Source organism: Rhinolophus sinicus, linkage group LG09 (assembly GCF_036562045.2).
Source record: "Rhinolophus sinicus isolate RSC01 linkage group LG09, ASM3656204v1, whole genome shotgun sequence".
NCBI lineage: Eukaryota > Metazoa > Chordata > Mammalia > Chiroptera > Rhinolophidae > Rhinolophus > Rhinolophus sinicus.
The window spans coordinates 105,822,559-105,966,737 of record NC_133758.1 but is presented as its reverse complement, the minus strand read 5'-3'; the positions used below and the strand labels follow the sequence as shown (position 1 = coordinate 105,966,737).

Sequence of the window (144,179 nt, the reverse complement as noted above, 5' to 3'; positions counted from 1 at the left end):
ATATAGCATGAAACGAGAAAGTAAATTTAATTTTAAAAATTGTTATCCAACTTCTGCAGCAGCATCACCCAATCTTATATTTATGTATGAGTCTACCTTTATTTTACATTAAGTATTTAAGTATAAAATGCCCTTTAATATTTTAGTATCTTGGGTTATTCCTGCATGGTATAGTAAAGTTTTAAGATGTATAGCTTTTACCATATTTAAATAACTAACATTTCTGGTTTCTCCTAATTGTTCTTCCTTACTTTTTTCTTGGCTACTTTTACCCATTTATCCTCTAGCTGAACTTTAGAAACACTTTATCAAGTTCCAAACTCAGATTTTGAATGCATTGTGTTTAATCAATGTCTTGGTATGTCCTACCATATTGAGTAATGTCATACAAAAATATGGTTGGTCTCCTAATTTATGGATCTTCTGTATATTAACATTTAACTTTGGGTTATTTAATTTGTATATATTTTTGTGAGGTTTAGTCCTAAGTTGTTGTGTCTTTGCCTGGGTCCACACAGGGAAGAAATAGCGGGCTAACACTATAGAATGCGTTGATCTGGACAGCAGTGTAGACCGTTGGTGACCATGCTGTCAGTGTTCTCCCCTTAGGCCCTTGGCACCTACCATTTTAGTCACAATGGCGTAACTTTCACTGGCTACACCATATCTCTGTCAGAGGGCTGTTTCTGACTGCCCACAGGCTTAGCAGATCAAACTTACGACTCAGTCCCCCACCACTAGGAACAGACTTCCACTAAGGGCTGTGCTTCACCCCAACTCCTCTGCCTCTGAGGCACGTGTTCTACACCATTTCCCGGTGTGTCTGACTATGACTAGGCTCCAGGTGCCCACAGTGGCAACTTGTTGGCCAGTCTCAGTTCTCTACTCTCCTATCACTGTTTCTTGCGACCGCCTCCCAATATACTCTACTTACACTGGAATCGTTGACTCAGGGCCTGCTTCTGGTGGAATCCAAACTAAGACACCCAACATTACCTACGTCCCTCATAGTTTACCCACTGATGGAGATGTTCATTTATTGTTGTTGTTTTGATTACACAGATAATCCTCTGCCTTTGGGGTACGAAGCCTGGTCCTGTTTGCCTAGAACTGAGGGGATTACCAGGACTTGGGGTGTTCCGTGCTAAAATCGAGAAAGTCCTGGGCACCCTGGGATGAGATGGGCGCCCTGGGATAAGATGGGCGCCCTACCAGCACGTTGCCTGCCTGCGCTGGTGAATGTGTGCAGCCATTTTGTCCTTATAGACAGGAGGCAGACAGCTGGAGGTTGCTCTAAATCAATGAAGGATGGAACAGTATCATTAGCATGTGGGTTAATTAACTAGAAAAGAAGCAGGATTCTTCACCCACGATGCACAATAGGCATGCTGAGGAAGGAGAATAAAGGGCCCGAGAGCCTGAGTGGACCATATGACTAGGCCTCATTGCCTTAGAGATACGGACAAGTAGTTATCATTTAACAGTTATTAATATTTCCTAGCTGTGCCTCGCACAAGGAGCTCACATTTGGCCAAAAGTCCTGCAACACTTCATGGGATGGGAAGAAAATTAAGTTGTTCATTAAACCAAGTGTCACTAAGCATAACGCTCAAGTCTTAGACACATCAAGATACGTTAAGGTCTCCTGTGGCATTAACTAGCTGATTTTCTTACTAAGTTCCGACATGGGCTCTCAAGCACATCCTTTCTAGTGATATATTGAGACTCTGTAACCAGGACCATCAGTCCAAACCTAACTGTTAGGTTATACCTGAAATGTCTCAATACTTCCATAAGGATACTTGGGTTGTAATGATGTATGAAAACATTTTGTAAACCATAAAGCATCATGTAAGATGATTAACCCATAATTCATCCATCACATATCATTGTAACAATTAAAACTATAAAATTTTATATTAGTGCACTGGAATCATTTTAATTTGGACTGCACGCAGGGGTGTTTTTCTTCTTTCTTATCATTCAGTTCCAGCCCTAGAAACCTGAGTGACACAGATCACAAATCAACAAATGTTTGCCTCACGAATACATGACCAAATAGGTGCATTAGTGCTGCACACTAAGCCCAGATCTGTGCATTAGGCCCTAGTGGTTCTCTGATTTTCCACTAACAGAGCTTTGGCAGGAAGGCTTTCTCCATTCTAGGCTTAAAGGAAAGGGTGCACTACAATCCACTACATTACAAACACCTTAAACTATTCCTCCCTTCTTCCAAAGGTCAAGTCTATGTTAAATAACTTTTAGAATGTGTGTCATAGTGAATACTTTTCTTCCTGAGAATATCCTTCCTTTTTTTTTTTTTTTGATAATGAGAAATTATGCAGTTTGTCATGTTTCCCTTTTTTGCTTTGGAGTCAAGGAAGCCCAGAAATAAATTTGATACATATTTCTGTTCAAATTGAACTTCCTATTTTAAATCCCTTTGAATCTTAATTTTTTTTTAAAAAAAATGATTTTCCTTTAAGATATTCCATATGTTTCTGGAAGACAGAATACAAATATACATAGATTTGGTGCCACAAATTTTATAAATTTAAAAGTAGGTGCCTAGGTTATCAAGGCATTGTTCTAGACCTGTGATAGTATCATTTTTACTACACCCAGCAAACTTTTGAAAGTCATTATGTGGTGTCCACAAAACCTAATAAATTCATTTTAAGGAACATGAAAACCAAACTGACATGTTGCAACCAAATTGAAAAACAGTAGTGTGGACTCTCTTGACAATAGGAAAGTTGTTTGGAATATGTCCTTCAGGTATAGACATCTGTATTGTGCAGGTAAGAGACGTAGCTCTTTCTACCATCGAATACTTTGAATTGGGTTTTCTCTACAGGTTGAGGAATTGAAGTTCCAAACCCCACGTGGCCAATCGAGCAGCCAAGTCTACAGTCTGGCATACTATGTGTCTGTGACCAGTATTTGGGCCTCTGAAATAATAATTTGACAGTGGAACAAGTAATTAAGAACATAGTGGTTGGCTTTGGAAAAAACTCAAACTCTGCTACTTACAGAGTCCCCTTAGGCAAGTCACTTAACACATAAGTCCTCAGCATAAGCCCTCAATGAATGGTTGTTGCTGACCTCATTGCAGTCTTTTCTGGGCTAAAACATCTACTATCTGAGATTATTTTCTCCCCAAAGTTTCCTGGTCCCTGTATACCGCGTTAGCTCTTCCTACCATGTGCTACCCTATCTTTTATACTTCTCACAGAGAGTTAGCTGTGTTTGCTTGCCTAGTCACCTCTCTCCACTGCCCGGCTGGAATCCTTGGAAAAGCACTGACTGTCTATTTCATTCACCATTGTATCTCCAACAGATGGCACAAAACCTAGTACAGAATAGGTCTCTGATAAATTTGATGAATAAATGAATGAATAGATGGATTAATGAGTGAATAAAGGAACTTAGAAGTCTTCCTTATTTTCCAGAAGTGCCTAAATTTGGGCTACAGGAGGGTAATTACCGGCATGCTCCTAACTGACGAGAATTTCAACATTTGAAACTCCTACCCAAGGACACTTGAGCTCACTATTAGCTGAGTCAAAACAACTTATGTGCAACAAATGGGATCCATGGAGCCCTGCAATGACCTCGGCCATTTTCTTAAGTGTTGGCCTCTCCAGGGCCAAGCCCCACATAAACCAAACTTGCTCCAGTAAAGGTAGGACTAGCCTCTGGAGATCACTGCAACTATACCATCTCCAGGGTTGGAACCCTCTCTATATCTGCCCTTCCAATAAGACCTTCATGGTCCAGGAAGACAAGAGAAAAGAGCTACCCACACAAGTCTCAGGAATATCCACCTGAGGGGCATGCCTGCCAGGTATCATCAATCAGGGGACAGGCTTACCTGTCCTGATCCTTGGGATTCTTTTTCCTGACTAGAGTTCATGGCCACCAACGTGGTCATGCAGCCAAGGTCTCCAACCTACCTCAATACTGGGGCTGCAAACTTTTCTACTGCTGGAGGTCTCACTCGCCAGCACTTCTCACAGGAAGCCTTACCCACTGGGAACAGACCTTCACTGGACATGACTCTGAGCTCCAGTCACAGCCGCCAGCCCACCAGTGACCAGATGACCCAAAGGTGTGTGGTACCAATACGTATCTGCCCGATCCATCTTCCCCAGCTGCTGGACGTTGGGGGAGTGAGAAGTTCTACTATGTTGTCTCAGATACAATTTTCCAACAGGTTCATGATTGATGAAACAGAATCAACAGGATCAAGGGATACAGTGGGACCTGTCACCTATACACTTGTTCAAACCAAAAGCTCCTTTTCCTTAACTCCTCCAAGAGGAAGTCACCTTCCTCTCCCTCTAGGGTGACTGGCTCCTAGGCTGAACTGAGTCAATGCTCTGTGGCCCCTAGATCAATATACCTACCTCATTACATTACACATATTTTATTATGTGTACTATATATTTTTAACTTTAGTTATAATTTTAATATATTTAATAATTTAATATTAAAATTGTACACATGTTTATTTGTCTCCCATTAGACTATGAGCTTCTTGATTTCAGGGAATAGATCTGATTCACCCCTGTCTCTCCATTAGCTAGCACAGTGCCTGACAGACAGGAAGCAGGCAATAAATGTGGGGTGAACTGATTTTATAAGAAAGAAAAAGACTATAATTTTTCAAGGGCTATTTTTCATTGTTAAAGCCTAAACGAATGTATACCATCAGAAGTAAGAAAGAGGATCTAATTGTTATACAGTTTTAACAGGACAGTAAGATTGTCTGATTGTTATATTTCAAATTAGGTTTCTGCAGGCCCCCCAAAATATACCTTAGTAAAATTATTTTATAATCAAAAGAAAACTTTTATATTTCCTTATATAATGTTGTGCTGTTGAGGAAGGTATGTCAAAAACCCACAACACCTTTGATGGGATTCCAGCAGATAACCTTTTGTCATTCTAATCCATATCCCTTTCATCTTCAATTCAAAAAAAAAAAAAAAAAAAACCCGAGGTGAAAAGTTAAAGTAGAATAATATTGCTGTGTACACAGTTTATTTTTTCCCTTCCCAGTGTTTTTCTCCTCAATGTGTGCAATTGGTAATTAAATATATTTTTGCTGGTCTTGTGGCCATATGCCTACAATATGTAAAAATACATTTGCGCCTTTTCCCCTTCATTCCTTTTGTTCCCAGTGCTGACTGCTGTCAAAGCGAACCGTCCAGATTCCCGTGTGCTGGTATCCATGGGCCGCGACTTGCCAAGCTGCCAGTCTGGAGCGTCACACCTTACTGCTTTTAAAGATTGCCCTGCAGAGATGGAGGGAAATGGCAATTTTTACATGATGCAGTCTGGCGACCCAGGAGATTTGAAGTCAGAACTGGTGCCAAGATTTACCCAGGAGAGCAAACAGAGGCAAAAACAGAGAACCTGGGCCAAAAGAAAAAAAAAAGAAGAAGAAGAAAGAAGAGGAAAACTGGGGGAGGGGAAAACCACAGTCAACTCTCTCTGGGGGTTCGCTCAAAAGGCCGGAACTTAAGGCCACTGAGTGGGTGATGGCTGTGTTATTAGGAGTATGTGGGTCCTAAAGGAAGTCAGAGGGAAGAGGTTGGCTTTTTTTGCATGCCCTAAATTGTAGTAGATTGCAGAATGTAAATGAGACAATTATTACACCAACGCTCATCAAGCTGGGCTGGAAAGACTTCAATAGCCTGATGAATATGCATGCAAATTTGTTAATTAAGTTAATTATTCTGCTGAAAATTCATTTGTCTTCCAAGGACATTTTCCCAATGATTTTAACATGCTAGCGCCATTAGTCATGCTCCATGCTATTTAACATTACTTTTTGTCCACTTTCTTTTCCCCCAACCTTTTTTTTTTAATATCTTAAAGTTTTAAAGACAGTTGATTGGTTCTTTTAATTGACCCCTGCAATGTTGGAAGATGCCTAGAGCCAGCTCAGTAGGCATTCTCAGAAGCACGTTTCAATTAAATATTTCCTCCATATATAAAATGTCTGCAGAATGTCACATTGGTGGGGAGGAGAAAGGCTCTATCTGGGATCATTAAAGCTGGGATCTGAATTGTTCTCTGTCGTGACTGTAAGAGGTATTCTGTCCCTGCTGTGGGCGATTTCTCCAGCTCCCAGTGTCATTTGACACATAGATTTACCTTGCAGTGTGGTAAGTGGGGTGACTCCTGCCTCCTCTGTCCTCCAGCTGCAAGGCGAGAGACCCAACAAACACGTGTGTTCAAACAGGAACCAGGACTGTGATACTTTTCTGTCACCCATGAGGACCCAAATCTGTTACCATGGCAACAAAGGCGCATAGTATGTTTAAAATCACATCTAAATGGCAAATTGAGATATTTGAAAGAAATAGTCTAGTTTAATTTTCATAACCAACACTAGCCAAACAAATAAATTTTTTTTTTTAATTTAGTATAGTATTTTTTAAAACTGCATGTTATTTTGTTAGGTAAAGCAGGTTTATTTAATCGAGGCCTTCATCATAAAACCTCAAAATTAGAATCTTTGTGGGTCTCGGGGAGTTTTATTCCACCAGATTCTGGTGCTTTGGGCACACAGACACACAGGAAACACCCCAAATCTCCCTAAAAATCTGTGTACAGCGATGATAGCTTCCCCTTTCAACTCAAAAATCTGAACATACTTTCTGATAAATACAAGTGTTCTTAGGAGGATAGAAAAATAGAATGTTTGCAATCTAGTCTATTCCAGAAAATCAGAAAATGTGGTTGCCTGCATACATTAGGCAGTCATATTAAAAGATGAAAGATTAATCTATGCATCACCCCAGGGGACTGCCATATGTATGCTAAAGGCCTCTCTTAAGGTCATTTATTTTCTTTAGAAAGAAAGTAAATTCAGATTCTCCTCACCCCTGAGTCATCTGAAAAGAGACTTTCCAAAATGGTTTCTGGTTACAACCTATATCTATCTTGCTTGGAGCTAGGCTAATGGAAAGGAGATTAAATAAACACAAGATTTAATGAAAGAGTTAAAGAAAAATTAATTGGCACGCTATCTCTTTCGAGCCATTTGTATATATTTTTTACAGTATGAATGGCATGGTGTGTCACATAGATCGTAAACCAATTAAAATGATATTTTAAACCCTAAAATTTCTATAATTCCATCTGTTTTAGAAGATTTAATTAGCGAAGTTACAAAAGCCAAATATATTTGAATATTTTGAAAGCAGTCTGAACAGTGAAAACTGAAAAGTTCCCATAAACACGTACCCACACAACCATGTACATTTCATCAGCATATACTTCAGATTAAAATGATACATGTGGATTCTTCTAAATTTCGGAAACAATAAACCACATCCAAAGGAAATTATGATCATATGTTAGGCTGTGTAAATTAATTCAGGTGTTTTTTTTCTGTTTTTCATCAAACTTCCAGAGATTTCTTCTGATGAAAATCCCATACCTGTCATCATTGTCGATTGTGGACCAAAAAAAGCAACAGCTACATAAAACTAACTTTACTTAACACTCTCCCTTAAATATTCTTTCCCTAGGCTAATAATAAGAAAGGTTTGCCATTTTGCAAGTAGAAGGAAATATTTTTCAGACATATCTAAAAACATTTTCAGCCTACCAGCAACCTATCCTTGAGAAATAAGCGTACTGGCAGGTAGTGTCATCTTTACAATTTGAACGCAAAATCCAAAGCTACAAAGTAAAGAATTCGAAGCGTTTCTCCACGATTAAAGGAAAATACGATTTGAATGTTTCAAATAATAGGTCAAAGATAAGCTCTTGCTCTCTTCTTTGGTGTGGATGCTGTGCTGAGCAGCTGTGTCTGGTTCTGGGCCTCATATGGCCGCAGTCAACAATGACTGACAGAACGATGGTGACAAGGTGACGTGCAATATTCTCTCTTATCAAAATGCTTGCTGTTCCATGATTGTGACTCAGTGGGTGTCCAGCTCTGTCTTTCCTTTCTGCTGGAGTTTTGACATATAACAAGGTGTAATTAATTTTTTTATATGCTTGCCTTTTTCATTACCAGAAATTCGGTGAACATAACCTATTATTAATTCTGCTCTTATTCCATGCTACCTGAATAAATAAGATGTGTCTCCATCTGCATTGCATACCGTCAATTGGGAGAAATTGGGTAATAAAGGAAAAGGAGACTCAAACCCACCTCTGTGATATGTGTACGTCACGCTGGAAAATATTTATTGAGCATCTACTATACACACGTTTTATGTGCATTATCACTTTTAACCCTTGCAGCAACCATCCAAGAAAGCTGTAATTATCCTCATTTGACAAGCGAACAAAGCAAAACCCAAAGAGATTAAGTCCCTTACTCAAGCAATGAAAAAGAAAGAAATGAAAATTTCCAATACGCAAGCAGCAGGAGCAATATTTGAAGCCAGAAAACATATTCAGATTGTAATATAGCTGGCTACCTCTACTACTTTTTAAAAATTCACCTTGGGAAGCCATCATATACCCAACACTTAATATTTTTATTACACGGCAGTACCTACTTTAGTCACAAAATGCTGCCTAGGCTTCCCATCTCTATTTCATTTTATTATATTAATTTTTACTCTCTTAGGGGTTTTCTATCTTTTCAAAGGGTTACCTTTGCTACTTTGATGTATTTTGAGTTTAAAAAATAAAAAGATGGTGAATTTTCCCAAGAAGGAGGTTAAATCATTTTGTTTGTAAATAGTTCAGCAGTTGCAGGAAGCATCTGTTACTTTTGTCCTCACCGGCACTTCTGTCTTTGGATCTGCACCATCTCCCCACCCTGCCCCAGGGTCCTGAAGGGGGAGACTGACACGTATGTTAGAGGAAAGAGGATCTTTCTCCTTCTAAACGGATGAATAATAAGACATAGGGGGCCATCTTTGTTGCTGTGATTAGTGAGATCTTTCCTGATAAAAACCAACACAGTGGTTTTGATCAGGGTGAGAGAGAGAGGCTGACTTAGAATGTTGATTTCAGCTCAACTTGTCTAGAACTTCACAGTGACAGTCTCAAAATTCTCTCTCTCTCTCTCTCTCTCTCTCTCTCTCTCTCTCTCATTACTTTGAGTTGGATAATTATCCTAACCAAAACAGGAATCTGCAAAAGTCAGAAGAAATATTATGCATCAGTTTACATGTCTTAATTCTGTAGTGTTTTCATTCAAATTTTCCAAGGTCAAAAGAGGATCAGTATCTCAAAATCTACATATACGCTGATTTTAAAAGGGTACTTCCACTAGCTCATCTTTAATTATCTATGTCTTTTTTAGTCATTGATCTGTATTTCCCAAATATTTCAGTAGTCATGAGCAACTGTCCACCCACAATAGCAATGCTATGTAATTATATGCCACACTTGAGTTCCTATACTAGAGAAATTGGCCATGAGACAAAACTAAGTCTTTTTATACTCTGTGCGTATCGATAACACTTTGAGTATGACATTTGGCAATGATCATTGTTAGATGCTAGCCAGATAATTCAGATCAAAGAATCCATGTTATGGCCTGAACTGCTTAATTTGCTGGTCTATGCTAATGAATTTTACTTTTTTAATGTTGTCTACATATCTCCAAAGTTGTAAAATAGACCTAGAACTTTACCTCACCCTTAGGAGTTAGTGTTTCTCTATTTGTCAGAGATATTTGAACCATATTTTGCAATAATTAGACCACCTTACAATTTATCAAGAGAGGACTAAATTAACAAGTGGTAGAAATAGTATCAGGTCACAGAGCCTGGAGTCGTGTTACAGATTTACATGAGTTCAAAGTTTGGCTCTGTCTTAACGGCATTGGTGTGACCTTGCTCATTACTTCAGCTCTTTGTACCTCAGTTTTGTCATGTCCAAAATTGGGATAATAATAGCTTCTACCTCACAGAGTTGTTGGAATTATTAAATGAGTTTATCATTTTACAGTGTTTGAAACAGTGCCTGGCACATAAGCAGTGCTCCAGAAATATTATTATTGGGTTTTAATTTACTAATGGAATAGCTTCCTTTAGGGAGCTCCTTCTTACCCCATTAGAATGCATAGCAGTTAGTTAGTTAATTGGTTGGTTGGTTAGTGTAATCAATGCTAATAATATGCAAAATCTTCATATTTCTTAGTAGCGTATTTGCAAGAAGTATCCAAATAATTGACATTTATCTAAATCTTTTTATCTGAATATAATCCTTATTGTTCAAGGTGCTAGATGCACCTTGAAGAAAGTTCTGATTTATTTTCTTATCTTAAAAAAAGGTATTACATATCTCCTATGGGCAAGGTACTGCGTTGAGTGTTTACTGAGTTTTCATAGACATTATGTCAGAGAAAATGTAAACCCTACACTCTCATATTAAGAATAAAATGGGAAACTTATGATATGTACACACACACACATACACACACACACACACAAACTAGAATGCTATGTTTAAAGTGAGACATGCTGCAGAGATAGGTGTTAGGGGCTGAATTGTGTCCCCCTAAAATTCGTATGTTGAAGCCCCAACCCCCAGTACCTCAGAATGTGACTATATTTGAAGATTGGTTCTTTAAAGAGGTAATTTAAGTTAAAATGAGATTCTTAGGGTGGGCCCTAATCTAATATAACTGATGTTCTTCTAAGAGGAGGAGACTGAGACATAGACACACAGAGGGAAGACCACCTGAAGACACCGGGAGAAGACCGCCACCTGTAAGCTAAGGAGTGAAGCCACAGAAGAAACCAACCCTGCTAGCAACTTGATCTCAGACTTCTACGCCTCTAAAATGATGAAAACAATAAATTTCTATCATTTAAACCACCCAGCCTTTGGTACTTTGTTGTGGCAGTCCTAGTACTCTAACATAACAGGTAAAAGAAAAAAAGAGTGCTATCTGGATTCAGAGAACTGGAAGTATCTTTCCAGCTGGGAGCCTTGGAGAAAGCTTTATGTAGGTGACTTCTGGAATGTCCTTTGCAGTAGAACATGGCCACTTGTAGCTGGAGAGAGTTTTTCACGGTGGGAAGAACATGTTAAGCCCATGGCTTCAGAAAAGCATACGATTAGCTCTTTATGTTGGGGCAGTGGAAGGAAAGACCGACAGTATAGATGAAGGCCACGGTAGCAAGCTTGGATTTTTAGGCTGAATGCAAAGGAAAGCCATTGAAATATCTTAGTAGCACTGTACTGCAATCATAGCTGTGTTTGAAAAAGATTAATCTGCAGGTTATATGATCATCATTGGAATTGGGAAGCATTTTGAGTTGGGGCAGGATGTGCACTGGCAACCCAAGACGATAGAGCAGAGGAAGGGGGTAAGGAAGAGGTTCAGAAAAGGCAGATACTGAAGAGGTAAAAATCATTGGGACCTGGCAGGTGGTTTTGCTGTGAAAGGCAGGAGAAAGAAGAACTGAAGAATTGAGAGACAACTGGAAGGTACTGACTTTGTGGTCTGGGAGGATGGGATGATAGCATTTATTACAGAAATAAGAAGAGAATAGAAACACTGGTCTAGGACGCGTGATGACCAGTACAGTGTGGGAAGTACTGAGAACTGACAATTTTAAATGTGCTGGGAAATACAGAACTGTAGATATGTATATTGGGATACATAGATAAGATTATGTGCATATATCACATGTATGTATATGTGTGATATACACACAATCTTTGGAAATACGTAATATATTGGCTTTTGGAAAAGTTCGCTTACATGTGCTTGAAACATTCAAAGTCTTAGAAGTCAGGGTGGAGATATATTTTGGATGACCATTGAAGCCATGAGAGGGGATGAAGTTATCAAGAGAAATAAGAGAAAAACAGAAAAGAAGTTTAGACAAAGGACATAGGGGGCATTTAGGGAACAAGAGTCAACAGAGAATGATGTATTCTTTGGAGAGGCAGGACAGCTTCGACTTGTCAGAAAGGTTGAACTCAGCCACTGCAGTCCAGAACCTGGAGAAATATCCTCTCTAAGTGAATCCATTTAAATTACTAAAGTTTTCAATGGAACAGATAAAAGAACTCCTCATTTTAGATAATAAATAGATCCATTTTCATTTATGTTACCAGAAAAGGAACCAGGAATCTCAATTTGTTCTTCACTATAGTAAATCTAAATAAAAGTATTAAAATCAAAAGAACTTAGAGACTATTAGTTCTTGGTCACCTCAAAATGTCCTTTAAGGAAAATAAATGTATTTTTATAACATTAGAAGAAACAAAATACTCAAATAGAGTCTTACAGAGTATTGGTCCTACAAGTAATCCAATCTAACTTCTTTCTCCCAAGAAGCAACAGAATTTAAATCAAAGAACTCAACGGAGGTTGCATTATTAACACTGGGTTTTCATATGTTCATCCATCAATGATAGAACATTGGTCTAAACATCAAAGCTTATAAAGCTACTCTCTCTGGTGCATTGCATGGTCTCTTCTCTCTGCACAAGGCTGCCCCATGGCAATTGTGTTACTTGCCAGTTGTAACCACATGCCAGGACTTCCCAGTGTCCATCTGATATGCTGTGGGCAGAATCTGTCTCTTCCTACAAATGTGGTTCCAGGGGTTCACAGTTATGAACCCACAAAAGGCTAGGATCATAGGAAAAATGAGCTGAGAAGGGCCTCCAAAAAAGTTTCCTCACTGGCTAGAGTCTTTAAACTCTTTCTTTTCATTCCTCAAACACCTGAGCTTGAAAGAGATAATGATATTTTATATACGTGGATTTATGAGCAGTTGTCAGCTTTAAAAGGTACAGAATTCTGGCTATTGTAGAATAAAGGTATTTCTACTTAATATCAATTAATTATAAATTAACTTAAAAATCCAGGAAAGTTCAATTTTTATTTTGTAGACCATAGTGATAACATTTTTTCACTTTCTAAGGAAGGTGAAATTTTAACATAAAAATCATCTAAGTAAACAGTCAAATAAAAGTCTTAGAAACAATCTTTAAAAATCAAATTTTCAGATTGGATTATATCTACATAACCTCAAACAGATGGATTTCTAGCATATTGAATGCCGTTTCACAAACAGGCTCCCTAACATACTTCCTAAGTGTCTGTTTATATGATACCCAGAAATATTTAACTAACCAATAAAATATCAATTTAATAAATTGAGTTCATTTTTCCTATTGCAACATCTTTGTTATTAATATTTATCAATATTTGCCAACAACTACTTAATTGGAATTTTCAACAAACCTTTAAAGCATTTATGAAATATGGATTTACAGGAAACACGAATTATATAATGTCATTAAAGAAAATTTATCATGATTTCTCTTTTGCAAATGGAAAATCAATGGCTAAGAAAAATCAAAGGTTTTGTTGGTTTGATCAAATCAATTCACAATCATTGACCTGAGTGTATCTATATACCTCCTTGCAAATAAGTCATGAACGGATAGTGTACATTCAATAAGTTTATATCAGCAATAGAAAATCAGAGTCATGACTTATAAAACAAGGAAAACATGAAATGGAGATTCACCTCTACAGCAAAAACAGATAGCTAGCCGTTCTGTGTATTTCAATAAATGCAAACTGATGGGACTCAGGACATGCTACTCCTAAAATATGGCACCTTGGTATATGGAATATTTTAAGCTGAGGGAATCTGAGAAAACAGCAGAAGCAGGAAAACCACTCTGACCTTCCCCAGACCCCTCTCCCCTGAAACAGGTCATAAAACCTGCACATTCTGAGAAGTGTCCTCCCTATACCTGGAGGAAAGGAGTTGCCTTATTTTTAAAGGCAAAGGAGCAGCAGCTTTACAAACAGGCCTTGTTAAGGTTCTCTCACATTACTAAAATGATATTGTCATATTAACCTATCATATTTCCACACGACTACACACTTCTCATCAAACCTAGCATAAATATACTCAGATCTAACTGTTTCTTTGGGTCTTCATTTCCTTATGAAGTTTCCTGTCACATAAAACTTATATTTAATAAATGTGTGTGCTTTTCTCCTGTTAATCTGTCTTTGTCAATTTAATTTTCAGACTCAACCAGACACCCTAAGAGGGTCTAGGAAAACTTTTTCCTTCCATACAAAACCTTCAAGCCAAGTGAAGCAAGCCTCCAATACCTTTGCTAACGTTCAGTTATTTAAACGTGTTGACCATCTCAGGGATCTACCTAAAGGAGTTTGAAAGGCTTTTCTGCCCACCTGCCTTACAGCGCATGACACGGGTGCCCCTGGAGCTTCTGTCTGCCTTCTTCCTGACAAAAGTGTAAATTATCAGATTGAATATCATAATCATCATCCCATGTTCCACCTCAATATTTCTTCCCATATAAAGCTGTTCTGAATGTTTCATTGCAACAAAGAGTTGTTATTTCTAAATGTTTTCTATCAACAAAAAATGGCTATTTTGTGCCACAAATGGAATTTGTATGCTATTTTTTTAAGCTGTGCATAGACCACGTAGTGTTCCTGATACTAAATTTCCCATTAAAAAACGGCAACTTTGAACTTGAGGATGTGTCTACAAGCATTGGTGACTCAAAGACAGAGGTGTTTAATTATAGTGGTACAAGAAATTAATATACATCTGTTCTGCAGAGATTACCTTTAGTTAAATTTTTATCATAAGTGCATTGATGTTGCAAGAATAAAATGGTGAAAAAGGTTGTTAGAGACGCAGATTGCCTTGGGGTTGGGGTGGGTAATTGGGTCAGTCAAGTTCATATACGAGGTGTGATCAAAATAAATGGTGAATATTTACATGAAAAAAATTATTACAGTAAAAGATACATTGACATTAATCCTCCTCAAAATACTCCCCCTTGCTTCAAACACACTTATCCCGTCATTCTTGCCACTTTTGAAGCAGTTCTGGAAATCCTTTCTCATGAGTGTTTTTATGTCATCCTCCATCATGACAATGCTTTGTCACACATCGCTTCTGGTACTGCAATTTCCGTAAAATAAAAACATTACGGTGTGTCCTCATCCACCTTAGTCACCAGATCTGGCACCATGTGTCTTCTGGCTCTTCCCCAAAGTCAAAAATGACCATTAAAGGAAAACATTTTGATTCGATTCAGGACATCGAGGCAGCCACAACCACGCGACTAAAGACACTCTCGAAAGAGGACTTCCAGAACTGCTTCAGAAAGTGGCAAGAATGATGGGATAAGTGTGTTCGAAGTGAGGGGGAGTATTTTGAAAGGGATTGATGGCAATGTGTCTTTTACTGTAATCAATTTTTGTTATTTAAACATTCACTGCAATTTTTGATCACACCTCATGACCAAGAACTGCCTGCCAGCGACTACGTTAGCTGTCACAGTCTGTCCCAAGCAAGCCTAACTCCTGATCTCCAGACAGTTGTTATTGATCAAAATAAAAATCCACATTGTGGTTAGGTTCAAACAAGGAGCCAGTGCTAATATCAACCATATTTGATCACTAAGTGTGTGTTAATTCAATACTCAGTTTCACTGGACCACAGCTTGTTAAAATAAAAAAGTCTTGGTCTCTTTTTAAATACAGACAAGTTTGATTATTCGTCTCAGTTTGAGAACAATAAGTGATGCTGAAGGAATGAATGTTTCTTAGATGGTGTCACATCTCCAAATTAAAAAAAGAAAACAGCAAAAACAAACCACAACAAATATATATACACAGTTGAAGCTTATCACAAGAACTTCTGACTTCCGTAATCAACATTTCCTAAAGACGCGTATGTTTTTCTTCACTGTCCGTTTAAATGTCTCAGAAAACAGCATCACAATGGGCAGACTCCCTTGTCAAAGGCAACAATTATTTGATATTGTAGGTTATTTTAATGGGCATATCACTTTAAACGAAGACTTCACATCTGTTTTGCCTTCTAATTGCAAATGCAAAAGGAATACAATTCACCAATGCATCATAAAAAAGTAAAACATAAGTGATTTAAACGCATGTGTATGTTCTTTAGTCAATGCAGCATGCAATCTGCTATGTTTTTTACATGTTCTGGGCACAAATCAGATGGAAAACCTGTTCTCTGAGGAAATGGGATTTCTTGTCCCCGGATAAGTTTGGTGCTGTGACAAAGCAATGGTTTGCACAAATGGTTTACAGTGGACACATTACAGATCTAGGAAGTGTTCCTAGCTAAACTCTGCCTGGGGACTGATATTTTGTGATCAGTATGATGTGTTGCATCACTCTGGTGCAAGTTGAGTATTAAAATATAGTAATCTAATGTATAGGAGAGATTTTCACTGATACATAAGAAATAATTATTTTCTCTTTGTTCACAAATCGGGAAATATCAGAAGTATTTTCATAGTGTTACTCACTGTCCTTGCTCACAGGGGTAACTAAATAATATTAACTGCTCCCCAATAATTGTTTAAAGAATTAGGTGTAGTTCACATAACAAATAGTAAACACACATTGGTAAATGATGACGTTATTTTCTTCTCAAAGAAAGGTAACTCATTTCTTGTAAAAATAGTGACATTTAAAGAAAACATTTGAATGGAGTTTGTTTTCTGGACCTCTGAGAGGGACAGGAAGGCAAGAATTTGATTAGAGGTTAGAGGAGGTAAAATTCCATAATTAATTAGGAAAAGGCAGCATAATCAGAGAGTCAGGATAACCGAAACTGAATTAATCTTAATTGTTAAGAAAATGATAGTTATTATATCTTTTCTCCAGTCAAGGTTGGCTTTATCCAGTTTCTTTTACCACTTCTTTTACCACTTTTTTCTTTTCACCAGGGAGTGTTAGTGGCATAAAGATGGGCCTCAGGTCTTCCCAGGCTAAAAAGTAGGTATCTCAAAAGTAGAGGCTATGGGTGTGTCCCATTACTGACAATAGACTCATTACCAAGAATAGAACTTGACAAATATTAGCTGGCTGTATTTTTTGAATGAGTGAGTCAACCTGAAAGTATGGGTGGGTAACTGACTATTCCTGACAAAATTCTGCTTCCAAGGGGTCATTTTATGTGGAAATATTAAATCAAGTCTCAACATAGCCTTTCAATCTGAGGGCAATTTCCCCACCTTGCTAATTATTCCTATACCTCAGAAGACCGTATTACTGTCTCTCTCCTAGAAAGGTGGAAAGGATAAAATGAGATAATATATGTAAAGCACTTAAAACAGTGCCTGGCCCAAAGTAAGTGCTTGGTAACATTGGCGATAATTATTTTGTTCACTCTTACCTATGACCCAAAATAACTCAGCCCAAACTGACCAATTTCTCATGCAATAGAAAATACGTAGAAACAAACAGGGAAGTAGCTAAAATGGAGAGACAAAGAAACATATCCCAAATATTAATAAAAGAACAGAACAAAGCTCCAGAAAAAGAGCTAAACAAAATGGAGATGAGCAATCTACCAGGCACAGGGTTCCAAACACTGGTTGTAAGGATGCTCAGTGATCTCAAGGAGAACTTCAACAGAGATAGGAAACATAAAAATGGAGATAGAAAACATTTAAAAAGTCAGAAATAAAGACTACAATAACTGAAATGAAGAATACATTAGAGGAAATCAACAGTAGATTAAGTGAAGCAGAGGATCAATCAGTGATTTAGAAGAGAAGGTAGCAGAAAACACATAAATAGAACAGCAACTAGAAAAAAGAATCCACAAAAGAATTCATTTATTTTAAGGTGCCTCTGGGATAGCATCAAGCATACCAACATTTGCGCTGTAGGTCCCAGAAGTAGAAGAGAGACAGCAAGGAATTGAAACCTGATTTGAAGTAATAATGACAGAAAACTTTCACAACCTGGAGAAGGAAATAAATATACAGGCCCAGAAAGTGCAGAGAGTCCCAAACAAGATGAACCCAAAGAGGCCCCCACCAAGATGCATTATAATTAAAATGCAAAGGTTCAAGACAAAGTAAGAATCAACAGCAGCAAGAGAAAGGCAGTTAACTACCTACAAGAGAGCCCCCATAAGACAGCTGATTTCTCAACTGAAACTTTGCAGGCCAGAAGAGATTGGCAGGAAATATTCAAAGTGATGAAAAGCAAGGACCTACAACCAAGATTACTCTATGCCTCAAAGCCATCAGTTAGCATTGAAGGATAGATAAAGCGCTTCCCAAACAAGAAAAAGCTAAAGGAGTTCTTCACCACAAAACCAGTATTACAAGGAACCTAAAGGGACTTCTTTAACATGAAAAATAAAAAAATATGAATAATAAAATGGCAATAACTACATATATATCGATAATTACTTTCAATGTAAATGGATTAAATGCTGCAATCAAAATGGCTGAATGGATAAGAAAACAAGATCATTATATATGCTGCCTGTATGAGACTCACTTCAGATTGAGAGATATACACAGACTGAAAATAAAGGGAGGGGAAAAAGATACCTCATGAAAATGAAAAAAAACTGGGATAGCAATACCTACGCCAGACAAAATAGACTTTAAAACAAAGGCTATAACAAGAGACGAAGAGGGACCCAGTAATCCCACTTCTGAACATTTATCCAAAGAAACCTGAAATGCTACTTTGAGAGGACATTTGCATCTATATGTTCATTGCAACATTGTTTACAATGGTCAAGATGTGGAGGCAGCTTAGTGTTCATCGATAGATGCATAGATAAAGAGGAGATGACACATATATACAATGAAATATTACTCGGCCATGGAAAGGAATAGGTTCTTGCCATCTGTGGGAACATGGATGGACCTGGAGGGTATTATGCTGAGTGGAATATGTCAGACAGAGAAAGACAGATGCAATGTGATTTTGCTTCTTTGTGAAATCTAAGAACAAAATTAACAAATAAAGAAGAAACAAACTCATAGATACAGAGAACATTTTGATGGTTGCCAGATGGGAGGGGAAGGAATTAAGAAGTACAAATTGATAGTTACAAAACTGTCAAGGGGATGTAGGGTACAGCATAAGGAATATAGTTAATAATATTGTAATTGCTAGGTATGGTGTCCCATGAATATTCTATTTATCAGGGCAATAGAGGGGAGAGGGGTTGCAGGGCAGGGTAAAAAAAAAGGTGAAGGAATTAAGAAGCACAAATTTTAGTTACATAATAGTCATGGGGATGTAAAGCATAGGGAATATAGTCAATGATATGGTAATAACTATGTATAGTGCCAGGTGGGTACCAGACTAGTCAGGGGGATCACTTCTTAAATTATATAAATATCTAACCACTATGCTGTACACCTCAAATTAATATAAAATAATACTGACTATCAACTTAATTGAAAAATTTAAGGGGGGAAAGGTGAAGGGGAATAAGAGGTCCAAATGTTCAGGAGTAAAACAAATAAGTCATGGGGGTGTAATGTACAGCATAGGGATTATAGTCAATAATATTGTGACAATGTGGTACGGTGTCAGATGATTGCTGGACTTATCACAGTGATCACTTCTTTAGGTCTATAAATGTTGAATAACTATGGTGTATACCTGAAACTAACATAATATGGTATGTTAGCTATATTTTAATAAAATTTTTTTTAAAAAGAAATTTTTCGTAAAGTTAAACTGATCCATTTTACAAGACCATTCTCTATTCTGAGATTAGGTCCCTCTACTGTTCGGTGTAAAAATATTTTTTACTTGATTACATAATGATGGTAGGAAACTAGGGTTTGTTTCTTCTATTATTTGTTGTTCAATGTTTATATTTGGCAAAATAAAATATGACTACTTTATGTTGGTTTCTGAAAATGTTATTAGTTTGTGAATTGCAAGGTTTAAAAACCACTGGTATATTGGTTAAGAGCACTGCAGCCCCTGGGAATACACAGTTCTAAGCCCAACTCCACTACTAACATCTGGAAGAAATTTACTTACCCTTTCTGGACCTCCGTTTCTTCATTGACTACACAGGGCTTGGGCAGAAATTAAATGAGGTATTGCACAGAAAACGTTTCTTTCACTCAGTATCTGGCACTTAATAAGAGCTCAATAAATGTTATTATCAGTTATTATTTTTGCTCTTATTGTTACTATTACTATTGCCATATTGGCTCAAAGCATAGCAGAAAAGAAGCTATTGAAATTTCTGCACCACTGTGGGTGGGTATCTCAGGACACTGCATCACCTGGTCTTAGGATACAGTGTGATTTCCTGGATCAGACACCGAGGTAAGAATCAAGCAACTTGGACACCAAACTGGTCCTCTCCCTAACTTCCCACAGAACCATTGCATCGCTGCTCATCTGCAAAATGAAGGATGCAAGGAGATGGCTTCTAAGACCCTTTAGAGCATTGATCTTGTTTGGCCTTCGCAATTGGCAGCAAAATAGTTCTAAGTTCTCCATATCTCTTCATCAAGAAAAGGGAGTGAGTGTGGGAGTAGCGTGACTCAAACATGTTTGCTTTCTAGTTGTGTTTTCTTAGGTGAAATTAACAAAACATAAAATTAGCCATTTTAAAGTATACAATTCAGTGGTATTTGGTACATTTTTCATAATATAGGAACCACCACCTCAAAACATTTTCATCACCCCAGAAGAAAGCCTCATACCCATAACTAGTCAGTCCCCATTTCCCCGCCCCTTAATCCCTGGCACTACCAATCTGTCTTCTATCTCTATGAATTTACCTATTCTGAATGTTTCATATAAATGGAATCATAGGCTGTGTAACCTTTTGTGGCTGGCTACTTTCACTTGGCATGTTTTTGAACTTCACCTATGTTGTAACAAGTATCAGTACTTCATTCTTTTTGATGGCTGAGTAATACCTTGTTCAACTGAGTAACATCTTGTATAACTTGTTCATCAGTTCATCTATTGATGGACATTTGGGTTGTTACAGCCATTTCATTAATGATTTCCAGTGTGGTTATTCATTTTTATTTTTAATTTGCATCTCTTATTTCACAATAAAAGAACTCCCATACCATTCAATGCATCAGTTAATGTTAAAGGACCCATATTCCAACGGGGCGTTATTTCAAAAGGTATTTTTTTTGGCACAACAGCATGCCCATGACTCAAATCATCCTTTTTTCTCCGAGAATGGTTTCATTTAAAATGTGGACTCTCAAGACAGCCTTGGTATGCAAGATGATACACTGACTTCATAATCTGCGGTGCCCAATACATGTGAACAAACAAATATGTTCCAGAGAAGAAAAAGAAAAAACAACAACAACACCAGAGTAGCTCAGTGAAAACTCTGGAGGGCAGATAATATGGTCTGTCTTATCAATAGAGAACATTGGTCCGGTCAATAAAATGGCAGAAGTGGCCCATCTTCATGGCACCCATCCCTAATCCGGAGTGAGCTATCATGAAAGAGGTCTACCCTGGGTGTCCAAAGGTTTCCTGTCACCTCTTCTACTTCTGTCCAGTCACTCAGTCTTCTCATCAGAGACCAGTAGCATGAGGACCTTTTCCCTAATTGAATAACCCACTCCCAGTATGATTAAGAAGAGTGTGGTTCCTAACGGAGATGATGGGACCTGCTGAGTTGATTATGTAATTTGGAAGTGAACTAAGCCCATGACCTCTCAATGGGTTGTCCAAACGTAAGAAGGGTATTATCACTTGCTTTGTGGGGCTTTTCCTCTCCCACTTAGATTCTGATGCTTCCCATGATGAATCCTGTCTCTACAACTCCCTCAGCCAAAAAGTTGTGTCTACACCCCACTGAGGGAAATGCAGGTCTGGCAATGATCCAGTTCATTTGATCAACATAGCTGGCGGAACCAGATAATTTAAGCTCCAAATTTCCCCATTAATCAAAATAGTCTGATGACGGATACATCTGCTTTTACTTTGAGTTGTGTGGACACAGTCTAATTGTGCATTTCCTAAAAACAGAATTGTATCATCTGTAATGTGCGTTGAGCTCTTCCTGCCCACATTTCTTTCCCAGTCTGTTTGACTGAACAGATAACTCAGTAATTAAAATTCATAATCAGCACAGCACATGTTGAGTAATTTTCCTCTTTCTTCTGTTTTCACAATCCTTTACCATGACTTCTGGGTGGTTTGCCAACTGTTCCACTTTTCAAGAGTAAATACTAGCAGTTACCTTCCCATGGGGCCACCACATTGGTCGTCTTTCTTAACCTTTTCCTCTTTCCTCTTGTGCCACTGGGATGGAACCAGGCCAAGCTACCCTTGTATCAAACAAATGTGGGGATGGGCTGGTGGACAGCTAAAGTTGCAGTTCACAGGAGGTCAGAGGGTCCCCAGTAAAATGTGTGCCTGGGAACACAAAATGGATACATTCTGAGGAGGAAAACCAAGCTCACGAACCTGACTTAGGTTCTGTGGGACTTGATACCATGAGAGCCTTAGAGAGCAGAGTTCACAAGGCTTCTATGATATCACCAATTTCCTTAACTGCAAGTGGATCTTCAGCATCAGGTCTTCTGGAGTCCTTGCATCCCTCCCTTCAATATGCTGTGGTTTCTTTTCTCCTCAGCACTTGGGAAATCTTTCCCCATGAAGTCATAGCTTTCATCCCCCCACAACAGTCCTGGTACTCTACCTTTAAGAGGAAATCACAACTAAAGTCACATCTTGACTGAGCTGCCAGCCTCTCCCCCTTTGAATGCCCCTGAAGCTTTGCTCTGGGCCACACTTTGGGGCTCAGAGAAGTTGCTGGTTCTTTCATTGAAAGCTCCAAAAGCGGTTGTTGCATAATCCAATTAGAGAACCACTTTGAACTGGCTTGTGCATTTCTCCCAGACTTACCTTCATCAGAGTACATAAATGAGGATGCGACCTCACAGTTCCAGAAACCTGTGAAGCCGAGATGGTATTTTTAACGCACCCATTTTAAACAATGTCTGTGCCGTGCCACGTTTGCTTTTGCTGTTGGTGCAGGTGAGGAGCTACCTAACAGCTGAGCTCCGGATTCGACATGTGCGGCGCAGGGCGGGACTTGGATTTTTCAAAGGGTAACATTTTCTCACATGGAAACACACACAAGTGTTTTCAGTATTCACGGCTCAGGATAGCTCCTTCATGTGTATTTCACAGACAAAAAAAGAGGCATCTAACAATGGAAATTTTTTCACCTTATCTGTTTTACTCTCCCTCCCTTCTGCAAAACACACACACACACACACACACACACACACACACGCACACACACAAAGTTCACTTTGTTCTTGAACTCCAAACAACTTTTATGACTATACCTGGAAGCTCCTTGGAGTTTTCAGAAGGGCCCTGCATGTCCCCCAAATCCTGAAGAAAAATGAGGTCTGGATTTCTTTACTCCAGTCAGAACCTGGCCGAGAGCAGTAAAATTCCCAGATAAATAGGATCCTGGCTTCCTAGCAAGTGACAGGCCATGTGCCTTATTCTGTGGGATATGTGGAAATGCATGTGAACGCCCTTTAGTCACGCTGCCAAAAAACCTAAGATTCATCAGGACAGCACATCCTCAAAGCAGGGCCACCTGGTCAGTTCTCTCTGGGGAGGAAAACAGGAAAGGTGGGCTTTCTACAGTCCTCCGCAGACCATGCTACCTTTGGTGGTGAAGGGTTCCAGAACACACCACTATGGCATAAAAAATTATTTTGAGCAGAGGGATTTGTGTTCCTGAAATCCCTTATCTGATTAAAAACAGAGCCTCCCTCAAAGAACTCAGAAGAACTCAATTGTCAGGTGGGGATTCCATGTGATATTGCCCTGGTGGCACCCCCCGCCCTTATGCCAACCTGTGTGCTGCGATGCAGACGAGGGCAACTGGGGACAGTCCTGAGGCCCCAAAGTGAGCAGAGGGGCTCAGGGTCCTTGTGTCCTGACTTCAGGAGAGACATCCAAGAAAGATTTCAGGAAATCTCCTTTAAGATTTCTCCTGTCAAAAACCCGAAGAGGAAATTCACAGAAGAAGAAAGAAAAGATTCAATCGCGTATATAATGTTGGACAATCTCACTACCAACCAAAGACGTAGTTTTTCACTCACCAAGCTACCAAACACTGAGAGAAAGATAACAGCCACCACTGGGGAGAATTTAAAGAAGCACCATTTGTCATAAATTACTGTTGGTCATATAAAGTAGAACTGTCCTCCCTGCACTCTTTAGTATCAAAATGCTGAAGAGTGACACACCTGGCACCCAGCCATCTCACTTGGTGACATTTATCCCACACAACTAATTAAGGACGTGACCAAGGTAGCAACACTCATTGGATGATTACCTTTTGTTAATCCTCAAGTCTCCACACTAGAGGACTGAGGGTGGTATGTACCCCTCTTACCGAACAATTCCTCCTTTGTTACCGGCTGAATGAAAAGAGTACGGATTTCTTACAAGCACAGGTATGACAAAAACATTACCGCCGTGGCCATATGAGTATAAACAAAAGTTACAAACTCATTCACTTTTAACTTGTCCTCAGTTTTTGGCTTTGTTTCCCCTGCCCCTTCTCAGAAATCATTCAACTCTTCACACTCTTTTCTTTTTAATTGAAAAGTCTTATATAATGTATATGACAAATCATTTAATATGGATTTGGCCCGTGCTGGGTCAGTCGGGAGAGATGAAGATAGAGTAACACAAATCCTCCAGATTTGTGTGGTTTATCACTACAAAGCTTTCTTTCTTGCTCACACTACATGTCCCCTATGTGTCACCTGGAGGGTCAGCCTCACGTCTCACTCTGGGACCCAATGTGCTGAGGCACTGCTAGTTGCCCGGGCAGGGAAGGGAACCCGGGAAGGCACTGCACCAGCAAACAATTCCATTCTCCAGCCCGGGACACCCATCATTTCCACTCACAAGTCTTGGAACAAAGCGAGTCACTTGGCCACACAAGTAACTTCAAGGGTGTGAGGAAGTGCTACACTCCCATGTCTGGGAGGAAGAAAACCAGGGTGTAAGTGACTCGTCCTCGTGTTCAGCACACAGGCCAGGGCCAGGGAGTTTGCCTCCAAGGTATCACACTGCATAACTCCCTCCTGAAGTTTTCTGAGTGCATTGCGAGGAAAGAGGAAACAGGATCGTCCCATTACCTGATGATTCATTCAAGGATTAATTATTGAGTAGTCAGCATTGTGCCAGGAATTAGGAAAATACAAAGAATTATAATCACAGTGTTTTCAGGTGCTTAAGTCTAGTGGAAGTGGTCATATCTGTCATACGAAACTGCTGATAAAATGTACGGGCTCAGTAATAACGCCTGGAACAACGTAAGACGATGGTTTCCTAACCTGCTCAGGCTTCAGAATCACTCAGGTAGCTATTTCAAACGATATATAACCAAGCTCCAGCACCAGAAATACTGAATCAGCCAATATTTAGGGAGATGAAGACCAGGCACATGAATTGTGATAAAATTCTCTAGATGACCCTGGGCCCACCCCAGGTGAAGAAACCTTGAAATATGAGAATCCAATAGTTGTGCTCTTAAGAGACAAGAGGATGCTACCGACATTAAATGGTGGTTTAGAGAAGAAGCAGAACCTGCAGCCTTGTGGTCAGGGAAGTTCTCAAGAGGAGGGTGGGCTCTGGGCTCTTGAAGGAAGTACACTCGTAGGCTTGGCTAAGTGGTTACAAGAGGTGAGGCTTAGCCAGGGTTTGGGGGCTGGGGTACATATATATAAATAATACTAGAAGGGGAAAGAATATTTCAGTGAAGTGGGAACTTAAGTTGTAATGATGGTTAGGACTTAAGTTTCTTTAGACCAATATCCAACTCTGTAGAAAGTCTTTGAATGGGTGTCATTCTTCAGCACTACGGACAGTGACAAGCAAACGAGTGCTTCATTAATATGCGTTGAATTAATTAAATTATTAATTAATCAATTCTGAATTGAGGAACAGGATCAAACTTCAAAAGTCTAAGAAGGTAATTAATAGCCATTTATGAATCATTTATACCCAAGTTCTTCTTTAGTTCTACTTCTCCCAGAGAGTAAAACAAAAAAGTTTTATGGCACTTTTGTTCTTTTTAATAATATATACACTACTCTTACTTCCATAAAGCATTCTCAGAGCTCACTAAATGAGCTGCAGAGGCCTCTGAGCTCTCCTAAAAGACAGAAGCATGTCATGGAGAGGCTGGTATAGCAAAATGGCTAAAACCACGGCAGTTGATGTCTAACACACCTTGCTTTGTCACTTACTAGCTGGGTGACCTTGGACAAATTAGTCAACTTCTTTGGAAAGTTGGGATAATAATGTCTAACTCACAAGAATGTGTTGAGGATTAAATAATATCAAGACCATAAAAACAATTTAGGAAAATCTAGGAGAATGGCATGGGCAGGACCAGTACATCTTAACAATTACCTGGAACCATCCCCTCTGACAGATGAGAATATTAAGGCAGGTAGTCAACTAAAGCAGCAGAAAGAACCATGTGATAAAATTCCGAAGATCAAACCACACAGAAGCTACTGACCACTCCTCAGTCAATAGTAGATTTTATAAATTTACACAACTGCATTAAAAATGTTGGATGTTCTGTCATCTGCTTAAACTATCTAGCTGATAGATGTCTTGCTGATAGAGAACACTCGTTGTATTTAATTTTCACAATCGCTGAGACACAAATGACTTAGCCAACAAACTTTCTTTGCATTGGCCTGACCTGTATTTACAAGGCTCTCTGTTGGCTGTCCTACCTGGTTCTCTTCCCAGCCCTGTGCCACTAGCTTGAACAAATACATGCATCTGCTCGTAAGAAACACACTCAGGTCTTTGTCTCTTCCAGGCAAAGGAACAAAACAAACAAGTAAACAAAAAAGGTTGATATGATAAAAATTGAGCCAACCATGGTTTTTGGCTATAGAACACCAAACTGGCTAAACTAATTTTAAAAATCAAAACAGACTTAACTGGATGAATGCACACTTTAGTGGATATGAATCCAATTGAATGGATTCATAGCTGGCCAAATAAAAGCAATAATAAGAGCAGTTAGTATTTTTTAAGCATTATGCTCTGTGCCAGGAATTATGCTAAATGCTCTGTGTGGATTATCGTGCTATCCACACAACAACCTAAGAATATAGCACTATTTTATCAACATTTCTCCAACAAGGCCGTAGTAACAACGAGAGAGTAAGTAACTTGCCTAAGGAAGCAGCAAATCAGTAAAACTCCAGGTGTGACACACTGGCCTCATTTCCAATGCTTGGCTCTTCTGTTGAATATCGGGAATGCTGTGGATATATGCACCATGACTTTCACATGGCCTTGAAATCCTGTCCAGTCAAGGTCCAAATATTTAAAAGGTATTAGCAAAATGAAATAAATGTACGGTACATTGATCAACCCTGCTCAAGCAGTGTTGACTATTATCATTATTATTAAATTTCATGAAGGCTCAGTCTAGTTTGGTCCTATATAGCTCCGGCTTAATCAAAATATTGCTGACTTGGTTTTGAAAACATAGAACATTTAATACAGCTACACGTGACATATTTACATATTACAAATAATTATGAGTAAGAAACGTAAGATTCAAAGAGTCTTGATAGGCTCATTCTTTTCTTCCACAGATACTTGTTTTGTTAAAGTATCTGTGACATGCCAGGCTCTGTGATGGGTTCTAGAAACATAGAGTTGAGGGATAGTCTCTGACCTCAGGGAGTTCACAGTCTGGCCAAAGAGACGAATAGTCTGGAAAATTAGCAAGTTGGTACTGGTGAGATAAATACAGAATCCAGTTTTTGGACTCAAACAATCAGCCAATCAAGTATAGGCTAGGAGGTAAATGGCTCCATGGCCATTGACATGAAAGAGACCTTGGAGTTTATTCTGCTACATGTTCCATGAGTCAAGAGCAAAATGCTGCTCCGAGAGCCACTAATTATTCCTGCAATGTGTGAATGACAGTGTGATGTTTGGAATAGGGCAGGTGATAAACTAGCACTCTGGGGAGATCTGCTCTGAGCCCCAGTTGTGGGTTCACTTCTGGGCACCGAAATCTAAGAGGTGATAAGAGACGTTTACAAACTGGGGAAGATCTAGAAGCTAATGGTGAGCAGGATAATGATGAGTCTGAATCGTGCTCCATGAGGAATGGCTGGACAGCTGGGAAAGGGAATTCAGGCAGCCTTGGTAGCTCATATATCTCCAGACCTGCCAGGTGAACAGCGGATTAGGAAGAATGGTACCCAAGATAGCGCATGAGGAGGAGATTGCAGGCAACATCTTGTCCAGCAATCCACACCATAGGGAAGCATTTTCATAAGCATCCCCTGCACACAAAGTGGGGGGGTTGGGGGGTCCTCGGGGTTCTCGGAACCTGCAACTGACTGGGTGAGTGAGTGTGAACGACATACGCTAACGGAACCGCAGAGCAGGAAATAAAAAACCCGAAGTCCCTGTGAAGGTCCTGTTCCTTTAGGATTTGAACTTGAGGGAGTTGCTAGATCCTAGGAATTCTTCCTTGAAAATGTCTCCTGGGACGGACTGTCCAACACCTGGCACCCTGATCATTACCACCCTGACTCCTTCACAGAGACCCAAGGGACATTCCTTCTGCTCTACTCGGACACTGACTTTTTGTATTGGGATCCGGGGAAGGGACTCAGAAAACGTGTTTAAAGATCACTCTGGCAGTCATGGGGGCGACAAACTGGAAGGAGTAAACTTGGGCTCCCCAAAATGAACCAAGGCATTCCCACCTCTTCCTCCACGTGCAAGGACTTCTCTTGTAATGCTTCTAATTATAATGATATCAGCCAACATTCACTGTTTACTGAAACCTGTACTTTAAAAAAAAATGAGTGCTCCCAATGTACCCTCATTTTACAGATGAGTAAACTGAGGCACAGAGAACATAGGACCTCAGGAGTAGTGAGTGGTAACCCCTTCTTGCTTCCCCTCCCCATCCCCCATCTGCCTCTGAAGTCCGTGGTTTAACCACTATGCGTTTGCCATCTAAGCACCTAAAAACTACTTCTTACATCAATTCACGGCCTTTAAAACCAATAATCATCATCACAAGATTTTTTTAATGACGGGTAAGGTAGTGTACACTGGAGCGAACCCTCAGTTGAGACTTCAAGAGCGATAACCAGGGCTTTTTGCTTTTCTTCTCCGGGCCTCAGTTGTTTCGTAAGATGAAGTGTTGATCTAGAGGGCATCCGAGACCTCGCATAAGACTAACATTTTATGGCTCCCGGAGCCACAGGTTGAATGTGGCACAAGCAAATATTGGAGTTTATTAGAAAATATTACTAAGCCATCTATATTTTTTTTACTAAGTCATTTATATCCTTTTATTTTTCTTTTTACCATTAGGAAGTGAGGCTAACCCCAGTCATTTGTGAAATTGAAGAGAAAATAATAAATTCGCCCTGCCCTGACTTTGGCAAAACCCGCGTTCTGGAAGAGGGGAGCTACGGGAGGGCAGCCAAGGGCGGGCAGGCGGCGCGGCGGCGGGACGGCCCGGGTGCCACGCTCCGCTCAGCTCGCATCTCACCGCGAGTCCTGGAAGCCGCGCGGTCCCAGGCGCCCGTTCTCCCGCAGAGCGGCGCGGACCGGGACAATCCCTGGATCAGACTGACCCCTAGGGGCAGCGCGGCGATCCGCAGCCAGCGCTCCGCGCACACAAAAGGAGCCGCCCGAGCTTCCAGCTGGAGCCGGCCGAAAAATCTGCCACGAGAGCTCTCAGATGCAGGCACCACAAAGCCAAAACATTAACATTTTGCTTGCTATTTATTCAGCTTCTCCGTCTTTAATTCCCCCTCGCCAAGTAGCCTCCAAATGTGTCTCTTTGAGTGTCAAAGTGATCACTTTGGATTAAAGTATTCCTTCTCAAAAGATACCTTAATTAAAATGTGTAGGGGGGCGGGGGGAGGGGGAGGAGGGAGGAAGAGCCCTCCATACTTCTAATTTCTCTATGAGAAAGAAAATAAATAGTTAAAGGAGAGGGGAGATGGCCTTTCCACAACACGAGATACAAAATAAGTTATTTATTTGCTTCCTTCCGGTAACTGTTCAAACACTTTGGATAATGATGTCAATAGTAATAGCAATAGTAGCAGGTAACATTTACTGAGTGCTTACTATATGCTAGGCACCGTTCTCGGTGCTTTCATTCTTCGTACACGCTTTATTATGAGGCAACTAAGGCACAGAGAGGTTAAGTGATTTGTCCAAGGTCACACAGCTGGCAGGTTGCAGATCCCTTCTAACCTGTAGCTCTCAAGTCATTTTTCAAACCTGAATTGATACTCAGCGACCTTATCCATTAATAGCAAAGTTCTGCTAACACTTACATAACCCAACATTCCCAATTCACAAGAAAAAGTCAAGGGTTTCTCATAGAGGAGGAAAGGAAAGGGTGGATCTGCAGGGCTGGATCGCTGCGATCGGTAAGGACTCAACACTGGAGACGTAACCCAGTTATATGGGGCATCAGTGAAAGTTCCTTTGGATGAGATTCTTAAACTCTTGCCCTCAGTTTCCCCATCTCTAGAATGGGAATATGAAATCACCTTCGTCATCAGGTTCTTGTGAAATTATGAGATGATTCACATTTAGGACCTAGTACAGTGCCTGCTACACAGTAAGCACTCAGAAAAAGTACCTGATTTTTTAGTGTGGTTGTCGCTGGTTCTTACTTGAAACCTGGCTGTGCTTGTTCAGGGTGGTACAGAAAAGTACGTTTATGAAGTTGATTTCCACACGGAGGGTTCCCTTGGGAAGGCCACCACAGAGAAGGGAAAGGGAGACTCATATCTTAAAAGCTCTGATACCAGGCAAGAAAATATCAGTGAGCTTGCTACCTGACGTGGGGAATGGGACTCACCCGCTGTACGCCCAGAGCAACGTGGAGCACGCAGCGGCTAAGAAATGGTTCTCGGCATCGCCTGTGAAGTATTCTCGCTCCAAATTCAAACCCGAGTCTAACCAAGCCTGTAGCCCTAAGTACCAATTTATGGGTAACACAGAACATAGAAGAACACGTTAAGCCATGCTGCAGGGATACAATCAGCAAAAAGCAGGACGTGGGAACTCCTACGGGACAAATGACCCAATTTCTTTAACAAATAAATGGCAAGAAAAGAAAAAGAGGGAATGTATAGATTAAAAGCAATTGAACAGACCTATCAACCAAATACAATGCATGGGCTTTGAATCATGACTTGAATAAACAACTATAAAAAATTATATTTCACAAACATTGAGGAGACAGTTGGGGAAATTTAAACACTGACTAGATACCTGCATTTTTTTTAGATGTGGTCATGGTACTGTGGTTATGTTTTTAAAAACGGTCCTTAACTTTTAGAGATACTTACTGAAGTACTTATGGATAAAATGGTATAATCTGGGATCTCCTTCAAAATAATGTACCCAAGAGTAAAGCTGAAACAAGACTGGCCATGTATTAGCCATTGTTGAAACTGGGTGATGGGTACATTTTCAAGTATGTATATGAAATTCTCCTTAATTTTTTTAAATGAATAACTGATCTAAACGTGGATAAATAAAGAACCAGGTAAAAGAACCTACATGTGTTCAAGTGCAGAGGTGGGAACATCCAGGTACATTGTAAGGAAGAGTGAGCAGTGCAGACAAACACAGGTTACGTAGGGGTGGTGACACACATTGGGGCAGAAATGATGAGACCTGACTATGAAGAGCCACGAATACCAATAATAAAAAGAACAGCTAACATTTTGTGACAATGCCTATGGACCAAGCATATCATTTCTCTAACACTTTATAGGGTTAGATCAATAATTTCATTGTATAGAAGAAGAAAGTGGCGCTTACAGAAAGTATGTAGCTTATGTAAGTGCACAAAGTTTGCAAGCTGAGGAGCCAAGATCCAAACCAAAGAGCCTGACTAAATGGCCCACAGTCTTAACCACCTCTGGCAGGCAGTGTGGGGTCAGCGTGGGGGCTGGGGCTGGACTTACTCAGAGCTGTGCTCCAGGAAGTTGTCTTAAATGAGAGATGGAGACGTCTTGAACAAAGGAATGAGAGAGAAAATAGACTGATAGCAGAAATGCAGAGAATAAGAACATATAAGGGTCAAAGAGCAAATCGGATTTAAATAACCAGAGAAAAGAAACCATCAGAGAAAGCTCTGAACTTGGGAGGATATTTAGCACGAATAATTCCTTTAAGTTACTGCTGTTGGGGAAGCATATATGTGGGGGACATATATGCTTTTATTTTTGATACAGCTAAGTTTGGGTGCACAACATTTTGCTGTGAGATATATTCAGATGTCTTTTTATAAAATGATGTGTTTACCTCATGGCTTATATACACCATTATCTATTTAATTTCAACTATAAAATTGAAAAATGGACCTGTCTTTTCAAGAAAGAAAAAGCAGACTTTGATGCGCTTTAGTGTCTCACAATTCCTGGGGCACCCTTGGATTCTAGTCTATGAGAACAGGGCCTCTTGACAGTTTCAGACAAAGCAGCCAGACCCCCTGGAGCTGGCTTGTACAGGGGGAGATTAAAAATGCCCTGAGGGAGAGAGGGCCCCTTCCTGTGCAGGCAGCACATCGAATCCCTGAAGGGGCAGTTATCTCCCCATGCGTGACTTGTTGGAGATGGAAGGTACTCTCATCTCCTGCGACATGAGTAGAAGCCCAGAAAAGTGAGGTGACTAGTCAGAGTCACGTGGCTGGATGTTGGCAGGGGCAGGCCGAGGAGTCAGGCCTGCAGTGTGTACGCCCCTGGGCCTTGAGGTTTCTGAAACATAGCACCTCGGGAGCGATCAAAATGTTCTTAACAATTCCTCCAGCGAGCTACTAATTTCTCATACTTTTCAGATTAAGGAACCAAAAATCAAACGCCAGCTTAGCAGTCAAGGTACCAGTCTGCTGACCTGGTTGGTAAATATTGGACTCCCCAAGGGTCCACTCCCCAGTTTTAACAGTTATGAACATGATTGATTGGCATTACTCTGGAGAGGGCACCCTAGCCCTTCGGTCCCAGGCCCAACACCAGCTCAGCAGGATATAGTCTACACCTACTCAGCAAGCGCGTGATGTGGGGGTCTGGAAGCATGAACCTGACCTAGTTTTATCTCCACTCCATGACATGATGAGCTTAGCCAGACTTTGTTAGTTTATTTTAAAGGCCTGTCGATAAATTAACGAGTGCAGATTCACTAGGTCCTAGACAGACATCGAAGAACTCAGAGAGTACTGGACAATTCCTTTTCCTCGGGGCAGGCAGGGGAGTCTGCTCCAGCCCTGACAGAGGTACACGGGGAGGGAGGGCAGTGTCAAGCCTGCCAGAGGGACTCAAAGACATCTGGTCACTCTTTCGAGAAGGCAGAGACTCAAAACATCAGGGGAAATTAATTTAAAGGAGCAGGATGAGCAGCTCCCTGCTGCTGGGGGTGGATCTCAATGTGTGGACCATCAAAGACAGGCGGAGAGCAGCACCAAGAGACGGACCCACGCTCCTGTCCACCCACAAGTCTGCGTCTGGACAGCTTGAATCAGACGTCTTTGGGGTCTGCTGGGAAGTCACCAAAATGAAGCACAGCCACGATCCTTTCCTTCAAGGCAGTAGCAATGATCAGTGGTATCCATCGGAGTCAGTGTGGCTTCTGCCACCTGGCCTCCTCCATGCAATTTCATCCAGGACACTTGCAGGAGAGGATTTCGGCTCCAGTGACGCCATGATGTGCAGAAGGGCAGCTCGGGCTGAGATTGAGCACATTTGCCGTGGGAGACTTTGGTTGTGGTGGGTGGATGACTGACCTCGCTCATTAGTTCACTTCCTGGGTCAGCCCCTGTGCTAAAAACACTAGACACACAAGAATAAAGAGGCCTTAAGTCCTTACTGTTGATGAAGGGTGCAAACAGATAAACTTATGTATCATATGTGGTAGGGACTCCAATGGAGGCATGAAAAAAAGTGTTGTGGGAACGTAGAGGAGAAGGCCACTGACTCCATCGGGGAACAGACTATGGTCAGGAGGACAGCACAATGGAAGTGACATCTGAGCAGGTTCCCCAGACTAGCTCACCAGGTTGGGAGAAATGTCACTCCCAGGAGTAGGAACACCGTGGGCAAACGTGCAGCAAGTTTGAAAACAAAAGGAATAGAGTCTCAGCCTCTTGCTATGGCTTCACAAGCCTCCATAGAGAATGACATACAGCTCTGATAGTTATCCCTCCCAACTGCGTGGGTTAGGTCACTTACAAGATTTGTTTTGTTCATGCCGAGTCTTAAGACAATTAAGCTCTTGAACTTGCCACCATACACTGACACGGAGGAAAGTTTGCGAATTTAATTGTCCAACCTTCGTAATTGTTCATTTAGCGATGACAGAAAAAGCAAGATGATAGAAAAATAAGTCCTCCTTTTAACTTATAGAAGTACAAGGAAATAAACTTTCAAGATATGGAGCTAAAATAGCCGCTATAAGACAAGTCCTTTCCATTCAGCCCTTAGACATATTAGAACTTAAAAAGTACTTGTAACTAAGCACATGCCTTGCAGACCACCTCCCTCAGTATTGCAAAAGCAAAGTAATAGGTAGCTAGGCTTTTCTAGTTTCCCACACAAATTTCCAGTCACCTTGGACCCACCTTGGATTGTTCTACCATGTCATTTTTCAGAAAAGGCTCATTGCTTGCTTATCCCTTCTTGCAATGAAAGGTGTTACACTCCCTGCAAAATTCTATTTTTATTTTAAATGCTCAGTTGGGAACTTTTAACTTTGTTTTGCTAACTCATTTGTAACTGAAGCTGAACAATAGCATATGATCCAAATTCTATAATTTTTTTCTCCTAGTTTCAAAGACTTCCACCCCCAAGAGCTTAAACTCTGGCACTTTACACAGCCACGTGGTGTGAGTATGTTGGAGGGCTAAGGGTAAAAATTACCACCAGAATAGCATTTGGGGCTTTAAAAAGTCCAACAGCCACAACTGGGGCATCCCTGCCCGTCTGTCTGCATTTCTGTTGCCTTCACCAGCCATTCTGATTCCCACAGTGACCCCAAAAGGAAAGGAACTAAAAACAAAAGTGGAAAACAGAAAGGGAGGCTCCCCAGAATATAAAAATGCCGTGGAAATTCCCTCGTGGAATCTCTGTGTGTGAGTCTCTTCTCAGTGGAAAAGAGGTCCCGTCTACTTTACTGCACTAAGTGGCAAGGGAGATGCAGTCCCAAAGAGAAGAGCTATGAGACAGATAGAGATAGAGATAGAGGTAGAGGTAGAGGTAGAGATAGAGGTGGAGGTGGAGGGAGAGAGAGAAAGAGAAAGAGAGCTAATGCATTAATCAGGGTTCTCCAGAGAAATAGAACCAATAGGATAGATGATACATACATACATACATACATACATACATACACCTACCTAGTAAAGTGAATCCCAAAGGTTAAATCTCCATGGTTCCTACAGTCAGAATGAATACAGTCAGAAAGAATAACTTCAATCGTTAGAGGTTTTTGTTTTGTTTTGTTTTTCCTTTTTAAACTAGCTGATTCCTATTTGTAAATTAAAGCTTGTATCTGGGCAGGTGCTCTTCTATGCACAGAAGCTGTAGAAGGTCTTAAATTGGTATTTCTTAAACTTTTGTGAAGTCATCCCTTTAAGAACATAATTAAAGCTACAGGATCTCTTCACGTGTGCACATACATGCATACACACGCAAACATAGAAGTCGATCTCACGTAAAAACCCTTGCTCTAAATAATTTCCCACAGTTCCTCACATGTTCATAGTTTCGTAACATTGCGTATGCATTCACATGGGCTTATGCCAGTTGTAGCAAAAGTAAATGCATTCCTCAGAATCCTTGCAGGTAGCATTCCTGGCAGGCACACAAGTGCAGGTTTGAGTTAAGAAATGGTGTAACTCTTTGACATTGCTCTTAGGGTATTTTTTTCTGATTGATCTCCTTGGGCAAGAGAAACAAAAGAAAAAATAAACAAATGAGACTACATCAAACTAAAAATTTTTGCACAGGAAGGGCAACCATCAACAAACGAAAAGACAGCTACTAAATGGGAGAAGATGTTTGCCAATGATACATCTGATAAGGGATTAATATCCAAAATTTATAAACAACTCACACAACTCAACACCAAAAAAAAATAAACAATCCAATCCAAAAATGCACAGAGGACCTAAATAGACATTTCTCTAAAGAGGACACACATATGGCCAATAAACATATGAAAAAATGCTCAGCATCAATAATTATCAGAGAAATGCAAATTTAAACCACAATGAGATACCACCTCACAACTGTCAGGATCACTACCATCAATAAATCAACAAACAACAAATATTGGCGAAGATTCGGAGAAAAGAGAACCCTTGTGCACTGTTGGTGGGATTGCAAATTGGTACAGCCTCTATAGAAAATGGTTTGGAGTTTCCTCAAAAAAATTAAAAATAGAACTACCTTATGACCTAGCAATTTCACTTCTGGGTATTTATCCAAAGAAATCCAAAACACTAATTAAAAAAATATATGCACCCCTATGTTCACTGCAGCACTATTTCCAATAGCCAAGATATGGGAGCAACCTAAGTGTCCATCAATAGACGATTAGATAAAGAAGAGGTGGTACATATATACAATGGAATATTACTCGGCCATAAAACAGAATGACATCTTACCATTTGCGACAACATGGATGGACCTAGAGGGTATTATGCTGAGTGGAGTAAGTCAGACAGAGAGAGACAAATACCATATGATTTCACTTATATGTGGCATCTAAAGAATAAAATAAATAAATAAACAGAAACAGGCTCAGATACAGAGAACAAAATGATGGTTGCCAGAGGGGAGCGGGGGTGGGAGCTGAGTGAAAAAGGTGAAGGGATTGAAAAATATGGCAGTTACAAAATAGTCATGGGGATGTAAAGTACAGCATAGAGAAGATAGTCAATAATGTTACAACAACTGCATATAGGACCAGGTGGGTACTAGACTAATAGGGCAGAATCACTGAATAAATTATATAACTGTCTAACCACTATTCCGTACACCTGAAACTAATATAAAATAATATTGAACGTCAACTGTAACTGAAAAGAATAAATATTTTTTAAAAAAAGAAATGACGTAAGCTATGGGTAAGCAAGGCCATAGAGCCTGCAGCTTAGAGCCTGAGGCTCAGTCCCCATGCTGGGTGACCTGCTGTTGACACTTTGGGCAAGTTACCTTAGCTGTTTTCTCAGCTGTGGAAAAGAGATAAAAGAGTATTATCTCATCGGATAGCTCCTGCCCACCACTGCCAGGCACGTGGTAAGCTCTCAATAAAAGTTAGCAATTATTGGGCAGGCCCAGTGGCTCAGGTGGTTAGAGCTCCATTCTCCTAACACCAAAGACTGCCAGTTCGATTCCCACATGGGCCAGTGGGCTCTCAACCAAAAGGTTGCAGATTCAACTCCCACAAGGGATGGTGGGCTGCACCCCCTGCAACTAGCAATGGCAACTGGACCTGGAGCTGAGCTGCACCCTCCACAACTAAGACTGAAAGGACAACAACTTGACTTGGAAAGAAGTCCTGGAAGTACACACTGTTCCCCAGTAAAGTCCTGTTCCACCCCTTCCCCAATAAAATCTTTTTAAAAAAAAGTTAGCAATTATTATTTATGTTTTCATTAACTCAAACTATGCACCCTTTATTATTTGGCTACTCTATGCTTTTTCTCCTCCCAAATCTTATGATTCAGAAACATTCAGATTCATGAGAGGCAGAAGAGAAGGGAGAACCCAGCACAAGGACAGTCCAAACAGGCGGTCATCCTGTTTCTACTGGAGCGCTTCCTGTAGGACGTCTAAGATGCCTTGTCATGCCAAACCACCAGAGGTAGCGCATCCGGAGGCCTGCTGTCTCTTAAGCAGCCCCTTCTAACTGGGGATAGGTCTGTTCATAAAGATACTTTTCCTCTTATTAAACTAAAACCTTCCTGTCTTAATGTTGCCTCTGCTGTTTCTGGTTTGCTCTTCAGAAGCATGCAGAGTCAGCCTCGTTTCCCATCTGAGAAGTGTCCAGAAGGCAGGAGACGTCCTTATTCATCTTCTACGCATCCGTGACTCCACACATAGTGCCTGGCCCCGAGTTGGTGCTTAGTGTGTTTTTAATTCATTAAGGCTTTAAATATTTGGAAGAAGCTATGAGATACTGCCACAGCTTTAAATGTCTCCTCTCAAAAGCTAACGTTCCCATTTTCACAAAATTTCCCATATAACATGGTTTCCACACCTTCACTGTGTCAGTAGTCTTCGGTTTGGGCACAATATTCCAGGCGCAATCTGACCAGGTAAGAAAGGAAGCACCATCACCCTGTTCTGTCCACTTCATTCATTCACTCATTAACTCATTCAACAAACATCTTCTATTCTTACTCTTAGAAAATTCTTGGATATTTAAAAATGGGGATGGTATCTAATACACAGCTCAACACATGTGACCATTGATGGAGTATTACATTTCCCTTTAGGGAAAAGCCATGCTAGTTCTTTTTAAATCTGTGTAGTACTAATTTCAGCTCCTCTGGACCATTGACTGGGTCACTATCTGCTCTTCATTTTGGACACTGAGTTTAACCTCCCTGATGGACCTAATCTTTCCCCAAATTTAATTTTAAGAAAGTTTTACTTTTTCCTCCTCTCACAGTTGTCAGTTTCTTATTCCTTCTGGCACAATCTCCAGTCATTGTCCATCTTTCTATTATTCCCTTCCCTCAGAGGCCAACATGTATCTCTCCCTTCCTTTTGACATGCAGTTGCAGAACATGTCAAGTCATTCCCGAGGACCTTGGCCTTCAGATACCAACCACCAGGGACCACAGGGGCGGGGAAAATAAAAGAGGAAATATTTTGCTAACTAGAGATTGAAAAACAACAACAACAGCACTGCTTCCTTATTTTTGCAGGCAAGTCAGCTACGCAAATGTCTGAAACTGTGATTCTCCCAAAGAACAGCCGGCAGGTTTAATTTTAGCACAATCCTTGAAAGAGCTTAGGGAGCCCAGGATAACTGGTTGTGCTATAAATCCATGATACAACAGGACAGGAGGGGTCTGTGTCCCCTAATAAATATTGATACTGGCTCTTAGATTTTCATATGATGACTGTCTTCAAAGGGAGAATCTTTTATCTGAAGGATGAGATTGACAGGTAATGGTTTGGAAGCTCTTTCATCAACCAAATGGGTGGAGAAACACTAGCATAATTAACTCTTCTAGCTACTGGTTTTTTTTTTAAGATCTGTGATTCCACAACTCTCAATTCACTAATCTCTTTCAGAAGTACGTTCCTTTTCCCAGGTGGTCAAGGAAGGTCGACCAACTTCTTCAAGGTCAAACTACAAACTGGTGGGAGATTTGAAGTCAGGGTGCCTCCCTGGGATTGTGGCTGAGTCAGGGAGGAGCATGGGCGTGGCGAGTGTGACCCTGTATGGGGAGGTGGGAGATCTAAAGGAGGCACAAGAAGGGGCCCAGTGAAGATGATGAGGAAACGGAAATGGCTGTCCTCCAACGGCACATACATAGCCTGGTACACGTACATAGCCTTGGGAGGGCAGAGCTATCAAAGTACCTCCAAGCCACAGACTGTTCCCATTTACACAATTCCAAAGAGAACAAATACAAAACCAGAAGAAAACTGGGGGGCCATCCCAGGGAATCTGAATAGAAAACAGAAGGGAATTCAGGTACTGTTTGCATTGACTTTTCTAGAAAGTTTTGACTCTGGGAGAGAAAGTAGTCTGGGGTAAGTGGCCACCTGGATTGGACGTGTAAGGTGCATTTCACAATGCCAACATGATGACTACTGGCTGAGGTAGAGTGCATCCGATGAGAACTGAAGAGAAATGTTTGGCAAGGTGCTTCTGAATGGAGCAAGAGGGCTTTCTTTACTTTGTACAAAAGAGAAAAGTCCCCATGTGAAATGGAAAACACACAGCATGGTGGAAGACAAATCAACACTAGCATACTAAAAAGAACATTTGGTCACTTAAGAGAGCACGTAAAAAATCCTAAATTCTTAATATTATTACATATTCTTATTAAATCTTTGTATAAACAATTGATAGGATAAAACTCATGACTTGAATGCAGCATTGTCCCTTTCAAAAGACCTTTATATTACTTTAACAGGACCAAATGAGATGATACGTACAAAGCGCCTGTTGGTTAAAACTCCATTCATCTATTCATTTATTGATTCTATGAAGATTTTCTGCTTAGTGACTCCATGTCACATCCTGGACTATAGGCAGTACAGCCGTGGAAGCACACATTTCTTGCTCTTAAAAAGCTTATTAGCTAGTGAGCGCTGCATAGCACATGTCATATCAGAACGAGATATAGTGGAAGTCAAAGAAGGGGGGAGGAAGGATTTGAGTAAAGATCAGATGGAGAAAAGACTACAATGTACAGAGTTAAAGTAATAAAGCTTACGAGTCAGCTCAGCAACAAACACATTCCAGTGCGATGATTAAGAGAATAGGTTTTGTTACCTTTAGGCCTTCTGGAAAGATGATTTAATCTGTGTGCCTCATTTTTATTATCTGCAAAATAAGAATAATAATGCCCATTCAGAGCGTTGTTTCAAGAAATGAATGAGGGTATGTATATAAAGCATATGGGACATGGTAAACACTCAACAAACAGTGATTTTTTTTTAATGAAAGAAACTCTTACTTGCATATATTTCTGTATTATTTCCATTTTTACAGTAAATATGTGTTATGATAGTAGTCAGGAAAAGGAGGGAAAAGGGGTCTACCAAAACACAAGGAAGTATGCAAATTAATCCTCACCAAAGTTGATCAAAAACAAAATACAAGAAAGTGCTGATCCCCAAAATAAGGGCAGAATTATCCAAAGCCAACTTCTTTTTCCCAGAGGTCATGTCATGGACTGAAATACCTTCCCAATCAGCACCATTAGTTAAAGTAGAGCCCCATGTGTGCTGGGCCCCTGCACCCCGCATGGGTGCCTGCCAAAGAGCCAGCCAATGTCAAATAACAAGAAGGGAAATCCAAGGCTACCTCGGAAGGAGCAAAGCATGGATCCTCTGCAAGATTGAGCTACATGGAGACCTTTCACACAGTCCTGTCCTTGGCTAGGGAAGGCTCTCTTTTCTAATACCCGAAGAGCAGGGCATCAGAGGGATGCCCGTGCCAGATAAAGAGGAACGGAGCTTCAGAACACAGCCCTTCAATGCAACCAGTACAGACCAGCCCATGGAATCATTCAGACCATCAGACATTTTCTACAGGTCACCCATCTGAATTTTCCGAATACTCTGCGTTCTGTAGTGGAAAGAGTAGGACTTGGATTCAGACAGGCCTGGCTCCAAATCTCTTTGTGTCACTTATTCACATGTGGTCACTTGTAGTTTACTGAACTATCTGCCTCTGGGTGCTCGACTGTAAAAACAGGGACAATACCACGTGACTTGCAAATGTCTTGTAATAAATAAAGGATCTTTTTGTTCTGTTAAACCTCATAATCTAATGTCATGAAAGTAGTAAATGCTTAATAAATTGTGGTTATTCATACCTGGCTTTCTGGATGATGATTACTTGATAAGTCAAGTATATAATATTTGCCCAATCTTCAATTTGATTGTGTGAATTGGGTCAGAGGATAGTGGTATGAACAAAATACTGGATGTGGGTATTTTATGGCCCAAAATAATAACCACTAACTATTAAGAACTGCTGACCTGACTTGTTTAGACCTCTTCATACAGACATTATTATATTTCTTTACAAATGCAAATGATCAAATAAGTACTAGATCCCAAATACTTTTTCTCCATGGACCACTTTAGCAAAAGTGACGAAATTAAAATGCCCTAATTGCTTTCACCTCTCTAGAAAATTCACTTCCAACAAAGGTCATAAATGAATCTTAAAAACAAAGCTTTAAGAAAGAAAAAAAACCAAACAAACAAATAAATACATATCAAATGGCGATATGCAATATGGAGAAAAAAATGAGATAGATCAAAAAAACTTTTAAAAATAAATAAAGATGTAGAAAAAGTAGATTATCAGCGAGCCCTGAAAATCTGTTAAAAACAAAATATGTTTAGTGAATTATGCATTATAAATATAGTAGAAAATGGAATACAAATTCAAAGAATATTATTTAGAGAGAAGATATGTATTACAAAAAATTAATAATCATGTATTGGGTATAACATACCCTCCAGTAAGAACAAACCCTAAATAATTCTTATATGAGTATATTTTACTTATAATTTTGTGTTTTAATAACAAGTAGAGAGGCAGCCGGTTAGCTCAGTTGGTTAGAGCGCGGTGCTCTTAACAACAAGGTTGCTGGTTCGATCCCCACATGGGCCACTGTGAGCTGCGCCCTCCACAACTAGATTGAAACAACTATTTGATTTGGAGCTGATGGGTCCTGGAAAAACACACTTAAAATAAATAAAAGTTTTTTTAAAAAATAACAAGTAGAGAAAGCCATATCTCTCTATCATTCTTTGTCAAAATTGTTTCAGTAATTTCCTTCCATTTATTATTTAAAATGACTTTCAGGATCATTTTGTCACATTCCAAAAATGGCATATATTTCATGAAGTTTTTCAAATATGTTAGCACTAATCTGCCTCTTGAATTTGGTAGCCAATATCCTTTTCCTCATTTCTAATTTTGTGTCTGTGTTCTTTTCTTTCTTTGACAAAATCAGCCCAAGACTGTACCTATTCTACCTTCTCTTTCAATTAAAAAATTATTGGACTTATTTTTTTGGATTTGCTTGTTTTTAAAGAACAACATTAGGCAAGTAAACACTTACTACAAGATTTATGTGTTATGAAAAAAGATAATAAAAGTGGATAACAAGGGAAATGAGATGACACTCTATTTGATGTGATGGTCAGAAAAGACCATCAAATAAAGGGAATTATTTGAACAGGGACTTTATAGCAGGGAAGGAGTTGGCTATGTGGCTCTCTGAAGGCAAAGTGTCCCTGAGACAGAGAATAGCGATTTCAAAGTCCCTGACTTGGGAGCAGGCTTGGTGACAGAGATACAGTAAGAAGGTCTTACGGATGCGGTGGAATATACAAAGGTGAAGAATGTTAGGAAAAAATGTTGGAGAGGCAGCATTGAACCAGATTATGTGGGACTTGAGGCCATTTTAAGGACTTTGAAGTTTTAAGGAGAGGAATGTTATGTACTGAATTGTGTTCCCCCCCAAATTCATATGTCGAAACACTAACTGTGACTGTATTTGAAGAAAGCGCCTTGAAAGAGGTAATTAAGGTTAAGTGAGATCATATGGGTTTGGCTCTAATCCAATATGAGTGGTGTCCTCGTGAGAAAAGAAGAGACAGGAGAAATGCAGATGCACGGAGAAAAGGCCACATGAGGACGTAGTGAGAGGCAGCAATTTGCAAGTCAAGGAGAGAGGCCTCAGGAGAAACCAATCCTGCTGGGACTTCAGTCTTGAACTTCCAGCCTCCAGAACTCTGAGAAAATCAGTTTCTGATGTTTGAGCCATCCAGAGTGGTATTTTGTTATGGCAGCCTGGCAAACTAACACAAGGAGTGATAATGATCTGTCTTCCATTCTTCCTGCAACCCGTCCTTTTTTCCCAACCTCCCCCATTTGACTTAGGATCTATTACTGTAACTCTGCCAGAATCTTTATCTCTTTCACACAAGGATCTTGTTCCTTGGAAGGGTCCAAACATGGACTGCTACTGTGTTGTCTTCTTTCCATCTGGCATTTTAAAGCTTGCATAAAATTCTTTCATGTTTCTGACACGAGGAAGCATCTTCTCTACTTTCCAGTACCGTCATAGTTTTGCCCTATTTTATATTCAAATAGCCATTTCACTAAGAATCTGTAAACACGATATTATATACACATAGTTCCCTCTTCAGCTCTCTAAGCCGCCTGGCGAACAGCCTTCTTAAATGAATATTGGCTATGGTAACAGATTTGTTAAAGATCTCTTGATGTTATGCAAGAAAGGTTATGCATTTAATAGTCTTTCTAGTTTATGAAAATCTTCTAACCTACCTGGTAATGAAGCAGCAGACAAACAACATCTGGGCAGTTATTTATCTTGTTAAGTTAAATATGCACCTGGCCCCTTAATTATCAACTGTAATTGACAACTTCATCATTGCAGAGCACTTTTCTGTCCATGCCACAGTGGTGCAAGTAATTAGGTAATAATTAATGATTCTTTAAGTGCGTTATTTCCTATGAGTTCAATTTCCACTGTATGTATATTTAAAGAGAAACAACTCTGTTTGTTTTACCCATATAGACAAATGTTAGACTGGATGAAAATTGCCTTGCTTGTCATAGGTATCTCAAAGGATCATCTATAACCATTTCCGACCTTTGTTCTACTCCATATAGTGCTTATTTTTATTTTCATTCAGCCTTACCAAATAACCATAAAGTTTTTAGAGTTAATTCTAGAGGCCAAATGATATTCTTCATTACATTACACATAATACGGAAAGATATAAATATATAAATGACCAACCTTGGGGAAAGGATAAGTGAATTATGGTGCATGAGCTACACAAAAGATTACACAAAGTTTTAAAAAAATTTTTAAAGATTATAAAAATATGAAAAAGTTATATTAAGAAAAAAACATAATATTTTCTGATTATAATTATATAAAATATGGATGTAGGCTAGTAATGTCCATAAATGAGACAGTAAAATGCATGTTTTCTTTTTAAAAATATTTCATTGACATTTTTGAATAGACAACACATGCTCACAGTACAACTTCCAAAAGGTAGACAAGGATATGAATTGGAAAAGTTAATGCTCATCTTGGACCTTGTTCCACTCCCTAGGAGTAACTTTTCTTGAAAGTAGTAACTTTTACTCGTTTTTGTATATTGTTCCAAAGACAGTTTAAGCACTTGTAAAAAAATATGTACACATACAGGTTTTTTTTCACACAAATGGTAGCAGTAATAGCCACACATTGTTTCATACCTTGCTATTCTCGCTCAATACCTCTTGGAATAGTTCCATGTCATTACACAGAAAGCTATCTAATTATTTTTAATGGTTATGATGTTTTATTATATGAATTTATCATAATTTATTTAACCATTCTGTATTCATGTACATTTAGGTTTATTCCAGTCGTTTGCTATTTGAAATAGTGTTCCAGGCAACAGCCAAAGTGATATATTCAAAACGAAAATGAGATCAAACTTCGGATGTGAAAATAGCATAAAACTAAAATTGTTTTCCCTTTATTTCCCTGGAAGTCTTTGTAAAAAGTAAAAAGAACTGGAAATATAACACAGACACCATAAACGTTTTCTTTGTGGCAATGAGAAAAAAGAAATACGTCTATCCACTTCATAGAAAAGCAATAAAGGTTAAATGAACTTATACACCAAACCCTGGATCATAAGAAAAACTTTTCCTAGCTTTACACAGAGGCCTTAATATGTTTCTACAGAAACCACTTGTATAAAGCTCATTGTATGTACTTAAAAAATTTGTAATCAGAGGTTTATGCTTTTGGTAATGAGAGAGTAGCTGGTTTCAGACACACTCTCCCACTAAAACCAAATAGAAATGCTTGGGAATATGTTTTTTAAGTATGTATTTGAAGATATTGGAGAACTACAAAAAAACAGTGAGGATTTGAGGAAACAAAATCCTGGAGAAAAGAAATTTACAAAAAGGTGGGCTTGGCATTAATGTCATGCTGCCTTTCTGATCGAAGGAATTTGATGGTTCACAAGTGGTGACTAAGAGGCAGAGGCTGAGCAACGATGTCCTACATTCTTATAAGACTTGGGAGGAAATAATTAGAGGAGCTGCCCTACCAAACACCCTAGGATTTCGACTGAGAGCCCTAAAGGATCTAAATTACAGTAAATAGAAATGAGCCAGAAATAAACCATCTCTTACAAAAACTCATTATCTGATTGGACTGAAATGATTGTATCAAACTGATTGTATCCTACCCTACTTGCTTACCAGAGGCAAACATAGATAACACCATTCAGAGCATCTTAAAATGTTTTTATATTCAGTATAATGACTTAGTAAAAAATTGTTACATCAGGAAATAAAAGCAGATAATTTAAACCATGGGGGGAAAAAAACAAATAACAGACAGAGCCATCCATAGGTGATCCAATATTGGATTTATCAGATACGGTCTTTAAAATAAGTGATTATTGATGTTCAAGAAATTAGATGACAAGATGGTAGGTTTCATTAGAAAATTGTAAACTGTACAATAAAAAATTTAAATGTGAAACAAATTAAAAACTCAACAGATATGTCTAATAGCAATATATGTATATGTACAGATTTATATCTATTGATTGATATATATATATATATATATATAGAGAGAGAGAGAGAGAGAGAGAGAGAGAGAGAGAGAATCAAAAAATATATACACGTTTTTAAAAAGGAAAACTGTATTAAAATTGTAATGCTCAATGTATATCAATAACAAAGGATGAATACAAGTCACGTTTGACTTCTGCAATTACAAGAGGCACTCAAAGTGGTTAACATCAGCGTCCAGACACTTCTGATTACGGCAAACTACTGCTTGAGCAATGTTGACCGTGTCCACTTATGTACAATTTTTTTTTGTATATATATATATATATATATATATATATATATATATATATATGGAGAGAGAGAGAGAAAATTTGTTAACTGGGAAGAGATGAGAACAAAATATCAAAAGCAAAGCATATTAAAGAAGGAAGGAATAAGAGACATATAAGACATAGCAAAAAACTTAATATGCATAATTGTAGTCCAGGAGGAAATATAGAAAATGAATGGGACTGAAGCAATAGTTGAAGTGATACTAGATAGAAATTCTCTAAAACTAATGAAAGATATCAAACCATAGGTTTAAGAAATTCTATGAACCCCAAGCAGGAAAATATAAAGAAAAAACACACCTAGATCCATCACAGTAAAACTGCTGGAAAAAAATATATAAGCAAGAAAAATGTGCTGAAAGTACCTAGAGGAAAAAGGAGACGTTTCTTTGAATTACAGCTGACTTCTCAATGAAAATAATGGAATCCAGCTGACGATGGAATAACATCTTCAAAATAACTGCTGAAATGAAAGAAAATAACTGCTAAACTTGAATTCTTCCCAGAAAAAAAATCCTTCAAAAAAAATTTTTTTTAAGATATTTCAGGTGATAAAAAGCTGAGAGAATTCTGCAGCAGCTAATGTACAATAAATGGAATACCAAAGGCATAAGGAAAATGGTCCCAGGTTAGTCATGGAAATGCAGAAACGAATAAAGAGCAAAAAGAAATGTCAATATGAGAGTAAATCAAAATAAATGTAATTGTATAAAAATAATAATTGTTCATAGGGATTAATAGGTATGTAAAATTAAAACATATGATAACCATTCCAGGGCCTTTGCATTAACAGGGAAGTGACAAAAGTACTAATTTATGTTTCATTTTAACAAGTCAGCATTTAAAGAAGACATGATTGTATGTAAAAAAACTTTAACTGTACAGATAATTTATAATGCTCAATAAATACATTTAACAAAATGGGTTTTATGCAAAAATTAACTGTATTTCTTTAGACAAGCAACAAAAAATGAGGAGGCTAGTAGCACACCAGTATTTTTTCTATGGAGGTCTGGACAACAAGGCCTGGTTCAAACCAGTCACTGAAATTGTGCGTGTTCATTCACCAAATATTTCCAAGCCTCCCTAGTTCCCACCAGTCGTCCTCCATGACCCTCATAATAAAGTCTCCAGTAACCCCAATGGCTTCAAGTACGTGCGTGTTCTCCGTTAGCCTTGGACACAGTCTGAACTCCTGATCGCTACTCTGCACGCTGGGTCTCTAGTCACATCTCCCCACCTCTCCTCCCTCCACAACAAAACTCTTCCAGTTCATCAAAAAAGCCATGTCCTCTCACCCTTCTGCTGCTTCCTCTGTCACAGGGTTTCTCAACCTCCACATTATTGACATTTGGGGCTGAATAATTCTTTGTTGCGGGGGCTCTCCGGTGCATGGTAGGGTGCTGAGTAGTATGCCTGGCTTGTACCTACTAGGTGCCAGCACCACCTTCCCCTCCCCACTGGTCATAACAATCAAACATGTCTACAGACATTACCAAAGTCCTTCTGTGGAGAAAAAGCACCCCCAGTTGGGAACCACTGCTTTAGAAAGAATGCTTTTACTCCCATTTACCTGGCTAACTTCAACTCACCCTTAAGATTTCAAGTTCGATGTCACTAATGTATCACCAGCATCAAAACCACCACTATATTCAAACACATACACATAGGTGATCAAATATCGGGCACAAGTGGAGAACGGAGGGTGGAAGAGGCAGGTGTGAGGTGGAGCAGGTTGGTAGCTTGTTGGATAGAAGGGCGAGAGTTGTGTAAGAACATAGGATGGTTTTTAGGTTCCTGAAGTGACTGGGTGATAAGGGTGTAATAAATGAGGAGGGAACTATGAAAAGAAGGGTGGGTTGGGATGGGAGAGGATGGAGAGAAGGAAATAGTGAGTTCAGTCTTTGAAATGGTAGTTTGTGAACCAACCTAGTGGGGATGCTCCAGAGAGGTGACGGCTCAAGATACACGAATTGGAAGCAGTCGCTGTACATTGTTTCTTGCCCAGAGTGAAATCTGTGCCTTTCCGGGGGCCATCTAAGCTCCTGTGGAACCCACAAATTCCCTCTCCCTCGTCACCACCTCCATTCAATACCAAACACACAGACACACACACACACACACACTCACGCACACATACATTTCCTTGGCATACTTTTAGATGGGGTGGAGATGGGGTGAGAAGATAGAAAAGTGGGAGAATGAGAACGACAGTGGCATTACGGAGAAGTTATCCTCAGACCCTGCCTTCACTCAGAGGAAGGACTTACAGAGCCACTCAATAAAGCACTTTAATCTGAACAGCTGGTGCCATCTAGTGGCCAATCCTTATAACTAGTAGAACTCTTACCTGCTTTGAGGACCAAAGCCGGCAAAGGCAGCCAGAGGGCAGGAAGCCGGGAGTTAGGGAAGCAAGGAAGGAGAGAGGTGATGATTGGAAAGGCAGACATGAGCTGTTCTTCTGGGACTTGGGATTCATACATTCAGCTTGGAACGGGTCACCTGGACTACATTCGAACTGCCCATTGGCAAACCTCCATCTGCAGTGGCCCCCTCTCCAGGGAGGCTGGCTTCTCAAAGCCACTTCATTGCCCTGCTATCCTCCCCAGACCCCTGGTCTACTTGCCTTGTCTGATTAGAAGCCCTCATGTCTCCTTGATGTTGTCCCTTGCTGATGTTTGTCTCCTGATTATTAGCAGTCTTTATTACTAGTGCCTGGATAGAGTGTTTCTTATTTGGAAATCCAACAAGCTTTTAATTAGAGAAGCAACAGGAAGAGATATTAAGCTGTATTAATGCACAAAACCCAGCACAGCTAAAAGAAAGACAATCTCATAGATAACAGCACGTTGCAAATTACGCGAACAGCTTCCAGTAAATAACTAAATGGAAAATCCCAGAGCGGGTCAACTGCAGTTAGCTAATATTTGTAGCAAAGTGCAGCTCTTAATAAAGTGCCTATTTCTTATCCTTGTGGGAGGCAAATAACAAGAGTTGAGATTTCCACTTCAGATTGTAATTCTGGTTCACTTCTAAGGCCCCCAGCTCCTGCGCTAATGAAAGTTTGTCTTAGAAATAATCACTTTTCCATCAACTCCCAGAAGGGTCTCTAAGAAGCTTTCTTTCTAAAGATGGTCACAAAATGTCCTTAGGTCAGGTTATGAGATAGAATCTGAAATCGCTTGTAAAAAATGGTCATAATTATTTCCTTCCTTGAGTCTGGGCTGGCTGTCATTTGTTTTGTCCAAAAAATGCAGTGGAAAGCACTTGCCAGTTCTGAGTCTGGTCCTCAGGAGATCTTGCATTCTTCAACTCAATCTCTTGGAATCCTGCCTGCTTCCAAGCAAACAACTCCAGGCCATTCTAGAAAGGCACTGAGACGTGTGGGAGAGCCCAGCCAAGATGAGGAAGGCCACCCACAGACACGGGAGAGGGCCCAGCAGAAACTGGACGAACCACCCATCTAATCTAAGTCCAAACTGCCATTCTTCAGAATCATGAGCTAAATAAATGATGATAATTTTAAAAGTCTATGTTTTGGGGTGATTTATGACACAGCAATAGCTAACTGATATGAACATTACGGCCAAATTGCATCTTAGAAAATTTATATTTTCTGACTGAATAGGAAATCATGATACCAAAAAAGGGAGCACATTTGAGGGATAGGCCAGATAGATTTCAGAATGTTGGGCTTTCTTATGTTGCCTGTCAGAGGACTCCTGACGTGCCTTTGGAGTCACCTAACACTGCCGTAAGGAACTCTATGCAATCGTTATTACACGCTTGTTAAGCAGAGATGAAGTTTTAATAAACTGCAATTCCTGTTGTTACCACACTTACCTAAATCCTCATTTATTTCACACCTAATTTATTGTAACAGTTGACTTTTCTTACTCTAGATTTATTTCTAGTACTTCAATTTTATACTGTTGTTTACAATTGGACTAAGTTTTTTTTTAATGTCTCTTTCAATATGTTGCTCCTCTGCAAAAAATTCTTCAAAATCTTTCTGTTCCATGCTGCATAAAACATGTCTCTGAACACAAAAGCAGCAAAATAAAATTTTAAATTGATAAATTGGGATTTATAAATTTTTTTAAAGTCTATTCTTTTAAAGATACTATTAAGAAAATAAAGAGAAGCCACAGACTGGAGGAAAATATTTGTAAATCACATATGTAATGAAGAAATGTTCATAAACTCTCATAACTCAATAAAAAAAATACAAATAACCCAATATTTAGAGAAATGGGTAAGAGGTGTGAACAGACATTTAACCAAAGGAAAGATATGAGTAGCAAATAAACACATGAAAAGATATTCATCAGCATAATTCATTAGGGAAATACAGATTAAAGCTATAATGGACATCACTACACACCTATTAGAAAGAGAAGAAAAAAAAGAAAAGACTAACAATACTGATGAGGTGAGGCTGCAGAGCGACTGGAACTCTCCCACGTTGCTGGTGGATGTACAAAATGGCACAGCCACTTTGGAGAAGAGTTTGAGAATTTTTTACAGACGGTAGGAAGACTTATTACCTAAACTTTAGCACATTCACACCTTAAAACTGTATACAGCCTTTTAAAATATTAGGTTAGTGCAAAAGTAATTGCGGTTTAAAAGGTTAACAATAATTGCAAAAAACGCAATTACTTTGCACCAACCTAACAGCTAATTACAAAAGCTAAACTGAAATATAAAAAGATGTTGAAGACAGATGTATATAAGAATCTATTCTATGATAGTATTCATTTGCATTAAAACAAGTACAGTTTAAGTTGGATAAAGATAAGAAAAACTAAACTTTTAATGTTTATATTTATTATTATTATTATTAGCTAAGCCTAAACTTACAGCTCCAAATATGTCTGACTCAAATGTATGCAAATCTACTTACAGCAATGTTTCTCTTTTTCAGTGGTGTTTCATTTTTTAACTTTTTTAAAAACAATTCAATTGAGATATAATCGACATATCAAACAATTCACCATTTAAAATGTACAATTCAATAGTTTTTAGTATATTCACAGATATTGCCACCATCACTACATCAATTTTAGACCATTTTCATCATCTCAGAAAGAAACCCTACACTTTTCAGCTGTCAGCCCCTCTATCCCCCACAATCCTCCTTCACCCTACGTAACAATGAGCCATATAATGTGTGGCCTTTTGTGACTGGCTTCTTTCACTTAGCATTCTGTTTTTAAAGTTCATCCAGGTTGTAGCATGTATCATTATTTGATTCCTTTTTATGTCCAAATAATATTTCTATTGTATGGATACACCACATTTATTTAAATACTCATCAGTTGATAGACATTTGGGTTGTTTCCACCTTTTGGCTATTATAAATAATGCTGCTAGAAACATTCATGTACACACTTTTTTCTTTATTCTTTCTCATGTAGGCACTTACAGCTGTAAATTTTCCTCTAAGTACTGTTTTAGCTGCATCCTTTAAGTTTGGGGTATGTTGTATCTTAATTTTCATTCATCTCATAGTAGTTTCTGGCTTCTCTTTTGATTTCTTCTTTGACCTGTAGGTTATTTAGGAGTATCTTGTTGAATTTCCACAAATTTGTGAGTTTCCCAGTTTTTTCCTGCTACTGATTTCTAATTTCATTCTATTTTGACTGGAGAGCATATTTTTTATTATTTCTATCATTTTAAATTTACTGAAGTTTAATTTATAGTCTAGCATATGGTCTATCCTGAAGAATGTTCCATGTACACTTGAGAAGAATGTCTATTCTGTTGTGGAGTGGCGTATTCTATAGATGTCTGTTAGGTCTATAACCTATAATTGGTTTATAGAGTTGACCAAGTCTTCTCTTTCCTTATTGATATGCTGTCTAGTTGTTCTAGCAATTATTGAAAGTGGGGTATTGAAGTCTCCAACTAATAAGGTTGAATTACTTATTTCTGTGAGTTTTGCTTCATGTACTTTGGTGCTCTGTTATTAGAAGCATGTGTGTTCATAATTGTTATAACTTCCTGATAGATTGACTCAATCTACTTGTTTCTTAGAAGCTAAAATCTGTCTTCTATAGGCAGAATATTGTTGGATCGTGTTTTTAAATCCAGTCTGACATCTCTGCCTTTTGATGGAATTGTTTAACTTAATGTAAGATACATACAAATGTGGAAACTATACCAAAAAAGGTATAGCTTTAATAAATTATAAGCCAGCACCCAACTCAATGGAACTGTCGCTCCTAAGTGACTTCGGAAGCCCTCTATGTGGTATCCTGGTCACAGTCCTGTCCCTGTCCCCCAAGTTAATGACTATCCTGACCTATAGTAATCACTGCTTTGGTTTCTTTAAAGTTCTATTATGCCAACGTACATCCCTACGTGCTTAGTTTAGCCTCTCCCATTTCCTTTTACTCTAGTAAGTTCCTTTATAAAAGTGATATGGTTCCACTGAAGCTGGCCTACCTGAAATGAGAATGGAAACAGGATTCAGCCTTGTTAAGGTCTAGGAAGTCAAGAATCAGAGAATCAAACATTGTGCAGAACTGCAAAAGCAAAATGTCTGCCCAGTACTAAAGCCTGTATGAACAGAGGCAGAAAATGGAAACATGGCAGGAAATAAGATTCAGGCCAGAGAGGAGTCAAAGAAATTGGGGAAATGAGATCCGAGGCCCCTCCCCACCCCTTGCTGTCTACCAGAGATAATGCCTGTTGCCATCATGGAGAGCCAGCTGGAAATGGGGTCTGGAGGCAGGGAACAGAGGGCTTCTACTCTCCCCCACCAAACACAAGCCTATTATTTAACCTTCAGAAGCAGAGGTCAAGAAAGTAGCCACCCAGCTGAGACCTAGGATATAGCTAGAGCCTGCTGCTAAGAAACAGCAACTGTAAGGGCAGGATGCTGATTCAAAGGCCACAACACAACTCGATTCTAAAGTTGGAGAGCAGAGCACAGAATTCCCAAGAATCAGATTGTCCATCAACCTTTTAGAGAATCCCCAAACTGGCAAATGGGGGTCAGGGATGCCTAATGCCTAAGAGCACTCCCAGTTTCCCCCCAAAACTGCCAACAGGAAGTGAGCTGTAAAGCATAGCAGGACCCGGTACAGGGGAATTCGCCTGAATCTTGCTCTCCAATGTAGCCGTGGAAAACTAGGCATGAGGGAAATCTGTCCACGGTGAAGTCTGAGGTCAGCCAGGGATGGTGAACGATGGGTTGGAGGAGAGGAGGGCACAGAGGGCCACAAGAATCTAGAAACACCATCCTTTGCAGAAGCAGCTAAGAACATGTGCTGCCTGCAATGTACTCCAATTCCCCATGGACAGCTAGTCTCAGCTGAACCAGCCCAACCCAACGACCACCATCTCCTGAACCAAGTCTGACCATGTGGAACTGGGAATAATGGGAAGGCACTGCGATGGAGTGGAAACCCCAGAGGTCATCATGGGAGGTGAGGAAAGGACTTAATGTGATGAGGAAGATTTAGGGATGCTCAGAAAATATCCACGGCATTTTAGGGCGTTGGCCTGGGGTGGGGGTGGGGGTATCTGCATATCCAGGCCTCTGGACACCACTGTGCCACCCTATATCACACGTCCTGGTGCCACCATCAGAGATAGAGGATCAGCCCATAGGATCAATCATTCAGCTTGCGGTAACCAGAAAAAATCAGCTTAACAGGCTCAGCTTTATATAAATCAGCTCAACAGAGTTAGGGAGCTGCTTTGCAGTAACTGAAAGCTGGTGGGTATTAGGCACCCTGAGGAAGAATGGAGCAGCACCTACTGCAAGGAGACTTTAGTGCTTCTCAAGGAGGGAACAAATGGCCTCCTAAGGGCCACTGTGGAAACGTTAGGAGGCCTGCTTGAGTATCATCGCAATTGGAGCTGCAGTGCAACTGGCATGTGCTGGGCGGGGCCAGGACAGTAAACATCCTGCAACATACAGGGCAGGTCCACACTATAAAGAATCGTCCACATCCTGCACAACTTTTCAACATAACAGGCCTTTGTGTAGGCAAAATGATGTAGGGTTTTACTTAAAACCTGAGCCAAGCGTGGGTTACATATAAGTCTAGACCAAGAACACAACTCCTATTTATACTTAAACGCAAAGTATTTGGGGCATAGTTTCAAAATCCATTGCATTTTCCTAGGCATGCAAATGTTCTGTGCATCAAGGGAGGATTAAACTCTCTTCGAAAACTTTACTGAGATCCAAGATGGCAGAGTAGATAAATGCTGTGCCTGCCTCAATCCATGAACACATTAAAATTACGACTAAATTATAGAACCATCAACCTGGAGAACCGTCTGAAGTCTAGCTGGACAGAAGTTTTATGACTAAGGATATAAAGAAAAAGCCATGACAACACTGGTAGGAGGGACGGAGTTACTGAACGGACTGGCCCACACCTGTGAGTGGTAACTGAGAATTGGGAGGGTTATTGCAGCCACGGAGATTCCCCCTGGAGAAGCAAGGAACCCTCAGCCCCACACCAGGAGTGCTGGTGCCAGAAAGAGGAGCCCCCACAATGTGTGGCTGTGAAACAGAGTGGGGATTCCGACCATCCAGGTGGGACAGAAGGCTGTGGGAAACCTAGATGTCCTCTTAAAAGGCCCACACACAGCCTCACTCGCTCACAGACACTCACCTTGGCTCACCTTGGGCTCTCACAGAGGGACAGTGACTCAGGGGGCAGCAGCGAGGTAGGGGGAGAGACTGAGTTGTGTGGCTTCATGGTGAAACTGAAGGGAAAGTCGCCATTTTCCTGTAAGGAGATCCTCCTCCCATGCAGCTGGCAGGCGAACACCATGTTTTCTGTGTTGAGCCCGCCCCCACTACAGCCAAATCGGAATCTGATTGGTCTGGTGAGTGCTGCTCTACCCTGCTGACTCACTGGGACCCCGCCCCACCCAACTCCCCCAAGACCCAAGGCACTTTCTCAGCAAGAAGCCAGGCCCACCCACATTGCACTCTTTCTTGGAAAACTATCGGGGTTCAGGGGACTTGCCACCTACCGGTTAACAGCATCTTTGGTCCTCCAGAGGGACTCCCTGCTCTGAATCCAGAGACGACATGAAATACTTCAATCAGTGCTTTAAACGTTATTTGGGAAGCCTCGAGAATGTTCTGAGATTTCACATACAGCCTTTGGAAGGGTTTGAAAAACGTTTGGTGTTCAATGCCATGGTTTAAGATGACTGTCCACTACAGGAACTCAATGCAAGTTGACAATGAATGAAATCTGAATCACTGGATGTAAAGAAAGAACTAGGACTGTTAGGAGAAAGGTCGAACTGAATCATGTGTCCCCACGGGTACTTTTTTTTTTTCTTTTTTTGAGAATTGTAGGAAAGAAAACTGGTGACATTAACTAGTTACAACATTTTATTTTCACTACAGAACTTAGCTGAATTCATTTAATTATCCATTATTTGTTTCCTTATTTCTTTCCCTCTTCACTAGAATGTAAGTACCAGTGATAACACGTCTTTGGCATGTTAGCTGCTGTGTCCCCAAAGCCTGGAAGAGCGCTCAGACCATAGGAAGCACTTGTCAATAATATGTGTTTGTGGAATGAATGAGTATCTCTAATGTGCTCAGATCTAACCGAGTCTTTAAGGCACGTTCTTCCTGATCCTGAAACTACACATCATCTTTCCTGGGCCACTTTGATGGTACATGTTTTTGTCTGGATTCCTTAGAAGCTGAGCCTGAAATGGAGATTCTCAAGCAAGTAACTTATCAAGGGGGTGCCCTCAGGAGAAACTGTAGGGGAGTGAGGAAAGCAGGGAGAGGCAGAGGAGGGAGCTAAGCAAAGACGTCATTTCAGCAGAATCAGCCTCCTCCTGACCCTGCAGGGAGCTCCGGCCTGTACACTGCACCACACAGGTTGTCCCGCCCAGAGGCAGAGGGGCCGGGATGTCAAACCCCACATCAGTCAGTCACTGGGCAGCACAGGCCATGCTGGACAGGATGTGTGGAGGGAGGGTTGGTGTTACCGCTGAGGCATCCTTCAGCAATTATCTGGAGAAGAGGCTGGGGTGAGGGGCAGCCCACACCTGCAGCAGCTTGACTGGCAAAGGAGCCCTGGACACACACCAACAGCATCCGTTAGGACACATCTATCTCCCTTTTGTCTTCCGTTAGCTCGTTCACTATCTTCCCTCAAACAACACTGCTTGGCATCAAGATCCTTACCTCTTTCACCTTTGTATCTCCCACAGCCGGGGAGGACATAGCAAACATCTCCATGAAAATCTGAGGGATGAATGAGGGGTAGATGAGAACACTTGTGTTTACAATGAAGTGTGAAAAGTCTTAGACACAGACTCACTTCCTGAATGACACCAAACATATGGCTCTTATATTTATGTGGTTTTCAGAAAAATATTTTCTGCATGATCTGTGTGGATGAATAAAGGGGGTATGCAGTTCAGCGACCAAAAGCAACCTCACAGGGTGATACAGTGTTATCCCATCCCCGAGAGTCCACCATCTCAACAAGCTGGTCATAAATTCCTAACTGAGTCATCAACTCCCAGGCCTATAACCGCTTTAGGAAAAGGGTTTTAAGCCAGCCCTGTCCATTGTTCTTGTGAAATGTCAGAGAAATCATCTTCTGCAGACCCCTCGAAGGCGGGAAGACCCTCAAGTTAGCACATAATCTTGTTACCCATTCTGTACCTTGTTTTTCTCCCACCTTCATGTAATCTTCCTTGCGGCCCCTCCTCAATTCCAAATGTATAAGAGACGCTGAAAAACTGTCATTCTCAGGAGAATTTGCGATCTTGCTTCCCGGCATCTTGTCTGTTTGGCTCAAATAAAATCTCATAAAAATTTTCTGTAGGTTTGGACGTTCTTATGTCCACATAGGAAAAAAAAAAAGTAAGTGTATGCTTCATCTGCAGGAAATGCACTGCAAAATCTTCTCTAGGCCCCATTCTTCTTCACAGGCGATGTAAGATATAAGTTTTTCCTCCTGATGTTAATTATAGTAAATGTTTTAACTTGCTCTTGCCCCTCATTATCTCATTTATGAGTCATTGTGTGGAAACAAGCCTGGCTGGCAGAAAAAGGTGTTGGGAAGAACTGTGATTTCAAGGGATTTTCCTGGGCTGCGTTTGCTGTTAACTGAGTGACCAACAGAGGGCAGTGCAGACCCATGCACGGACTTTCCTCCCAAAGAAATCAAGACTGGGAATTAGCCTATACATACATACCTGGGCTGGGGGCAGAAGTTGCTCTCAACTCCTGAGGCTTTTTATATTTGCTCTGCCTCACCAGCTTGCCATTCAGGTCATGACCTGCTTTAACTATTTCTCTGCTCGTGATGCAAATGAACGACAAGCCTGCGCCACTCACCAGGCCATTTGCAGAGCTCCCAAGGCCTACCTTTTGCACTTGTGCTTCCAGGTGGCCTGCCATGTGGGCCAGGGCCCAACTTCAGGCCTTGGTATCTCTGGGAGGCTCAGGCAGCCTGGGTCTCACGCAGGCCCACAGAGTGTTTAGAGTCTTCTCAGAGCTCAGTGTGCAGTTCTATTCGGGCTGGTACTGGACGTCCAGTCAAAGCCAAGGACGCTGGCACAGGGCCCGGGCTGGCTCCAACATTTTGATTGCTTGAGTGAGCCATATAAGGCCGAGTTTCCTTAAACTTGAGTGAGCCATATAAGGCCGAGTTTCTATAAACTTGCCTCAAGTAAAATTCATTCCATCTTCAACGTCATCCCGTCCGCTGTATCCCTTTCACTCCAGGGAAAGGACTGCTTTCCAGAAAAGTTCTTTCATGAGGGCAAATAAGGACTGGAAAATGACAGGTCCCTTGCCCAGGCACAGCCCTTTCTACCATCACCGCACTGTTTCCAGGACCTGGTTCTCACACCTGGAATCTATCCCTCTTTCCAGCAGGAGGTAAGGGTGCACATTGGGCTTCCACAGGAGACCTCTCCATGGTTTCTACTGGGGCCCGCTCCAACCCATGTGGGAGGCAAGCAAGACCCCCACCATGAGCTGCCCTCCCCAAGCCAGCTGCCAGTTCTTCCCCACCCAGGCCTCTCTGCAGCCTGCTCTCATTTCTAGAAGCAGAGGGCATGCTGGGATGAGGCCTGGATGTCATGAGAAAGGCCCATGGTTCCTAAAGGTGCTGGGACCTGCCCTTAATAACCAGAATCAAAAAGGACTGCAAAGTGACCAAGGCCCTGTGGACCCAGCTGCCTGCCCTGCCACCCTCAGGGTGACATCTAGGTCCTAAACCCCTGGGGAGGTTGATGAGTCCTGTGCTCTGCAGGGGAAGCCACTCAGATAAATGAATACAAGCCCGGAGTCCAGCCCCTGTGGAGCCTGGGGGCAAGGGCTGACTCCAACAGACCCACCCACCCTCCTCCCAGCCAGCTGCTGGTTTCTGTCCCAAATCTCATAAATCAGTAACAGCCTTTGACACAGAAGACCACTCCTTCCCTCTTGAAACTTTTTTGGCCTCCTTTTCACTATGTCCCCGGCCTTCCTCCTATGTCCATGTCCTGGGTTTCTCTTGGCACCTGGCGTCATCCTCACTTCCTCAGTGGTATCCTTTACATCGCAGAGAAGCCCTGTACTGCTCCCTTGGACTGGTTTCCCCATAAGGCAGGGGGCTGAAGCGTGCACACAAGAGGCCCTGCATAAAATCTGGGGACTGGACAAGAGAACAGGCGTGAGTAGGAGCTGAGAATATCAGCAGCTTCCTGGGCAGCTCCTGTGAATATTCCACTTCTGTGCTTGGACAGAGGCTACTCCTTGGGAAGGCCCCCCACCCCCTTCATTGCTGCAGCCTGAGATGGTCTGGGGCACTTCTCAGAGTCCCCTGAAATTCAAATGTGCTTCCAGGTGAGTTCTTGGAAACCAGCCACTCTGGTGCTAAAAGTTGAGAGTGGGAAGGATGATTCTATCAGCCTTTCCAATGGTTCTGTGAGCATCAAATGCCCCCTATTAAAATCCCTCCTACTTGAAATACCCAAAATGTCTCCTCTTTTCCTGACTGCTAAAGTCAATGACATAAAAATTGACCTTGCTATAACAGAACTCTTCTGGTCTCCTCCCCAATCCACCCATCTGTCCTCTGTGTCTCCATTAATGGACCACCATCAAGAACTCAATACCATCTTCCTCCCCTCACCATGCCCCCAACCCAGGAGCCACTCCTCTTGGCTTAAGCTCTATTTACCCCAAATCCAGTCATTTCTCACCGTCTCCACTGCTACAGTTCCACGCCAATCTAAGAGAGTATCCTCCTCATCCGGACGATGCAGCAGCCTTTGGACCAGCCTACGGTCTACTCTGCAAGGTAGCCAGAGTGATTTCAACATATAAACTGCTTACCTCACTCTCCCCCTTATAACTCTCCTGAGACTTTCCATTGCATCTGAGAAGTATCCCAGATTTCTCCTCATGGTCTGCAAGACACTCCTTGATCTAGTCACTGCCTACTTTTCAATCATTATGACTCTCCCACTGAGTTGATACACTCATTGCTTTATCTTTGAGGTCTCTTCTTATTTCCTTCCCCTGGGGGTTTCCCGTTCTTGTGTCAGTTCAGCTATATTGCTAAATACATGCCTATGCATATATGTCTTAATTCATCCAGCATTTCTATGTGTTTGGAATTAAAGGTTGCCTACCAGCCCAGCCTTGTTGTACAGACATTCCAGCCACACTGGTCCTTCTTCTATTTCTAGAAACACCAAGTTTGTTCCTACCTCAGGCTATTTGCAGTTTCCATTTCCTTACTCTTTTGATCTTTGCACGGCCATAGCCTCGCCCTTCAGGTATCAATTCAAATTCCACCTGCTTGACAGGCCTGTCCTGAGGCCCTTACTAAAATCTGCTCTGCCCCTCCTTCTCTGCCCCATTACCCTGTTTTGTTTTATACATAGCACTACCTGAAATTAGCTTATTTGTTTTCCAATGTATTTTCTGCCTTCCTGATTCAACTTTATTTCCTATAAGAAAAAAAAATGGTGTCCTTAACTCGTGGTTTTAATCCCAGGCACCTAAAGCACCTAGAACTTAATAGATGTGCCATTGATATTTCCTGTATGAGTGTGAAAAACTCAGTGTGGCTTCAGTACATCATTTTATACAATAACCTCAAAGGCATGTAACCAGATGTGGGCTCATGGAAAGCTTTTCAGAAGAAAGTGAAGAAGCCTTTACTAATACTATTTTCTCTGCTTCAATGTTGTCTCATTCCATTCTGCATTACAAACAAAGGCAGAGGACCACAGATCACATCGTAATATGAAAATGTCCTACAGTGTCAGTAGTGGTGGAGAAACAAAATTTGGCATGTGTGGAGCCAGGCAAAAAAAGTATTGTAGAGGAATGAATACACATATCATGTTATTTTTTGTGCATTTATAATATTTGTGATAGTGGTCAACTTTTGTCATTCCAAAAAACCTCATTATTATACCCATTTTTAACTTAAATGTTTGCATTTTTATGAAAGTGAACCTCCCCACACAAATATGAGTTTCAGAACCCATAAAACCTAGGTCTGCCTTTGTCCACGTCCGATAAACTGGCCACACAAAGATCCCACACGGAGGTAGGCACAGTATCTTGGAACTGTCTGTGGTGCTGGAACTGGAGTTCGCTCGGCTCTCTCCATGGTACTTACTGCATAAACCCATCTGTGCCAACAGACTGTGTCTGGAGATGAAGAGTCAGGATTATCAACTGAGTCATGGTTAATGCATAGGAATGGATGGTTTTGCCCATGGAGAGACTGTCTAAAGAGAAGAGGGTTGAAGAGAAAACCACAGATGAGTCCCAAGTGTCAGGGGAACCCAAAAGACGGGGGCACCAAAAGAGAATCAGCTCAAGGAAAACACTGACCACCAAGCCACACCTGAGTCTAGATCAAAGCTAGAGAGGAACGACCTGGGAGGAGGGACAGGAAGTATCAAGAATAAAATAGATTGGGGTGGGGTCTGTCTGAAAGGGAAAGAGAGAGAAGAATGACAGAGGGGTGGCCTGAGAGAAAGCCCTGAGGGCCAGAACAAAGACACTTTCCATTAAGCTGGTGGAAAACAAGCTGGCTTAAACTGAGACTTCACTCCCAAAATCTCTATGTGAGAGTCTATCGGAGTTGGAATAGATGGAAATGATGGTTTGGGATGAGTCTGCCAGCATCCATGAGGCTGTGTAGCCACAATGTCAGAATCTCTTGTTTTGGTTTGCTTTTGTTTCTGCTTTGAAATGGGCACCCATTATCTTTGGAAGCTGGGGTTGTTTGGACAGTGAGAGAAAATCAGTGTCCAGCCCACATGAATGAATTTCACCCAGCTTCAGCAGCTGGGACCTGGCCCCCTAAGATTGGGGACACTGCTGTGGGAGCTGTAATCTAACAGGCAACGGAGTCTTAGGAGCCAGTGAATTTCCAGGGAAACCATGAGAATCTAAGTCAGAGCAGTGTGTCTGCTAAGCCCGTGCCTTTTGGTGGGTGTCGAATTGTGCTCCCCCCACATCCCCACACACACAAAGCCACATTGAAGTCCTCACTCCAGGTACCTGTCAATGTGATCTTATTTGGAAATAGGGTCTTTGTAGATGTAGTTAGTTAAGGGGAGGTCATCCTGGAATAGAGTGGTGTTCAATACGGCTGACGTCCTTATAGGAAGAGCAGAAGATAGAGAGGCACAGACAGACATAGAGGGAGAAAGCCATGGTGACTGAGGAAAAGACCGGAGTGATGTATCTGCAAGGCAAGGGATGCCCGACACGGACAGCGACACAAGACGCTACGAGAAAGGCACAGAACAGATTCTTCTCTAGGGCATTCGGAGATCATTGTCCTGCCAACACCTTAATTTTAGACTCTTGGACCTCCAGAGCTGTGAGAGAATTGATTTCTGTTGTTTTAAGCCATCCAGTTGATGGTAACTTGTCACGGCAACCCTAGGAAAGTGGTTCCTTAGACATGGTTCCTTACAACCTTCCTTAGACATGTCCATGTATTTCATATCTTGGTACATTTATTCTTGCTGGTCCTTCTTTGTGGAATGCTTTTCCCTGAGGTGTTTGGAGGGATCCCCAGAAGATGGGTCAATAAGGTGGGAGGGGCAGAATGTTCAGATGCTTAAATATCTGCATCTTAGATGGGCCTTCGCTCGCCGCCCTATCTGACACAGCCCACCCCACACACGGTACTCTCTACTTATCAAATGCCACTTTATTTTCTTCATAACACTTTCCTCTACCTAAAACCATCTCATTTATTTCCTTTTTTACTTTAGAAGGCAAGGTCCTGAGAGCAAGGACCTCATCTGTGATGGTTACCAATGGCTGAACAGCTCCTGGAATATAGTAAGCATTCAGAAAATATTTTTCAAATGAAGAGTTCGATGCTCAACCGTATTTGTTGAGTAAATAGATGAAAGTCACATCCCCTCTTGCCATCACCCTCCTTCTAAAACATTGACACCCCTAAGCCTCTCCGTTACGGGAATTTAGGAAAGAATTATTTCAGAGGCCAAGGGGATAAAAAACTATCTCTACATAAGCACTTACAAAACTGCATCCTGAAATTTAGAAGAGCTCTGGGTGACTGAGTTTCAGACGTCAAATTCATAACCTTTGCATCCAGGACAGGAGGGGAAGCCATCTCCATGTTCAAACCAGAAGGACCCCTGCAAGGAGCATCCGCCGGGGGCAGTTGGCCGGCTCAGAAGCACCGAAAGTGAGTTCACTTAAGGGCAACGACAGAAATTAAAAGACCAAAAAATTATGAACTGCATAATTATGTCATTACTTTGATGATCCCCCAAATGAAAAAGAGATTAAATAATGTAGAAGCTATGAGAGAGCAGAATCCACTCAGAAAATGCGGTCATGAGAGCAAGAAGGCTGGAGGAAACCAGCAGTGAGGCAGACACGCCCTCACACCCGAGTAGTCCCTGTGGGTTGGCATACAGTTCCCAAAATTCTGACTGGGGATGACCCAGGGTCATCCTATGGTGAGGCAGGAGACTGCATCCCCTAGTTTGTTCCCAGTGTAGCAGAGGGGCATCCAGGGGCTCACTCAGCCTCTGGTTTCTCACAGGTATGGAGGAACCCAGTGACCACTACCTAAACCCCCAAAGATCTGGGGGGGTTGAGGCTACAGCACAAACTACTGTTTGCCAGCCAGAATCCATTCTCTTCTTCCAATGTTATTAGGGGTGCATAACCTTACCTGCCTTCCGGTGAAGTTTGGCCATGTGATTAGCTGTTGGACAATGAGATGTAAGCAGACATAAGCAGATGTGAGGCTTCTTAAAAGAAAATGAACCAGAAGGAGGGAGACTTGGCGTTCTCTCACTTTCCCCTGAGTCTGAGTCTCAGAAAGCAGAACGAGCCAGCCTCCCACCTGGGAACACCCCCCACTGGACACCTGGTTGCATTTGGCAAGTGGCCTAGCTGGGTGAAGGGCTCACATGCCATCTTTCCATTGAATTAACTTCTTTAGCGTGGCCTACCGGATCATGGCACTGGCTCTGCCATTGCTGTATTCCTCAGGCCCGTGGTGGTGGACATTTATTATTTCAGGACTTCTTAATACAATTGTTAAGTTTAGAAAATGGCCAGACTTCTTTGCCCAACCTCCCAAGGTAGAATCCAGAACAGTCAAATGTCCAGCCTCCCCTGCAGTAGAACACAGCTAACCCAATGGACACATGTGAGGCTTTGATTCAGGCGTGAGCAACTTGAGGAAGGGGCTGCATGTGGAATCTGATTGGCTGGTGAGAATGGCAGCAAAGCTATCTGCTTGCAGAAGTAATAATTCTGGCACAGACGAGACATCACTGCTGGCGGCGGCAGCAGCCACCAGCTTTGTCATCAGTTCTGGTTTCTCAGGCTCACAAGAATTCTGAGCTGCCTGACATCTTCTTCCTAAACTCCCTCCTTTGCTGACTTATCAGCCAAAAGTATCTTCTGTGGCTAGCAACTAACAACGTGGACTGATATAAAAATCGGCACTTGAGGTGTGACAATCAATAGAACCTCAAGGAAATGGGGGTTACCTGGAATTGGTTACCTAGTCTGGAAGGGTCTGATGGCTCTGAAATTCCAGAAGCATTAGGGGATGGGACTCTGGCTGCCAGTGATGCACCTGTGGTTACCTGGAATTAAATGCTCACTGGAGGCAAGCTTGAGGGATATCTGGTGGCCAACGTCACAAAACAACAGGGAGGCCATGAGACAACAAAGACTGTGTGTGAGCTGCTCCCATATCTTACCACCCAAAACATCCAAGTGACCTGATGCCACGCACGTTGCATGACACTGCAGGTCCTTTTCAGGCCAGGACTTCACTTTTCCAAGTGCATCCTAAGCTCATTCAGTCAGACCCAGTCTCACACTTCTCCTCTGCAATCTAAAAGGTCACTGGACCCAGGATTATGCTGGGTGATCAGATTACCTCCCCTTCCGCCACCTCGCCTCCCTGCCCTCCACGTCTGCCAAGTTACAGCCACCAGGAAAAAATGATAAGACATTTATTGAGTCATCTACAGCAGTCTGACATCCTTAAAATCCAAGACAAAGTTGTGAGCACAGCATTAATGGTGGCAGCGGCAGCAGTGAGGTCCACGGGGCTCGTCTTTATTGTGGGAGATGAAACCCTGGCCGGCCCAGCCCCCACAGCGACATCTGGGAGGCCAGGGGTTGCCCACCACCAGCCCTCACAGGGGCAAAGCTACAGAGGACAGACACAGGACAAAACACGTGGCCACACACAGACACATCCCAGGACCTCAAGTTCAAGGGGAGGAGAGGGAATGGGCACTCGGCCCACTTGAGGGACGTGCCAGATCTTTGAAGGATTTCCATGGGGGTGGCATGGAAACACTGACATCACCCACATGGAAGTCTCCCCACCCTAACCACAAGAGCAAACTGAATAAGCAGATGGAGATAAACCTGGAATTCTCTGTCCGTCCAAGCCCCTGGCCTCCCTTCTGCCCCCAGTGCTAGCCTAGTGGTTGGAACAAATGGGACAAAGGTTAACCCAGGAGGGCTCAAAGCTGTTGACAAACAGCATAGGGTCCCTCTCAGGGTCTTCACCCCAGTAAGCAGCCCCCACATGTTGGGCTACCACAGCCCTTTCACACACAGGGCATCTCACTTCTACCCCATCCTGGTCCCTTGGGACAGACCACAAATCACATGCTCCCATTTCTCAGATTAGGAAGCAGAGGCCCAGAGAGGCACAGCCTTGGAGCACATAGCAAGGGGTGAAGCCCAAGCTAGCATGCAGGTCTCCCCGCAACACACCAACTCTATCGCTCCCCCCACATTCTAGAGTCCTAATAACTGCTGTAGCCGCACCCGTCCTGGGCAAGGCTGGATGTCTTCTGCATAGAAGCTTTATCAAGGGTCTCGTTTGGACTCATGGGCTCAGTCAGGTTTGCAAAGCATATTGGACCCCAGCATGGTGGCAGGCACCTGGCTGGGCCCATCTGCTTTCTCATCAGCCCAGTGGGAGGGTTGATCTGCGGCGATCTATGTCTCCTCCCAGTTCTAGTACTTTGTGAGTCTCCCCCAAGGTACATGGGGATGGAGTCAAGGCCAAACAGCAGGTCAGTGGCAAAGCTGGGAGAAGCCCAGCAGCATCCAGGTCACTGGGCTCACACAGGAATTTATGGTGACAAAACACTTCCTGCTTTCACTTTGGAATGTCCTAGAGGGGGTCAAGGGTACTCCCAGAATTACAAGGAAAACATCTTCTAGCTTTCCTTCCAGGAAGGGGACGGGTCAGATGAAGGAGGTGGGTGATAATAGACTCAGGTATGTCAAGCCTTGCTTTGGCTCCAGTTCCCTGGCCCTATTCTCCAGAGAAGCCAGTGCAGGGACTGGAGGGGGTTAGAGTCACTGCAGGCCACTGGATGTGTCAAGGAGGGTCACAGAGCTGCCCACTGAGACAGAATGTGGCCTGGCCTCAGGCATGGGGGGAGTCATGAGGCCTGCAATGCAGGGGACTAGAGCCACCAAACCCCACATTCAGACCCCACACAGGGTCCCTGACAGCCTCAGCATCCCCGACTTGGAGTCCCATTTTCCCAAGGACTAGAGACTGTCCCTTGACACTGCCATGGCAGGACAGTCATGACAGAAGGTGAGATTTCTTCATCCCAAGGAGAATCAGCCTCCCTTGGATGAGTTTGGTCCTTTGGGATTGCACAGAACAAGAATAACCCCTTCCTGGTAATAACCTTCTAGAGACATGGAGTCAGGAAACAACCTAACCATTCCCAAAGCCCTCAACCCCTCCTTACTCAACACGATTTCTTATCCTTTCCTGGACCAGGCAAATCTACAATCCTTGCCTGGGGTCCATTCCCAATAGATGGCTGGTGTTTAGACAGAGAATTCCAGAGATGCAATGAGCTAGCCAGATCGTCTAGCCTTACTGCCCATTTTACAGATTTGAAAACAAAGGGTCACAGAAGGAAGGGTTTTACCCAGACCTCATGCTGTCCCCCCACTGCCTGTGACCCTGAAGTCCAGCTGCCTAACCTCCTGGAACATCCAAAATACATCGAACATACCTGCTCACAAGACTGGCAATAATTTGTTCAGAGAGCAACACAAACCAGCAGGAACCTGGAACCTCTACGAGGACACAGGCCCAGGGCTCAGGCAGCAGCAGAAGAATCCGGGCTTGTTTTCTTTTTGCTGTTTTGTGATGATCTCTGCACAAGTCAAAGCCTCTTCTTCCACAGGGAAGCAGACCTGCTGGAGGCGGCAAAGATGAAGAAACAGGGTCCATACTCGGGAGGCCCATGCCCAAGATCTGGAGGTAACTAATGCCCACCCAGTCGTGGCACCTGCCTTAAGCCAGGGACACGGCTGGGTCTGCACCCACGGCACCTGTCCAATTGTCCTGGGAATGACCCTTCCCTCCAGCCCACCAGCTTCCACTGTGGCATCCAAATGAGAGAGACAAATGTCCCATTTCTAAGTAGAAACAGCACCTCCCACCCTCCACACACATACATACACTTCAAAACCTTAGGTGATATGCGTAATAATGATACATACCCTTTTACCTGCCTCAGTTTTGAACTGGAGAATTACTGAAATACGGAGCCCAGAGGAGCATTAGAAATTGCCCCATCTCACAAGTGGGGAAACTGAGGCCCAGACAGGGAGCGCTCTGTCCAGTCTCAGTGGTCTTAGCCCAACGGGGCCAGATCCTGTCTGTGAATCCCAGCCTGTGGCTCCTCCCAAGCATTGCAGGTGGCCAGTGGACAGCCACTTGGGGAAAGCACTTGTCTCCCAGGTGCAGGACGGGAGGGCCGCTTTACACCCCATGGCCAGCCTGAGTCGCCAAATGTGCCCAGGAAACGGCAGGCAGCTTCCTTTCTCTCTCTGGCTTGGCTGAAGACCCAGGGTCCACAGTGATTCACTGGCCGAGGACACAGGACTCGGCTCCAAACCAAGCAGCTACACCCTGCTCCAGTCACTTCGAAGGCCTCTCCAGAAACGAACAGTTCCACAAGCCCCCCAGGCCCCTTGCTCTTTCTAAAACCTGGCCAAGCAGCATTCCCCCGCCACCTAAACGCTGCAAGCATTCCGGAACACGATCATAAAACAAGTCCACAAACACACGGACAGGAACACCAAAAGCTGACGGGGAATAAAGCAGGCCCCACACACAGGCCATGGCACTCTAGCTCTTTCCTCAAACGTGGTTCTGCCCCATTTTAAATGATTAGACTGTGGGGAGCCAGGACAGGTGCCCACACTTTCCATCAGCAGCTTCTGCTAACAGCCGTGGGGGTGCGGGGCGTGGCTTCCCCTCTCAATACCCAGGGCACCCAAGCGTCCTTCTGTGGTGATTCGATGGCAAGAGCTGAGGAACATGTCTTTGCAGAGGTCTCCGAGATTTCAGTAGCTGAGTCCAAGCCCCAAGAGCTGGTGTCTGGAGCTCCCTCATCATCCACCAGGGTGGGAGTGGGGGTGGGGAGCCCTGTGCCCTGGACTTGGGCACACGGAGGTGTAAGATGCTTCAGGACTCACTGACATCACAGGAAGGAGTCTGGTTCCTCCTAGTCATGGCTTTGACTTAAGGGGAAATGGGGAACGGGGTGTTCAGGGGCCCTGGGTGGTAGGCTTGGTTGTAGAGTAGTTTCTCTGAGGCATCCATCAGTTGTCACCTTCTACAGCTGATGCCTGGGTGGGAGGAGCAGAAGGGCGGCGACCACACAAACCCCTGCCCACCTTGAGTTGGGGGTAAGATAATAGAGATGGTGAAAGTCTTCTTCCATGGATCCACCTCAACTCTTTCCATCTCCTTTTCAATCAGGTCCACCTTTCCGGCTCACAGCAATGCTTCTTGGGCCGAATGAAAAGCACCAGAACTTTCCCAGACCTTTAGCCCCACACCCAGCTGAAGTCTCTGATTGACAGTCCTGGAGCTGTCCCACTGCCCTGATACCCAGGAGCTGGGCCCCTGGAGACCAAGATGTTGGGGGAGCACGAGGGAGCTTCACGTCTGGCCTGCACCAAGGGACACTCTGGCCATCCAAGATGGGCCTCTGGCCGGCCTCAGGGACTAGGCCGGGCCCGAGAAGGGCCCCGGGGTGCGAAGAGACTCAAGGACTCGACACTGAGAATCAGACACTGTGGGAGGCTGTCACCCAAACCCCCCAAACCAAGGTCGTCAGCCTCACTCACAAGGCCTCACACACAGGGTCAAGTGATGACAGAGGCTGAGGAGACAGGGTGGGGTGGAACTGGGGGCCCGCTGGAGGGAGCAGGGACACTGGGCAGAGGCTCAGTCAGGATGCGACAACGTTTCCAAATCTGAGGAGTATTTACATGTCTGGGGCAGGGCCCAGGGGTCCATGGTGGGTGGGGCCAGTGCAAACAGAGGGGAGGGGAAATACCCATGTGCGCCCTGCATCCTTCTACCCCCTCGGGGAGCCCAGCGTCCAGCCCAGGGCCTGCCCGAAGGGAGAGAAGAGGTGTAACATGCGTGGGCTGGTGCGCGCCTGCAGCCCCGCCTGTGTGTGCAGGAGAGGAGGGGGAGGGACGCTCAGGTGGCCAGGTTGTCAGCTGGGAGGCCAGACACGCGGATCTGGGAGCTGCTCTTGCTCAGGATGGAGAGCTGGGTGCCTCCATTCACCCCGCTGCTGGCCAGGGATGGCTGCCGCTGTTTGAAGTCCACGGCGAAGTAGCGGTTCACCTTCCAGCTCCGCCATTTACGCTTGACCTCTGCCTGCACCTGCAGGGAGCAACGTGGGCAGTCAGTTCCAGGTGGACCTCTTCTCAACCTCAGGCACCTGCCTGCCGGCCCTGGGGGCCTGCCTGATGGGCACTGCTACCCCCAGCAGCACCCTGCCCATTCCCAAACTGCAGCTCACAGCCCTTGAGGTCCCCAGTGGGAAAGGAACGCTCTGAGGAACTGACTCAGCCCCATGGCCACATCACTGCCCGAGCCAGGCCCGCTCTGGCTTCCTGGAGTCTGTGGGCCTCGGCTCCCAGCCCTTTGTGTTCCACAGCCAGAGTCTAGCCCATTGGGTCTTTCAGGGAATCTTTAAAAAGCCAGCCCTTGGGGCAGACAGATCAGAGCAAAGGAGCTCCATTCTTGGTGACCACCAACAGTTAGAATTCCCTGGGGAAATTTAAAAATCCAGATGCCCAGACCATACCCAGAACAATCACATCAAAATGTCCGTGGTGAGGTTCCCAGGGGATTCCAATACGCAGTCAGGGCTGAGAACCAGTAAATCACGCACATGTCTGGTGCATTTAGCATTTGCTTTCAGCATGGTGTGTGCAGGGTATGCCCAGTTGCAGCCTCCATATGCCCCCTCAGTCCAGCACCTTTGTGCAGTGCACATACTGCACAACTGGACATGGTACTGGCACCCACCCCCTCTAGTTCTAGCTCCCACTTCCACAACAGGCCCTGGTTAAGCCCAATGTACTCCCACTCCTTGTGTCTCCCAGCCACTCCCTGCAGGGCCTTGTCTGCTTGTCTGTCCTATCTGACCCTTCTGTATGTTGTTTTGGTGGTCACAGAGCCCAATCTTCTTGTTTCTCAGATGCAAAATGAGGAGACGGCTGAGGCCTCACAGTGAAGACCCAAGTCCTGGTGCAATGACTCCCACCCACTCTCCAAAGCCATCCCACCCACCCGCCTGCAGCCTCCTATCTGTGCTGGGCTCTGCTCAAAAGCATCTCCCCAACAGGCTAGAATGGAACGTCCAGGATCATAGCTCTGGAAATGGAGCATTATTAGAAGGTTCCAGGCCTCTCCCCATGGTCTCTACCAAATCCCCACAGTCCCCTCTCTATAGGGGATGGGTTTGGGCAGGCAAGCTGCCTGCTGGGAGCAGTGCTGAACTTGGGCAGCTCCCCACTCAGCACCCCCGCCCGTCACAGCCTCATGAACCATAGGTACAATCTCCTGTGCCTGCCCTTCCTCACTTTCTTCTTTATTAAGGTGGTTCTTACGGTGAGAGCCCTCCCAGGTGGGTCTGCGCTCAGCAGCTGATGCTTTTACAGGGGGAGCTCGGCTCCAGAGGCTGAGCCTTGTGGGAAAGATTCTGGCACAGGGTGGAGGCTGTCAGGAGACCCTGCTGCTGCTGCTGCCCCACTCCTGCAGGTGTTGGGAGTCTCCCGGTCTGGAGAATGAGCCCTGTGTGGCCAGCAGGCCACACCGCTGTCTGCCCCTGACCAAGCCCCACCTCCATTGGTAAGAAGCCAGAGGGCCAGGGTCTTACCTCCCCATTCAGAAAACAGTAGAGAACAGCCACCACGAAGCCCTGGGGAGAGAGAGCAAAGAAACCTGAGCATGCTAGCAAGAGACCTGGGGTGTGTGGGAGGCAGTGGGAGTTGAGAGTGACTCCGGGGGGCAGAAAAATACGGTAACTTGGATGTTGGGGTTACCTGCCCAGGAATCTAGGGTGAGATGGGACAAGTTCTTTTCCACCAAAATGGCCACACCCATGAAGCCAAGTGGCTGGTGAGAGTCCCCTCCCATTGACACAAGCCTGGCTTTGGGTCTCACATTTCCTTGGTCAGATCCTTCCCATTTCCAAGGGCCAGGTCTGTCCCTCTGTCTATAGGATCTATAGGAGTCTTCCCCTCCCCCGCCACCCTGAATGCCCCAGAGTGTTCTCTGGGCTCCCCAGCCAGCCTGCAGGCCTCCTGAGGGCGGCACCCCTCCAGGACAGCACAGACCTGTGCTATCCCCACCCAGTCCCCACTCCGCTTCCCTAGGCTGACACTCCTGAGCATGGCACACCCAGACACCACGTAAGTGAGGGCCTGGCACAGAGGGGGCGCTCAGCAATCCTATACGTGTTCTTTACACGCATTCTCTGCATGTAGATTCCTTGTGCTGAGATAGGAACCCCAGGCTCTGACTCCCAGACTGGGGCTTTGTCTATACAATATCCAGCCTCACCAGGCTAAGAATTAAAATGGGGGAAAGGAGAGACTCAAGTCAGATACACAGAGGAACTTTCTGACCATCAAGGCCAGATACTCATTTAACCAGTTGGATTAGGAAGAGGTGCTGTATTCTGGGGACACTCAAGGGAGCCAGCCTTGCCTTCACGACGCACTTATGCTCCCCTCTAATCATTTACTCGCTATGCATCCTCACACCAACTCACTTGTTTGCAACCCACCCACTTATTCCTTCACACATGAAGTCACTAGTCTACCCACTCTCTCACTGCACGAGTCATTTATTTATACATCTGTGTGTTCCTCCACCAGTTCAGCTCACTCAGCGATCTGTGACCAGGTCCTGTACTGGGGACCCCAACTTGGGTAGACAGAGCTCCAGGGCTTATGGGGTGCACAGCCAACAGACTGAAGTCAGGACGTGGACACAGATCTCTTGAGGGCACCTGGGGCCACTGGTGAGGGATGGTGAGCTGCCGCCTTAGATGGCCTGAGGGAGACCTGGCTCAGGACACCCAGACACAGCTACAGGGAGACATCAGTGAGTTTCCTCACAGGAGCCCAGAGCGCAGACAGCAGAACGGCTCTCCCAGCTCCCTTCTATTTTTTAGTACTCTTACCTCAGAGACAGAAACATGGAGGCCCAGTTTAGGTTAAAGAAGGTTCTAGAACCACCAGCAGGTTAGGGCCAGGGCTCTGTGTAACTCCACACTGCCTGACCCCCTCCCCTCCCCCCCCGCCCACGACACACATACCTGAAAGGAGCCCAGCCCCAGCTCAAACACGAGTCTCTCCCTCTTGCTGACATTCTCCGGGGAGAAGGCAAACACCGTGTAGTGGATTCCAAACAGCGGGATGAGCAGCAGGGTGGAGCGGGCCAGCCGTCTGTCAGGAGAGAGCCAGACACCTGCTCCAGGGGCCACCAGGGCTTGGACCAGAGCCATGGAGGGCAGAGACCCCAGGCCCAGCCCTTTCCTCTCCCCGAGAGCTGGGCCCCTGTCCACAGACACCTGTGGGGTTCTCCCCCAGGGCATGGGAACCCCGTCCTGGGCAGGTTCTGGAGGGATGTCCCCTAGTCTCCAGGGTACCCACGCCTCCAGACCACCTCAGTATCCTGCAGAACCACTCAGCGTGCACATGTGAGTACGTGAGTTACACATAGCCCTCCTCGGAGCTGCAAAACCCTTGGGAGAAGTGAAGTCCGGGCAAAATACAGGATGGGAAGTAGAAGGCTTGAGCGATGTGCTAGGTCCTCAAGCAAAGCAAACGTCATCCTGCTCTGCAAGGAAGCTCCATGTGCCTGGGAAGCGTAGTTGGTGTTTCTGAGTCTGGGCCAGGGTTGCTCAGGGAGAGTGACGGGGAGATGCTGACGACAGGCAGGTGGGGTGGGGTCATGGTGGGGACCACAGAAGAGACGCGGGCAGAAGGCTAGGAAGGTCTTACTGACTGTGGGCATAAACCATCCCCATCCAAGCAGGACAAATAGCCACCCGGGAAACTGAGTCAAAGGGAGAGAAAGCTGTCTGCTCGGGGGTGGGGTCGACATGGAAGAAAGGCCCCAAAGGACCTCTGTCCCCCCGAGGCCAGTTCTTCTGGAGTCCCTCTGCCTGCAGCTGGCTGCTTGGCCAGTGGGGTGGGACTCTGTCCTGAGGGACAGGCCACAGACAGCCACGGTAAGACATCAAGAGCGTGCACCGTGCATGCACTTCTGGTCCTCCCCTGTCAGGAGAGGGGCTCTCTGAGAGCCCATCTCCAGTCACCCCGGCAGACTGGCTCCTTCAGTCTCCTCAAGGAGACCTGCCCTGCAGGTGAGTCAGGGGGCGAGAGGGAGGTCCAGCCTCCCCATCTCCTGCCAGAGCTCAGTCCACAGGGTAGACAGCTAGGCGTGGGGGCAGCCATTTGATATGGGGCAGTTACACCATGTGCCGCTCCCTCTTCCTCAACCCAGCCTCTCTGAGAGAATGTTCTGTTGAATCTGGGCGGCAGATCTCAGAAGAAGCAAATCCATGGAGCCTGAGAGCCACCCTTGGTGTCCCAGTGCCGACTGAGAAGGAAGGAAGGAGGGAGAGAGGGGGCAGAGGAAGAAAAAGGAGACCAGGAGACATGGAGGAAGGGGAGGCGTTGCCTGGGGAGGCCTCCAGGTGGACCTGGCTCGTGCCTGGAAGGAAGAAGCCCCTCAAGTGCCTGGTACCCACCCAGCCTCCCTCTGCTGGCCCCTGTTCTGCGGGATCTGGGGTCCCTAGAGCAGGGCTGGCGCCAACAGGATCTGAGCCCAGGTGCCGTCCAGAGTGCTCCCCTCCTGCCCTTCCTCTCATCTGTCTGGTCTGTCTCAGACTTGGCTCCTTGAAGGCGGGCGTGGCACCTCCCTCTCTGCCACCTTCCGTGGCCAGCACATGCAGGCATGGACCTCACACTCAGAAAGTACCTCCATGAAGGAATCTGTGGGTTCACAGAGGCCCGGTATGAAAGCCTCAGAGTCCTTACAACTGCAGAGGGTCTGGGTGCTCAGCTCCTGCTCAGCTCCGGGGCCCCAGAGCCTGGCACCAGAAGGCAGCAGGGTGCTGGCTAAAGAACGAAAGTCCGAAACGAAGAGGAACGTGATCTGGAAATGCAGGCACGTGGACATTGTGGGGGCCCCTCTGTGACCCTGGGTAAAGGGGCAACTTTCCAAAAGCAGCTTCACTGAAGGGGCTCGGGAGCGAAGATGGTTCTGGGCCATGCCTGGGGTCCCTGCCTTCCTCTCTCCTGCCTCTTCTCCCACAAATGGGCCTGTTTCCAGAGACTTGTCCCTGCAGTTTGAAAAGTGCTCTGTAAACCAAAAGGTCAAACCTCTCCAGCTTTCGTGGTGGCAGTGGATGGGACAGGATCAATGCACGAGAAACAGTGACCTTTCAGGCCTGGGTTCCGGCCCTTCCCTGCCCCTGGCGAGTGAGGCAAGTGGCAGTGGGGCGTCCCATCGCACAGTCCAGGGGCCGCACCTTCCCCACCAGTGGCCCTGCAACAGCCCACAATGGTCAGGGACTTCTGCCAGGGACCCAGGGCCTCCCAGAGACCCCTTTGGCAGACAGGGGAGCGGGGGCAGATGAGGAGGTCACTAGGGCTGAGTTCTGGGGCCTCCATACTTCAGAGCTGACCAGAGGCCATGGAATAGGGACGTGTGGTGTGAGCCTCAGGACACCTCTTTGAGGATGTCATAGAATCACCCTATGATCTGATTAACCTGGAGAGACAGTGACACAGGGCCATGGCGTCGGTCCCCCCAGCCCCAAGGACACATCAGTGGCAGAAAAGTCCTAAAAAAAAACACCAAGAAGAGCTTCCAACAGTCAGAGCTGCCCAAGGACAGTGGGCTCCCCCACTTAATGCGAAGTCCAAAGAGGTGGCAGCTCCCGTCAGAGAAACCCTGGGACCAGGTGACAGGACTCCCTGAGGTCAAGTTCTCACCCTGCCAATGTGTGACCTGGAGCAGCCACTTCACTCTCTGTGCTTCAGTTTTCCCATCTCTAAACTGGAAGTAATACAAGGACCCACCTCACAGGGTCCTTGTGGGGACTGAGAGAGTCAGCACGACTGGGCACGTGAGGCGTGACTGAAGCTCGCTGCTCGAAGGGTCTCTGTCCCCTGTAGGGGCAGGGTCTGTATGAACTGAAGCTCTACGACTATCAGGAATAATTTGGCAGCTCCAAAGACTCGAGTCCGGAGAAGTGGGGCATTTGGGGAGACCACACGTTGAGGCCACAGTGGCAGAGGCTCCGGGATCCCTTCCTCAGCATCAGCCAAGCCCCGGCTGCTCCCCCAATGGCTGCAGCTCTGTCCCCAGAACCTCCCCTCCCGCCCCCTGGCCACGAGGTTGCAAAGAACTCACAAGACACACAGACGTCAACATGCAACAGCCAGGAAAGGGCTCAGGGCTGGAGGCACAGGCTGCTCTCTGCGCTCCTCCAGCCCAGCGAGGGGACGCAGGCTCCAGGCAGCAGCAGCAGCATGCGTCCCCCTCCCCTCCAGGACATGGGGCCACAGCCACGCCACGCACACTTACAGAGTAATGGTGGACAGTTCTGACATCTTGCAAGAGTGCTGCTGAGCCCGCTGTGGCTTGCAGTAGCATTTCTGCACGCAGCTGCTGGGTGTAACAAGATCAGCACTTCTGTCAGCTGGGGGCATCGGGCAGTGAAGAAACTGAGGCGGGACTTAGAGCAACACGGTTCACAGGGAGGGCAGAGGAGCCGAGGGTGTGGAGATGGGCCGGGCAGTGACATGGAGGAGAATGAGGAAGCCGAGGGCCAAGACAGGGGCAGCTCTGGACACAGAAATGCATGCCCACCCATGTCCACGTGTGTGCACAGACACACGAGCCTTCTCACTGGGACCACCAACAGGTAAGGGGGGTTCGGAGGGATCGCAAGTGTTTGGAAGGTGGGGCCTGGGCTGGGGCTCACGCAGGGAGCCAGTGGCTGTCTCCAGAGTCAGCTCCAGGCTCAGAGCACAGCCTAGAGAGAGGTCACTCAGCGAGGTGGACAGCTGGACACTCACGCCATGCATCTCGTGCTGCCCAGCCTGGGCGGACCAAGCCTGGAATCAGGCCAGTTCTGGGCTCGATTACGAAGCCCAACTTCAGTGCCCACGGGTCTCCCCTGTATGCCTCTCCTCTTCCGCCTGCACCTTCCGCCCTCTGTGCCCTCAGGCACCTCGACGTGGACACCCAGGGGGAGCATACACAGGATGGACGGAACAGACTGTTAATCTAGACTTCCAGGACGACTGCCACTATCCCTCTGAGGTTATTTGAATTAAAATGAAATCAAATTAAAAATCCACTTCCTCAGGGCCCCTAACCACACTGCAAGGCGTCACAACCACATGTGGCTAGCGGTGCCCACGGGGAACAGCACAGATTGAGGGCATTTCCATCACTGCTGCAAGTTCTGCTGCACAGTGCTGGCCAGGCTAGACTTCTTGACAGAAGTTCAGTGGGCAGAGGCTGGAGGCCGAGGGGGCACCTTTTGGGCAGCGCCTCACTGCCTGCAGAAACCAGTCATCTGAAGGAGGCCAGGCACCATGGCCAGGGTGCCAGTCCAGCTGGACATTCGACTGTGTGAGGCAGAACAGCCTCACCTCCTCAGAGAGGCTTCGGGCTGAGTTTCCACGTCCTCTAGCCCTTCTCGGTCCGGCTTATGCTTGGGATGGCACAAGCCGCGGACACTTCCGTCCTCCGACACACACGTGAGAGATGAACTGAGAGCTGTGTCATCTTGTCAGACTGCCACAGAGCTGCCTACCTCACACACCCTCCTCAGGCACCACGTGGCACTGAGCTCCTGCCCGAGAACTGACCAGCCTGAGGGGGGTCTGATGTAAACGAGAACAGAGACACGTGAAGAGACCAGACCCTGGGCCTTCACAGATTCATTAGTGATGGTTCCAACTGTTCGAGAGCAAGTCGGAAAGCCCTAGGCGTGTGGTGACATGTCATTTTGCGGAGGCAAATATTTGAATCATACACGTCAAAGATGGAGCAAGCTGAGGCCCGCCCCAGCGTCTGTGCCTCAGTGGGGTTTGTGGTTCTCATTTCGTAAACAGCACCTTTCAATTCACACCGCACTGTGAGTTGACTGGCCCATTTTTCAGACGCGATAGGATGCTCTGCGACCCAGAGTCGGGTCCCTAAACCAGCAGCATCAGCACCACCGGAGTGATGTGTGGAAAGGCAGAATCCTGGGTCCCCCCCACCCCACCCCCAGGCCTGCTGGCTCAGAGTCTACACTTTGACAAGATCCCTAGCTGACCCACATGCAAATCAAAGCTCGAGAAGCACTGCTGTGCGGAAGTCATGTATTTGAGAAGTTTCTTCACGTGTCCTCAATAAAGGTCAAGGGTCTATTTTGTACTCCTACAAAGAGGCAGATGGACACAGCTAGGTATGTTTTTCTTAATAATTAGAAGTGCTGAATTGGGTATTGAGGAATGGAAGCCACCCTAGGCTGCAAATTTATTTTCTACCTTGCCCAGATTAAAAGGTTGGCTACGATCGCTTACATTCAGTGGCCTGATCCCTCCCCCTGGGCCTGGGTGAACCATAAAAATCAGGGTTCAGGATCCTGAGAGCCCAAACCTCAGACATCGCCTCCTACACAGGGCTTAAACCCTCAGGCAGAATTCTCATGCTCAGCTTTCTCCTTTGAGACCTTTCCTCCTTGAGCTCCCAAATTGTCCCTGCCCTTCCTGGACCCTGGATACAGTAAATACAGACAACCTTTGATTTCTTCAAAGTATGCTCAAGGCCATTTGATGGGAAGTTAGCTGGGAAATCAAGCTCCTGCTAAACATGTGGGCCTCTGATGGGGACAGAGGGGGAGGGCAAAAACCAGGGGTGGGGAGGGCTGGCACCTGGGAGGGCTCTCAGGAGAAGGGTCTAGGGACAAAGGTAACAAAGGTAAGGGCTCTTCTTCCCAAACTCTCCCCTTTCCCTAAATCTTCAATGACTCTGTGCAAAAGGACTCCCTGGAAAGAAACACAAGAGGGTGGCAGGAAAGCCAGAGATAGGCGTGAGAGAGAAAGAGATGGCAGATATTCTGAAAAGTCAATCAGTGAAAAGGGGAAAAGGGGTTTAATCAAGAGGAAGAGATAAACCTAGGCTGGCTGATGAGCTCAGGCCTGGTTTGGATCCAAGGAAGGATAAGAAACTCAGACAAGGGTGCTAGGTGGGGGCTGCTGTGAGCATCAGCCAGAGCCAGAAGGGCTGACCCCACAGCAGGGTGTCAGAGAGCCCTGGCTCCCAAGCCCAAACCCCAAGCCTGTTTATCTGCAGTAAGGTCAAAGCCATTTCCGAGCCTCGGCACTCCCATATGTAACACAGGGATGTAGAATGTGGTTTCTTCGGCCCCTACTTTGGTCTCAGGCCACACTCCATGAATGTTTCCGTGCTTTCTGTGTGCAGGGCTGCCGGGCTGTTGCCCCAGGACATGCCTGAAAGGACACTAGCCAGAGAACCCTGAGGGGAGGCCTTTGTGGGCAGGACGCCTGTCTATTCACTCTTATCCTAGTGACCAGGGCAGTGCTGCACACTCAGCAGGAGCAGAGAACGCCGTGGTCTGAGCTGAACATTCTCCACAGGGTCCCTCCTGATGCTAGGATGCTGAACATCCCCAGTACACGGCCCAGTCCTCAGGGAGGCACTCCGCACCACACTGGTAGCCCAGCCAGAAGCCCAGCTCAGCAGATCTTGGAGCTTCCCTCTACCTCCTCCCCCACCACTAAGGAGGAGCCAGCCTTCTGTGCCCCTGGCCAGCCTGGGGGTTGAGGCACCTGAACTCAAGGTTGTTTGGCCACTGACTTGCTGGGTGATCTTGGGTGGTGCCACTTTCCTTCTCTGGGCCTCAATTTCCCTATCTGCAAAATGGGGGTAACTGATCCCTGTTGCCAACCCCTAACAGGAGTTGGGAGAACAGGGTGCTCCTAGGCAGGGGAGAGGTGCTTTGAAAATGAAAGATGGAGCCCATGTGAACTGGAAGCCTCAGGCAGTGGCTGAGCTCCCATCATAAACACTTCCTGGTTACACGTCTGCCTGGCCATAGAAAAGTCTGTCTTTGGAGCTGAATGTCATCCTTCTGACACTGGGTATGTCACAGCCCTGATGTGCCAACGATGACATTATGCCTGGTCCCTTCTCCTTCCTTCACCCGCAGGGACTATGGAGACCCACTCTGTGAGGGGGACAGAGATGGGATTTGCCTCCCCCACCCCAGGCGAAAGAGGCAGCTTCCCATGCCTGCCTTGAATGAGGAGACCACTGGAAATAAAGCCACCCCCCTTCAGGGCATTCTGTGTCTGCCCTGGAGCCGCACCCTCCCCTCTCGAAGCCGGTCGGCTTCTCACAGGAAAGCCAGCTAACCCCGACCCCTGCCGGGCTGAGCCCTAAACCCCTGCCCAAGACCAAGGTGAGCTTGCATACATCCTAAGCCGTGACCCAGGCCCACACTCCATGCCCAAGTCCTGACCCCACGTAGGCATTCTACCAGGAGCATCAGGTGAGAGAGTGTGGGTGGCTGGATAGCTCAGTGCCACTTCACCCTACAGGGAGCCAGCCCCCAACAGGTCCTTCTGAGGCTGCGTTGGGAGTGCCATCTTGGTCTACAGAGGAGAAACCCTTATCACCTGAGCAGCTGGAACCAACCTACAGGAAAGGGAGTGAATGCTGGTCTGAGGGCACAGGCAGGGGGTCCTCTCGGGCTTTCTTGGGGACTCCCAGGCTTACATTTGTTCTGGAAACAGAGGAAAAAAAATCGAAAAGCTGTTGTGGGCAGATCTGAAGGGCTTCTCGGTCCAACACATACCTCTGGCCCAAGGAGACTCGGGCACAGCCCTGACATCTCCCTCTCCCACCGTGTCCTGCCCTTTCCAATCCCGTGTAGTCCCCCCTTCCCCACAGCACACATTCCACCTCCCAGTGGGCAGTTTTATACAAGCTGGAACCCACGGGGGCCTCTTCTCCCAGGATGCCTGGCTTATATACTCGCTTAACACCATCTTCTTGTCCGGAAATTCCTGGAGGCCAGGAATGATGGTGGAGTTAGGCCTGGCATCAACAGCCTGCCTATGGTGTAGCTAAGGCTTCACTTTTCCTACTGGGTTCATCGCATTTGACAAATCCCCAGTTCCCTCTGATGTAAAACTTGACAATGCGCCTGGTCACCCAAGAGCTCTGATGGAGATGGACAACGAGATCAATCTTGTTTCCACGCCTGCTAACAACATCCATTCTGCAACCCAAGGATCAAGGAGTAAGTCTGACTTTCAAGTCTCATTATTGAAGAAATACATTTTGTAAGGCCACGGCTGCCATCGTCATCTCTGATGAATCTGGGCAAAATGAATTGAAAACCTTCTGGAAAGGATTCACCGTTCTAGATGCCACTAAGAACATTTGTGATTCATGGGAAGAGGTCAAAATATAAACATTAACAGGAGTTTGTAAGAAGTTGATCCCAACCCTCATGGATGACTTTGAGGGGTTCACGACTTCAGGGGAGGAAGTCACTGCAGATGTGGTGGAAACAGCAAGAGAACTAGAATTAGAAGCGGGGCCTGAAGCCGTGACTGACTTGCTGCAACCTCAGGATCAAACTTTAATGGATGAGGAGTTGCTGCTCGTGGATGAGCAAAGAAAGTGGTTTCTAGAGATGGAATCTACTGCTGGTGAGGAAGCTGTGAAGACTGTTGAAATGACAACAAAGGATGGAGAATGTTACGTAATTTAGTTGATAAAGCGGTGGCGAGGTTTGAGAGGATCGACTCCAATTTTGAAAGAAGTTCTACTGTGGGGACAATGCTATCAAATAGCATCGCCTGCTGCAGAGAAATTGTTCATGAAAGGACGAGTCAATCGGAGCAGCAAACTTCACTGTTGTCTTATTTTAAGAAACTGCCACAGTCACCCAGCCTTCAGCAACCACCACCCTGATTGGTCAGCAGCCATCGACGGAGGCGAGACCTCCAGCAGCAAAAAGATTGTTGTGACTCACTGAAGGCTCCGATGATGGTCAGCAATGTTTGGCAACACAGTGTTTTTTAATTAAGGTATGTACATTGTTTTATAGACATAATCCTATTGTACAGTTAACAGACTATAGTACTATGTAAACATCACTTTTATGTGCACTGGGAAACCAAAAAATCTCGTGTGACTCTTCTTGTGATATTTATTGTGGTGGTCTGGAGCAAAACCCACCATATCTCTGATGTGTGCCGGCATAAACCGTGTGCTAATTACAAATGGTCCTTATCTATGCATTAGGAAGGCCTGGCAGGAATCCACAGCTCTCAGTCTGTGATAACCTGAAAACCCTGGCCTCACACTTCTCTCCCACCAGACCCTGGGGGTTCTCGCTGGCTGGGGCAAGATGTCTGGGCTGGTAAAGTGGTTCTAAGGTCAGTAAAGTGTCATCATTTAGACCAAAGCTGAACCCCTGGATATGTCACTGCACAGACAGAGTAAGGGGAAGGTGGGAGAGCCCCTCAGAGAAGAGGCCCCAGGGAGCTCAGAAGAAGAAATGGATCCTACCAAGATGGGGGTCGGGGAGGCAAGGCTGCTAGAACTCAATGGAGACCTGACGCTGATGTAGCTACACGCTGGCTTCAGGTGTCCGAGATGGCGGTTAGCATGGGAGCCCAGCCACCCTTGAGCAGGAGAAACTGGGACCAGACACAAGGACAGTTTCTGATGCTGGACAGGGACGTGTTGTGTGGGTCCTTGAGACAAGGGCAGGACTGACCTCTCTAGGGCAGTTAGTCCGCTGCAGACAGCAGGCCCCACTGGCCCCCCAGTACAGTGCTTCAGAGGCTTTATGACTTACGTGGAGGAACAATTTTTGACTACATAACATACATATATAAGCAGAGGGTGGTAAAAACTTGAAAAAATATGGAAAAAAAAAACCCACAGTGAATGAATAGCCCAATGGGGGAGGGGTTTCTTTCTCAACGTAATGGAATCATCCTCCCTGCAGAAAAGAACAAAGCTGATCAAGCCAGGCCCTGCGCTGACCCCATACCCCTAGGGGGAGGAATTCCACGAGGAGAGGTCCCCAGAGGCTGAACAGACAGACCAAGAGAATCCCCAAGGAGTCTCAGGGAAGGACGTAGGATGGATCTCCGAGCCATCAATCTCTCTCTCTCTCTCTCTCTCTCTCTCTCTCTCTCTCTCTCTCCCCAGGAGAATGGTTGGATGGGGGGAGCCCTCTGTCATCCCACTTGTCCACTGGGAAGCTATCAAAGTTCTGAATCCCAGGTTGGTGTCTCTGAGGAAGGTAGGACCAAGTCCCCAACTGAGAATAAAGCCTGAGAGGACCCTCAGCGCCTTCTAACCTGCTCTCTTCTTGAAAAACCAAGGAAGCAACACATATGGCTTATACCTTGCCCACCAGTGGACTCCAGAGACTGCCCTCAGGTTCTCTGTGCCCATCGGCCTCTCCAGCCAACCTCAGGGGACTGACCTTCCTCCCCAGCATCAGAATCGTCCCCACACCCCACACACCTAGCTGGTTATGCTCTTGATCACGAGGTAAGAAGGGTGAGATGGAAGGGGTTCAATCTGATTCAGAATGGGTCAAGGGCTGGGAGAGGGCTGGGAGAGGCCTGGGACAGAGTGAGCAGAGATAAGCTGGTAAGGACATGACTGCAAACCATTTGTAGGAAACAAACCAAATGGCTGTGGAAGTGAAGAAAACCCTGCACTCAGTGGTAACAGGTCGAACCCCATCAATCCCAAACATATCAGCTGTTCCTCCACTCAGGTAGAAGGGAGTTACGGGGGCAGTGATGGGGGGAACCAGACCCAGTACAGCTGCCCTCAGGGGAGGTGACGAAAAGGAGTCTCCCTTCCAATACCCAGAGCAGAGAGAATGTCCACGTGAGTCACTGGTGGGGGCTGGAGCAATTTGTACACACTGGGCTGGGGGTGGGAATATCAGGAAACAGTGTATATCCAGTGGCATTCGTGAGCTTCCCAAAGAACCAAGGTACCCCAAAGGAAATCCGACTTCTAAAGAACCGAGACCCTAACTCCTCTAGGGAATCTGGTGATTTCCATCTCTATTTTCCTAGTGTGACCCTCCCTCTCTTTTCCCTTGCATGTAATCAGCATGTAGATTCGGAGCTCCTGGGTTGGCTGAAGGATAGGTGGGCAATGACATTTTAAAGGCATTTTAATCAGAAAGAAATCTCGCAAATGCCCATGCTAGATTACCCTGTCAGCAACATGCAGGCCTCCTCCTGCGACCTGAGTGCAGGGCCCACACCGCGGTCGGAAGTGACGACGGCACTGACACAGTGGTACTTACAAGTAGATGCTGGACTCATTGCCTCCCATGTCTGGAGACTGAAGTTTCTGAACGAGGATGACAATAATGCCGATGAACAGCACAAAGTTCACCTGAGGAGCAAAGGAAAAGCAGAGGGAAGTGGTTCTGGGCAGAGACGCTCCATGCACCTGCCTCTGCATCGGCTGGGGCTCCCCCAACAGCCTTCCCGGCCCCGGCCCCATCCAGTCACGATCCCATCTAGACTCATCGCCCAAGATGGCGACATGAGAGCACTTGTTTGTCTCCCCAGCTCCCCACAGTATCATTGAAATGACAGAAGAGACAGAAGAATAAGAATTCCACAGGAGTACTGAGAAATGGGAACGATTATCATGAGTGACCCAGAAAAGGGAGCAACTTCCGGAAGCGAAAGAGCAAATAGGTCAGGATGATGGAAAAACTACAACACCAGACAGATAGAGAAGAGGCTGTTGCGGAGGTGAGAGCTGTCCTCTGGAGCAACTCCAAGTTCAGAGTCACTGAATATGGGGAACTGGAATTGACAACCATACGGATTATTATTATAATTCAAGGACTGCCCGGGAATAGTAACAGCAGCATTTACCTTCAGGAAAAGACCAGGGACAAAAGTTCTCTAAACAAAGTGGGAAGCTGTGTGTACAGTGAGAAAGGGGGAGGGAGGCAAGCAAATAAATAGAAACAAACCACCATGAGAGGTCTACACAGCGTCTTCCACATGTAGGTGAAGCTGCACTTGGGAAAAAAATGGAGCATCTAACACTTATTAAAAAATAATAAACACTGAAGATAAAATAATTAAACATTCAAATCAAAAACTACAAAAAGGGTACCACAAATTTAATCTATATGAGAAGAAAATTAATAAAGATAAAAATTCCTTATAATCCTTATAAAGAAATAGGGGGGAAAAATAGACTTGATCGATGAAAATAAATTTTATTTTTAAGTCTTGTTTTGTTTATTTGTTTGTTTGTTTTCACAGATCTATTAGAATGATAAAGCACACTCCATGAGGCAGGGGTCTGTCAGCTTCCCACTACCTGCCCAGTGTTTAATCAGTACCTAGAATTAAACTCAGTAAATACTGCTAACTGCATGTGTTAATAAATCCAAAAAGAGAAAATGAATTAAACAAACAAAAAAGAGACAGAAAGAAAGGATAAAACAACAGATGCATAGAATATTTTAAATCATCAGAAGAAATCAAACAAAATGGAAAAATATAAATTAACAAAATCAGAACAAGAAGATGTAGAAAATCTGAGTAAAATAATGACCTCAAAAGACGTTTAAAAAGTAATCAAAGATGTATGCAGGAAAAGACACCCGGCCCAGATCACTTTACAGACCAATTTCAGAACACCTTTAAGGAAAATGTAATTTACACACTACGTCATTGTTTAAAAGCAAATAAAAAGAAAAGCCCCCAAATTACCTAGGAGGCTAACGAAACCCTGCTACAAAGCACACACATAGACACACACACACACACAGACACACACACACACACACACACACACACACACAGAGGCACACCTCTAAATCCAGATAATCTACGAAGAGCAATGCAAAAACTATAAAAATATGAACAAATAGAATTTAGCAGTGTACTAAATGGACAAACAGATCACAGCTATAAAGGTTTTACGCCAAGAATTCAAAAAAACCCATTAATATTTGCTACATTAACAGATTAAAATAATGATTTACTATTGTTTTCCATGAGATTCCCCATAAGATTGGCGAATAGTCTGGTAATTGTCACTTCAACAAAGACATGGGAAATGAGCACTCTCATCCTCTGCTCGTGGATGGCAATTTGATATCCATGAAAATGTAAATGTACACAGCCTTTATCCCAGAAATTCTACTCCTAGAGATTTATTCCAAAGACATAGTCACATATGCTCAAAGATAGGCACAAATGCAGACTTTGTGGTGGTGTTCATAATGAAGACAAAAGGAATGCTAGAAATGTCTGTCCCTTAGGGAATAATGATTTCAATAAATGTATCCAAAACACATTTGATAAAATTCAACACCTATTCCTGACTTTAAAAAATATACACACTGAAACAAGCCAGGGATAGAAACTTCCCTAATAAATTGAAGGGTAACTTCCCAAAACTATAGCAAACATCATCCTCAACAAAACCAAGGAATCAGTGGTATAAATATTAGAAAGAAGGAGTAAAAACTATGTTTATTTAAAGATTATGTAATTTTCTACCTAGAAAATCCACGAGAAACAATTGAAAGAAGATGAGAATAAGAGAGTTTTGAAAGGTAACCAAGAAAATGTAAACAAAACGAGTAACTCTTACACCCCAGTAGTAACCTACTAGAAAATATAATGAATGAATGATTCCTAGACACAGTAAAATCACAAACTAGCTGGATTTATCTTGGAGGTAAATTTAACAAGACAACAAAAAACTGTACAAAATGACTCTATGAGAAAGACTGAATAAATGGAAAACCATGCCATGTTCTTGGAGAGGAAGACTCAATATTTTAAGAAAATCAATCACAGTAGTTCCCCCTTATCCATGGGGGATACTTTCCAAGCCCCCCAATGGATGCCTGAAACCACAGATAGCACCAAACCCTATATATACTATGTTTCTTTTCCTAGACACACATACTTATGATAGAGTTAATTTATAAAATAGGCATGAGAGATTAACAATACCTAACAATGGTAACAGTATACTGTAATAAAAGTTATGTGAATGTGGTCTCTCTATCTCTCTCAAAATCTGATAACCAATCTGATAACCGAGATGGCTGCTAAGTGACTAGCAGATGGGTGTACTAGCCTGTACAGTGAGGATACATTGGATGAAGGAATGGTTCATGTCCTAGATGGGACGGCGTGAGATTTCCTCACACTACACAAAAAAATGACGTGCAGTTTAAAACTTATGAATTGTGTATTTCTGGAATTTTCCATTTAATATTTTTGGACCACAGTTGACAACAGGTATAATAACTCAGAAAGCGCAACTGCAGACAAGGGGGAAGAACTGTGTCTTCCAGATTAGTTTATAAATTCAATGTAATTCCTATAAAATCTTCATTAGCCTTGTTTTTGCAACTTGACAAGGGATTTAGAAATCTACTTGAAAAAGCAAATGTGCAAGAAAATTTTGAAGAAAAAAGAATAAAGAAGGGGAAATTAGCATACCAGATATCAAAACATGCTACAATGTTACAGTAACTAGCAGGATGGAGTACTGGCCATGGAGAAAGCTAATAGATTAGTAACAGAATAGAAAATCTAGAACTAAATACAAATAGGGTACACTGAGTAATTATGTTACAATGACATTTCAACCTAATGGAGAGAGGCTGATCTATTCAATAAAAAAAAAAAAAAAAAATGAGAGAGGGGAACGTCTGTCCATTAAAAAAATAAAATTAGATAAAGTTAGGTATTATTTCAGATCAAAGAAATAAACTTTCAGCTGAATTAAAGCATGTAATAACCCAATCCACAAAAATGTTACAAAACAATTGGGAAGCATATGTTTATATCTTAGGTTGGGAAAGTCCTCTGTAAACAAGAAATAAGGCTCAGAATTTGGGAAGAGAAAGCCTGATGGTTTGACTGTATGAGAGTTTTGCCATCTTGGAAATACACTCACAACACATATACCAGGTGAAATGTTACTACCCTTTAAACAATAAGAAAAACAACAGTGGGTTACAAAAATAAGTAAAAGAAATAAACAGGTAATAACCAGAATAAAAACAAATTGTCAATAAATGTTTGGAAAGAATGGTCTCACTAGCAACATGAAGAAATGAACATTAAAACAATGAGCGACCATTATCCCCCATAAAACTGCAAAAATTTAAATGATTGATATTACAGGTGCAGACAGTGATTTGGGGTGCCCTTTTTAATGCAGCAATTTCACTTCTAAGGATTAATTCTAAAGACATAGTCACATGTGCTCAAAACTATGCACAGAACCATTCCTAGGAGTCTCTTTCCTGATGAGGAAAACTGGGATATTACAAATGGCCAGCACTAGCAGACTAGAATATAACGTTTCATGTAGCGGCCGTGAACAAGGGGCTGGTGTGGGTGGTGACCTCCGTATTTCCCCTCCCGTTGTGCCGTATGGCCCAGGCCACCATTCTCCCCTGCTCCTTCCCCCAAGGACACTCACCATGATGGAACCAACCACAGGACCTTTGATCACCCACCACAGAGCTGTGTTGTCATTCATATCCCAGCAGCTGACAGACAGACAGAGAGAAAGAACAGAGATTATGTTCAGGGGCCCAGAAGCCTGCAGTACAATGTCCCTGGCCCCTGGGTGGTGCGTCCTTTCTTGCAGCCCCCGAGGAAGGGCAGCTGGAAGGAGAGCTCTCAGGCAGGCTGCAGACCCTGCCGGCCCTACTTCATCAAGTGCTGTGGTCCTTCTTTCTGCTCCCCTGACTAGGCAGGGACTGCAGCCCAAGAGTCAGAGTCATCAAGGGGCTCCTAGGCAAGGGCCACATTCCGCCTTTAGACCAAGGACTCTTGGGGTGCAACCTTCCCCTGAACATTCTTCCTCCCCTCCGTCCAAGGAAAAGAGCCCATCAGAGCTGGGCCCAAGAGCAGAGCTGGGCTCTGAAACCATGCATTCTCTCACTGCCTTCAGGCTGAGAGGTGGCTGGGTGGGTCCACCTGCGATGGGGTCAGGACGCAGCCAGTACCCAGGGCGGGGGGTGCAGTCTGGGCCGGCATTGCACAGCTAACGTGGACTCAGGGCCGCCACCGAGAACCCATGCGTAAGAACCTCCTCAGAGCTCCAGCCTGGCTCTCGGGCACATACTCACCCTGTGTCATCAAAGTACAGCCTCAGCATGGCCCACACCGACACACACACAGTTGGGGTCCCTGGAAAAGACAGGAAAAGGAGCCCTGTGATAACCGGAACACCCAACAGGTCCAATGTCCCCTCAGACTTGGGGCTCCTGGTGGCCATCGTCCCTCCTCAGACATGGGGTTCTGGCCCACAGGGCATGTCTCCCTCTCAGACCTGGAGTCCTGGCGACCCTAACTGTCCCTCACCACCAGGCCTCCGAGGGGTTCACGTCTCCCCCAGACCGTGGACGACCTGGCCTCTCAGAAGGACTCCTGAATGTATCCTTTCTCAGACAATCGGCTTCCTATGGGCAGGAAGAGCAAGAAAGGGCCCAAGAACCAGGCGTGCCTGCCACCAGCAGGGGCAGGGGCGTGCTTGCATCCTCTGACGGGACACTCCCTGATGGCAGCACCAAGGACACAGCTGGCCATGACGCCTGGGCCTGTCCAGGCCACAGCTGGTGACCTACCCCAGCCAATAAGGGTGTACCAGTAGAAGTATCGCCTCTCGGGGAAGAAGGTCTCCACCAGCAGGGTGAAGAGGTACAGGCCCTCGATGAACAGCCAAAAGTAGTTGGACACGACGCAGTAGTGGAAGAAAACCATCACAGCCTTGCATTCCACCTGCAGAGAGCGCGGGAGGGTGTGGGAGACGTGAGGCCCCATCTGAGCCCTGAACATCCAGCCCAGAGAGACCACACAGAATCCTGGGGCCCCTCAGCGATGGCGTGCTCGGGCTCACACATCCCATGGGTCTGAAACACTCCACATTCCTGGATTTGAAGAGTTTACAATTGTAGCAGCCTATGATTCTGAGTCAAAGCTGCCCAAGGAGGCAACAATGCCATGTCAGAAAAGACAGGGTGGGGGGGTGAGCACAGAGCCCCTCCCCTCCCCAGACTCCGCCTCCCCCTTCATCCTGTCCCTTCCCCCGCTCCCACAGGCTCCCACAGGCGAGGTGAGTAGGGAGGACCCCGCAGGAGGCCCCTTGGTGAAATGAGGGTTTCAGACATCACGGGGTAGGGGAAATCGTCCTGGCCCCCCAGAAATCTCACAGAGACCCCCTCTAAGTGTGCCCTCCCAGGTCAAGGCTCTGTGCTCTGCACTGTTCTTTCCATCCTGCTCCATCAAGGCCTAATCCCTCTGCTTCCCTCCACAGGTCTGAGAACCAGGGAAGTGGTCGGGGAAGAACGTGAGCCAATCAGCCCCCCAGCTCCACTGGGGGGCACATTAAACGAGCAGGTCCAGGCAAACCCTGTCTCTGAGCCTGTGCTCCTCAGCCAGGTGGCACTGGGCCTTTGCACCTGACCTTCCTCAGCAGTTCTGCCAAGTGCATACACAAGACTAGGGACAGGAAGCGACATCATACTGGGAAATGACTGGCTACCAGTAGCCTCACGGTCACTCCTGCATTTCCATGTTCACTGGGGACACTGCCTGAACCTGCAGGAAAACACCCTGATGGTGGCGTGTCCCAGGGAGGTGGAGTCCTGGCAGGCCAGGGGGCCTTCCTGGCGAGGCAAGGCGAGGCTCACTCACAGTGGAGACGAAGCAGTGGTTGCTGTCCTGCTCGGCATAGAGGATCCAGTCTTTGATGAAGACAGAGATGGCCCTCAGCATGAACGACACGAACAGGTTCATGTGGATGAAGTTTCGGGTGCAGTGCAGCTTCCTACACCCGCAGGCCACGGAGGAAGAGGCCTTGAGGCAGTGAACCCACAGCTTTCCAACGCCCCACCCGCTCAGGTCTGCTCTGGGGCACATGCACGGCTGTGTCTCAGGGGGACCTCCTACCTAGACCACCTCTTCCCTCCCACCTCTCTGATTCAAGCCCCTGTCACTAAGCCCCATTATTCCTGAGACCAGATTTCTCCCTCCTGTGGCCTCTCTATCGAGACTAGGAAGACACAAGCGTGGCACGTAGGTCTTCTGCCTGGGCAGGGTCTGCCTTGCTGTGTGGCCCTGGACAAGCCAGTAGCCCTCTCTGGGGTCAAGCTTCCCATCTGTTATCTGGGGTGGGGGAAATGCCTCCCAAGAGAGCTGCAGGACTGACATCCAGGAGACAAGCATGGGCTCTGGGCTGGGGTGGGCGACCTCACTCCCACACTGCTGGGAACCTCACCGGAAGCGACACAGGATGACCATGGCCGTGGTGAGGGTAACGAGGGATGTGCTGTAGCCAACCGTGTACAGGGCCTTCACCGACATGTAGTAATAATCCTGGAGCAGGGCACAGACATGGAGGGCTCCACGTGAGGCCTGCCCAGCCCCCACCCCCAGCAGAACTGCACCCAGTTTCCCAGGCCAGGGCCTACCCACCTCTGGGCCCTCTGCCCACGTCCTCCGTCCTGTCTTCTCTTCTTCCACTGCCCCGTCAGTGCCTCTCCCACCCGGCCTCCCCAACGCTCCAACCCCACTGAGCTGCTTCCTCCCCTGAGCACAGGGGCTGCAGGCGCTCAGGAAATGCTTGTTGAACAGGAGCGCTGACCAATGAGAAAAGGCAGCAGCCTTAGCCTGGGAAAGGGTCCAGGTGGGGCTGGAGGAGCTCAGGCAGCAAAGCAGCTGCTTCTCAGCCTAGAATGAGTGAATGAACGTCCTCCTGCATCTAGCGCCAGGCGTGGGTACACAGCAGGTGCTCATGAATGCTGCCTGGGGACCCCAGCTTCCTGTCGTCCCATCAGACGTCAAGGCCCCTGGTGGCCTTACCCTTCCACCTGCCTCCTCAGCCCCACCTCCACGCCTCTGGGCAGCGGCAGACTCACCTGGTCCCCAGGCTCAGACTCATAGTCATCAAATCCGCAAGCATCGAAGTAATGAGGGAACGGCTCTGACCAGCCGTCCTCCGTGCAGTTCCGACTCACCACCCTCATGTCTGCGGCAGAAGGAAAGCTCAGGGAGGCACGAAAATGATTTAAGGGGGTCCTGAAATTCTTATTCAAAAGTTACTTCTTAAGTGGGAATTCCTGGAAACCCACGTGCGCATCTGGTAAGCATGGCGAGTCAAGGTTCATTAAATCCTTCACTGTCTGAGGGCAAAGAGTGATTGCTGATGCCCTCGAGCTCAGCCTTTACAGAGGACAAGGGGGGTGCGTGGGGGTGGGGGACAAGGCACGAGCTGATCTTTTAACAAGGGGTGAAGCGACTGAGCCAGGCTGAATCCACCGCCATGCCTACCCCCCAGCTTCTGGAACTGGCAAATGCTCCCAGGGAAAGGCCTGAGCCCCTTCCCTAGGCCCTGCGTCATCACTTATCAAAGACCAGTGAGCAGGGATCACAAACGCAGATTTTGGATCCAACACCCCCATCACCAGGGATCGTGGTCCAGGAATCACTTCAGGTGACTGGGAGCAGGAGCTCCCATCACACCTTGAGAAACTCAGCCCAAGGTGACACCTTCACCAGGAGCTCTGGGTCTTCCAGTAGCTGCAACATCCCACACCAAGGGGACACGTGGCTTGCTGAATTAACACGAACCAGACATCCACTAACCAAGCACCAGGTCTTATTAAATACATACTTAGGTTTTTTCATAAAAGAACTTTTGCCTTTCCAGGTGTAGAGGGCTGTTTCCGATCGCAAACATACTATTTCTCTGATCGACTTTAAAGGCCACTTTGTGGGACACTGGAGGGGGTGGGAGTCATTTGTTGGTGGCACAGTGGAGGCCAGGCTGGGCCCGTTCTGGCCTTTAACAAGTGTTCGTTTCATCTTCCCCTCTCCTGATCAGCTACCTGTGAGGGTGACTTGCAGGGGTCCCGGGGTACGGAGAAGGCAAGTAGCCCCTGCCTCCAGCCCCGCACCTGAGTGTGACCCCAGACAGACCCCTGTTCCCAGACTGGCTTCCTGGGGGTTCACCTGGTACATTAGGACACAGGGGATGCTTCTTCACGGATTCAGGCGCTGGGAAATTGTATGCAAGAGACATCGACAGAAAAGGGCTCCAGTACCCATGTCGCTAGAAGAATCGGCCCTCTGAAGCCAAAGCCACCTCTGGGGAGCTCGGGAAGGAGGCAAGCGCAGAGGCCAAAACAGGAGACACACACACGCGCAGATACACTTTTCCAACCTCGTGTCCTTGCCAGTTGAGTAGGAACCTCTAAAACCAGTATTTTTTAGCCAAGAGAGTCAGAAATGTACATTGTGGGGCTTTGAGAAGCAGCAGAGAGCCGATGACCCTGCCATAGAGAGCTCTGCCCAGAGTGGGGAGTCTGGTCTCCACAGCTTCTGGGATTCTGCGTCCCACGACACAGGACAAGGAGGACATGTGGCAGGCCCAGGGAGAGACGCAGTCACTTCTTCTCCCAGTTCGATGCCACACTTTTCCTTCTTCCAGCAAACGCACCTCAGCCCGCTGCAGCCAACCTCCCTTCACGTCCCTGTGAACACTTCTTTCAGCGAGCCCACATGTCCGAGGGAACCATGACCTTGGCCATGTCCCTTCCCTCCCTGGGCCTCCCCTTCTCTCTGCTTTGCCCACTCAGGGGAGTGGAAGAGGAAAGGGAAGTGGCTTTGAAAACCCATTTTTTTAAAAAGTGTCCTAGACGGGGGAGCCATTTCCTCTCTTTTATTCTCCTTCTCTCTTTTTCTCTTTATAACACAGAAAAGCATCAGCCTGTGTGTTCAGAACTAGCCCAAGAATGTGCCACTCTCCTGTTCTGAGAGGGAGACGGCGTGCTCTCCAGACTGTCAGACCCCGCAGTGAGTGAGGTCTTCCCTGGGCGCCTTCCCCCAGCACCCTCGTAGGACCACAGAATCTTTGGTCGGTGGTTCCCAAAGTGGGCGTCCTCCCCAGACCAGCCCATCAGCATCGCCTGGGACTGGCTACAAACACATCCCCAGGCCTATAAATTAGAGGCTGTGGGCGTGGGGCCCAGGAATCTGAGTTTAAACAAGCCCACTGGTGACTGTGATCACAATTAAGAGTGTGAGAACCACCATTGTATACTTGGGCGCTCAAGACTATCAGGGGCAACCTAATGCAGTGCCTTATTTGGAGTCCACAAGGGGGGGCTTCGAGAGATCGGTGCTCCCCTGAAATTGGATACATGATGTTCTATCTGAGAACTTGAGTGCAAGTTTCCATAAAGAAAAAACCCACAGCTTTATCAGAGAAGGAAAGCGACCTGCAAAGATCACACAGCAGCAGAGAGGCATACGTGGCCTGGAAGCGGGGTCCCTGTGCTCCCAGGTCAGCAGGTTCCCTCCCTCCAGCCAGCCCACAGTTGACCCCAGCTGATGCCCTTACCTGAGAGATCCAAGGAGTTACTGTCCACGAAACCGAACTCTCCTGCAAAACACAGACATGGGCATGAGTCAGAGTTCCTGGCCATCAGCATGCCAGGGTGTCCACTGCTGACTGTCCAGGATGGAAGGCCAAGGCTGCCCCTGGTCTCGAGGACAAGGGGTGGGGTCTCGGCCCAGAGGCAGCCTCATCCACCACAGCCACACACCTTTCTGACACACTGCACATTCTAACGCCCATCTCATTTGCTTTGTGTTTCTGTGATGTTAGTGATGGCCGATGACTCAGTTCTGCCCCCTGGACCACAGGAAGTGGAAATGGGATATTGTCAGGATGACAGGCGGGCCTCCAGCGTGGGAGAGGACTGAAAAAGGATGATTGGGCCTCTTCAAGGAAAGGGCAAGGAACAGCAACACGAGTCCTGGGCTTGGGGTTTCTTCTTGGGTGCTCACCCTCCATCTCAGCCCCCAAACTGCTCTCATCGAAGGCAACCAGGAAACCCCAAAGACTTCATCCTCAGACATTTTTCTCTTTCCCTCTTGACTCTTTATTCCCACCTCTACCCACACTGACTCCTCTACTAAAAATCAACTCCATTTCCCTTCTACTCCTCCTTTTTCCAAGGTCCAGCTGACATGCCACCTCCTCCAGGAAGCCTCCCCTGACCGTTACATGATTCTGCCTGCACACAATTCATTAGGTCTCGCTTGTCCTCGTGCTTGCTGTACATTCCAACTCTGAGGGTCCCTGAGGACGGCAGTATCTGTGTGGGCTCACGCACACATTCAGGCTTCTTTCTAACCCCTCCGTGGGTGAGTCTCATCCTACCATACAAGCCCATGAGCACCCTGAGGCTGAGGGCTGTGTCTTCCATCTTCCTGTATCTCCCACCCCCTCTAGGATGGCCAAGGGGGGAGGCGGGAGGAATGAGAAGTGGAGAACCTGGTCCCTGAGGAGCCTCTCATTCCACCCCCACCCATTCCCAACAGGCAGAACTGGGCTCCTGCTGGATGGACAGATGGACAAATGATCAGCAGTCTGTCCTCTCCGGAGTTCCTCTTACCGATGGTTTCTGTCTCCCAGACTGAAACAGAGAAAGAGAGATAGGGCGCAGAGGTGAGCAAGGGGGCCGAGGCTGGGTGTGCTCTCACCGGCCGCTGATCACTCCCGCCCCTCCGCCTCCCCACCCCCAATCTCTGGAGAGAGTCTCTGCCTGGGACCCAGAGCCATAAGGACTACAAGCTGAGGCTTGGCCAGACACTGGAGATTCCACCTCTCCCTCCAGGACAGGACACAGATAACAAGACATAAGCAGGGCGTTTGAGAGGAGGAGAGAGATCAGGGCTTCTGTGTCTCCATAACCGGCAAAGTAACAGCTATTCCAATGAACACGAGATCCAGCCCTGGGAACCAAGAGCTAGAAGGAGCAACGCCATTCTCAACTTTCTAAGGATTTAAGGCAAGTCTCACTTGTGATTGGAGACGCTAAAAGGCTCTGCCTTAATGAACCATTAAGAATCAGATGTGAGTAACACACTCATTGTGCTATTGCCAGAGGGAGGGAGGGAGTCTGAAGGAAAGTTTATCTTAAGAAAATCTTATTTTACCACTGATTCACTTTGCCTTTTTTGTTGTCGAAAAGAACAGTCTTGCTGGGGTACCTGACCCAGAGTAGGTTTTCAATAAACTTTAAATAAATGAATGAATGAAAGGAGTGCATGTGTGGAGGAAGTGATTAACTTGGTTTCTATAGGAATGAATTAGAGATTGGGCTGAATCACAGCTCACCACATCCTGACATCCCACCTTCACACTGTACCTCTTCTCCCTCAGCTCTTCCCTTGTATGTCTCCTCTTACAAAATCCACTTCCTCTCCTGTTGTGGACAGGAAGTGGTCACACCCAGTCCCCTAGTTGTCAGGAGGGGTGAGTTTGACTGCCACCCTGCTTCTGCACTGGCAGGAGGTATGGAGCTGGGAGGTGTGGCTATAAGAACCCAGAAGGAGAAGTAGGGGGAGGAAGGTGGGGTACATTGCAGCTAAACCCTGTCTTCTCTGATCTTGGGATGGTTGCCCGAGATAGGGGCCTAGCACCCCAATACACTGCCACTGTCTCCTGTTGCCACACTTCCTGCAAGTACCTTCCGCTCCAGGTAAATCAAGATTAATGGAGTTCCAGGTGTAAAACAGAATTTACCTTCTCTCTCTCACAAACAGGACAGGGGATGGAGGCAGGCAGGACACCATAGTGGAGTGGAGCTTGGAAACTCTCCACTTCTAGAAGGACATTAGCTGAAGCCGTTAGTGGGTGAAAGAGGAAGCTGAGCCCCAAGCTGCAAGGCACCTGTGCAAGGCCATCCAGGACACCCCTCCTTAAACCAAGGCCCCAACCCAGGGCTCAGTGGTCAATGGGTGGTTCTTGGTGGACTGCCTTCCTGGAGCCCTACGCTGGCATCTGTCCCCAACCAGCGCCAGCTCAGTGCCCTTGGCTTGCTGCTCTGCTTCCCTTAACACCTACAGGGGTGGGGTGGAGGACCAGCGTCTGACTCTAGGCTCTTCCCTGGGGCAGTGTGGTGGCCAGACTCCAGCTTTCTCTGGGAATCCACAAGGCCTCTGCTGAAGGCGGAACTAGGCCTGTGGAGCCACACAGCCTCACACCCAAAGGAAAGATGCAGTCCTAGACCGCTCCCCACAGAGATGTGCTCATTAAGGCCTCGTGCCTGTGGGCAGAGCACTGCCCTCTCCCCTGCCCCACATCCCTGTATCTTGAGTCACAAAGCTTAGCCACCACCCAACCCAAGGACCCCCACATCGGCCCGGGGGCCCCTGAATATTTCCATAGCCCTTCAACAGCTCGCCACTCCACCTCAAACTCAGACACATCCAAACTCAGCTCTTCATCACACCGTGCCCACATGGCATTCCCTCGCAGGGAGGGTGCCATCCCATGCCAGTCACCCAAGCTAGCACGTATAAGTCACAGGGCTCCCATGTGTCCAGTGTCCTCTCACATGCAGCCCAGGAGCTCCCAAGGGACAGGACCCCCAGAAACTCCTCTCCTGAGTCCTCGTAGCTGGCTGAGGGCAGCGAGGACCAAGAACATGCTTTGTGTAAAGCACCCATGTGTGCACTGACCACTGCGAGGGTGTGGAGCATGGAGGTGGGCAAGCGCCTATGTCCAGCCGCCTGAGCGTGTCTCCCTGTGTGTCCCTGTGTGTGTTTCTCTCTGGGCCTCTGAGCATCTCTAGATGAGTGACAATGACAATAACATCCGCTAACAATTACCACGGAACCTTAAAACATGCCCAGTCCTGAGCTAAGGGACTCCATGTGCATCGCTCCGTTCCCCAGTCACCAGGCCACATTCCCATTTGACAGAACAGGGAGCAGGGGACAGTGGGTGAGTGCCTTGTTCAAGATCCCCAGCTGGGTAGGTGACTGACACCATGTCTGAGAGCCCAGGCTTATCCCTCCCACAGCGACGCACCTCCACGTGGGGAGCCACGTCTGAGGGAAGCCTGTGTCCCTGTGTGCATGAGGTCTGCGGTCCCATCCCCTCCACTGGTGAGCTCTGGAGCAGGGACTATCTGCCTGGAGGGTGGTCTTTGGTGCTTGTCTCCCAGGAAGGTCTGGGGCCCAAGGGAGGAAACCCACCTTGGTCTGGATTGAAGATTCGGAAGAGGTCGGGGCAGCTGACGAGAACCATCTCGCCCACGTGGGCGGGCTTCCAACACGTGATGTTGTCCCACATCCCGGGGCAGCCTATGGGGAGAAAGCCACAGTGAGCCAGGCCCTGGCAGGGAGCCCTCCCAGTAGTCCTGTCTCCTCCATTCCTTCACAGGGTCCCCAAGGACCGGCGTTTGCTTTAACTCCAGCATAACAGGTGTGGGGAGTGCAAAGGGACGGGAGTTCACCAGGGAAAGGACATGAAGCAAGAAGAGCGTGGAGGAGGGGACCCTGCAGACCCCCTATTTATGGGGTGCGCAGAGGAAGTGTCTGTGGTGGTGCGGTCGTGAGAGAGGGCAATGGTGGAGGACGGTGGAGGGACCCAGAGCAGAGCAGTTTCTGGAGAGGATTCGTAGCCTGCCGAGGGGTCTATAAACACGGCTGTGAAGAGGGCTACTCTGCCAGAAGAGGGGCAGCCAGAGCGTCTCCGACAGCGTCCCACTTCCCAGGGCTGCAGATTAACGAGCTCATACATGTAAGTTCATACATGAAGTAAGTTCATACATGAAGAAGAGCTCACTCCATACACGCTCCCTACTGTTGTCATCACTAACGTCAGGATTTCAGTGAGGTGTCCCTGGAAATCATTCCCCTGAGGGAGGCCTGGGCCGGAAGACCAACCAGAGCAAGGTGAGAAGAAAGGCCAGTGGAGGGCGCTAACAGGTCACACAGGGAGCCCGGATGGGCGCTAGCGGGGGGAGGGGAAGTGGGGCAGGCCTCAGGAGCTCATAGCCTCTCTGTTGGGGTCCATGACTGACGTCTGGGTGCTGTTTGGACCAGAACCGGTCTGTCTCTCAGAATTCAGACCTGAAGATGATGGAATTCACCCGGTCACAGTGGCCTGTAGCATCCGGCTCCTGGAATGATGGGATTTGGGAGCCAGAAACAGCATAGGAAGCTCTGAGCACAACAAACCGGGAAGGTGAGGACACTGGGGGCCACATGAGGGCAGCCGAGTCCCAGGTGTCACTGCAACAGGCCAGTTAGTGATGATCCGTCCACGTATCCCAGCAGGACTCCAGCCTGCACCCGGCTGCTTGTGACATTAGGTCCTTGAGAGGCCAAACAGCACATCTTTGGCTGTCATGGCCATGTTGACCGTGGAACGTCCATGGAGTACGGCTATGTCTGGCCCATGTCCCAGGAGACCCGTTAACATATGATCCCTTAACATGGGACAGCGGCCGCGGCACAGCCAGCTTACTGCCCCCTGACATTCCTGAGGTCCGGGGCACTTTAGATGGATGCGAGCATTCACGGGGGCTGAGGGGTGGCGATGGCACAGGGGCTCCTGGGTTGGCGGTCAGAGGCATGGACACAGGGCAGGGATTCATTTTCTTAACTATTTTGAGAGCCGCCCCCCCGCCCCCCACCGAGCCCTCACCATCGAGTGGAGAAACTCCATTTGAGGAGTTTATGTCTGAGGGCAGAGGGATGGGGGGGCCAGGGGGTCCCCTCAGCACCTGCGCAGCAACTACACGACCTGAGGTTCGTCTACTTCTGCCAAGACCTCACCGACTGCATGACTGGCAAGTCTCTACCCTGCCACCCTGACTCAGTTTCCCTGTGTGTATCCCAAGGCTGGGTGTCTCTGAGAGTACTCCCAACTCCAGTGACTAGAGCTCAAATCTGGAACAGAGATTCACTCAGGACCTGCCAGTATCCAGAGGAGGGCAGGGGAGGCTGGGACTGCCATCCCTGGTCCCACTGACAGGACAGACATTTCCCGAGGGGCATCTGCCAAGGTCGCCCCACCCCCACCCCATGGCCTGCCACACTCCAAGCCTTCCTGGTGCCTGGTTAGGTTCCCAGCCTGGGTCCCCTCTACAGACTAAGGGTCCTAGGGACAGGGCAGAGGGGAAGCCTAGAACTAGAACCCACAACTCCAGGGCCCAATCCCAGTTTCTGGGTCTAGAGAACTGGGACAAAGTGATAGAATAAGAATTATATATTTGACATTTGTCCCACGTTCTTGATGCAGAGCTTCTAAAACCCTTGGCATTTCCTGAGTGGTAGGGTACGAGGAGCACCATTTGCTATTCGTAAGCCCCTGTCAGCCGTACCTGCTAATGAAGTGGCTGTTGGAGGAAGGGGGCTGGTCCCCAGAAGAACCAACCATGTGATTAAAGGGTTTCAACCTCCAGGGAGGAGAGAGGAGCTGGAAACTGAGTGAATCCCCAATGGTCAGTGATTGAATCAATCACGCCTACCTCATGGAATCTCCATAAAAACTCTACACAATCGTGTTTGGAAAGCTTCTGGGCTGGTGAACACACCCGCATGCCGGAGGGTGGCACACCCCAAACGCCACAAAGGCAGAAGCTCTTGAACTTGGGTTCCTTCTGGACCTCGCTCTGTATACGTCTTCACCGGGCTGTTGATTTACATCCTTTATAGTAAACTGTTAAGTGTATTTCTTTGAGTTCTGTGAACCATTCTAGCAAATTACTGAACTCAAGGAGGAGGTCATGAAATCCCTGATTTGTGGCTAAGTCAGACAGAAGTGGGGGCAACCTGCAGACCCACGACTGCAGTTGGGAAGGGGCAGCCTTGTGAGGCTGAGCCCTGACCCTGTGGGGTCTGTGCTAACTCCAGACGGGTTGGGTCAGAATTGAATTGATTTGTAGGGACATCTGGTTGGTGTCTGCAGAAAACTGGAGAATTGCTTGGTATGGAAAACCCACATATTTAGTGTCAGAAATGTGAGCAGAGAAGGAGTTTTCCTTTTGGGGACAACGTCTCTGACCCCCTCGGGAGCTCACAGCCCTCTGGCCTGCGTCACTGGGGTCACAGGAGACTCGGGTCACCTCCTCAGAGCTTCCCAGAATGCCCCGTTCATATGTCTCCTGCAGTTATTGTTTCCCGGCCTGACCCAGACGGAAAGAGACGGAGGCTCTATCTCCTCTCCCCTTCTCGATGGGACCCATGCTGGTCTCAGGGGTCGCGAAGCTGAGTCCTCCAAGGGACCCTTTCTGGGGAGACAAGGACAGGATTGGGGCTCCTGAGAGATCCTTGCGTTTTTCTAACTAAGGACAGCAACGTACTCTCCTTCCACGCCCACCAAATGCATTCAGCTCCTCTATCCCCATGTATTCCAGACTCCAGTCCCGACAAAGCTTAGTTTTGCTGGGCCGGGGAGATTTCCAGATGCCTTTTCTCCTCACCCTCTTCCTTTTTACCCTTTTTAAAAGTTCCCATTTCCCCTTTCCCCTCCCTCTTACTTACTCATTTAGTTATTCAAGAAATATTAAGAACCTATTATAAGTCAGACACAGCAGAGCAATACAGGGGTGACTAAAACAGCCCCACTCTCTTCCTTGCACAGAACTTACAGCCTGGCAGTCGTGTGAAAGATTTGGGGTTTTATGCTAAATGCTAAGAGAAGCCCCTGGATGGTGTATCACTTTCCTATGGCTGCTGTAACCAAGCAAACTTAGTGGCTTAAAATGACACAGGCCTTACATTTCTGGATGTCAGAAGTCTGAAATGGGTCTCACTGGGCTAAAATCAAGGTGTCAGCGGGACCGTGTTTCTTCTCGAAGCTCTAGGGGAAAATCTGTTTCTTTGTCTTTTCCAGATTCAAGAGGCCGGACACATTCCTTGCTTTGTGGCCCCTTTCTTCATCTGCAAAGTCCGTGGCCTAGCACCCCCAAATCTCTCTCCTTCCCTGACCTTCCTGCCTCCTTCTTTTACTTATAAGGGCCCTCGTGATTATTCTGAATCTACCTGGATAATCCAGGACACTCTTCCCATCATAAGGCCCTTAACTTAATCCCACCTGCCAAATCCCTTTTGCCACATACGGTGACACATTCGCAGTCTTGGGGATGAGGACGGGGGCATGTTTTGTGGGGGCATTATTCTGCTTCCCACAGGTGCATTTTAAGACAAGGAGTCACATGATGGATTCAATCGATTTCAAGAGCCGGAAAGCACACATGGGGACGTGTCTGTTAGGATATGGCAGGGGTCAGGGGAGGACGGAAGGGCTCGATTTGGAGCCGTAGCAGCAGAGATGAAAAGGAGTTCCACGGAAGAGTCTAGAGGCAGCACTGTTAGGGCCTGGGGACAGACTGGCTGGACACGGGCGACAAATGTGCCAGGGACTATTGGTGCTCCCCCATCTCACATGACTGAGTTCTTGCCAATGGTAGATGAAGGGAAGTGATGGATTAGTCTCAAAGACATGCCCACCAGGCTCCACACCCTTTTGCTTTCTCTCCTCGCTGCAGCGTCCTCGGAGGCCACAGAGGGTGGCAGTGCCCCGAGATGAATGGAGCCTGGATCTCTGAATGACCACGTGGAGACCTTCTCCACCTCCCGTCTCTGGTGACCACCCTGGCCTGGGACACGTGCAAGCACTAAATGTTATTGTGCTAAGTCTCTGACATGACAAGCTTTGTCTGTTATGGCAGCACAGTCTACGCTGCCTGGCGAATGCGGTGAAGGGGAGACAGGCACGTAGGATGGCATCTGCGCTTCTGGCTTGACTGTCTGGATGGCTGGCTGGATGGATGGATGCACGAGCCATTCGTCACAGTGGGCAGGACTGAGCTATGTTAACATTCACCTCCAGACTCTCCTACATGGAACTGCTTTCCATCTCTGCTGCCACGGCTCCAAATCGAGCCCTTCCGCCCTCCCCTGACCTCTGCCAAACAGTGGGGGGAATTAGGCAAGCGAGAAGTCAAGAGTTTAGTCTGGGATATGTTTCGTTTGAGATAGGACAAAGAGCCAAGAGGAGCTGGATTTCAATTAGGCAGTTCAATAAAAGTGTGGAGTCCACAGGGGAAGTGAGAACTGGAGAGAGAGAATGGGGAGTGGTCAGCACAGGAACTCTATGTAGCACCATGCAGCTGGGTGACATGTCCAGTGAGAAGGCGTCGATTGGAGAAGAAAAGAGAAGAGGGACTGGCCCCAACAGAAGGAGGAATGCCAACATCAGAAGAGGAGCTGGCAAAGAAGACTGAAGAGGGGTGTCCAGAAACACAAGGAAAACTGAGAGAGGTTCGTGGCACAGCAGCCAGGAACACATGCCTCAAGGGGGAGATGTCAAGTGCATCCGGCACTGCTGAGAGGTTGAAAAAGTTCCCCTCCTCTTCTTCTCCTAGCAGAGGAGATCAGAAATCCCTGGGAGAACTCTCTACTTGGACAGCCCAATCCCCCCTATTCCCTTCTGGTTGTACCCCAATTCTACACTGCGTCTGCCTGTGCCCTCCTGGCTCAGCCTGTCCCACCAAAAGCCTCCGTGGAATGTGGTCAGAGGAATTCAGGCATGGGGGATTCCTGGTTAGGGGGAGAAGGCTATGCTCCCACTAAGACATTATACAAAGCAGCCCTGGAGAGGCAGCACCTTGTGACAACAGGAGGGGGAAAGACCACTTGGGCAGGCTGAACAGAGAGAACGCAAGAGCCATTAGCCTCGACTGGAACAAAATAAGGAGCTAATCTCAGGTTGTCATAGTGATGATTTTGTGCAGTTCCACTCGGTGTTCAAAGCCCACAGTGAGACCGGGGCACTGAGGGGAATCAGACAAAGGCGCAGCTCTCCCTTTCAAAAGCCACCCGAGGAGGCCGGGTACTGTTAGAACAGACCCCTCATTTTAGCATACAATTCAAGGGTAAAACATGATTCAATTTCCTGAAATTTCCTTTACAGCCAATGTTTCTGATTTGTGAAATGAGGGCAAGCTGTGAGCTCCGTGGGGGGCAAGGGGGGCTAACTTTGTGGCCCTCCCCTCAGAGGTCAGTGGTTCTCCAAGTGAGGACCCCAGACCAGGAACACCACTCGGAACTTGTCAGAAATGCAGATGACCCGGCCCCAGCCAGACCCACTGAGTCAGAAACCCAGAGGCTGGGCCCGGCAATCTGTGCCTTAACAAGCCTTTGGGAAGTTCAAACGCAGGTTCCAGTCAGATTTGGGGCGCGAGGGCCTCAGAGTGAGCGTCCCTGCACCCCACTTCTTGCCCATGCTGGGCGCTTGTTCAGTCTCAGCAGATACGCAGATAAGAAGCTGATCTCGCTCCAAGGATGGGGAGCCTGAGCCCAGCCCTGCAGTGGTTCCCCTCTTCCAGGCCTTTCCTGTTTTGGTGAGGGTGGAGCTGGGGCCTCAGATGAGGCCCTGTGCACCCTGGACAGGCCTCGGAGGCTGGGTCAGAATAGCAATGAGCAGGCTTCCTCCTCTTCCTTACAAGCCTCCTTCCTTCTGCCCCCGCCAAGGCGGCTACAGGCCTCCCTCCCTCTTCCATCTTCTCCAGAGTCCTCCCAAGGAGGACCACACCGAACCAGCCCTTCATAAATGCAGGGAAGGCCTCCAGGCTGGTGGAAGTCCACAGCCTGCAAAGAGGAGATGCTGGCTGGACGCACCCTAGGAAGGCAGGCCGCCTGGACTGAGCAGAGAGAAAAAGCGGCCCGCCCAGCAGGCAGTGCCTGTGATTTGCAAGGGCCTGGGGACCCTCAGGAGTGGAGATTCAGGTTCCCACGCACAGGAGCCTTTTCCTTCTCTCTGACACAAGAGCGCTTGTGCACAAAGGCCAGCCCCCACTGGGGTGGCAGACCTGGGTCCTGTCCCAGAGCTGGCTCGGGCCCTCCGTGTGTCACGTGACAGAGCTGGACTCAGTGCTGTCTCAAATCCCTTTTAGGATTCAGGAGTTTGGAATGAGGGACCAAACCACTAATATTTCTCCTCAACAGCGGTCGCAATAACATCCTTAAAACATGCCAAGGGTGTTGCAGACAAAACTACCCAGTCAGAAAGCTTGCTCCACTCTCCACTACCTTACCCATATTTTCTGCCCCCTCCTCCTGCCTGATCAGCTCCTGTGCCTCTGTCTCTTGGCTTCCACTCTGAAAGCCACAAAACCCATCACCATTCGATGCTCCCTGAGGGGTGGAGGTCCCAAGATTTGACCAGTGAGGGACAAGGATTTGAAGGGTACAGGTGCCTTCCCAGGAGCCCCGACCGTCCCCCCAACCACAGGCCGTGGACACACCTCATCTCTAACAGGTCAGCGTCCTCCTTCCAACACACTCACTTTATTCGCATTAAAGGATCACGGGAGATATACAAAATATATATAAATACCTAAAAATATGTAAAAGCATTGCTGGGAGCTCACACTCACAGTCATTGGAACATATTTTCTTTTTTCATTCTCCAGTGTGTTCCAGGGCCATTGGCTGACCTATGGCTAGCGTTCTGTGCACAGTGTGTGTGCTTGGGGACAGAAGGGGAAGGGGAGGTGCAGAGAAGGGGTGCAGCAGGAGGGCTGGCCACTCTCCATGCACCTCAAGCACAGATTAATAACAGAACGCACAACTGCTGATGCTTTGCTACACTCCAATTTGACTCTTGGCTCCCAGCCTGGTTTACCTGCACCCTGTGGGTTGCTTTCTGGCTGGAGATGGCACACGCTCCCCAGGGGAGGCTCTTCTCCAGCCAGACCAGTGGTTCTCAAACCTGGATACACTTTAGAATCATCTGGAGGCTTTTACCGCGTACCCTCAACAGCGCTGACCTTGTTGGTCTGGGCAGGGCATCCATAATGCTCCCAGGAGCCCTAATGCACTACTCAGCACAATGAGATGGACCGAGCATGTTTAACCTGAACTCAAGGATGCCCCAAGGACCTGCCAAGGCTCCTCTCAGGCCCTAGCAAACCCTCACCTGGCAGCTGGCAGCATGGCCAACCCTCTCCCAGAACTTCAGCACTGGAAAGGTTCCCAGAGGCCACCTGCTCTGAAGTCCCCTTGAAAAGGTGCTGCCCAGCCTCTGGCCTCATCATCCCTCTGTGCGTCACGTGACAGTGCTGGACTCAGTGGAAAGCCCCTGCAGACCACGGGCCTGAAGCAAGCAGAGCTGGACCCTCCTTGGCCTCCCGTCGCCCTGCCCCTCTCCTTCCGCTGTGTTGGAGCTGGGGCCTGGGTGACCCAGCCAAGCAGGTCACAGCCTCACGCTCTCCTGGCCCTTAGACACATAAACACTTTTTGGCACTTGCATAGCCAAGCAAAGTGCAGGCCTCTGGGGGCACACTTAGGGCCCTCCTTCCCAACTCCTCTCTCCAGCCTCATTTCAACTTCCTCTACCACATGACCTTTCACTCTTCCAGAAAGCCTTTCCAGCCTGTTCCAAACTGCACTTGAGGCTCAGAGTGGGTCATCTTCTAAGGCCGTACATCCCAGTGGTCGAGGGCACAGACCACCTGAATACACGTTCCACCTCTGCCTCTTGCTGCACTGTCTTTAAGCAAGGTACATAACCTCCTCGTGCCTCAGTTTTCTCACCTGTAAAACGGGTAATAGTAGAGTCTGCCCCCTAGGTTTCTGCAGTGCGAGGAAAAAGCACTAGTCAGTGCCTGGCATGTGGTAAGTCTATGTAAGTGCTGGCTATTCACGTGATCTATTTCACCCCCTCATTTTAACAGCAGAGGTTCTGAGGCACAGAGCAGGAAAGGGCCCAAGGAGATGGTGGTCTAGCTGGGCCCAGAGTCTCATCTTCCTTTCCACGTGATAGCTGTCTTTTGACTCTGCTTAACTAGGTCTCAGCTCTTTCCTATAGAGCCACACCCTATGACACAAAGTGGAGGCAAAGGGAGAGGTGGGGGAACCTCTCTTCGGGTAGACCACGGGAGGGTGCAGCCTCCTCTCTGCTCTGAGCACTCAGGGTTAGAGGAGGGCTATTCTCTTGCCTCCAGAAGACTCCATGCTGTCTTCCACGCTGAGCTTGAACGCCCCTTCCTCCTTGAAGCCATCCCGGATCTCACTACCTACACTCACCCTGCTCAACAGGAAGGGCTTTTCCCCTCCACTGGATTCCACAGCACCAACTCCACCTCCCCCCACTGGCACTAGTCTCTGAACTGCAATCAGGACTATGAGAGTGCAAACCTCTCTTTCTATAGATTCCTACCTGAGGCATTGCCCTCACTTCACCTGGGCCAGACACCTAAAATTCCAGCTTGTCACTTGAGTTGAATGAGCGAGTTTAAGGGTGAGGAGATAAATGAGTGAGTGAGTGAGTGAGTGAGTGAGTGAGTGAGTGAGTGAGTATGAGTGAGTGAGAATGAGTGGGTGGGTGAGTGGATTTATTCCATAGGCTTGGGGTTCCTCACCCAAGTTCAGGTTTGGCAGGGAACGGGGGGATGACCTGTGGTTGGCCCTGACTCACAGGGCACCTGAGGATGGGCTAGAGGGGGACCAGGTAGGGTGCTGGGGGACACTGGAGGGATACCAGCCCAGTGGAAACCACCCACTGGTATCCCCTCCTACCTCCAACTCCAGTGGAGATGAATCTGGAACATACAGATACCTATTCCTGGGGCCGTCGGCCATACCTGCTATCTGGCCCACCCCACCCGCTCCAATTCAGGGTTACAAATAGGGGAGTTACTCACTCCCTTCCCCCGCACCTCTTGCTGCTGTGGTTCCCTCAGCCTAATCTTTTCCCCATCCATCCATCCCTCAGCTCTCACCTGCTGTCAAGTCCCTCCTCATCCCTAAGGCTAAGCTCCGGGATTCTGAGCCCAGCTTCTCCTCAGAATCTCCTGGGCAGTCTCTAAAATTCATAGTGACTATGACGGACTGAGGCCCTGCTTTAACTGGTTTGGACTGTAGCGTGAGTACATTTTTCTGGAGATTCTGATGTGCAGCCAGGTTTGAGAACCAAGGATCTGGTTGAAATACCAGCTTCTCCCTGAATCTCCCAGAACTCCTTTCTTCTTCTCTTGAGCATACCTGGGGGTGAGCCCCCGCCCCAGCACTGGCCTGCCCCCTTCTAGGAGGGTTCTATCCTCACCTCTGTCTCGCTCACTTGTCTGCCAAGACACGCCTGGGGGCACGTGCCTTCCTGTGCTCTCGGAGCCCAGGGCTCCATAAACGACTGTGCAATGAATCCCGCCTCTCATCCCTACTCTTCCCTCCTACATGTTTCTTATTACCCAACCCCAAATGCATCTGCCACCTGTGATGCAGGAACAGTGGCCCTGGGCCGGGAGGCAGGATATCGGGGCTCCACTTTCCCATCCCTTAAACAAGAACCTTGTACCACACATTGTTTTGGTTTCCTGCAACTGGTCGCCCATTTGGGCCTCCTGCCTCAGTTTCCCTGGCTTGTATGGCCTAGAATCCACTTTCAGCCTCAGTTAGGGCTGAGCCAGAGCTCGGCTGGAGGAAAAGGCCAGCATGGCGAGGAGCGGCTCCATTACCAGTTAATGTTCATTGACTGGCCGGGAAGCTTGGCCCGGAGGGACCGTTACACATAACTGGGCTGCAGATGAATCAAGTATTTAAACAGATGGTGCTCAGAAGAGCTCCCTGTGCACGAGGAGGGTCTGGAGGGAAAAGAGGATTCCTCAAGTCTGGGCAGACAGCCCCACCCCCTAGCTACAAAGGCATAAGTGAAGCTGGCAAGGCCTCCAGAGATGCCCCTACCCCCAAATCCCCAACTTCTCACACAGACCCTCTCCCTGGCCCCACTGGGGGTCAGGAAGTCAAGGGTACCTTTCCCTATGGGCCTCAGTGTCCCATCCGCACAATGGGGGAGTTAGGAGAAGGGGGTTACACAGGACCCCTGGTTCTTGGCTAGAGGCCACGTCACTCCCTTGAGACATTTGGAAATGTAGCGAGACATTTTGGGTTGTCATTGGGATCAGGGGTGTTATGAGCACCTGAGGAGGAGAGCTAAGGCTGCTTACTGGCCTGCAGTGCTTGGTCCCCTCCAGCTCAAGGAGGCAGCCCCCTCCCCATGCTAACGGCAGCCCCTAAAGAAGCACAGCAGCAGAGCACTTCGGACCGGGCTTTCCGCGGCTGTCAAGGCATTCTCTGGCTTCTGGTGGAGTGAGCAGAGGAGCTGGGAAAGGACCCCACACTTCCTGCCTTGAGTTGACCAGGTACCCTCCAGCTTGAGCACTGACAACAGCTGTGTCCCTGCTGCCACCAGACCCAGGCTGCCTGCCAACGAGCTCTCTGACAGCCACTGGCTGGCCCAGACGCCAGCTCTATCCCAGCACCTGCGGGATCGAAGGGGGCCACATCCAGCCACACAGAATAGCCCCTTCCAGGGTGACTTACCCAGGGCAGGCTGTCCCCAGGAGGGCCACCCCAGGGTCACTGCTCAGAGCAGATCCAGGACTCCATCTCCCCAAAGGACTTTCTGAAGGACCCCAGGAGCAGTACCCTCCGCTGTTCTCTACCAGGAGGCTGGAGGCTGGGACACCAGTTCTAAAGGCTGGCCTGATACGCTGGAAATGCCACGCCCTCCTCACCAACTACTCACCTGGGGAGGAGTCATTCAAGCCCATCAGGTCATTTGCCCTCTGGATCTTCTCCAGACACGTGGCTTGCTCCTTCTTGAACATGCAGTCGGAGTGCATGGCGGGGATCTGTGGGGGACACGGGAAGTGGGGGATGGAGGTGGGAGGGAGCAGGGACACTCAGCTATGAGAGCGGCTCCCTAAGAGGTGGGGGTGGGGCAGAAGCAGGAAAAGGATGGTGACAGAGGGGCTTCCGGGCCAGCAGGCGCCTCACATCCACTTGTCTTAGATACCATGAGGGCTCTTCCTCAACTCAAGTTGTGGCCTTGGGGAACCCAACCCCTCCTGGGTCTTAGTTTCCATGTCTTATAATGATAACAGCAAATATATATATAGCACTTTCCTATGCGCATGCATTATTCTCAAAACTGCATGGCAGGAATGGTTCTCTAAGGGGATGTGGGCAAGTAGAGGCAGGCATAGGTTATCTGAGCTGCCAAGGGCAGTGTTCAGGGATCCAGTCCAGCCCGGACTGTTCACAGATGTGCAGGCAGCTCCCAGGGATGGGCCTGTCCATGGTCACACAGTACGGCAGGGCAGAGGCCGGACACACATCCAGGGCTCTGAAGACAGCTGCATCCACTGCTGGTCTGAATCCCCAGCGTGAAGGGCAGGGGCCGCCCACCCTCCTTGCTCTGGGAGAGACATGAGCAGAGAATGGGCTTCTGAGCTCTCACGCGCCAGAGACTTGTGGGCTGGGGACTGGGATCAAAAGAGCCTTCTGCAGCCCTGGTCAGGGCCCCTGCATACAGTTGAGCAGGTTGTATACTGCACAACTCTAAAGGGTGCCACACATGTCACGCTCGTAATAGATTTGTAAACTGTGTAACAATTTCTGGTCAAATCAATGGAGGGACTTGAAGAAGGGGCACCCTTTTTCATTCTAAGATGCTGGCAGCGATATCAGCCAAAAGCACTGAGCTTGACTAAGGGCACACAAAAGACACAGGTGCTCTGAGCGGGGCTCAGGTGAGCCTGGGGCTGCAGCTGGGCATGGAGGGGAGGGTCCTGGGTCCTTACCATGGGCAGGAGGAGAGCTACCAGGGCGGCCTGCACAACGACGCTGGCCATGACGCTTCTCAGCCCAGAAGGAGGCTCGGGCCAGCACTGCTCACCTCCCACTCAGAGCAGCCCCACGGTGTCAGGGGCTAGAGAGAAAGACAAGGCATGAGTCCTGCGGGTCCAGGGGCAGAGGGGGGCAGGGACATCCTGCCCTTCCTCCTGACCCCTCCCCCACGGGCAGCAAGGCTTTCAGCCTCCAAGGCGAGCCACGCCGTGCTCTGGTCCATGCTGTTCTGATTCTTCTGCCCCACACACATCTGCTGAGAATCTACTCAGTGCTAAGCACAGGGGATCCAGTGGGGAGCACACTGGCTCAGGCCCCCCTCGGACCCCTGGGATGGTCTGCGTGGCTTTCTCCCCAAATCTCTCTCTACAGTGTCAGAGTTTTAGCTGTCACATGTGTGCCCACCTGGAGAGGGCATTTCCCAGTGCCGCTTGCTCTCAGGTGAGGGCATGTGAGGAAGTTCCCACCTATGGAATGAGGGTGGCAGTGAAGTGGGCAACTTCCGCACCACGTGTCCGTAAGGCATGGACACTCGCCACTTCTGCTCCTGCGGCCTCCCAAACGCCAGGCCCGACCTGGCTTGGACAGTGCAGCAAGGAGCACACCTGAGGTGTGGGGAGCAACACTCGGAAAGGAAACAGGATGCCCGCGTGAGCTCACGGGGCCAGGCCGCTGCGTGAGAAAGAACCACATTTCTCACTTGCTCCCTCAGAGAGGGCCTCTTTGTTTCAGCTGCCCAGCCTGGTCGCCTAACAAACACAGTCTCCTCTCACCCTGCCTCAGCCCACTGGGCCACCAGGACAAAACCTTTACCTCCACGACATACGACATACGAAGTAGCTGCTGAAGCGTGTGCCTGGGCCTCGGAGGGAGCGGCGGAAGCTCCAAGAGGGGAGGTCCTCGAGGACCAGCGATAGAGGGGATGACAGGGAGGGGGGCCAGTGGGGGGGCCATGGGACCACATCCCCAGGGGAGGCGTCTGGTCCGCTTCTAACACTCATCACTAATGCATATTTCCTTCAATCCCACAGTTCCATATCTGGGTCTCTATCCCAGAGAAATAACAAAAAGAAGCATATGTAAGGATATTCACTGCAGCATCATTTAAAATGGCATCAACAGCAAAAAAAAAAAAAAAAATAGGGCAACAAAGCACGCATCAAACAGGCACCTTTAATGGGCCCTGGCATAGTTGTACAATGGAATACTACACAGTAATTTTTAAATTACTTTTATTACTATTCAGTGGTTTAAAAGACTGAGCAGGACCATGTCAGGGCACCCACTAAGCCACAGGCGCCTGGTTCAGGAGGCCCAGGGGGCTGCACCCGGACCACTGGTCCTCGCACACCTGCACCAGTGGGCAGAGCAGCCGTTACCTGGGGGCCTTTGTGCCCAGGCTCTCTCTCCACCCACACCTCCCTCCCTCTCTCCTTGCCTCTCCAAACTTCCCTGGGCTTCTCTAAGCTCAATTGGGTGACAAAAAAGCACCCAAAAAGGCAAAAGAAAACCAGCCACAGGAAGGCTCAATGCAAGGAGCCCCATCTTACCCACCTGCCACTCTCCCTGCTCAGGGCCCATTCAGAGCTGCTGATAGAGGCCCCAGGTGTCTCTGAGAGGAGTTCTGGGAAGCCCAGGCAGCCAGGGGATGCGGGCTCAGCCTCTCCCGAGGTTCAGGAAGGACTGTGCAGGCTGGGGAAGCACTGGCCCCAGCACCCGTGGGCACCGGCTGTGCCAGACACTCAGGCTTTGGTCTCTGCCCCTCCTCCCAGGGTCCTCCACACCCCTGGAGGTCACAGGCTGCCTCTGGCATGACCTGGCCCTGGGGCTCAGTCACTTCCACTCTCCCTGGGGAGTCTGAGCTCCTGTCTGACCTGCCTGGCTGGAACAGAGGAATGCCCGCCCACCTCTCTCAGCCGGCAGAAGGCCTCCGAGGCTGGAGCTCACTCTCCCACAGAGGTGGAGACAGGGAGGCCGCCACCCAGAGCAATGCCAGGGGCCAGCAGCACCTCCATCAGCCCCTCTGGCACAGGTGCCAGCAGCCTCAGCAGCATCCTGGGCCTGGGCTCTGGGCCACAATCTAGACCCTTTGCTTCTGGGGGTCAGCTTTCTACAGGGAGAGGAAAGGGATTCCTCTCAGCTCCCTCGTTGGCCCGCCTCATGGCCACCTCAGGCACAGGTACTCCAGACAGGAGCCACAGGTGGGCGATGAGGCCTCGGCCTGTGTCTCCAGTGGACACAGTGCTCCTTCCTAAGGGCTGTCTCCCTTGTACTCCCAACAAGGTGCCAGAACCCTCAGCCAGCCGCTGCTTCTGCCCTGGGACACGGGGCAAGCAAGCTTCCTGGAGGAGGACGCCTAGGAAAAGGGACAAACACGCAGATGAAGTCAGAGCTCCCTGCTCTCAGCGACATCCTGAGATGGCAACGGCACTCCCTACCCCTCCTTCAGGACTGGGCTCCCCCAAATGGAGACTCACTGCCTCCTGCCCTTGACCCTGGTTCCAAGACCTGTTGCAACCTATCAGCCTGGCGCTTAACTTGAGCTGCCCTCAGAACCACGGAGGGGGTTTAAAAATACCGCTGCCCAACTGAGTCGGCCTGTCTGGGGCTGGGACCCGGGCCTTGTGGTGTTTAAAGCTCTCCAGGTCACTCTCACGTAGAGCAGGGTCATAAAGCTTGTGTAACCTTTCTTAGAACCAAGAGAGCTGGCCCAGGAGAGCCAGTGGCTTCCACAGCTCTGGGTGCTACAGAGGGCAAGTGGGTGGCAGCGGGCGAGCAGAGAAGGAGTTTCTGTTTTAAGGGAAGGCTGATTTCTCTCCCTTTCTCTCTCTCTCACACATACACACACACACACAGAAACAGGTCCACAGAGAAGAGCATAAAGACATGTCAACCCCACAGAGACAAATTAGAGACATTAATCCCCAGGGCACCCACTTGAAGGTATTGATACAAACAGCCATGTGTGGAATACACAAAGGGAGATTCCTTCAGGAGCTGACAGTCTCTCTCTCTCTCTCTCTCCCTCCCTCCCTCGATCCCTCCCTCCTTCTCAGCAATGCAGAAGCATGCTCACAGAACAGAGAACAAAGATGTTTGCAGCCGCAATCACACCGCAATTTATACATTCAGGTATGTTGATCAGATTACCGATCCACACATAATAATCGTTACACACATTCCTGGTGCAGAGGCACTCGGCTACACAGAGGCGATTCGGTCCTTTAGGCATCGGATGCAGGCGCAGGTGCTCACACAGACATACGTGCAGGCACACGTGCACGCGTGCGCACACACGCTCACAGGAGGATGTTCACCCCTGCTCGCTGGAAGGACAGCTCTGCCGCCACAGCTGCACTGGATTGACACCGTGCTGGAGCAGCGGCCCCTGCCCAGCCAGGCCCCAGCTCTCTGCTTTGTCACCAAGCTGCTTAGCACTGTGGTAAGCCAGAAGAGAGGTGTGGTCCCAGCCCAGGGGCAGGGTGGAGGCGTTGGGTTGCTCTCAACACCAGCCCCCCATGAAGCTAGACCCAGAATTCTAGATTCCCATGGTTGCCCTCCCTTTATTGTGAGATATCATGGATATACAACAGCATATTACTGTCAAGCACACAACATAATGGTTCAATATTTGTATATATGCAAAATGAACACCACAGTGAGTCTGGTTAACACCCATCACCACTCATAGGTACAATTTTTTTTTTCTTGTGATGAGAACTTTTAAGATATCTTCTCTTTGCCCACTGCTGTCCTCACTTGTTCACTCTCCCCGCCCTACAGTCCACCCCTGCCCAACTTGACACAGACACACCAGCGAGTTAGAATCTGGGAGCCCCCAGGCCCTGGCCTTCCCACTCTCCTACCTGAACTGGGGACCTCAGGGATCACCTCCTGCCCTACAGGGTGGTGATCTCCTGAGGCCCTCCTGGCACCCTTCCTGGACAGCACTCCGAGTTTACAGTCTTAGGCCACCTGCTCCAAATCTGGTACTGCTCTGGGCCACAGGCATGGGTCCTCTGCCCCCGGGGATGCGCCGCTGGGTCTGCCCCCCACTGCCCTGTCAGCTGCTGCCCTCCTCCTGGTCCTGCCTGCCTCCCTCTTCTGGACCCCCAAGCTGCCAGTGACAGTCTCACAGGACAGGGTCTGGCCACCTGGCGTTAGATGCTCCCCTCCCTAAGGATGGACCCTGGGCACTTTTAGCCCAGCCACCCACGTGGCTCAGGATAACCCGGTCACCAACATTCCCAGGCTGTCTCGGATCCAGGCTCTGCAGGGCAAACGGCTTTTGCAACTGATCCGAGGACAATTAAACTCTATCTTTTGACATTTATCGTGGTGCACTTGTGACCATTTTGCTAGAGCTGTTAGCCTAGGGGCCTCAAGCAAACCACTGAGCTCCTCTGTGCTTCAAATTGCTTATCTGTAAAATGGGAATAGTAATATCTATCTCTCAGACATTATTGTGACACATCAACAAATTTATATAAGTAAACTATAGAGGACATCATACAGCCTGGCTCCCAGTGAGGGATGTACATGTGCTAACTACTAGTATAATCTTACCACTTGTGTTCAGGTTTTTGCACCACCTTGCTGTCACCTCTATTCCCATAGCCTTGTGTCCCATTCAAAATGCGAACGGCAGGCCTGCTGCACATTTCTCTGCTAATGACTAACATTTATTAAACAGTATGTGTCAGGCACTCTTCCAAGCAATAAATATGCATTAACTCATTTCACCTGCCCAAACCTATGAACTAGTTCCAAGCATTATCCTCATTCTATAGCTGAGGTGATTGAGGCACAGAGAGACTAAGCAACTTCCCCAACATCACACAGCAAATATGTGGTAGAGCTGGGAAGTGAACCCAAGCCGCCCGGCTCCATAGGCTCCTGCCATCCTCTGTTCTTAGTGAAAGGAAGATCAGCTCAGAACCCACTGGGACCCCATTAGTGATCCCTCTCATACCCTTGGGGACTGGTCAGGCCTTCCTTCTGCTACCCCCTGCCCATATTTCTATATCTGAAGTACTCTCCTTAGGAAGAGTAAATTATAACACAGCATTTCAGACCCGAAATGGACTTGAAAAGCCCTGTAGTACTGAGTTAGCTGTGGGGAAACTGAGGCTATAGCGGGGTGACACCTCCCAAGGTCACACCGTGGAGAGTCCTGGACCCCCTGCCTGGCAGGAATGGATGTGTGACAGACACCTAGACTGCAGTGGAGTCTGCTCCCCCTTCCTGACCCAGGAGGGCTTGCCCTCCTCAGCCCCATCAGCCCAGGGACCGAGCGGGAGCAGGAACTGACAAGTGCAGCCTCCTGCTCCGATGAACCACTGCGCCAGGCACACAGGAAGCCGGCGTCATCAGTCAGCACACAGGATCCAGTGGTGACTCACCGGGCTCCCGACTTTCCGCATGGAGTGGGAGGGGATCCAGGGACCCTCCAAACATTCCCCACTGCCCCCCACCCTGCAGGACCCTTTCTGCAGCTCCCCGGCTGAGGATGGCTCAGATCCTGGGATGGGGCGCTCACCCCTCTCCAGCAGCTGATCCAGGCCCCCTGGGGAGAAGCTCTGATGTCTTTCCTCCATGTACCACCAGGCCATCCTGTGCTTCAGGGAAGCCCTGACAGTGGAGCGTCAGCGCCTCACCCTCCCTTTCCATTGAGCCACACAGCCCTGGGTCCCTCTCCTGCCCTCATGGGGCTGAAGCCGTCTGAGCCATCTCCTAGTGGACTCTTCCTGCTGCTCAGCATCCCTCCCCATCACCGAGCAGTGCCCAGCCTGGACACAGACAGACGACAACCCAGGAGGAGTGCATCACTGGCCTCCCTTGCTCTCCCCATGCTCCCTGTATTGATAAAACCTGAGCACCGCCACCCGCCATTTCTCCTCTCCCTCCCAGTGCAGGGAGCCAGGGAGTGAAGGCTGAGAGATGCAACTCTGCCCTCCAACCCCAGTCCACCCCTAAAAGGGAGGGAATTGCACTTGCCTCTGGGAAGGCAAAGGACATCTCCAAAACCTCTTCCCTGCTCAATAAAGTCAGTGCTGAAAAAAGGCAGGGCCCAACACCGGGGTGGGGGCATCCTGACAATCGCAGAGTGTTTGGTGTTCAAACCTTCCCCTTTCAGAGCATGGATACTGGTGTCCTCTGTACCCCAGTGACAGAAGCCAGGTCCCTGGAAGGCGCCATGATCTCACTCAAGCCCGGCGTGTTACACGTGGTGAATCCGGACTCAGGGCAGGGAAGGGCTGAGTAGAACACACCCGTGCACACTTAGTACTGTGACCCATTTCACTGGCGAGGGCTGGAGGCCCCAGAATACCAGGAGACCCTCCCAAGCTCAAGCGGCAAAGCCCTTCCACACTGGATCATCCAGGCACATCTCCTGTCCTGCAGGAGGCCAGGGAGTTATCTGCCAGGGAGAGCTCCCTGGGCCAGGCAAGAGGAAGAGGGGAGAAGAGAGGAAAGGAGGAAGCGGAAGATAAAAGAAGGGGGAGAGAGTAAGGCAGGAAGAGAAAGGATAGAAGGCGGTGGGAATTGTGGAAGGAGAGGGCAGAGGCAGGGGGACAGGAAGCTAGGAGCAGACACTTGTTCGTGGATGTTTAGGGATGTTTACGGCAGGGAGTGTGGCTCAGGGAAAGGTGGCCTGAGGGCACCCCTCCATCTGCCTGACCCTTGGTAATCAGCAGTCTCTTCTGAATGGGTGGCAGCCCCTGGAGGGGAGGGCCAGCTCTGAAGCATCCAGCTCCTGGCACAGGCAGGACACATGGTGGGGGACCAGAAAACACTAACAGTGCCTGCTGGATGGGTTTGGAAAGGTGACTTAGAGGTGTGGAGGGTCACAGCAAGCTATCAGGAGGTGGGGCTGCACAAGAAAGTGGAGGGCTGGCTGCAGATGCCAGGACACTGCTGGGGCTTCCATGGGGCAGAACTGGGAGCGTGGGAGAGTGTGAAGCAGGGGAGTAAAGTGTTAAGCTTCCTGTTTAGAGACTAATCCTCAGAAAAGCTGGGGGTCTCAGTGGAAGGTTCAAGTGCAGGCAGAAATGCAAACTGAGGCCATTTTCTGGATTCAGGATCCGGATGGGACCTGGGTGGGGAAGAGCACCTGGCATGCCAAGACAGGGACAGAATCCAGAGACTTGGGAAAATGGGAGAGGAAAGTGTCCCTGGTCCTCCAGGAAAAGGCAGGAAGGAAATGGGAGGAGGGGACAGGAGGGATAGGAAGAAACCAAAGGCAGGACCTGGCTTACCGCACAGCCTTATCAGAACCTGGGACACTCGGAGGTGCCTACAAAGGAGCTATATAATCTTTATCTCAGTCAACCCTCGGCTGTGCCCATTTGTCAGAGGGGAAAGGTGAGGACAATTAATGCAATGCATGGAGCTGGGATGAGTGTCTAGGTGCTTCTCAAGAACAAGCCGACCTCCTACTACCACCTCCAGGAAGCCCACTTTGGCTGCACCTGTCTCCACTGACCCCAACCTCCTCTGCAAACCACCAGCCACAGAGAGTCCCTCAATCCTGCCAGGGCTGCTTCAGGTTTCACCCTGCTCATTGTGAGTTTCACGTCTCGTCTGAAAACAAGGGGCATGTCCAGTTTTCCCCATAGAAACCCTCCTGGTGGAGGTGCGTACAGCCCTGGACAGAGAGGGTGAATGGGAAAGGGGGCTAGAGACCTATGTGGTACGCTCAAGTGATGTGATGTCATTTTATGTTCCGTCATGAGTGTGGTCTCCAGGTGTCGACTTAGAATGGGAGGTTTATCAGATGGACACAATGCGGGCCTGTGTGGGGTGGGCTGCTGAGTCCAGTAGGGGAGCCTCTCTTGGCACTGACCCATTAAACAGCGGGGCACTCTGAGTGCCAGGCAGAGTGGAGGGCAGCATCTGAAGCCCCCCTAGAGCAGCTCGGGCTCTCAGCTCTCAGGCCCTCCTTTCTACCACCTCTTCAACCACTTTTCTACTCTCCCCTTACAGCCCAAGTCTTGGCAAACCCTTCTGGCTGAGCAGACCCAGCCTGTCACCTATTTTCGTGCAGCCAGTGTGCCAAGAACGGTTTTGACATTTTTAAATGGTCAGAACAAAATTAAAAGACTCATATTTCATGACGCATGAAAATTATATGAAATTCAAATACCAGTGTCCGTAAATAAAGCGTATCAGCACATACCAGGCCTGTTCGTTTCCGTATCGTCCGTGGTTGCTTTTACGCTACAACAGCAGAATTGAGTAGCTGCGACAATGTGTGGCTGGCAAAGCCTAAAATATCAACGATCTGGTCCTTTACAGAAACGTTGCCAACCCTCATTCTAGGCTCATGCAGTACATGCACTTTTCACTCAATTCCACACACATCTGGACTTTCATTCATAAGGACTCCTGTGACCTTCCTCGGGCAAACTTCGGAGTCCCCAGGTATGTCCAGATCTGTATAAGGATGTGTGTCCCAATGTCCGTTTGTCTTTCGGCGGTTGCATGTTTTACCACAGTTCTCTGGCAGGTGTCATGGGAAGCCTACATGCCTCCCCAGCTGTGTGTCACTCCCTCTTTGTGTGTCACTGTGGGGGTGGCTGTCACCGTGTGCCTCTGACGGCATCCAGAGCTCAGCACAAACACATCGCAGCTGAGGAGTTGCCAGCCTGGGTGTTGCCAGGCAGCTGGACCACTAGGCCCAGTCATTCAGACCCTGGACTCTGATTTCTCTGTTCAGAGGTGGCCGAGGCTTCCAGGGCCTCTAGCCCTCCCGGCAAGAAAGCCCTTCACACAGCCAAAGTCTGGGGCATGGGACCTCTGCTCCCATCCCTCTGTGACAAGAAACCATTACCCAGGTGTCAGCTCCATGCTGAGTGGCTTTCAGAGAAGGAAGGCCTTCATGGCACTGAGCTGAGCTCATGCTCTGCCTTTGGTTCTACCCTCCGGAAGACAGCACAAAGTGTCTTCTACTTCACCAGTGCCAGTCCTTGGACAATGAAACCTTCCTCCCTGAGAGGCCAGAAACCTGGGACGCTCAGCCCGAGACCACGTCCCCAGGAAGAAAGCCACCTTGCGGCCTTAGCGCCTATCTTTCTGAGCCTCTTGGTTGCATATACTGATCTGTAAACACCCAGTTTGTATGTTTGTTTATTCAACATAAATTCAGGGAGTGTCCCAAAGTAGGAGGATGGCAGAGAGGGTTCTGAAGCTTTCTGCAATCAACCCCCTGCCAGCTTGAACCTTACACAAAACAGAACCTTTAGCCTGATTAGTCCTTAGAGTGCAGGAAAAGGTTCTTCTACAGGCTCCTCAGAGCACCTGCCCTCGTGCACGGGGGCAAACAGACTCTCAGGTCTTGTCCCAGACACAGAACCATGAATGAACTGACCATGGAGGGGGAGGGAAGGGACCAGCAGCCTCCCTGGTCACCCTACACACACTTGTTGATGGATTGGTTAGAAGATCTGGCCCAGGGCCTGCCCAGTGTGTTCTGTCTCTAATTTGTACGTTCACATTTCGGCTTTTGTCCAGACTGGCGCCTCTGCTTGCCCTCCCCAAGGTCAATGGAGAGCAGCCCCAGATTCAGCTTGGAACTGTGGGCTCTGCCAACCCAACCCCACCTGCATCCAGCACCAAACTCAGATTGGGGCTTCCTGGGAAAATCTAGATGCTACTGCTACCCACCACCTCAAGTCTGAAAAATAGTTTTTCATCCTCTTCCAAAGCCCATCCTGACCTTCAGGATGCTTGTCTGCCTCTGCCCAACAGTTCCAAGGCAAGTTGCCCTCCATCAACTGTGTGTAGCCCCCTCCCTTCCCCAGCTCTACCCCACACAGGGCTGCCCACAGCCAAAGCCAATGCTTGTCAGTTTATTTTGTTTTGTTTTTGTGGGGTATTTTTAGAAGGGGTGGCCTTGTGGGACACTGTGAGGCTGGGGAAGTTAAGGAAGGGGAACTGACACACTCGCACTGAAAGCACAGAAATGGTCTGGAGAATTATCAGGACTCTATCACCCTCCCCCAGCATCTTCTAAAGGGTGCCTGAGATCCTTCCAAAGGTGCAAGCCCACTCTCCAGCTCCGTGTGAAATACAATCAGCTTCTGGCCCAGCTCTCTCCTGAGTGTCTAGCTCCAACCACTGGCGCCCTGGCTCCTTCTGACTCCCTAAGCTGCCAAAGTCCCGCCAGGAAGTGGCCCCCTCCATCAGCTGCCGCAGGAACCTGTGCCTTTAAGGCACCTGGCAGGGGTCTCCGGAGAGCCCACCTCAGTCTCACAAGCAGGTGCCTTCTCCCACAAGCCCCAGGAGGGCGCTTCCTCTCAGGACTACCAAAGCCATCCCGACCCCAGCCCTTCCATGCTGCGGGGGAAATTGAGAGACGCTGCTCCTTGGAACAATCCCAAATGTGTCACCATAGGGGGGCATTGTACGCCGCCCCTACCCCACACCCTACGGAGCACAAGGCTTGCTCACCCCTCAGACACCCTGAATACTGCGGTATCCAGCCCCCAGGGACCCTCCAGCGTCACCTTCCCAATTCGCGTAGGCGCATCCATCTGCCTTAGGAGTAGGGAGACAGGTCCCTATGGATCATCGCTATGGGTCTCCCCCGGCCGTAGCACCTTCCCAGCCCCTGGTCCTCCCTTCCGGCACCAGAAGGGGTGCGACGTAGGTAGGCCGACCCCACCCCCTAAGGGCTGCAGGGGTCGATCGCCCCAGACATTTGGTGGGGAAGGATGTCAGACTGTCGCACAGAAAGGGAGCAGCTGTGGGAGGGGGCTTCATTTCGGATTCGGAGGATGGCCCGGGGCTGCCCTGGCCCGCTCTTCCTCGGTGGATGGCGCGGCTTGTGGACATCGCCGAGCTGGAGGAGAGGGTCTGCAGTCCCCAAGGAGCAAAGGTTCTGGAGTCTGGAGAGGACAGACCTGGCGGGGAGGGACAGGGGCTGCGGGGTGGCCCTTACCTGCTCCCGGAGGGGCCTCGTCGCGGGGCTTGGGGCTGCAGGTCGGCCCGAGCAGACTCGGCGGGGATGGCGCGCGGTGGCGACTCTGCGCCCCTCGCCGCGGGTGGATGAAGAGCGCGTGTGCCCAGGAGCGCGCACCGAGCCCGGGTCTCTGCGTCCGTTTGTCCGCCGGCAGTTGGTGGCCGTGGGTCCCTGCACCGCGGCGTGTGAGTGTGCGCACGCAAGATCCGCGCTCGCCTAGAGCCACGGCTGTCAGTCACGCCCGGGGCCGAGCGCGCGCGGCGTCCCCCGCCTGCCCTCGCCCTCCCCCAGTCCAGCGCCCGCCCAGCCGGGTCTGCCCTGCGGAGAGGCGGCGCCGCCTCTGCGAAGAGGCCAGGCCTGGGGCTGGAGGGAGGCGACAGACCACCACCTCCACCACCCCCAACTCACCCGCAACACCCTGCACTTCACAGGCTGGGGGGTGGGGTGCAGGCCAATGAGCGCCCGGGGGAGGAGTTAGGCCGGGGGCGTCGGTAGAGGGGAGCCGACCCGCCCGCTGCTTTCGCCTTGCCTGGAGGCAGACACGAGCAGAAACTGCAGCGCGGACCTGGGAAGCAAGTCTGCCGAGGCGACCACCCCTCCCCACCTCTGTCTCCTGGCTTCCGGGGCTCCCAGTCGGGCCTTCCCCGGGGCTCAACGTTCTCCTTTCGACCCTCCCCAAGATACCCAGAGCGTGAAAGCCCTGTTCTTTCTCCTTCCCACATCCTCACGATTCTGTCTCTGTTTGTCAGAGACTGTTTCTCCTGCTCCGCAAAGCCTTCCTTACCGGGCACGTCCTACACTCTCTTTGGGGTTTCTTTGCCCCCAAAGTCCTGGCCGGGGAAGCTCAGCCAGCTTTGGGGTGCCTGCCTGGATGTCTTCAAATGTGATCTCCCGGAGAACACCTCTATGCCCAGAAATGGGGTGGCGGGCATCCAAGGGAGCCTACAGCAACTTAAAATGACACTGCTCCAGAGTCAGACTTTCTGGGCTCCGGACCCCACAGATGGCTTGAGCTCTCCCAGCCTCAGCTTCTCCACCTGTCTTGACAGACAGCAGCATTAAGTAAAAATGCTGCAAACACCCCACGACAGCGTTTCACTAGTTTTATTTCTTCACTGATGCATACATGACTATTGCGACTGGCATTGTCATCCTGCTGAACCCCCTCCTAGTACAGATGAATTAACTGAGGCTTCACGACAGGGGTCTGACAGGTCAAGGTCACGGACCCAGTCCATGGTGGACTCAAGTCTGAGCACCCACTCCCAGGCAAAGCACGTGCCCTCTGTGCACCCCCCACCCCCCCGGCCATCCTACAGCAGCCACCTGTCCCTGGTCACCTCTATGCCATCGGCATCCCAAGAGGTGCCTCCACATCCACTGTTCTCCAGCCAGGCTCTGCCCTTCCTGGCTCACCTTGGTTATTGTCCAGCCTCCGCTGTGGGTCCAAATCTTGGGTGTGGCCACCTAGTTGAGGAAGCCTCAAGGAAGAGGAGGGACGAGAAAGAGACTTGAGCCTCTCCTTGGGGATTGCAGTCCAACTGAGGAGAAGAGAACTGCAAGACAGAGCAGGAGGCCATAATGGAAACTTAAAGACGTATCTGAGGCCCCAGAAAGAAATGAGGACTTTCCGAGGTCCACACAGCGAGTTGATAGTTTCTTGTTACTGAACAGTGAGCCCTGGCCCCACAGGGATACCACACTGTGAGTCTGCATGTCTCACATGCCTTTCAATCCAGGAAAGCTTCCTGGAAGAGAAGAACAGCAATCCTCTATCATAAAAGAGTGAGACCCCTCTGAACAGGTGTCGTTCTAGAGTCAGACAGACAGACAGGACTTCCCTGGGGACCCAGCTACACCCCCTCCTAGCTTGTTGCCCTAACCCTTGGGGGCCTGCTTCCTTCATCTGCCTCCAACAGGGAAGTTGTGAAGATCAAATGAGATGCTGTGTGTGAAAGTGCTCTGTAAACTGTGAAATGTCATTAGAGGGAAGGAAAAGCTGTCAGGAGCCTCGCCTCAGAGTCAGGAGGGAAGCAGGGAGTGAGGGACATTGGCGGCCCAGGAGTGTAAGGAAGGGGGGCAGGCCAGCTTACCCTGGAAATGCCTATGATCCAGCCGCTACAGGAGGTCCCCTGGGCTCTGAGGTTTTAGATTCAGTTCCAGGTTTACTTCCTTTTCCATACTCCGAGTTCTCCAGGTCCCGCTCTGGGTTCTGGAGCCCCTGTTCTCTGCCCCAGATGTGTATCATGCTGTGGGCAGTGAGCAGGCTGGCCTGGTGCACAACTTGGACACACCTTCCTCTCTGCCTGGGCAGCAGCCGGCCAGGGGAGGATCCCAGCCATGCTCTGCTCCCATTGTTTTGAGGCCCCTGGCCAGAGAGTGGGCCTCCAGCTGGCCACAGCCAGGGGACAGTCAGGGCTCCAGGTACCACTGTGCAATTTGTGCCCCACTCAAAGGGACTTGGCCAAGGGGCGAGTGGGGTTAGAAATCCAGCTCCAGCTCTGCCCACTGCCAGGCATGCAGAGTCTACCCAAAGGGAGCCCTTTTCCTAGTTAGTCTGGAGGGGGAACCTCTCTGATCTCCACAAGGTGCTATGTGGGCTAGCAGTCCTGGCAGAGGGATCTGACGTGAGCTGCACCTCTAGCAATGGCCTGGGGGAGGCATGGGAATGAACGTCAGAGCTGGGATCTAAGGGTTTGTCTAGTCGCCTCCTCTGTGAATGAAATGCGAGTCCAGAACGGTCACAAGACTAGGGCAAGGACATACGGGTCACTTGTTTATCAGACTGGGGACTGATGCCCGAGTCCTGGTGCCCAGCTTAGCATTGTGCTACCTGGTCGGCTGCCCTCACCAAGCTGGAGGCTCAGGCTGGGTTTTTGTGTCCTGGGCTATTCTCTGCCTGATCAGACATGTGGCTGTGGTCCCACCAATCAATTGTTGTTCACCTTGAACAAAGATGCCCCAGACTGGGCGTCCCCAGGGACAGGGGCAGAACCTCCCTCTTCGTCCAAACCAGCCCACCCATTCTCACCCTACTTGCCCGGCTGCACGCAGACTAGAGGCCGAAGGACAACCCTTGGAATGGTCTTCTCCCAGAAGACCCCTTTCATCGCCTTCTGTCCCCTAAAGGGGGACTGGGAGTCTCCTCAACAGCTTTTCCCTTTCCTAAGGTGCCCAGTGCTTCGGCTCCTGTCCACAAGCCAGCCAGCCAGGCGGGCAGCAGCTAAAAAATATGGATTTTAATTCAATTTTCCAAGACGTGGCTGAGGGAGATGGATGCCAGGCCGCCCTACCCAGCATTCATCTCTCCTGAGCAACAGTGCTCTCTGTCAGTCCTGCACCCCACACAGCCCTTACGCTGCTCAGGCAAGGAGAACAGCATGTTGCAGGACACCTAGGGGTTCTTATCAGAATTAGCTGACAGTTACTGGACACTCCGCTTGTCTTGGGCCAGTGCATCTCAAGCCTCTGGTGCTACAGAACCCCTGGAGAGCTTAAAAAACATGCTCACACCCAGACCTCCCCACCCAAGATTATTAGACACTTGGTCTGTGGTGAGGCCTGAGCAAAAGTTTTTTAAAGCTCCCCAGGGGATTGACATGTGCAGCCAAGGTTCAGAATCACTACTGTAGGCCCTCTGCTAAATGCTTTGCTAAATGCTTTGCTTGTGACAGGCTCCAACGTCTAGAACCCGTGGGAGGAGCTCTGGGACACTGTCCCTCAGCCCCCTGGGCATCCAGAAGCAGCCTGTTTCATTTTCCCCAGGAGCTATACTAATGTTTGTATCTAGCTTCTCCAGGACATAAAAAGGATGGGGAGTAACTGCCTTACGTGTATTAGTCCATTGAATTCACATCTGGGAAATGTCATGGGCCTTGAGTGCCAGGCTATAGAATAAATGTTTCTTTCTGTGAAGGAGCAAAATGCTGATCCTGGGTCACTTCTCACCTGAGCCAGTGGGAAGCAGAGGCCTCGATTGTGCAGCTCTGGCCAAAGTTTGATTCAGGAGGCCCTCTGATCACCTCCTGCCTCTGTGCTGGAGTCAGACCACCAGAGAGGTGCCTGAGGGAGTGCCCCCAGAAGGCCTGGAAACACAGCAGGGCAGCAGTAGGAGGCTTGGGAATGCTGAGTCCCTAAAGCTGTGTGAGCCACACGCATCGCACCATATCAGTCCCCTCTCCCACAGATCCACAGGTTACAGGGACACTCCAGGTGACAGAGCCTGGGCTCCCCTGGGAGAGCACCCACTTCAGAAGCAGGTACCGCAGGTCAGATGTGCTCTGATCCTCAGTCCTGTCATCCAGGGGGCAGCACCCTCATCCAATGAACCCGTGCCATCTAGAAGCCCACGGACACTGGGCCTCCGGACCCTGGGGATTCTCTGAGAAACCGAGGCAGTGAATGTCAGGCTGCCTGGATCCGTGGTGTCAAGCTGTGTTCCAGAAGATCTAGAAATCCTTGCAGCTGCCTCACCAGAAGCCTGGAGTACACGCGGAAGGGACAGCCATCTTCAGAACTGCTGGGGAGCAAGGACCTGAGGAGTCCGGCGTCCTTCTCCCCTGCCCCACAGGACACGACAACGGGTAAGGATGAGCAAGGGGAGGACTGACCAGAGTAGGGGATCAAGGGACCAGGGATTTGGAACCCTAAATTCTAAGTGCCCACTTGACTACTTATCACCCCATTTCACAGATGAAGCAAATGAGGCTCAGAGAACAGAAATGATTGGCTCCCAGTGACCAGGCTAACTGTGACAGAGCTGAAGCCACATACCAGGTCTCTGCACTTTCAGTCCTATGCTCTGAAACATGATAACTCTTAGAAGGGAAGACACACTTCCAGGGAGCTGGAAAGCATAGGTATATTGGGAATGGGGTGGCAAAAGGAGTCATCTCTTAACACCTGGAGTAAAAGTGAGAAGTACCTGAGAAGAGCCAAATGTCCTTAGTCTCCTTACCCACGTACAACAATCCTCAAATGCAGCCTCATGTCCAGATAGGCACACTTATTGTTGCACGTGAGTGTACTCTGCACACATACACACGTGCATTTCCATCCAATACGAAGGCCCGGGTCCAAGCACGCACATGCACATGTGCACACACAAGCGCCATCCACAGCTCTTCAGTATGAAAGTACGTCTTCTCTATCAAGACAGAGATATTTTTCTCTCCTGCAGAATTGCATGGAGGCAATGGGCCTCTCTGTAGAGGCAAAGCTTCAGGACTGTTAGGCAAGCCTCATCAGACAGTAACACTTCCCATCCGCCTTGCATAGTCCCCTCCCCAGGGTCTCAGTCATTTACTCTGCAGGGAGCGGGATACCCTGCAGTGGTCCCTGGTCAAAGGAGAATGCACTGTTTCCATTGTCATTCCCAACTCTTCATCCATAGGGCTTTCTTGTCTTTTCTCTCCCCGCCTCTCCTCCTCCATCTTTGGCACACTCTGGACAACCATGGTGTGTGGTGTTCTGCTATAGAAATGACCCCTCTTGGGCATCCTACAAACAGGCCACTTTGTGTGTGTTCAAGAACCACACTGCACATGCCCTCTGATCGCTCAGGGCTTGTTCACTGCCCTCCGTCCGGCTCCAGCTCCTATAGGGGTGGGTGCCTGCACCCCCTCTGCCTGCCCTGCCCTCCCCCTGGCAGGTCCCACAGTCAGGCCCAGGCCTCATTCTGCTGCTCTGGTTTCCTCAGAGCCTGTCTTGGAAGCCTTGAAGACAGCAGTGTGCTCAGCCCTGAGTGCAGGCTTTAACACAGGGCCCCAGCCAGCACGGAGGTGTGGAAATTACAGATAATTCATGTGGGAGGAGGCAGCAAGCACGAGGCACACGGATACAGCCATTTCCAACAAAGCATCTCAGGATAATGGGGGGCCTGTGACAGGCTGAGCCCTGACTTGGTGATATGCAAACGATGCTAATAATTATATTAGAAGTAGGGCAAATAGAACGTTCTTTGACGACCAACTTTGGGAGCAGGTGGCAGCTGATGAAACAATCCTCTGCCACCAGCTGATGGGATCATTGTCGGCAAGGAATTCACTGGGGGCACTGGGTGTGGACGGGGCTCCTCTAGGCCCCGAGCAGGGGCAGGAAAGATAACTGAAGCCAGTGGGACAGGGCTCGCCCGAGTCCTTGCACACGCTCAGGGGCAGGATTTGTGTATCAGTTTCAATTGCTGTGTAACAAGTTACCACAAACCTCGCAGCTTGAAACAACACACACTGATTATCTGTTTCCTTGGAGCAGGAGGATAGGCGGGGGTCCCTTGCTCAGTGTGTCACAAGACTGCAATCAAAGTGTCAGCGAGGCCTGGGGTCTCCTGGGAGGCTCAGGGTCTTCTCCCAATGGAGCTGCAGAGTCCGCTGCTCATGGCTCTGGGCCACGACCCTCAGCTTTCCACCATATGGCCATTTATTCCTTCCAGGCCAACAGCAGAGAGACTGCTGTCTCTCTGCCTTTGATGGCTAGACCCTCATTTAAAGGGCTCATCTGATTAGCTCACACCCTCTCAGGCAAAGTTTAAATTCGACAAATTTAAAGTCAACTCATTAGGGACTTTAACAGCATCTACAAAACCCCTGCCCCTTTGCCACCTAACTAGCCTCCCAGGGAAGTCAAATCTCATTATATTTATAGGTCCTGTCTACATTCAAGAGGAGGGGCTTGTATGGCTTGTACACCACGGAGCAAGAATTATGGGACTTACAATTCTGTCTCGCAATCCCTGTCACCTAGAGACTGGAAGATGAGGGATGGGGTGGGGACAAGCCATTGAAGTCAGAGCCTGTGACCGTCGTATTCCATCCCCAGTGCGTGGTAGGCAGCTCAAGAAATACTGATTCCTTAAATAAGTCAGTCACCAGCTCCTACTTCCATTGTACAGGTGAGAAAACCAAGGCTGGAGAAAGGAAAGAACTGTTTGAGGTCATCCAAGGCAACAGACAACTGAAGTTGAAAACCATGGTAACTGCCATTTATTGAGCGCTGACTACATGCCAGGAACCACATTGGGTTAGCTCACTAGCTTCTCGAATCATCACAAAGCTGTATAAAGTAGGGATTACGATGATCCCAGGTGTATAGATGAAGAGACCAAGTTTCAGGGAGGTGAAGTAACTTGCCTGAAGGTACTACAAGCACAAGCACAGTGCCAGGACTCAGCCTGGTCCCATGCCCCTGAGGCTCCCTTTTCCACACTGTGTTGCCTCTGTCTGCAGGTAGGACAGACTGGGAGCCGCCACAGGAGGCTAGGAGTGCAGGATGGTCAAGGAGGCTCGGCCATCTTCCCTTGTGCCTCTGTCCACCGCTCCCCCTTCCTTCCCGGGGGGATTAAGTCATCACTCTGTTTCACACTGGGCCTGACAAGTGGGGGGGTGTCTCTAATTACTCATAATTAGCCAGCCTGATTAGTCCTGTCACATGGGGATTGTCTCTTTTAGTTCTTTCCTTTGTGTTCTGCGGACACTTCTCTGCAAAGGAGTGAGGGGAGCCGTCCACATGACTAGGAAGGAGGGGACACAGGAGACTGGCCGGCAATGGGCAAAGGGCTCTTTTATGATCACAGAGGGGAGCATCTCTGTGAGCTGGCCCCTCCCACCCACTCCCCAGAGGAAGCCTCAGAGCCGAGAGACCACAGGACCTCCCTGGCATCTGGCTCATCCTGGGAGGCAATGTCCTTCCCCAAATATGCATAGGTAGCACCCCCTCACCTTCTGTAAGCCTGTGCTCGAATGCCCCTGCCCATCCTGGGTGACAGTCCCCTCACTCCATCACTCCCCACCCCCTTCCCCCACATTACAGCACAGTGGTCAAGGATAGATTTTGGAGCCAGACTGTCGGGTTCAAATCCTGGCTCTGCCCCAGGACAAGTTATTTAACCTTCTGTGCCTCAGTCCCCTCATCTATAAAGAGGGACTACACAATAGCATCTTATTTTTTATATTATACAATTTAAATCAGTTAATATGTGTAAAGCCTTAGAACAGTGTTTAGCACAGAGTTCAATATGAGTAAATACAAACAATAGGAGTAAGGACAGACTTATTCCTTTGTTCACTCTTTCTCTTTACAGCATCCATCGCTATCTGACATGCGGCATATAATTTGTCTATTTGTTTCGTATTTGTCTCCCCTAAGAGAATGGAAGCTGCTTGAGGGCAGGGTCTTTCTTTGCTCATTGCTCTATTTCCAGCACCCAGAGGGGTTGGACAGTGTTTGTTGAATCAGTCAGTATATCCTACCATCCCTCTTCCCAGAAGGCAGTTTCACTTCTCTCTGAATCTTTCAGAAGTTCTAATTTAAAGGAAATAAACATGCCGCTTCTGTGCCCTCATCAACTTCTCACTTCCGTCACCCCTGTTTGTGACCACAGACTTCATTTCTGGAACCACAGACCCCTTCGTCACACGATAACCAAATTCTAGAATACAATTAAATGGTCTGAGACCCGTGTCATAAAACCCAGGAATTCTAAAATTCATGGATTCCTAGAATAGACTCCAGAAGTTGGAGAATTCCAGAAGGGAACTCTGGAATCTCCTAATGTCATCTGAGAATTACTGATAGGACCTAGGAATCTTGGAAAGGGGTCCGAATTTCAGAAGACACTCTTGGAAGCGGGTCATTGGGAGAATCTCATGAGACCAGCTGGCTCCACTTCACTGGCTTCTTTGCGGCAATAACAACACGAGCAGAGGGGCAGGGCTGGGGGCCAGGACAGCGGTGGGAAAGGGCTCCCAGTGAGGGTTGCTAGGCACCGGGTCTGGCCTAGACAATGAGGCTGGCTGGGTAGGTAGAGCAGAGGCCTGCATGCTAATGAGAACACAGGGGGAGGTAGGAAGGGAGGGGTTTGGGTGACAGGCAGGGGGGCGGGCATGGCCAGCCCTAATCCCATTATAGCTAGCCACCCAGCTGCCAGGGCTGGCTGGGCACCAAGCCTGGCAGTGTCCTCTCCTCCAGTTGCAGGCTCAAGCTACAGAGGGCTTTGATTTCAGAAGGTCATCCATCTTATTCTGAAGTCCATACCCCAGAGCAGGAGTGTGGTTGTGTCTTGAGCCCCCAGGGCATGAAGTGCTAAAAGGAGGTTGGTAGCAAGGGGGCTGGAGGGTGTAGGAATCCCTCAAGAAAATGGGCTGACCCAGGGTAAAATTAGTGGTACTTTGCAAGAAATTTTGGATATAAAATGGAAGTTCAATTAATGGACACCTGACACTACTTCAACCCCAGCCAGGGCTTTGACCCAGGCTGGACACTGAACTCTGACCTTGTTTCAAATTAGCCTTTAATCCCAGTCTCAGAGAAAGACATTGTCCTGGCCACAGACTGACTTCTAACCTATCTCCCTAACCCAAAACCAAGCCCTGATCCCAGCTACAGATTGCTCCAAATGATGCTTCATGACCCATCCATCTCTGAAAGTAGGGCTCACCCCAAAGAACCCAAAAGGCCAGTAGGATTCCTTAAAATGGTAAAATAGAGCCCCTGAGACACGCTGGCTTTAGGAAATGCACAGCTCCAAAGACTGGGCTGAACTCCCTCTCAAAGTCCAGAGCAAGCTGACCCTGCGTCTCATTGGTAAGGGGTCTTCTGTCCAGAAGTGGCTCTGCTCTACCGTGAGCTCTTTCCAAGATAGAAAGAGAATCTGGAAGGAGGTCAGTGGACCAGGGGTTAACTTGACCCAGAGTCAAGACACTGCTGGGAGGTGGAGATGCTGCCGGTGGTGAGAGTTGAGTGAGTGACTGTGGAGGTGGTTCTGGTGGTGCTGAAGGTGGGGATAGCTGTGGGAGGGCCCGTGATGATTCTGACAAACGGAGAGGATGACGCTGATGAACAGCCCTGAGCCTGGCAGCAGCCACATACCCCATGCGGTCTCCCAACTTTTCTTCTCCTCCCTCAGCTTCACTCCTTTCCTCCTTTCTGTTGCTGCCCCCCACTGTCTTGGCTTTGCCTTGGCTGGTTTTGGTGTCTTGGACTAGGTCATTGCTTTTCCTTACTTTGAGGAGGAACTCTGTAACGATCCCAATAACCAATATTTCTGAGTCTTTGTGTGCTCTCTGATTCTTTTTTTAGCATCTCCAAGGTAGAGGGACAGCTGCCTTCTTCCCACCAACATGGCTGCACAGCAGAATTGGAGGCTTCCCCTTAGGCCCTTAACACGCCTGACACACACACCGCTCACTCCTCGGAAGGCCAAGGGAGTCCTGTCTAGAAAGGACAGACAGACCCACAGACCTTTCAGAGCTACAATCACTAGACAGTGAAGGGGGAAACCATAGTTGATATTCTGGGTGCTCTGCTGGCTACACTACAAAGGGGCAGTGTGGCCAGCCTCACGTGCCCATATGACCACAGGATGTGAGGGTCACAGAGAAAGACCCTCTCCTCCCTCACCAATCTTCCTGCTTCAGTGCCTCACCCAAATCTCTCCACGGTGATTCATTTTCTTTTGGTGAGAAGTGGGAACATGCAGTACAGAGAGCTCCTGTCTGATGGGGAGAGACCTGCCTTCCATCTGGGTCACAGCACTGCTTCTAACCAATATTTCTGCCACATAGCCCCACACTTATTTCTCAAGGAGGGCATTTGGGTTAGGATATTTCCTCTTTATTGCCAGGCTCACCTTTGCAATACAAACCATTTAGCATCCTTAGTCCAATTCTAAATGCCAGAGACATTGCCCAATCTTTGTGGCATTAAAAACACTGCTAAGCATTTGCAGCACTGCCCATTCTCTACCCTCTTGAGAACTATTTGAAGAGATTGTCCGTGTAGGACTTGCAAAGGGATGGCCTCTAAACTGTTCATCCAATATCATCCCCCAACCAACTTCAGGTTATAAGAGAGAAACTAGTCAGGATACATTTGGGGGCACTCCCAAGGGAAGGCAGGTAGGAAAAGATGCTTTCCATCACCTCCATCAGGTGAGAGGAGCTTGAAGGAGAGCTTGGCAATTCTCCCTGAAGCTGGGCGACACAGAGACTGACAGCTGACTACACAGAGACACGTCCCAGCATGAGGTGTAGGAAGAACTATACCAAGAGATTAGGTTGATTCATGGAAGACACACAGCCAGGAGAGGGTTTAAAGCACGGGATGTTAAACAGAATCATTTGGCCAGCAGGACAGAGCCTATGTTGGAGGCAAGGAGATCAGTTAGAAACCTATAGTGCTGAGGAGACATGAGGAAGGACTGAGTTGAACTAAGACAGTGGAAATAGATGTTTTTGAAAACTCCAAGAGCAGGACCCATAAGAGGAGTTTTTGTTATTGTTATTACTCAATTTAAAAATATGTAACCCCCCCCCCCCGGACTATATTGAGAACCATTACCAGTCATTAACCCTTTAGCATGAATTTGCTGATGCATCCATGCAACGGTTGAAATTTAGCAAAAGCAGAGTTCTAAAGAACCTGGTGGGGAAAGGGAAGAGGAAAATACACCACCAGGGAAGTGAAAGACCTAAGCGGGAACTAACCTGAACCCCTGGCAGCGGAAATGATGCAGACAGAAGAGAAGGCAGTGGATGTCAGACTGTTCTAGACCAGAAAGCTGGCGACCGGAGTTTAAGACTCTCTCCCATTCACAACTCACCAGCCCCAGCATCCTAGCAAGTCACTCTCAGCGTCACTTGTGACTGATGGATGATACTATTCATCTCACAGGGTCAAGTTCTGCAAAAGACCTTTTAACCTGCCCAGCTCTTTCAGGTTGCTGAAAGTTCATCTTGGGAGTGGTTACCCATCAGCTTTGGCTGAAATGTAGCCAGCTCATCAGCTTCCTGTCTTCTTAAAATTAGTTTTCTCTCTTCCAAGGGAAGCTGGATTAGTCATAATGGGTAGGAAAGGGGAAGGGCAAGAGAAAGGTGGGGAGAATCAGAGCAGCTAAGAAGTGTATTCACCAGAAACCCCTTTATGGACCTCCGGTTCCCCATCTATCCAATGGAGTGACAGTAGCTAACCTCAATGTTACCAGGAGAGAATGCCACACCTTGGAGGTCTCTTCAGCAAAAGGGCTATCGTCTTTCTTCTTTTTGTCACTCAGTAGCTGTGATTTTGTTTTTCAATTTTTGTTGTCTCAGTTTCCCCAGCTGTAAAATGTGAAGGACAATGGCATATAGGGTTGTCGTCAAGATTAAATGTGTTTAAAAATACAGTGCCGAGGATGATGCTGGTATGAGTGAGTTCTCTATGAACAGTAGCTGCACTGCTCTGCAGCCACCACCATCATCACTGCCCCCCGCGGGGCCTGGTATTCAGCAGACAGTCCATATGTGTTTGCTGAACGAGACTGCTCGTGGGTGTGGAGCTTGGCGTGAAGTGTGCACAGCCACGCAGACGGGCGAGCACAGATTGCAGCCTGCCCATGCTCATAGCACTTGCTACTCAGAACCTCAGCTTTCCCGATTGTCTAAATGGCTCTGCAGGAGCTCTTCCAAGAATAGAACTCAGGAAGGAGAACTGGAGTAGGGAGTCCTTCTGGTACTTCCTTCCCAATCCCTCCCCTCTAAAGTTGGACACATCGCCAGTTGTTCCTCCCCATGGGCTGCCATTCTGGTGGCCTTGACCCATGATAACATGGGTCAGATGGAGAATCCAATGTCAGTTGCTTCGAGTAGAACATCTCCCCCAGAGCTCCAGATCCATCTACCCAGCCCAGCATTTCCAACACAGAACACGGGATTCTGCTTTCATCTGCAGCCCTCTCCCAGTGCCCCATCTCCACAAATGGTACCATTCATCAGCGTGGTGAACCAGAAAACTGGGAATCACTCTTCACACGTCTCCATCCCTCACGATTCACCTGGGCAACCGAGATTTTGTGAGGACCTCCTGTGGGCCAGGCACTGGGGCTGCCATGGTCTCTGCCCTCCTGGAGCTTGCAGTCAGATGAGGCACGCAGAAGCTAAGCAGTGATCTCACAAATAACATAATCCAACTTGTGACAGTGAAATAAGAGGACGGGGTACCATAAGTCTATGCAGCAAGGGACCTGATCTCATCCAGTGGGTCAGGAGAGTTTCCCAGAGAGACAGTCTATTTGTCTTAGATCTGAAGGACAAGTGAGTGGGGGCTGGCAGTGGTATGGGTGAGGATGGGGGTGGGGCATACAGCAGCAGACAAAGCGACAAGAGTAGAGACCATGGATAGAAATGGAACCACCTGGACTCAACCCACTGGACTCAGACCAGTGTGGCTGGAGAACAGACAGAAAGGGACAGAGACTGAGATTTGGGCCAGGTCGGATGGTGAGGAACTTTGGGGCCCATCAAGCCCTGGGGCTGTAACCTAAGAGCAGTGGAAAGCTGCTGAAGAGATGACCAGGTCTCATTTGCACTTAAATCATATCATCCAGGATCCAAAGAAAAAGACAACCAGGCTGAGGATGTGAGGAGACGAAGGAGGAGGCTGTTGCAGGAGAGGAGGCAGGAGATGAGGTCTGGACGACGGGACCGTGGAAGAGGTAGAGAGAAGGGGGCGACCTGGAGCCCATCTGAGGAGAAGAATCAATAGGACTACACTTCCCAGCTGCCCTTGCAGCCAGGCGTGAGCCTGTGACTAAATTCACGTCAAGAGGACATGAGCAGATGTGATGTGAACGACATCTAGCACCTGCCACAGCAGGGAGGGGCATGACATCTCTGCCCCTTCCCTGCAAGGGAAGTGCCTGCAACGGGGAAGTGAAGGTGGGAACTAGAGCAACCATCTCAGACGAAGAGAAGGAAGCTGCTTGGGAAGGAGAGCAAAGGCACACAATTGAGAAGGAGCCTGCCCCCCGCCGCCCCCACCCCGGGATGATGGAGCCACCATATCAGCCCTGAATTGCCTACCTAGACTTTCACGTGAGAAAGTGGCAAACTTCTATTTTTGTCTCCCTGTTACTTTGGATCTGTCTGTTATAGCTGCTGAATCAACTCTTGATAGAGTGAAGGGTTAGACATGACGAATATGGACCAGAGAGGTAGGGATGCCCTCATCCAGTCACTGGATGGCGGTGGTCAAGCTCCCTAAGACAGGGAGCCCTGGGGGAGAAGCAGCCCTCAAGGTGGAGTGAGGTGGGGGTTGCACAGATGGTGAACGTGACTTGGGCAAGTTGAGTTTGAGGCACCCTAAGGGGAAACAAGAAGCAGTGTCAGGGAGCAGGTGGGGAGCTTAGAAGAGAGATCAGGTGGAAGAAAGTGTGATCAGAGGACGAATCGGTTCCCAAGCCTGACTGCACAAGAGCATCTTAAAAATTCTGATACCTGCGCCCAACTCCAGAGATTCTGACCCACGAGGGCTGGTACGGGGCCTGGCATCAGCGTTTTTTATAGCTCTCCCAGTGATTCTGACGTGCATCCAGGGGTGAGCACCACAGGTGTGGATGGTAGTAATTGAAACCACGGGAGTGGACAATGGCCGAGGGAAGGAGTATAGAGTGAGAAAAGAATTGATCTTCGGGTCCCATCAATTGCAGTCCCTCTCACGCCTACTGGCCCCCGCTGGGAAATGAGAAAGAACCAATAAGAAGTAGCAACCGCCCAGCCAATCCCAGCACAGTCCTCATAAGCAATGTGGCGAGCCAAACTGGACGCAGAGTAGTCCTCTCAGACAAAACAGGGCTTTGGAATGACAAAACTGGTTCCCTCCCTCCCTCCTGGGACTGCCTGTGTGACACTCAGCAAGCTGCTCTGGCCTTCACAGCTGACCTGGCCAGAGGCTGCTAGGAGTGGGGCTCCACCTGCCCTCCTGGGAAGGCCCCCTGCCCAGGACAACTCCAGGAGGCTGTCACTGCAGCCAGTTGCCCTCTGCAAGTGCCAGGCCAGGCTGCACTGTGAGGGCACACACGTGTGAGCCCTCGGGGATCTACCACTTCCTTTCTTTCCAGCCATTTTGTTGTTCTAGGCTTCAGCTTGCTCCTCTGTAAAGGATGATAGCTAGCTCCAACCCTACCAAGACAGCATGTGTCTGGTGAGCACCAAAGCATTCATTAATGAAATGATAAGAATGTGGGCAGTGCTTTTTCTCTGCCCCCACCCCTCTGCTGTTCTCCAGGTCCGGTGGGAGGGAGGCAGAGATGAGGGGGCCCTAGAAATCCCTGCTCCTCTTGGGGTGCCATTAGAGCAACATGCCTGACATGAGTGGAACCCAAAATGGAAAAAGCCCATGGCATTTGGGTCCGGAGGCGCCCACAGCGTATGAGGGCAGAGGTCAGTGGGAATGGAGGGTACAGGACGGTCTACCAGAAGGTCGCTCCAGCCCCAGCATTTCCTTGACCACAAACATTGTCATCCCTCAGCTGGGTCCCCTCAGCACATGGCCAATGTCTGTTCTGGGAGGCCAAGGTGGGAGGGGGCAAAGGGTCAGCCAGACCAGGTCGCATGTCGGCACTGCCACACTCTATGTGATGACACCCGGCAAGTTACAAAGTGCTGTCCTTTCTGAGTCTGTTTCTTCATCTACAAATTCCTCAGCACAAAGCCTAGAACACAGCAGTCGACAACCATAAATATTAGCTGCCTTTGCTCTTACCAGGATTCTACCCAATTCAGATGGTTGTGAGCTAACATGGAAGAGGCCTGACCGACAGTAGGCGATCCGTGCATATTGGTTCCCTTTCTTCCATTAAGTTTAGTCACGTAAACCTTCAGTGCGGCACAGATATAAAGTCTGAGGACTGTCAGTTCTTTGTCACAGTGAGGTTCCTGGCAAACTTGTAGGCTGGCGAGGGAGAGGGCTTTGTGAACCAGCTCCTGGTTCCAGTGACCTTCTACAAGGTGAGAAGTCAGTTACTCCACCTGGGATCCAGGAGCAGATGCGAAAGATCCCACACAGGACCAGGAAGAATGGCCTGACACAAGGGACAGCCCACAGCCTGTGGGTGGAGGAAGAGCCCGTTGGGCAAGAGGTCAGTGGGGATGGGGGTGAGGAGGGAGGGGAAAGGAAGGGCTACCAGAAAACATTTCTCAGATGGATGGGTAGATGAACGGATGGCCTCCTGGAGCACACGTGTCCCCTGGCTGGCAGTAGAAACCTGGCCAACTTAGCTAATTGGATGTGGAGCTCCTACCCTGATGCCAACAAGTTCTCCAGCCCCCATCTTTGACTGTTGCCACTCCCCCTGGGTCCAGCATGGCTCATTCTGTCCCATGGGAGTTGCTCTTCCAATGCCTGGCCTGTGGCTACTTCCCAGAACTCTGAGTTGGAGGTTTTTTCCAGGGTCGGCGGCCACCTCAGTCCACAATACCCCAATGAAGCACGCTGGCAGGGCCCTCCAAGCAGCCTACCCCAAAGCCCTGCTCTTCCTGCCCCCTCCTTTTAGTCCTCCTCTTTCTGACTCCCTCCCCACCAGATGATAAGATGGGGTCCCCAAGTGAGGCCACGTTGCCTTCTACTCTGCCACCCCCTTCTAGGGCGTTTCCTGCCTTCCTTTCCCCGGCACCTGGCTGCCTTCTCAGTGGCCCAGTGTGCGCGGCCCGGCCACAATTTGAAATGCCTTTAGCTGATGGCATCTCGGGGTTCTCAAAGAAGATGCCCGCCTAAGCCCAGTGTCCCTGAGGCCCCCCTGAGAGCATGGGGGCTTCCAAAGATCTGGGTCAGCAATCATGTCTGCTGGGCTGCAGGCTGAGCCTGGTCTGGGCGCTGGCCACCCTCGGAGGGTGAGGGGAGTCAGCTGCCTGGGTGATTGGGAGCCCTGGGTAGTCTCAGTTCAGGCTCCTGAAAGTTCTGACACATGGAGCTCTACTAACGTTTGTTGCATACGTTATACCCATCGATCCAACGCCCCTAATTTTGCAGACTGAGCAGTGAGGTCACTGAGACAAGCACTAACCTGCTAGCTCTAGAAGGTGTGGCAGTGGTTTCCTCTTGTCCTTGCAGGAGGCTGCTCCCTTCACACATTACTCTCAGTCACAAAGCTCTGCCAGCCTTCCGGCTTCTCCAGCAGCAGGGGACGCTCTTCCTTAGCTGGCCAGTCCACAGACCCACTCTGGCTGTTAGCTCCTGACAGTGGCCTGCAGGCTCCCTCCTGCCAAGGACATCTGGTGTGGTGACACGGTGGCAGCCTCACAGGCCTGAAGGCATGGACTGTGGACAGCGGCATCTCAGACAGAGGCCCTCCTGGCTCACAGCACCCCCACGGGCCAGCCCCCCAGGCTGTGAGCGAAGATCAGCAGAACCAGCCACTCAGCAGAAGCTGAAGCAATCCGTTTGCAGAAATCCGTGGGGGGAAAAAATGGATTTTTTCTTACTGCGCTCAGAGTCTTTAATTTCCTGTGTTTGCCCCCAAAGGGCTTTTTCATCGACAAAGCGCTTGGTTCTGTGGGCAGTGTGGTTGAAGAGAAGCTGCTGATGGAGATTAGCGATTGGCTGGTACGCTGAAATGAAGGCTCTGAGAAAAGGTGGGCGAGCCAAACCAGGCGTCGGTTAGGGGCAGAGGGCAGTGGGGTGGGAGCAAAGCAAAACAGCCAAGAGAGGGCCGACTGAGCACAGAAGCCAGGTCAGGCTGTGGTCAGGGGCCAGGTAGCAGGGAGCAAGTTGCCAAGCCAGAAACAAGTGCTCTTGACAACAGACACCTGGAGACAGAGACTTTTCAAATCAGTTGAGAGAGACAGGGAGTTAGGGCTGGGGGCCAGCTGGAAGCTTCTAAAGCCAGAGACAGGACGACAGAAGCTTAGATCGGAGTCTCTGCCCATCCTTCCCTGTGTGTCCTGAACTCCAGATTCTGTCAGTGCCCTGCGCTGAACTTGTGACTGCTGCAAGGAGGAGAAATTTCTCCCCTGGGTGAAGAAAGAAGGAGTAGCTTGGGGAAGACAGGGCTGGTGGGTTTATGAGAGGCTGAGGGTGGGGGCAAGAAGCATTCCCTGTCTTCGACCATAGAAGGATTGTATGAGGGGCTCTGCTCTGCTCAGCTACAGAGAACTTCAGGCTCACTTTGACGCAGTTAGGATCACAGACAGATGTAAGAAGGACTTGCTACCACATGAAATGAGCTGCCTGGGTCACCCTTCCCAGAACCCCCGGCCTTCCTCTCACCTTAACTGGGGCCGCTTGACATGGCTACTCCCTGCCCTTTTCAGGAAAAAGCGGTGCCTCTTTCTGGGGACTCAGCAGGAATCTGGCCAGCCTGCAGGGCTCTGGCCCAGGGGGAGCCCAGATTTCCTACCTCGGGCCAGTGAGTTCTGCAAGTGGCTGGAGTCTCACCGGCTGGAGGGTGAGCCTGGAAACTGACCACACCCTCCTCTTCAGGTTTCTTCTTCTCCTGCCTCGTTTTCTCCTGGTGTCCCTGGCTTCTTGCTCTCAGCCCCCCGTTTGGGCTCCTTCTCCGGGGCTCACCCACGAAGTGCCGGTGTGCCCCAGGGCTCCACCCCGAGCAGCCCTGTCCCCAATGTCTGCACTCCCTCCAGGTGATCCCATGGCTTTAAACTCCACCTCTCTGCTGCTGACCCCTGATGTCTCTCTCCACCCCAAATACCTCCCCAGTAGCCCCGCTGCCTCCTGGATGTCTCCAGGTGGGTGTCTTCAGTCATCTCAAGCTGAGCGGGACCCACACAGACCACTGAACCCTCTTCCCAACCTGCTTCCTCCTCCGGCTTCCCCATCTCAGTGAACAGAATCGCGCCTGCTGTTCAAATCAAACTCTAGGAAACGTTCTGATCCCTTCCCAGCCTTCCTACTTCCCCGTGCCCACTCCATCCGTGAGTCCTGTGGATCCTGAATCACCCCACTTCTCTCCGACTCCGTCTTCACCACCATCACCCAGCCATCATCCTCATGGAACGTGTCTGAGCACCCAGATTCTGGAGCCAGCTCTACACTTATTCCCTGTGTGGCTTTGGGCAAGTTACTTAACCTCTCTGGGCCACAGCTTCCTCACATGTAAAGTGAGGATACTTAGAACCTCTCCTTTATGAAGTAGTTGTGAAAATTAAATCAAATGATTTATTTTTAAAAAAGAATAGTGCCTGGCACATAGGAATCAGTTTAATCAATGATATCACTGCCCAACTCAGCACTATCCAATAGAAATATAATGTGAGCTACACACGGAAGCCATATATGTCATTCAAAATTTTCTAGTAGACACATTAAAAAAAATGAAGAGGAACCAAGTGGAATTAATGGTAAGGATACCTTTTATTTAACCCAATATACCTAAAATACAATTTTAACGTAATCAATGTAAAAAATATGAATATTCCACATGATTTTTGTTGTACCAAATCTGGAGTCCGGTGTGTGTTTTACCCTCACAGCATGTCTCAGCTGAGGCTAGTGACATTTCAGCCCCCAAAGGCCCCAGGTGGCCCTGGGCTGTGGTATCGGCCACTGCAGAACTAAGTGGACTTGATGTTTCCCTTCTTCTACAGCAGTGTCTTAACCTCTGTATTACTGACATTTTGGTCAAGTGGTAGAGACAGAATCTGAACCCAGAGTCCATATAGAAAGAGCTAGATGTGAGTGCAGTGGCCCTGGGTTACTAAGAAGGAGAACAGAAGCCCTGGGGAACACCATTCTCAGAGCAGAGTTTTGTCAGCTCAGCAGCACTGTGAAGATCGTGGTCCAGATAACCCTTTGTCATGGGGTTGTCCTGTGCACTGTAGGGTGTTTGACAGCAGCCCTGGGCTCCACCCACTCGATGCCAGTAGCATCCCCACCCTTACCTGGAGTCAGACGTTGCCAAATACCCTGGTGGGGAGTCACTCCTGGTGGAGAATCATCGTCCTGACTCTGCTGTGTGTACATTTTTCTAATGACCTCTCACTGCACTGAGAATAAAGTGTAGACTCCTCACTGTGGGTGGCAGAGGCCCGAGACCTGGCCCCTGCCTGCTGAGCCCACCTTCTCGTCTCTCCCTGGCACCCGCACGCTCATCCTCCCAGCCCCCTTGTAGTTCCTGAATAGGCGACGTTCGTTCCCTCTGGGGGGTTTCAACCTGCTGTTCCCTCTACTTGCCATGCTGACCCCCCTTGACCTTCACTCTGCTGATCCCTCCTTACCATTCAGGTCTCTGCTTAAGGCTCAGTGGGAACTGCCGGCCCCCAGCCTCTCTCTACCTGTCCCCAATCTGTCACACCCTTTGTTCCCTACCCATCCCCCTAGTGTGTGTCTCTGTGCCACCTGATGTCTTCCTAGGTTCCTGCTGTCTGTCTCTTCCCTCTGAAACACGTGCTCCAGAACCACAGGGACCCTGTCTGTCGTGATGATCACTGTCCTCCCAGCGTCGGGAAGAGGGCCAGCACAAAGGGGGTGCTCTCCGTTAGTATTTGCTCTGGGCTCCAGGCCTCAGCTCAGAGGCACCAAAGCCTCCGCACGCAGCCATACCAGGAACCTCCCTCAACTCAGAGTCACTGCATCTCCTGTGTTTGCTTGGCAGCCTGCTATGGACGGCAATGCAGGTTCTGCCCTGTGTAATGGCAGTTTGCAGAGGTGCTGAGGGGTGAAAACCCACCCACTGCAGGGTCACGTTTGCCAAGAAAGAGTGTCTTCTTCTAATTCATGTGAAGGGGCCGCTGGCGCTGATAGCATACTTACCCATCTGGCTGCCTGATGCAGCCGGGTGCCCCGTCCCAGGGGAACTCTCCACTCTCCATCGCAGCAGTGGTCCTTTCTGGTGCCTCAGGCCTGGCTGGCCCCATGGGACCCAGCCTGGATGGGAAATGCCTGGATTTTTGCTCTGGACTTGGGAATCTGCTGGAGGTGAGACAGCACCCCCTCCCCCTGTCCTTGTCTGTGGGTGCTGAGAGATCTCCCCCATCGCCCATCGCCCCCTCCCCTAGCTAGTCACTTGCAGAAGCACCTGCCCCCAGGACTCTCCTCTCTGCACATCCCCCATCAGCCCCACATCCCAGGGCCAGCTCCAGCTGCAGTATCTCTCAGGACAGGGATGGGATGGTGGCCCTAAGGCAGGAGTGACTGTAACCTAAGAAAGAACCAGCCACCAGGGCCGGCAAATCCTAGAAATGGCAGAAGGAGAAGCTAACAGAGCAAAGCCCGTGGGGAGGAGCGTCCTTACCAGTGGCCTGGAGTGACGAGCAGAGAGTAGTTTCTGGATCTCCAAGCAAATGGTTCTGGAGACCCTGTCTAATGACGCCCTTGAGAGAGACAGCTGCAGCGCCCTGTTGGGGCATTTGGGGCAGCTTTCTGAAGACAGTTCAGGGCACCTTCCACAGGTCTCTGACATCCTGCCTCTTGTCTCAGGCCATTAGTCTGGAGGCCTAAAGATCAGCCCCCACCCCTTTGATATATGGGGAAACTGAGGCCTAAGGCTGTGAGATTCCAAATGGAGGGTTCTGGAAAGCAGGGGTCAACGAGAGGGCAGTGTTAGGAGGATGAGGTAGGGGGAAGGCAGCCAGGAGCTCTGAGCCACTTTCCCAGGCCCCCTGGCCCCAGCGCTCCCCCCTCCCAACCCCACTCAGCCTTTGTCTGATTTGCTCCCTGCGACAGCTGGGGAGGCTGAGCCTCGTCCTGGCTCCTGCCATCAGCCATCTCTGTGTGACACTAAAGATGTGTGTGGAGCCAGGCCTGGGCAGCGAGCTTGGCAGGCAGCTCGGCGTTGCCTGGGAGACCACAGAGGAGGAAAGCTGCTCCACACGGCTACCCAGGGACAGATGGCTGGTGGTCCCAGAGGTGTCTCTCTCTCGAGGGCCACAGCCTCACATACACTTTGCTGGGGTCTCCCAGACACCCATGAGGCAGACAGAGAAACTGAGGTACGGAGGGGTGGCGTGCCTCACTCACCGACACACTGAGGGTCTGTGGGGAGAAACTGAGGACACAGCCAGAGCCCTGCCCCCCAACCCTGGATTCTGCGCGCCTCCTGGAGCTGCAACCCCGGAACACACAGCCAGGGGGCGTGTTGGCGTCCCAGCCAGAACTCCGACCCTGACCCTCTGGAAAGACCTCAGGCTCTGGTACAGGCCCCTACTAAACCTTGCTCTCTGGAGCAGCCAGAATATGTGGCCACAGAATGAGGAAAACTCCCAGCTGTGGGCATGAATAAGCAATCACTGAGAGACAAAGCTGGGTTCTCTGCTGGGCCTGACGGGGGAGCCCGATGCGGGGTGCTGACATGGGGGCCGCAGGCCTTAGGGCTGGGGAAATCCACCACCCTCTTCCTTCCACACAGGAGGAAATCAAAGTGTGTGCTGGGTAGGGGGAGAGTACAAGCCACTCAGAAAGCCTGTCTGGCCTGGTTCCCCTCCTTGAAGCTGGATAAGCAGGGGTGGGGTCTCCCTCAGACCTCCAGAGACCCATGGTGCCAGGGCAGGGGTAGGAGGGAAGCACCCATTATCCCCCAGGTGGATATGGCTGTTTTGCTGAAGGTGATTGTAGAATAGACACTCCTCAGCCCTGCTGTGTTTAGTACACAAGCCTTCCAGCCAAGTGCTCAGAAATGCTGAGCGGGGCGAGGCCCTGGGTGCTGAGCCTCCAGCAGGAGAGGGGCTCCTTATGGCCAATCCACGGAGACCCCAAGGCTGGAGGCTGCTTCCCTCTACCCACCTGCCTGTTCGTGAGTTGGTGAAGCGTGAATACCCAGCTTGGGCTGGAGACTGAGGCTGGGCCTGTCAGGATGATGGGGGTGTTACGGGTAGGGCCATCGGCAAGGGAAGGGGAAGGCCTGGAAGTCATCCCGAAGAAGGGGACGGAGAGGGGACGGCCCCCTCCTGTGAGACATCTGGAAATAGCCAGAGCAGTTCCAAGCACAGATCTTGATGGGTCTCTTCTCACGGAGCAGGAGATGGCTGTGTGCTTTTCAGCGCTGAGATTCAGGCATGAATTAAACGGGGAGACAGCCTGGCAGGCTTTTGGGTTCACTGGGTTCACATAACTGCAAGAAATTGCCCCACAGCCTTCTCCTCCATGTGGCAAAAGGAAATCCCCACCTGCTTCTGCTCCACAGCGCTGCCTGCAGCCCCAGGGCCTCCCACCCCCAGCCCCCGCCTGCTGCCTGAGCTGTCAGCCCGACTCCCAAACAAGCTGATTATCCCCATCTGGGGAAAACAAAACATGTCAGCAGCCGTGCCTGCGAAGAGGCCTGTCTTCTTAGTGAGAAGTAATCTGAGGAAAACACCCAGCTCTCATCTGAAATAGGAAGTGAATGAACACCCGGGGCTTTCTTAGCCTGGCTTTCTCCTGACACATGGAGGCAGGCCTCCACCAACATCACCTCCTCCTCCAAGAAGCCTTCCAGGCCTAGACTGACCCTGCCCAGGTGACTCCACCACAGGCTTCACTGAACCCTCCCAGGGC

The 144,179-nt window shown here is 48.0% G+C and overlaps 1 protein-coding gene across 6 annotated transcripts; it reads right to left on the bottom strand.

Moving 5' to 3' along the window:
• Positions 1–64,997: 64,997 nt before the first annotated feature.
• Positions 64,998–138,138, bottom strand: ADCYAP1R1 (ADCYAP receptor type I). Of its 6 annotated transcripts, XM_074340962.1 has the most exons (18): positions 121,356–121,506; positions 120,927–121,163; positions 109,939–110,066; positions 108,882–108,987; positions 97,538–97,645; positions 94,948–94,968; positions 93,888–93,929; positions 91,405–91,514; positions 90,765–90,862; positions 90,182–90,314; positions 89,113–89,266; positions 88,615–88,675; positions 87,960–88,029; positions 83,779–83,870; positions 75,981–76,064; positions 72,697–72,826; positions 71,251–71,292; positions 64,998–69,746 (listed from the first exon to the last, which is right to left on the bottom strand). In XM_074340962.1, exons 3-18 carry the CDS (start codon positions 109,987–109,989, stop codon positions 69,558–69,560), a joined length of 1,491 nt encoding a protein of 496 aa, XP_074197063.1. In that variant the 5' UTR covers positions 109,990–110,066; positions 120,927–121,163; positions 121,356–121,506; the 3' UTR covers positions 64,998–69,557. The 6 variants fall into 6 exon arrangements, with proteins under 6 accessions (XP_074197063.1, XP_019581761.2, XP_019581760.2 ...); XM_019726202.2 differs by lacking the exons at positions 120,927–121,163; positions 121,356–121,506 and adding an exon at positions 137,761–138,138; XM_019726201.2 differs by lacking the exon at positions 121,356–121,506 and having other exon boundaries at positions 120,927–121,348.
• Positions 138,139–144,179: the final 6,041 nt, after the last annotated feature.

Coding starts and splice junctions, on each gene's coding strand:
- ADCYAP1R1 (XM_019726202.2), bottom strand. CDS start 109,989: ATGGCCAGCGTCGTTGTGCAGGCCGCCCTGGTAGCTCTCCTCCTGCCC. Junction 90,315..90,764: donor GTCATCCTGTGTCGCTTCCG/GTGAGGTTCCCA, acceptor CTGCGGGTGTAG/GAAGCTGCACTGCACCCGAA. Junction 88,676..89,112: donor GTACACCCTTATTGGCTGGG/GTAGGTCACCAG, acceptor TGTCTTTTCCAG/GGACCCCAACTGTGTGTGTG.